Source organism: Lepisma saccharinum, chromosome 27, assembly GCF_977018435.1.
Source record: "Lepisma saccharinum chromosome 27, izLepSacc3.1, whole genome shotgun sequence".
NCBI lineage: Eukaryota > Metazoa > Arthropoda > Insecta > Zygentoma > Lepismatidae > Lepisma > Lepisma saccharinum.
In genome coordinates, this window is record NC_139255.1 from 55,507,417 (window position 1) to 55,651,595 (window position 144,179).

The 144,179-nt window shown below is 38.8% G+C and overlaps 1 protein-coding gene and 1 pseudogene across 4 annotated transcripts; one reads left to right on the forward strand and one right to left on the reverse strand.

Moving 5' to 3' along the window:
* Nucleotides 1–11,832: 11,832 nt before the first annotated feature.
* LOC145980377 (phosphoenolpyruvate carboxykinase [GTP], mitochondrial-like) lies at nt 11,833–70,618 on the forward strand. Of its 3 annotated transcripts, none has more exons than XM_083113443.1 (11): nt 11,833–12,022; nt 53,194–53,296; nt 54,052–54,197; nt 55,715–55,899; nt 58,170–58,561; nt 61,103–61,316; nt 62,336–62,537; nt 63,544–63,742; nt 64,714–64,866; nt 66,536–66,736; nt 69,814–70,618. In XM_083113443.1, the coding sequence occupies exons 1-11, from the start codon at nt 11,994–11,996 to the stop codon at nt 69,916–69,918; spliced, it is 1,929 nt and encodes a 642-aa protein (XP_082969569.1). In that variant the 5' UTR covers nt 11,833–11,993; the 3' UTR covers nt 69,919–70,618. The 3 variants fall into 3 exon arrangements, with proteins under 3 accessions (XP_082969569.1, XP_082969568.1, XP_082969567.1); XM_083113442.1 differs by lacking the exon at nt 11,833–12,022 and adding an exon at nt 50,468–50,594; XM_083113441.1 differs by lacking the exon at nt 11,833–12,022 and adding an exon at nt 52,871–52,893.
* A 30,461-nt stretch (nt 70,619–101,079) lies between these two features.
* LOC145980431 (dual specificity protein phosphatase CDC14C pseudogene) lies at nt 101,080–138,375 on the reverse strand (annotated as a pseudogene). Its single transcript, XR_014440851.1, has 2 exons — nt 138,355–138,375; nt 101,080–103,407 (listed from the first exon to the last, which is right to left on the reverse strand). The product of XR_014440851.1 is annotated as a dual specificity protein phosphatase CDC14C pseudogene (transcript).
* Nucleotides 138,376–144,179: the final 5,804 nt, after the last annotated feature.

Here is a 144,179-nt window from a genome sequence, read left to right on the forward strand (position 1 = left end):
AACGAACGAAGAGAGATATTACCCCATACCCTGAGAGGCATCACGTGTATGCTTTCGAGTCTTTCATGTGAACTTATTATTTGTTCTTTTAGTTAAATCATGTTCTTTTGACTAAAGAACGTTTCAATATTTTGGCGCAACAACGCGGGGCTCGAAATCTGTTGTTTCGTTAGTGGTGTTCATTTTTGTGTGTTCGTGAAGAGTAATTGATTTGTGATTGTGATGGAAATTCTGTGCTAGAAGAATATGGATAAGAAGATGTTGAGAAGTGCAAGTAAATCGTCGGCTGAGGAAAATGAATCTCCAGTGCAGTCAGTTCCAGTTACAGCAGACCTGCTTTCTTCAATACGGATTATGTTGGAGGAAAGTACAAGGGCTATGGAAACTAAAATTCAGGGAAACATTAGAGAAAGTTCCAGCAATCTGGAAGCAAAGATCCAAGAAAACGCCATTGCTTTGGAATCTCTGGAATCTAAAATTCAGGGAAACATTAGAGAAAGTTCCAGCAATCTGGAAGCAAAGATCCAAGAAAACGCCATTGCTTTGGATTCTCTGGAATCAAAAATTAAGGAAAAGATTAGAGAAAGTTCCAGCAATTTGGAAGCTAAGTTTCAGGAGAATGTAGCCATGTTGGAATGCAGTTTGAACTTAAAGTTAGAGGAAAGTGGTAGAAATCTGGTGGAATCAGAAAGGCGCTTAGAAGAGAAGTTTTCACAGGGTTATTCAAAACTCACAGAATCAGCTTTGGAAATGGGACAGAGACTGGACAATTTGACTGTAAAAATGGAAGAAAATCATCAGAAGATAAAAGAAAGCATTCAAATAGAGATCGTTAATTTACGTCAGACATGTGAAGCAAACTCTCTACAAGTGGAATCAAATGTGCAAAAAGAAATTGCCCTGTTGAGAGAAGAGGTTGAACAATCTCAGGGTAACTTTCGTAAGGAAATCGCTGAAGAACAGAGCAGTTTCAGAAAGGAAGTGTTTGAAAATGTGAATCACCAGGTAACTGTTATCACAGACAAGTTAGAAGATACCATTAATCACAAAGTGGCAGAGAAACTTGCTGAGAATATAAATGAAACCGAGGGATACCGAAAAGCTGACGAAGAATGGAGGAAAACAGTTGAAACTAAACAAGACAAATTTTCCTCAGATGTTGGTCATATCTGTAGTGAAATTGTTCATATTTCTGATCAGCTGAATAGGTTACAGATCCAGACGAACTCTGATCATCCTAAAATCCACCGTGTTGATGAAGGTTCTGGAAGATCGACATTTTATCCCATCTGTTCAGATGAAGCTTCAAACCTACAAGGAAAAACCTCACGGAAAAAGAGGTACAAGAAGATGAACGAATCCAGCTCCTCAGACAGTGAATCAACTTCTCGCAGCAGAAGAAACAGAAGAGAGCCTTCTTCACGCATGTTACACACTGGGGTAACTCCTAGAATGGCAGACATAAATTCTATGAGAAAGTTCGACGGCAATATTATCGCTACTTCAGCTGAAATATATTTAAAGGAATTGAATACAAACCTGGAAATTCTACAGATTCCTCAACATTATAGGCTTGAAATCATTCCACGTTTGTTAACTGGAAAGGCCTATCACTGGTTTTATTCGCATAAGAACGATTTCCGCACTTACTCTGATTTCTGCAGAGAGTTCAAGAAGCGTTTCGCTTCAACAGAAGCGAAAGAGAGAGAATTGGCGTCTGTGAGGACTAGGCGGTACAATAAGCAGAGTGATAACAATGTGGAGGAATATGTTTGGTCTGTGTACTCTGCCTATAGGAATCTGAGTAATCATTACACCGAGCAGGAAGTAGTTAACCTAATCATCGGACAGCTACCTTTTAGAGTAAAGCAATTGTGCTTAGCTCATGCTCCGAACACCGTGGATCTCTTAGCGGATTTTGTTAAGAGATATGAGCAAGCAGAGGAACAAGATGCTTGGCGGTCTACATGGAGACGAGAAACTGGCTCTCAACAAAACAGCAGAGATGTTCAAAGAACGTCTAGAATTCGCTTAGTTCAGCAACAAAATAGGAGTAACCCAGCTGAGAGTCCATACCCTAGAAAAGGAAATAATTACCGTCAACAGCGTCAGTTTAGATCACGACGAGAATATCCAGCTTCCAGAGGTAATCCTTACGATAGACCGTATCCTAACAGCGGGTTTTCTTCGCCAAGTCAACAACGTTTATCTCCACCGAGAGATAGCAATAATGCTCCAGGGACTCAAATGACGAGCAGTGGCGTTCAGACAGACATTGTTGAACCATACCCCAGCGTTGAGCAACAGCGCAGTGTGGCAGTAACGAGGAACTTCTGTTGGGATACCGGATCTAATCTTGACCAGGTGCGGGATTTTACTCCTCGCCTAGCATAGAAACGTCCCCTTATGTTAGGCAGTCTCGGGTGAAACTGGGGGCAGCAAAAGACTTTTCCCATTCTGGAGATGAAGATAAGAAACTAATACTTGTAATAAATCACGAGGAAAAGGAATTTAGATGTAAATTACGGCAAGCCGTTCAGTGTAAAAATTCAGTAAGAGCCCCAGAAATTAAGGCACGTGTAGCAAATGTAGACATAACCTGTGTAGTCGACACTGCAGCGGAGGTCTCAGTGATGAGTTTAAATGTTTGGGCAAAAATAAAGCAAAATTTTCCCGGGGCTACGTTGCAATCTGTACCTGAAGTTAGACTTGTTGACTTTGCTGGAAAAAGTCGCACTAGAGTTGTTGGCAAACGTAGTATTGTGCTGGAAATTGCTGAGAGCGCCATTCCAATGGAAATCTTCATTGTTAAGGGTTTGCCTTCCGATTTGCTTTTGGGTTACTCATTCCTGCAAAAGTATGAAGCAGAGATCAATCTTAAACTTAGAAAATTATATTTAAAGGTGGATGGAGAGTCGATTGAAAAGGAGCTAGAAGAGGATAATTCCGTAGATAAGCATATGAGCATCCGGAAATTTGAAGCTAGCTATGACAAGTGGACCACTTCTCCCGAAGATATAAAAAAGAAGATTGACTCTAGTCTGTTGCTGAGCATGGATAAAAAAGCCAAACTGTATGAAATTTTCATGGGTCATAAGAAGGTGTTTTCGGAAAGGCCTGGCACAGCCAAAGACTTAGAATGTGTAATCGAACTAATGAGTAATGTTCCAGTGAGCCAGAGACCATATCCAATACCTGTAGCAAAAAGAGAAAAATTGGAAACTGAACTGCAAAAATGGGTAGATTGGGGTGTCATTGTGCCATGTAACTCGCCCTATTTAAATCCTCTTATTGTGGTAGATAAGCCGGACGGTACAGTAAGACCGTGTGTCGATTTTAGATCGCTCAACAAGCTGATTATTGTTCCAAGGAGTTCAGTTGAACCAATAGATGAAGCTCTCCAGAAGTTCAAAGGTGCAAAGTACTTTACCTCTTTTGATTTAGTATCCGGGTATCTTCAGATCCCAGTTAAACCTGAGTGTCAGCGGTACACGGCGTTTTCCTACAAAGGGCGTCAATGGATGTTTGCGAAGATGCCGTTTGGTCTTGCAAATGCAGTTTCAGTGTTTGTGTCAGCGATGCACTCCATATTTGGACCTGAAACTGATTCTTTCTTAACTCAGTACATAGATGATTTGTTAGTTTACGACAGTAATCTGCAGATGCATTTTCAGCATGTTAATTATGTTTTGTCTAGATTGAAGGAAGTCGGAATGACTGTAAAACTAAAAAAATGTGATCTGGTCAAATCCGAGATTTTATATTTAGGTCACATTATCTCAGGGGATTCTATCCGAGTAGATCCGAAAAAGAATGATGCTATTTTAAAGTTTCCTAGACCTAGATGTCGAAAGGATGTTCGAAAATTTTTAGGATTTGCTGGTTGGAGAAGGAAATATATTAACAATTTCGCTGTGAAGGTCGAGCCCCTCTGTCAGCTTCTGTCGAAAGATAAGAAATTTCAGTGGACCCATTTAGAAGATGAGGCTTTTGAGTTGATGAAACAGGAACTGATTAGTGCTCCTGCCCTGTCGCAGCCTGATTTTTCAAAGGAATTTTGTTTACAATCGGATGCTTGTGCAAAAGGATTTGGCTGTGTACTTTTCCAAATTTTTGGACCAGATGTTCATGTTATCCAGTATGCCAGCCGGAAGTTACGAAACAACGAACTCCATTTCTCTACCCATGAATTAGAGTGTCTTGCGATTTTGTTTGGAATCGAACGTTTTGCAGTTTATCTTAAAGGACGAAAGTTCAAAATTTATACCGATCACAAAGGTCTGCAGTGGCTGCAGAACAGTAAGAATTGGAACAGTCGCTTAACCCGCTGGTCGCTTAAAATACAATCTTACCAATTCGAAATAGTATATATAAAAGGAAAAGATAATTTCGTTCCTGATACATTATCACGCTATCCTGTAAGATTGGAGAATGAAAGAAATTTGGAGACAGAGGTGCCACATTATCACATTAATCACCTCTGGGAGGAAGATGAAGATATGGAAGTGAGTGAATGGAAGCTCGCTCAAGCCAATGATGATTTCTGCTCTGAAACCATGTTCCGATTGAAACAACCCAGCGAAGACGATGATTTGTCTCTTACTAGATTACGAAAATCATTTAAAATTCATCATGAATTACTATTTAGATGTTACGGTGGTGAGTCACCACAATACAAGTTGTGTGTTCCTAGTTCGAAACGACAGCCATTGTTAAAATCTGTTCATGATGATTCTGGTCATTTTGGCATGGGAAAGTGTTACAGACAGTTGCAGTCGAGATACTATTGGAAAAAAATGAAAGCTGATATTTCAAATTACATACGGGATTGCCTCATATGTGCTAAGAGCAAGCCTGACAAATTAGGGATATTGAAAGAGAAGCTTCATATCAGTGGCAAGAGACCTCATGAAATGCTTTCGGTTGATATTATTGGAAAGTTACCGCCTTCTTCTGGTTACTGTTATATACTTAGCCTAATCGATGCTTTCTCCAAGTTTGTTACGATTTACCCTCTGCGAAGAGCCAGTACTTCTGAGATCATCCGGATAATGAAGGAGAGGTATTTTGTTCATTATCCAATTGTGAGAGTTATATTGTCCGATCAGGGATCCCAGTTCACTTCAAAATCTTGGAAAGATTTTAGTGAATCCTTAGGAATAAGACATGTATGTACAACGCCTTATCATCCGCAAGGAAATCCAGTTGAGAGAACTAACCAGGAAATAGTACGTATACTTCGTGTGTACTGCCAACATGACCATCAGACATGGTCCAAGCATCTATATGATGTAGCTTGGTTGCTAAATAATTCTGTGTCAGATATCACCGGCTGCTGTCCAACTGAGTTATTCTTCAGACATCCAGTTTCATCTCACGTGCTGAGAAATTTTCCATGGCCTGAGGTGAAGGAGAAGGATGAAGAATGGGAGGATAAAATTATACAGGCACAGTTAAGGGAGCGATACGCTCTTCTAAGGAGGAAATTAAAACAGAAGTTGCATGCTCTGAACTTAGAGGAAGGCGATCTTGTGTTACTAAGATGTCATCGGCTCAGTTCTGCAGTCAACAAAACTATTTCCAAGTTGTTCTATTTATGGACCGGCCCTTTCGTAGCTAGTCTATTAAAATATAACACTGCTCTTCTGTTGGACCCCAGAACAAGGAAAGAAGTGAAGAGGGTTAATTTTGACAACCTCAAGAAATTCAACTGTTCTCCTGAGATGAAGAGGAAAATCGTCGGTGACTGAATCCAAAATCTCCTAGACTGTTGAAAGTTTTCCAGTTCGTCGTCGATTTTGATTTTTCTTCGGAGGGGGCAATTGACACGTCCTTTCCCATTGCACAAATATTTATTGTTAATATCTATTGTTATTAATTATCTTTTCTTGTACAAATGTTTATTGTTTTTGTAATATCAATTACTGTAATTTACCTATCACTGATAATGTCAGGATAGTAACTAACCTGTATATAATTATCTTGTTAAGAGCTGTTGCCATGGGAATTACGAGTGTCTTTTGTCTTGACTTGGGAGTTCGGGCTTCGAGTTTTAAAGAGTGGTTAAGTTGAATTGTAAGAAGCTGTTATTTCTTTGACTGAAGTGGATTTTATGCACATAAGTATTTCTTTTGCTAAGACGTAAAATATAATTCTTTTCTCTTAGCGAAAACTTGACTTTGATTTGTTTTGACCAACGAACGAAGAGAGATATTACCCCATACCCTGAGAGGCATCACGTGTATGCTTTCGAGTCTTTCATGTGAACTTATTATTTGTTCTTTTAGTTAAATCATGTTCTTTTGACTAAAGAACGTTTCACCTGGAACCTTTTGATTATAAGACAACGATTATACCCACTAGGAGAGACCTAGTTTATTAATTTAATAAGGTGGGGAAAATTACGGGACACAAACTTTTATACTTTTCCAACATTTTATTTTCGATGTAGAACCAATCGCCCTCCCCGCCTCCTGTCTGCGGCCTCTAAGCCGAACAGGGACGCCGTTAGGGGCACTGGCCCCCCAAACACTTCCCAGTGCCCTTTCCCTCAATTTTCGCGCTTTAGAAGAAACTTTAGTTTAAAATTTAAAGGACCTGAAAATTATATTTTTAGACAACTTTGCATGTAGATCACAGTCGGTTTTATCTTTTCAGCGTGCTTGTTGGGAGAGTTAAATTTGAATATCATAATAATTTCATATTATGTATTATATGAGGCGTTGCGGATACGAAGGGCGAACTCAACAAACGTACATTGTGAGGGAAATGCGTTTCAAGTTGTCAGGCACAATGCGAACTCCACAGAAAATTGGTAACAGTAGATCGGAATGTTTCATGCGTGATTTCCATAGTTTTTTGTGGAGTTCGTATTGTGCTTGACAACTTGAAACGCATTTCCCTCACAATGTACGTTTGTTGAGTTCGCCCTTCGTATCGGCAACGCCTCATATGTTCCGAGACAGGGGCGCCGACTTGTCAAAATTATTGGGGGGTTGCTCTCATCACTGAAATAAATTAATGAATGACTCACTCCCTCCGTTTTTTAAATTTGGCCTCAGTGTTCGGAATCTCGTAAAAGCCCATGAATTCGTCAAAAATATCAAAATTTTCATTTACAGTTCGAATGCAGAATGTCAATTGTTCACGGATGGATATGTCACCAGTTTCGTCAGCCATAATAGCAAAATATTCCCAACTTTTAATATCTGCTACCACGGAGCGCAAGACAGATCTCCCAAATATATCAACGATCTCGTTCTGAATGTCATGTGAGAGCCATTTGTAGCCATTTGTAGCCCGAACGTCCCATCCACTCTCCTAGTTCAGGCACATCGTCTTTTGAAACTCTTTTTAGTAAAAATGTTAACAATACTCATAATTACATACTTAGTATATAGTAATAAGTCACGTGTTTTGCTGTCTCCGGTCATACCCCCCCCCCCAAAGTTGATGGTTTAGCGGTCTCAGCCCCCCAAAGTTGATGGTCTATAACATTTCAAATGTGTATTTAAAGATAAGTTCATGTGGCACAATTCAGAGTAAACTTTACAAGAGAAGCAAAATAATGCATTAGATCCTCTTAAGCAAAATTATTTGGGGGGATCTGCCCCACATCGTTAACATTGGGGGGGGTCTCAAGCCCCCAAGCCCCATGGAGTCGGCGCTTATGTTCCGAGAAGTATAATGTCTCATTTTGACACTCTAGGAGATCGTGTGTTAAAGTTCCGGATCACTCTTGGAAGGTGCAGCATTCATATTTCTCATTGAATATATACGTGCATATCGTTTCAGGCGCGGATGCACGGGGAGGGCGATAGGAGCGATTGCCCCTCCCAACTGCCAGGTCGTGGATATTATTATGGCTAATATTTTTGTGAAGACTCAAATTTGCTGTCTTTTATCACCAAGTTTAACAGGGTCGAGAATATTATTTTTAAAGTTTGGTATTAAATCCACTTTGTGTTCATGATAGACAAATCGAACGATACTGGACCTACAGTTTAAATTTGGATCCGAACCACTCTGTGCCTCAAAAGGGGATCGACCCGAGACCACCTTCAGGCATTTGTTTTTTGGTTTTTTGTTTATTTACTTGGTAACATTATAGTATAGGGGTGACGGATTTCTTCAAATTTACAGGAGAAAGTACTTACGGAAATCATTTTCTGTAGCGTTGTGGAAGTTCGTGAATGTAGTTTTGATGCATTTTAATGCCAATACATGTTGGTTTCTGCGAAAATCTCTGTCCGACACGCTGTTTCTGCTGCCGCCATTTGCTTTCTGCATGAGAGCACAATGTTCCCCGTAGTCAGTGATTCAAACTCGCCGTGTTTTCACTAGAACATGACGTGTCGAGTATTTTTATTTTTTTTAAAACTATGCTTGCCTAACCTAACTTAACCTAACCTAACCTTACGGAAAATGGTTTTTGGGGCTAACGTGAATGGTTTGTAGGGCTAACGTCAATGGTTTGTGAGGCTAACGTCAATGGTTTGTGAGGCTAACGTCAATGGTTTGTGAGGCTAACGTCAATGGTTTGCAAGGTATTAGCATAATTTCAAATCCGGGCACGAAAGTAGATATTTTCCGGTGAACGAGGTTGCAACACTGCATAAATCGACAAGAGACACAAACGCGCACTGAACCAGTACGCTATCGCCCGCCATAATGCGTTACAGAAACGAAATAACGAGTAACAGTAAGTACTCGTAAATGTAAGACATAGACATTATCTTAGTTAGAAATGCATTATTTCACCTTAGGAAATGTTCCGCATTCGAAAATAGTACGTTAGTAATGTAAAAAAGTGCGAAATATATGATTTATAGGTGTTATCCCCATACTATAATAGTACCATTTACTTTACTCCTGATGGTTCAGTTTACCTTGGCAACGGGAGGAAGTATGATAACGACGTAGAAAAATAACAATCTAACATTGATTTCCGGTGAGGTGAGAAACCCGATTGAAATTCGCCCCTTCCTATAACATCTGGATCCCCCTCTGTATCGTTTACGGGCACTTTACCCAACTGCAGATAAGGTGGTTTTGTCTTCGTGCGTAGCCTTGACCAAATATCGGATGTTTGTAGTGTTGCCACAATATGAGAGCACAATTTCCCTTTCCAAGGGGCAATATTTCCCTTTTTGGACCAATTTTTCCCTTCACCTAAGCAAATCATACAATAATAATAATAAGTATTAGTAGTGGTAGTAGCAGGAGTTGTAATTATTATTATTATTATTATTATTATTATTATTAGTGGTGGTGGTGGAAGCACTAGCAGTAGTATTTCCGTTGGTCCATTTCCGTGTGAATAAAGAATGTTAAATTTTTCACATACATGTCACTTTCATCGCTTCCTGACCAGATGTCCCAGGTTTGGATCCTGGTAAGAAATCAATTTAATTGTTAATCCTCATCGTTACTATTATCCGAAAGTGCAGAAAAGCGACGTACTTAACAGATATATAAATAGATACAGGCTATATTCAAGGGAGCAGAAAAATGAAAATGTGAATATGCAACTGGAACTTAACATATATTGTAATAATGTAGTCAGATGTCTTAAAATTTGCCTGAAATTGTGGTATTTTTCATCGAAATTCCCATTTCCCTTTTGACTAAAATTTCGGTCCGAATTTCCCTGCAGAAGGGAAATTTCCCTTCATGTGGCAACACTGGATGTTTGTTGCACTAAAACTCCATGTTAAAGCTCATTCATATCTCTCACACACAGACTGCCTTGACACCAGCACATAGAGCCAGACCTAAACTGAACGTAATAGACCAAACAACTGCTGAACCTCTGCACTGGCGCCAGTGTCGATAACGAATCAGCTTCGACCTTTGACTTCACTGCAAGGGAAACGAATGTTTCGTCCGCTCCCCCCAAATACCTATTAGAAGAGCTGGAAACAAGATGGAAAGTGTGAGCACGAAGTGGAGAACAGATTAACCGTGAAATATGGTTTCTCACTTGGAAAAAAAAATATATGCTAATTAATTTCCGAGCAGGGGAACAAATGTCATTTATACCCGTGGTGGCAGAGAACCCGAAGGGATTCTGTTGGTGGGAAACGGTTCATTTTGTGAAATTAGAAGGGGGGATATGTTTCCTAGATTAAGGGCTCGGCTGTAAAACATGGTAAGTGACATTTTGGTCATTTCTGAGTTACTTAAGAAGGAAGGTTATTAGAAGCTATAGTGTAGATAAATTGTTTTCGTGTTGTGTTTACAAATTTCAGAAGGATTCACTGAGTTCAATGCAAATTGTATGACATAGCAATTTCATTCGAATATTGTAACGTTGTAACTCAAAAATGACCAAATGTCATTTACCATGTTTTACACCAGAGCCCTTCAAATAATTTACATTCATTTCTCTAATCTGTGAACAAGGGGCATATGTTCATGAACGTCAAGGCATAGCTACCGACTTTTGAAAGGCAACGCACTTTCTGCCCCCCCCCCCCCTGCCCCAATTCACGCACGTAGAGGGTCATGTAGTATGTTTATGCCAATCTACTTCTTCAAAATTTATTTTAAGTTGGCAACTCTGGGATAGAGTAAGATTTGTACGTACATCTTCCCCTTCACTCATACAAACTTATGTTTTACGTTTTATTATTATTATTTTACGAATTATAAAATTGAAATTTAATTAAAACTAACTGACTTTGTTGATAAGTTCAGACTTGAATCCACTATTTAAATATAAACTGGATTCGCCTTACTTCTTTTCATAAACATCTGTAATTTTGTTGATGAATAGTTCTTTGTCTTTTAATACTTTTTTGTACTCTTTAACTGTTAATTCATGATATTTTCTACACTATAATTGTCTGAAATTCTTGAAAGTAACAGTTTATGTTCCAGAAGTTCAAAAACAATCACTTGAGGGAGAAATAGTGTGAAAAATTTCGAGATTTTCTTCCCCTTCAGGAATTTTGAAAATTTCCCGATTTAGTCTGTAAATGGCGAATCTTTTCAGTCCCGAAATTCGGGGTTATAAAATGTCTCTTCCCAATCTTGCCCCGACGAAAAGTTTTCCGTCCCGTATAGTTAGTCAACATGATTCTAATTTTTCCGCTTCTGCTCTTTGTTTTGTTGGACATGGCAGTCAATTTCAGTAACTTATTTTGATTTGATTTGATTTATTTTACTTCGCTTCTTGTGCCACTTTTGGCTAATTTGCGAAGATGAGGATGAGTGATGATATGATGAATAGACATCACAAACGTCCATGCCCAAGCCAAGATTCGAACCCGGGACCCCTGGCGTCGCAGCACGATGTGCTAACCACTCCGCCACGGGGGCCGGCTTCTGTAACTTAAAGTCTGTAAATAATATATAATATAAACAATATTACCTGAAATAAAATATAGCTACAATTTTCTCATTGGAATTACCTGATCTTTTTTTAGATATCTGAAGGGGCAAGTGCCCCTCGCCCCCCCCCCTTGCGGGCGCCCTTGGTATTAGATATTAGAATATGTAGGTGTGTATTGTATTTGTTATATTATCATTCGTTGTTAGGAATTCTCACGTGTTTTTGGCAAGCGACAATAGCAGAAGTTCACGTGGCAATTATCTTTACTTTTATATAATTTTCGCACGGCAAATCATACGAAATTCTTTACGCGATTGTGCGGAAAGTCTGGTTGAAAAACAAAAGTTACGTTCGCGCTATAAAATAAACTAACGCTTTTTACAGTAACGTTACATTGAATACCGAGCCAGGCACGTGAAACCAGCTATGCGCATGGCTTTCGCTCGCTGTCGCATTCATACGCGCGCGTGACGTCACGCAGGTTCAATCAATGGCCAGCAAGCTTGGCTGCCAGCTAATCGTCCACTGTCCTCTTTTTGGATGTAAAGTGCTCGTAATGTGAACAGCTGTTTCGCAAGTGCTACTGTTCGGACGCAACTGTCTTCAGCTTCAAGCCGTATCAGCTGATAGTGCAAGGGACGCCATACATCAAGTCAAGATGGCTCGTCTACTGCTACTCCTGCCCCGGTAAGTTACACGCTTCTAGCGCTACCTGACGGGGGGATTCAGTTGCCCGGGTCAGTGTCTTTTCCAGCGGAAATGTTTCGTTTTGTCAGTTCAAGGACGTGACAACTGTACCTAATGTTATTTTAATGTGTGTAAATGGCATAATAGCTCATACTCTCAATGATGTCCTCGCTTTTTTGTTTGTGTTGTGTGTGGAATTCGAGATATGCACTTGCACAAATGTTTACCGTTCATACTTGTTTCACACGTGCACTGAATAGAGGTCAAGGTCATATTATGTACGCACCAATCGTCAACCCTCTCGCTTCTTTTGTGGTATACAGGGATTTTTTTTTTTTGCTATCAGTAAATTATACTGTGCATGTGACACGTGTGAATTTTTCAACAAGCTTTAGAAGAAAGTTAAGTATTGTTAATTATTTTAGTTTCACGTTGCTCACCTCTCTGATGGCATATATTCAGGGGAGGTTGAAGCTTTATTTATCGATAATGGACTAAAATGCATCGATAAAATAATATTAATATGTAAGATCAATGGAAACATTGTAAAACAAAGATTGTAAACCTACTGCCCAAGACGATGCCATACCATCCTGTATGCTTTACCAAATTCCTGATTTTTTTACTTGTCGGAAGAAAGGACTTCACATCTTTGACAAAGTTCGAACCCAGGACACTTGGTTTCGCAGCGAGTTTAAAAACCAGTTTGCCACAGTGTTTGCTATTAACCATTTTAATTCACTGTGCCACTAATTTTAAAATAAATGCTTCAGTGTTTCATGTTACCTATATACCAAAGCAATTTATTGTGCTAGAACAGATATCGAAAGAGGACATAGATAATTTTAGACTCAAAGCGACTTGGATGTGTATATTCACGTACTAGTTATTCCAGTAATCATGTTTTGCTGAACCTGTCTGTTCTGGTTCAAGTTACAAGAAAATGCGAGAGTATCAGATAAACCAGACATTAAGTTGTTGAATTGCTCACGTATATACATACACGGTGTGGCTTTGTTTTTCAAACAGAATCGAGAATAGGCAGATTTCAACTGTTGTTTAACTACCGTTATTTAGCACCACTTTCTCCGGAGCTTTCTATGTATGTGTAAAACATTAGTACTGCAGGACTTTTAAACAGATGAAGTGGAACAGGATTGTGAAAAATACAAGCATAGCAACAAATTAATCGTTATTTACTTGTTTAAAAGGTTGATTGCTGGAGAGAAGAGATTTGAAAGTATCTATCTGATATACTTAATCACTTCTTAGAAATGTAAAGAATCTGTACGATTTATCTTTCGAGATTTCCACTGAAATATAAAAGCTAGGTTGTATGTTACGTGCCACGTAATATGTTGACTCTTATTATGATCTTGAGAGTGTTAATAAGCAGATATACGCCCACGAAAAGTCCTTGGGTCCAGATATAACTTGGTACTTCTGACTATCGTGAACGAATCTTTTCAAAGCTCGTAGTCCAACAGAGATTACAGCACAAGGTACAACTCTCGGTAGAATTTAATCCTACTTAATTATCGATTTAATGGAAAATAATGGTTGGAAGTTGCACAGTCACGTTGCATGCTTATCTACTCCATCAATTCTTTGAAATGTAACTTTTGTTTTCGCAGTGAGTTTCAGTTGTAAGAAGCTGCAAATGACTGTGCAAGGGAGCAGAGTCCGAAATCAATGTGGTTTTTTAGTAATTTTCATAGAAACGGTGTTCTTTTATTTAAGTGGGTGGGGTTATATCCGGGCGTACATTTTCTGTGACGATTTTTTTTCGTCAGGAAAGGGTGGGGGCGAATCCTTTGATTAACGAACTCATCTTCGGGAGTTCATTTCAATTTACAGAACTTGGAAATTCACGATTGACATATACAATATACATAAATAATATGCCTATGATTGTATTGTTTACATCGCGTCATTTTCACACCTTTGTAAGTTATTCGTGATAGTTAGAACAATTAATGAACTGACGAGAGTTCGAGCAGGAAGTAGCAGTCAATCTAATGACATCAGACGCACAGCATGCATAAGGCGATTAACTGCTAAATGAATTGTCAATACTGTCACTTTATCTCATTTGTCATTGTCAGCAACCAACATTCACTGATTTCAACATGCTTAGTATTGACATTTCAATCAACGGTGGAATAATAACCTCTCTTTAGGGGGCGGACGATGTTTATTGTGTATCTGTCAACACCTGGATGCATTTAATTTCTAGTGGAGATGGTGTCGAGAACGAGATTGACTTGTTTAAAATCGAGACGAGACGAGACTAGGCTTAGTGTCTGATAATCTTGGTCTTGTTCGAGATTGTAAAATAGGATGTAGCTATTTTATTTGAAAAAATATACACAAACCAAATTTAGTTGACTATTCGATTTATTTACGTATCAAGCAGTTATCTACTCTATTACTCAAGAGCTGAGCCGATACTCATGTATCGGTATCGGAAGAATCGGTTGGAATTTATTTGCCGATATCTTTCTGGCATTTTAGTTTCTCACGGGATCCGCAAAAATCCCCTAAGGCATAATTATCCTGGAAATTTTGAAAAATTCGAAGTTTCTTTTAATTTTGAACCACTTTTGTGTGAAAAAACTGAATTTTGTGATAACATATAATTTAGTATTCTGATGTAATCCTCAAATATTTTAGAGCAAAAATCTTTCTAAATTGGTTCATATAATACTTACACGCTAATATTAATGTTTATTTTTAACAGCTATTCCAAGTGGTATCGGCTCGGCCCTAATATTGTGTTTATAGCAATGGCAAATTTATTCAATTCGTGGAAACTGTGAACTTTTCAGTCAGGATAAAAGTATGTTTTTCGAGGGTTTGTGGCGTCAGAACGTGGCGTCAAGCAAAAAAAAAATCAATTAAACTACTGAACAAGGCAACATTTATAGTATAAAAAATATAAACACTAAAAACGTAACGTTTCCACCCTCTAACAGAGTCTTCTTCAAACGAAACTTCAAGAAGACCCCGTCAGAGGGTGGAAACGTTACTTTTTTAGTGTATATATTTTTTATACTATAAATTTTGTCTTGGTCAGTATTTTAATGTTCTATTAACATGGAGACAAGGCTTAACTGTGTTATCAATTAAAATTGTTTGCTTTAACAGTGTGTGTATACATGTAGAAAATTTGTGTAATGGCATGCTCGAAATATTTCGAGACGAGACGAGTTTTCTAAGTCACGTCTACCATCCGTGATATCTAGTTTTAGATACTTCTGTGGGTGACTCCTTAGTCTTAGACGCCAATGAAATCGACGTCTTTCAGGGAGAAATTGTCACCGGGAATCAATTTCCAGTAGACCCAACGCAACTACAGATGAAACCTTTGCGCGTAACCATTATTTGTCCACGTGAAATGCTGATACACTTTGATCTACACAAGGCTGTTTCAGCTGATAAGTTGAACTTGCAGACGTCTCACCATATGAACAAAAGTTCATGGTTGGTTGTATGTTAAGAGTTAAATGTTGTATGCGTACCCATTGCAGCATATTTATATGCAAATTGATCATGTTCAAATGTATGTACACCTCTCGCTTGATCTATTCCACAAAACTAATTCTCAGCCTTTTTTCAAAGTCGTTTTAGATCTGAACGTATGTGGTATGGCCGTGAATCATTTATTAAGTTTTTCATTTTATTAGAAAAGGACAGAAACAAATTCTACGTATGTATGTGTGTGTCCGAAAATACATGATACGATTAGAGAACTGTTAACATCATCAACGTTATACTTTGAGATAAAAACTTTATACGTGCATGAAGTAATATAAAACCAGAGGCCAACTTTTCAAAAAAACATTGCGTACGCTCAAACACGCCAGTTCACAAAAAAAATCTCATAAACTCCCCCTTCCATGTATTATGATATTAATGCACACCAACAATGCATCTTTATTTTAAAAAATCTGTTATTTACTGATTTCAATAAACAATCCACCACGAATCACGAAAACATATACATGATAACAACAACAAATTATTGGGTGGGTTCGGGCCCCACGGGCACACATATAAGTTGGCGCCACTGTATAAAACCATATTTTCCAAAATAATTTAACTCCCATGAAATTTTACTTACCACCACTTTTGTTGTAAGATGTTAAATAAGAGTAAGGTTCTCTCTACTGCATTACGTGTAATGAAGGCACATAGGAGGGTGTGGATGAAGGCCTCTGCATATTCTTGATATCGACCATACTGGAGGTGATGTGATCGGCACCACGCTCCAGCCACCTTTAGTTCTCAGGGTTGTCCCCAGATACTCATTGTTGAGATGCTGCTTCACCCGCTTTCGTGTGGTCGTCTATGTCACCCACTCGAAAAATCGAACCTGAGTTTCTCGTGTGGTAGCCAGTTCCTACCAACTGGTTTATAGATTAAACTTTATATTTCATGATTTTCAAGCTTATATGTATAGTTCAAGGTGCGTTTTTTACAGGTGGACCCGTCGTGGATAACCATCGAACTAGATTCTATGACGTTTCGTGAAAGACCTTAACTTTCTCACAAATCTTACGATTGGCTCACCTGTATCTACTCAACTTGACTGAATATAAATCGTTTTTCAGATAAAGTGGGTTCATGAAATGCGATAAGACAAACTAGAGGAGTCGTAATTCTATGGTTACAATTAGATTTCCCGATAACATCTGAACTATGTGCCACGATCTGAGCCCTCGTAACAACTGATAAATTTAGGGATGTTACTAAGGCGATATAAGGTTATAATCTGTGGTTATACTTTCAAACATATTGCATACTTACCATATGCATTGATTTCGTATATTGCGATAAAGAATTTCATAATACTTTGAGATAAAAACTATTACGCAAGCACACCTCATACTGACCCAGAATATACTTTATCGCCAGTTGAGCATGGAATTAGCTCTATCTGACTGACACTATAAAAGCAGCAAATGAAATGCCGCCGAATATACAGTATTATACGCTTTCGTTTTCTCATGTGCACTCCTGTTCAGATAAAATGGCACATACTTCAACTGTCCAACGTTATAAAGTGTGTCACTTTATGTGAACAGGAGTGTGAATGGAAAAAAAATCGAAGCGCTAGCTGTAATTTCAAATGTCCTGATTTTGAATTGTCATTTCTAACATATTTGTGCTTTTTTTTAAAAATACAAGAATAGGTATATTATAGCTTGTTTGCTGTTGTTGATGATTAAACCGCTTTACTATATGCTGCTAAATCATCCACATCGATTTTTTTCTTGTAACGGTTCGTAAGGAAATATTTTATTGGTCCGTCGGTATCCAGGCTACAATATTTGTTCCTGCGCCTGTTGGCCAGGAGCGCCAACTTTTGAGAAACTTTTGGTTTGGTTGAACTCGGAACGGAGATTTTTTCATGATCAGGACAGTTCTGAGCGGAATACATGCATTTTATAGTGATCGTTTTGGCCTATAATAGTCATAATTGCCAATAGATAGATGCCTTTTGAGTGCCTGCTCCGAGAAAATGAAAAATCTGTCCATGTTCATTCACTCTTAGTGCCTATTATGTTTCCGGTGCATCTTGCGTGCCTATTTTGAGAGTTGTTAGTGCCTCTCGATGCTCATCGTGGTCATAAGCCTTTCTCCTCCCTTCCTCTCCTAATAACGATGTAACCACGGAAAATGTAAATAATATGACATTGAAAAATGTCATATTGAAAATGTAACAAATTATTGTGAACTATTAGTCAGTAATTAATTTGTGAGATTTTTTTTTAAGTGTATAATGATGAAACTTTTTTCTTAAGTGCGGGGATTTTATTTCTAAAATAAAATATAATAACAGGCAAATTGTTGGGTGGGGCTCGAACCCCACGGGCCCATGTAAGTTGGTGCCACTGCTGGTGGCTCAAGTCTACTGGACTTGTTCTCGGGATATTCTCCTTCCTGGCTCCAGGGAATGGAATTTCCCAACGCAGGGGCAGGTGATCAAGGTCTGTGACCGTGAACGATATAATTGAAGGTGGAAAAGTTGCACAGGGAGCATTCCTTCCTTCCCTTTCGTACAGTGTTGCCAAATATGTTTCATGCACAGCGAATTCTCACTCTCTTGAGGGAAGGAAGCAGGTGGAGTGAATGAATTTCTGTGCCTGCAGTGTTGACACGTAAAGCAGACACGTATCTAGAAATATATTTCGGGGGGGTCGAACAAAGTGTCTCAGAAATAATAATAATGATAATAATATAAATGTTTAAATTAAAATGATTATATCATAATTGTACGTACGTATTAAATGAAATTAAAATAATTTTAATTAAATATGCAAATTAAATAATATTGTATTCTTATTATTACATGAATAGCTAAAAAATGCGGTATAAAATAATATATGTACAAAGACGTATTCAAACAACTGCCTTGGCAAGGAAATTAATGTTCAGTAGATAAAGAATTGAAAATTTATTGAGTAACAAAAAAGGATGCGAGATCCAGTTGACGAAAAGTAAAGTTCCTGATATTTTATGCACATTATTATGAGCAGTTGTGTTCAAAAATCTTCTTTGGACCGGTCATTCAAAGACGTATGAAAAACCTTTGCCTTCCAATAATCTGGGCATGCATGCAAAAAAAAGCTAAAGAAGTAATTTTTTTAAAATTTTTTTGTGCTTGGTAAGTCTTATGGCGAGGGCCGGGGGTTCGGATCCCCTCCCCCTTAAATACGTCCTTGATATGGAGGGAAGTTCAGGTAAAACTTTGAGTCAAAAGGACAAAAATCGAGATTCTGCGAAAAAATGTGAAAGCGTTAGGAAAACTTTTTGAGATGTCAGCTTCATATTAAGATCCTTAAGTGTGAAATGCATTTTCTCTTCTCTATAATCGTGTAAACTATTGCCGTCAGAAAAGCACAATAATTAACATTTCGCTTGGGAACAGTTAATTGATTGATTTTTATTATTTAGCGTCGCTTTTCTGCCCCTTTTGGCTAATCGCGACGATGGGCCATTGATAAAACTTGAATAGTAGAAATAATTATCGAGATAGTTATGACTATAACTATTAAAAACTAGTAAAATATGACCTATTTTAATTCAAATTTATTATTTTTTTATTTTTTTATTTGAACTTCTATGTGCGAGCCGTTGGCTGTATGCACTACATGTTGATTCACATTGGTGATTCTTTTGACACATGTTTGAAAATATGAAACAAAAACAAACATATATATATATATATATATATATATATATATATATATATATATATATATTGTACAATTCTGGTTCCACAGTCCACGTATTATAAGCTAAGGTTACTTTGTGCGGTTTCTTCGCTCTTATCGGTATCCGCTATCGCCTTTCCTCGTTCTCTCACTTCTCACAAATATCTCCCCACTCATTGCACTATCTCAGTTATGATTCCTCTTCTATCTTCTACCACTTCCATTATTTCCCTCCCTGTTACGTTCTTAACCCACTTGTCTCGCAAATCACGCGTAGAGGGGCAGGCAGATAGCAGATGCTCGTCCGTCTCTACCTCCCCGAACAAAGAGCATATCGTTTCCCACGCTTCATTCTTACTTGTTTCCAACCCCCCAGTCTGAACCATGCTAACCATCCCCCCTTTTTTTGCCCACTAAGTTTATGTATCTTGCTTTGCCCCATTCCCTTGATTTCAGTTGGTTCTTTAGTGAAGTCTTCGTCTGGCAGTCGGCTAGTATTTCTTGTCTGTCTATGTCCAGCAGTCTCTCCGATTTGGTTTTCTACTGATGTATCTACCCTACCTCTCGTTTCCCACACCCACTCCACCCCAATAGAGTACAACATGTTTTTTATATCCCTCGCCCAGTTCCGTGTATTTTCTTCTCTTACTTGCATTATCAGACAATGACCCTTCAGTGTCGTGTTACCCTCCCTTGCCAGCTGCAGCCAATACTCTAAAGCTCTCATCCGAGCTTGTACTGTCTCTCTGTTAAGAACCAGTTCTTTAAGTACTCCCCCATTGGCAGTGCTTCTACTTACACACATCACTTTTTTTATAGAATTCTGTTTGGATGCTTGTGACTATGTTCCCTCCTCTAGCCCCCCACAATTCAACCCCATAGTTCATGGTTCCTGTTACTATTGACTTGTACAAACTCTGAATCACCGAGAACAGCATTTGGGGTACTTTACTTATGGTACGTATTACTTGGTCTATTGCGAGCTTTGCTTTGCTTTTTCTTGTCTGTATATGTTGCGTCCAACTTCCCGTCATCCTTGGGGAGACTTTTCCACGAGATAAGTCAATATCCAGCTCAATGTATTTCATTATTTTTTATATTTCTTACACTGAGTGTACTGAATGCCTAGTTATTTATTTTCTTTCTAACTTTTACGCACCTCGGTGGAAGTACTTCAGGGGAAAGATTATCTTCAGTGAAACTCTTTTCTTCTTTTTTTTAACAGTGTCCCTGCCTTTTAGTCAAGGAGACCGGCGGAGACATATAGTGGTTCGGATCCCACTTTAAACAGTAGGTCTAGTCCCGATTAGCCTTACTGTGCAAAAAGTGGACTTATACAACAGTCAGTGGCGTGCCCAAGAGGGGTGGTGGTGGGGGGTTTATAACCCCCCTTTTTGTTCCAGTACTTTTTTTTAAAAAAGGACGTTAAAGGTAGGAAAATACAGCAAAATGGGGACTGACTACTTAACCTTTACACCGCCGAGCGCGTTTTCGAAAGTAACCCCTCTCTGGCCGCGGCCTTTGCGCGCGATTTTTAAATTTTTACACCTATTTCAGAAACAAACGTTATATCTCGGAGACTATTTGAGCAATCTACTTTGGGTAACTTTTGTTTTGCAGCTAGAACATCAGGGCATGCAACCGTGCAGGAATCAAAACACCAAAGTCAATAAGAGGGGTTAAGTGGGCCGCGGCTTCCAACTTTCAATAAAAAAATCATAAAATATGGGGAGTTTTTCACATATTCGATAATGTAATGCACCCAGGAACATGAAATGACTTTCATTCGCTTGAGAAAGGACCATTCTTTGAAAATAAGGCTAAAGTTTGCGACCCCTTCCAAAGTAGCGGGGGAAGAGGGGGCAAACTCCCCATTTTATGATTTTTTCATTGAAAGTTGGGGGCCGCGGCCCACCCAACCCCTCATATTGCCTTTGGCGTTTTGATTTTTGCATGGTTGCATGCCCTGATGTTTTAGCTGCAAAACAAAAGTTACCCGAAGTAGATTGGTCAAATAGTCTACGAGTTATAACATTTTTTGTGAAATTAGTGTACAAATTTAAAATTCGCGCCAGCTTCATTACGTACGCAACTTTGGAGTTCGGGGGGGGGGGGGGGGTCCTGGGTGGGTGGAGTTTCTTCCACAAGACATTTCAAAGTTTTATCTGAACATCTGTTAGCGCTCACAACTTCACATACAAGTATGAAGGTGCTAAAAGCACATGAACTTTGGCCGACTACGCCTATATTTTCAGTGGGTTACATGTGACCTCTTGGCCGAGTAAAGGTTTTAAAAAAGTACCTATAACCCTTCCCTTTCGCAAATCCTGGGCACCTGCTTAAAAACAGTTCTGGGGTTCACGCAGCTTTTAATCAATGAGCACGGGAGGAGGGTGCTGATCACATCACCTCCATTATGGCGAGATCTAGAATGTGTGGAGCCCCACTTCCACACCCTTAATGTGTTATCGTGGTATTATCGGTATGGTGCAGTGCACAGGGGGACTTACGCGTATATATAGGATCTTGCTGCTGCATATTATACAGTACAAGGGCACCTTAGCGTTTGCGAACTGCCTAATCACCATGGCAAGGGGAAACGAGAAACCAAAGTGAAGCGCACTGTTTACTTCTCTGAAGACAATATGTTTGTCCCTCGGGACTGTGACGTAAACACATAATCGCTCAACCAGAGATTGTAAATAGAGACACATGACTCAAAACTATTCTCACATATCAGGCACGTAGAGAAGCATATTGACAAGCTTTTGTTTTCGACTTTTATTTCGGTACGTCACTCGTCATGCAGATAGTGTTTCACGGATGTTGTTTGCCCGGATAATTTTGCGTCGCATATTTACGACAAGGTTATGCGGGATACGAAATGTTTCAAGGTTCTTCCAGAAAATATAAAAATTTGCTTCAGAACTTTCTTTCCAAAAGTTCATCGTCGTAGGAAACTCACGGTCTGGGTTGATTCGTCTGCTCCTGAAAGAGAATTACTTAAAACCAGTGTTGCCACAATCTGTAAGCACAATTTCCCTTTGTAAGGGGTAAAATTTCCCTTTTTCGCCCATTTTTTCCCTTCATCTAATGAATTAATAATAATAATATTAATAATTATCATCGTTGATCCATGTTCGTATGTATGTATAAAATGTTAAATAATTTAACTTTGAAATGGTACGACGCCAGAGGTCCCGGGTTCGAATCCCGGCCTGGAATGGCTGTGTGTGAGTGTCCATTCATAAATTTCATCATATCATCACTCATCCCCATCTTTGCAATTAGCCACCCACTCCCAAAGCCGGGACATAAGGTTAATGGTCAATAACCTTCAGCCAGATGTGGACCAACCCAAATTCCACCCTTCCTCTCAGAACAAAGTATACTACGACAATTATTTTTTTTAAAAAAATCTCATTTTCAAAACTGGAATCTCTTATAATGTTTAATATAATTAATATTGAGTCTGTCGTAAAATTTCCCTGAAAATTCGCTATTTTTCATAGAATTTCCCTTTTCCCTTAAAATTAGCTCAAAATTTCCCTTCATGTGGCAACACTGCTTGAAACTGTTTACAACAAAGAATGGCAGGAGTAGAAGATAGGGGGAACAGGAAGAGCTAGATATCGAGAAACAGGGCAGGGAAATATAATGCAAGAAATGAAGAGAAATGTAAAGAATTGAGAATGGAGAAGAAGAGAGATGAATGATTGAGAATGGAGGCATCTTCTCTGTCTTTTCCTGTATGCCTCTTTCTCTATTTCCCTTTCGTCTATGTGTCTACCAGTCTATATCTTTCTCCCTCTTTTCTCCTCTTTCTCTTGTTACTAGCTTGCCCCCCCCCCCCCCACACACACTTTACCTCCGCACTCGAGGCTCGGTGCACTTCGTACTCGGCTCAGATTTGTCTGTGGGTATCTTTCTTTGTACGACAATGCACGTGGGTTGCTACAAGTTAACATAATTATATATTGCCCCCCCCCCTCAGGAAGGGAAAGAAAGAACGGTGTGAGAGAGGGGGAGATACAATTTCTCCTCTCTCTCTTTCTCTCTCTCTCTCTCTCCCTCTGTTCTCTCTCTTTCTCCCCCCTCAGAGAGAGAGAGAGAGAGGGAGAAAAGATGAAAAGAAGTGTCGCCCCCTCCCGCGCGACCCCTCCCCTCCCCTCCCGAGACACGAAGATAGAACAAATTTATACAGGGATTATACGAACCTAAAAAAATACATAATAAATTAAGTTATACTAATCACACATACATATTTTTATACACGTAATTAACAAATTAACAAAATATTTAAATAAGGTAAAAAAAAACACTATTGCCCTGACACGGGGACAGGGTAAAACACTTTTACTCTATCTGTTCCTGCTTTTATGTTCACTTCCTCTCTCTCTCCCTCTCTGCCGTATCTTTTCTCTCTTCTGTTTTTGCAACGTCCATTTCTCTCTTTACCTTAACTTCATTTTATCTTTCTCTCTCCCGTGTTGCTTTTTCTTCTTTTTATCTTTCTCTCCATCTGACTGTCCTCTGCGTGTCTCTCCCTCCCTCCTCCTTCTTCCCTATCTCTCTCTCCCACCCAGAAGCTGCAACATTGAAACCGTATAACACAAAGCCTTTAACAGGCAAAGCCGTTCCAGCAACCAAACTCCTCTACGAGGGTCCTGCCTGGTGTTTTGGTCCTGTGCCAAATAGGTTGAACTTGGTTGCCGTAATCAATCCCGAAGGCTACCAAGAGGGAACTTGTTATCGATTTAAATGTGCTACATGGCTGTCTTTTTTTTTTATTCCTTTCAAAACGTTTCAAGGTTCACTCCCTATCCTTCTCAATCCTACACTTGCGATAGATATCGTAATCCAGTGGAAAATTTCTCAGTGTTGTCTTATCCTGCAGCGTTTGAACTGGTCTTTCTGCTGATTGGTTTCAATGAGGACAAAGGAACAAAAGATTACGAAGAATGGAATTGATCAAGCTGCTATACCACTTCCTCCAAACCATTCTACTTAATGATTAATATTTTGATAAAGAAAATCTTATCCATTTTGTATGTTTGGACGTGGGACGAAAATTACTTCCACTATCATATTTGTGATCTAGCTGAACTGTAAATCTAGATGGCGCAACAGTCCTTTGAGAGCGAAGTACTGATGAGCGGTTTGTCATAGGCAGCTTCCTAATTATTCTCATGATATGGGTTAACATAGAAAATTTGAAACCTCCACTTGAGATCGAATCAGGGACCACGATCTAACCAATCGATTACGCGGGAGTTCGATCTCTACAAAATGGATATTATTATTATTATTATTATTATTATTATTATTATTATTATTATTATTATTACCATAATCATTATTATTACTTTATTAAGTTTTTCATAAACGATTTGTTGCATACAGAAATCGCGAGTATCTTTGGGCGTTGTGTCTCGAACTCAAGCACTATGAAACCAACCACCGTAATCTAGCGGTCAACGGAGCTTTCAGACGGAAACGACACGCATGTCGCTTGGGAACGAGCCAATCAGCAGCAACGTTTCACACTGTAGCAGGCCGCACAAGCCTGCCTTCGATTCATGAAATCCTCAAGCGACACGTGTCGCCTGTCACTTGTCGCTTCGGTGTGAATTCTCCCCTGAGGAGCTTTCAGACCGATTTCAAAGAAATTTTAGACTGAAGTGACAAGCGACACGGAAGTTTCACACCGAAGCGACAAGCGACACGAGCCTTTTCAGTCAAAAGTAAAACATTCACCGCGCATGCACGAACAACAGACCGGTATTGAGAAAACGGACCAGTCTGAGCGACACGTGAAGCTTGTCATCTCTTCGGTTCGAAAGGTAGCATTTATTTCTGAAGTTTGGTTTCCAAGAGACACGTGTCGCTTCGATCTGAAATCTCTTTGTTGTTGGGTAGGGAGTGTTGGATTCAGATCCAGGTATTTCTTTCAGTATTTTACGACCACGCATAATAATAATAATAATAAAATTTTATTGTCATTAGGCCAAGTACAGCAATAGACAAAGTCAATAGTTAAGATATGCACATAATAGTGTGAAACCTATAGGCTATGCAAAGCTAATAAAATTATGTACCAAAATTAAATCATCTGCTAGACATTAAAAAAATTCATTAATATCATAAAATGGGTGTAAAACTAACCAGTTGTACAATTTGTTTTTAAAAACCTGTAACGATTCATTATGCAAGTAGAATGGGATTTTGTTGAAAAGTTTTTGGCCAATTAGTTCATAACTATTTAATGACTTAGACAATATCTATGATGAGATAAGTAAAGTTCTCTCGTACCTTGTATTGTAATTATGTACATTTTGTTTATATTTCAATTCAGGCAACCTATTTTTAGTATAAATCAAAACAGAGTAAATTTGTAAATTTATTACAGTCTTTATTTTGTAATGAATAAACAAAGATCTACAATGTTCTTTATAAGAAGAACCTGAAATCTCCCTGATGGCTTCTTTTTGCAATAGCAAAACGTCATTGACCTGACGGGAATTCCCCAGAGGATTATTCCATAAAGTATAATGCTTTGAAAAAATGAAAAATAAGAAGTTCTAATATAGTCAACCGGTACACAATTTTTTAGACGCTGTAGCAAATAAATAACTCTAGGCAACTTACTACTACTATATTTAATATGCGGTTCCCACGTTAATTTGTTATCAATTTGTATTCCTAAAAACTGAACACTTAACTTTAATATCCTATACTTAACTTAGAGAGGCAAGCAATGAAAACAAACAAAACACGTCACAATCTGGAATTATTTGACTGCTTAATTTAATCTGTGGCTTAATCACATGGTTTGTGACGATAGACAATAAAAACTAAACTGAATCCATACTCCGAGTGTTGGGTCAACACGAAATATTTTTAAATATTAACGCACAGATGTTCTGAGATAATTTGTAAATATTCTGATCCAATATTTAACTTAGATAAGACACAATTTGCAATATCAGAATAGGATCTCTTGTTCTATTTGTTCTCAGATTGTCGACGTTCAAGTGTTTTTCGTTGACGTGCAAGGGGAATTGAAATGGAAGATGGTGGAATATTTCACGAAGACTCCAATGTACAGTGCGAGTTTTAACGTGCAAATTGCCCATGACTATTTTCATTAATTTGTCTCGCACATCCTGTGTGTTTTTAAGCGATGAATTATTATGTATGCTGGTGCAGAAGTTATCAACAGCTTGTTTTGAGTTTTCTTTTAATTCTTGAAGCTCTTATTGGATCAAATGAAGTGCACGAACATGCTGATGGACAATTTGCACGGTAATACTCATGGATCCCACTGTACGTCAATGCAATAAACATGTCATGTCATAATCTAACGTTGGGATAATTCCCAAGAATTAACTCGTGTTGCCAGGTCTTGGGTGATAATTTGTCAATTGAAGGAGTCCTTCAACTTTGGTCATTATTAAGTTTATTAAGAAGAAAATATTATAGGAAGCCAGGGTGGGTAAAAATCATGATTTTTATTTAACAAATCATTTTTGTTTATTTTTTATTTAAATAGTTTTTTTTAAAATACACTTAAAATTGCTTGTATGGTTTTTGGCACCATACATAAAGATATATGTTTTTTATGGAAATACTTTTTCTAGTAAACCACCCTGTAAATATTTGAACAGTTTGTTGAAAGCAAATAAAAAATTATATGTAAATATACATTTTTCTGTTTCTGATACAGTACCTACTGTGGAAATGCTTCTTTAGTGTGTTAATGAAACTATAATGATGTATGCTAAAATTGTAACTTAAAATATCAAGTTTATAATTTTAATAGTTTTCGTAGCAAAATTTTGGAGATTTTTAATTCTAGTTTGAAAAATATCAGCTGCCATGTTTATTTATAGTTTAATGATAATGATACTATTTATGGTTTAACATGATTAGTATTCTTTATATTTTTTCTGCACAAAATGTTAGCTATTTTGCCTATAAAAATTATTGAATTGTAAATCAAGAGAAATGTCTGCTTACCTTTCGTATAAGCTTCACACCATCAGTAAATGTATTTTATTTGCTTTGTTAGATCCTAATAAACACCATTAAATGATTTTCTGGTATCTACAAAATCCTTATGTACATTATTATATAAATTATTTATTTTAAAAAATTAAAAAATCACCTGATTTAAATCAATCTGATGCATTTGTAGGAAGCTACACTGTAGATAAATCGTTTTCGTGTTGTGTTTACCAATTTCAGAAACGTTCAGTAAGTCCAATGCAAGTTGCACGAGAATGGCAATTATACGCAAAAATTGAAGGATGGATCTTTTTACTTTGTAACTCAATAATGACCAAAATGTCACTTACCATGTTCTATTCCCGACCCCTTCAGTTATCAGATCAATTATTGATCTGACGATGTGTCAACGATATTGCGTCAAACATTATGTAGGCCTATATGAAGAGCATGATTTTACAAAATGTGCAAATTACTGGCAATTGGATCAATTTACAAACAAACCACTAACATAATAAAAACATGCGGAATTTACATTTTGAACTCATTTCTAGCCACCTACCTCAGTTAGCACAGCGCGCTACGGGTTCGAATCATAGGCGAAGTTCTGGAGGGGCCAGAGGGGGCCTGCCCCCCTTAAAAAGACTAAAAAAATAACACATGATTAAGTTAAGTTGCTACATTTTTGTTATGAAGCCATACCGCAAATCTTGACGTTTGGCATGATGGCATGTGCGGTAATTGCGCCGCAATAGCGGGACTTAGACGATTTGATTTATATGTACAGTTTGAAGAAAGTAAAACGTAAAATGACTTTGTGTTGAGTCAACAGTTACTGCTGAGGCATCAAAAGAACTTTTCAATTTAATTTTTCTAAAATTTCTGAAGCTTACTATTGTACCGTAACTTTTTTAAAGTAATACGAGTATTGTATCAATAAAAAATTAATGAAATGCAAAATGCAATAATCGTACTGTTTTGCTTCTTTTAAAACTGACAACCAATATACTAATTAATATTTGTTTACTTAAGGGAGGAAATTTAACAATTTCAATTCTAAAAGGCCTAGAACTCAGTGTTTTTAAGTTGTTGCTTTTTAATTCCGGGGGAAGGTCTCCGGAGCTAGGGGATATTCTACAACCCTCAGGTACATCATATGCTTCTCCCAGAGTCTGCCCCCCCCCCAAAGCAAAAGCTCAAACTCCGCCCATGGTTCGAATCCCGGACATTGCATGAGTGTTCTTTCTGAGTGTCCCTTCATCAATTTAATCATATCACAACTCGTCGTTATCTTCGCGATTAGCCAAAAGTGACAGAAAAGCGAAGTGAAAAAAATGCAAATCAATCAACCAATCATTTCTTGCCACTACGTCTTCGCTTATTTCCTGCGGTTCTTTATTTTGCCATCTTGGTTCGTCACGAAATGATCTTGGTTTGGACGCTTCGTATAGGATATTGCGTAAGTTTTATAGACTTCTGGCGTGAGTTAAGTGAAGGAGCTCTGTTTCTGTTGCACAATTGTCTTCCACTAACTGCTCGTGAAAGTATTGTGGTTTCTAGGTTGACTATCTAGAATGTAATGCATACATGGAGTAGTAACAATTGCAAATTAGAATTCCGAACACGATTTACAGTTTGCGTTTCTCTTAATGATGTTTTTCAGGAGCCGCAGCTCATTAAAAATGTAATGGGAAAGGGCAGTGAGAACTTCCACTGAAGGTCATTTTCTTCACTGTATTACGTCAAGTACTTTTAAATTCACCTTATCCTCAGGTAGGTCAATCGGGACTGAACCTACAGTTTTAAGTGGGATCCGAACCGCTATGCGATATGTCTCTCACTGGGTATGGAACCCGCAACTCCTTGATTACAAGACGAAAGAGTTACCGAAAAGGCTCAAATCATAACTTCCTTGTCATGTGGCGGATAAATACCATGCTTTAACGGGGGTGCAGAGTTGTTCTATTTAATATTCATGTTCATTTGTTCCTTGAATATTTTTTGTTACAGTCGTGTCGGGTGGTTGTGGACGCAGCATGGGGATTAACCGTGGGGGAGGAAGAATCGAAAAGTTTTTCCATCCACAAAAATTACGTCCAGGACTATTTTGTTAAATAACCATTACATAGAGAAGTCATATAAATTAATCTTTATTTTTTTGTTCCTCATGTCTCAGAAGGTTGAGAACAATACCTTTACCTTCTACATTATAATAAACAAGATAATTTTGGGTGGCAAATGCCCTCTTGCTCCCATCAAGTTACGTCTATGGTTGTTGCAAAAAAAAGTCTAAGATGACATGATATGATGAGAAAAATAACCATTCTAAATTAAATACTAATTTTGTTGTTATTATAGACATTAAGCATACATTTTTTTTTTAAATTCAGGGTTGTGTATGGGCGGCATTTATTTAATACTATTTTACCAAAGCTACTAATCAAGGTTGCCAAAACATAGTAAATTTAGATTTCTAGACCAGTATTTTCTATTGGTTCGTACAAATACATATTGTCGCCTTATTCATCATTGCGAGATACTGAATATTTCTCTTTTGTGTGGTTGCTTAACATTATATTTCTCAGATTTCCTATTTCCAAATCTTGCGATAGGATGAAGCATAGGAATTCGCAGAATAATTTAACTGTAGATAATGCACAGACGTGATATCATTATTATAAATGGAAGAGCCTGTCGTGACGTATGTGAGCTATGTATGACATAGTTAATTTGCCAATTTCCCGGTTTTTGTTACAAAATGTTAACATTCGATGACTTTTGCGCCCTTCTTGTCCTTGTTCGATCCTCGAGTTGATCTTTGTTGAGAAATAGCGGATCGAGCGCTCGACCCTTTGCGAAGAAAAGATTTAACACATCTGGTCTTGTGCTGACATCTGGCGAGACGTGCCTGTACTGTGAGGTCACGCAATTACGTAACTGAGATTGTTGAAGATTTCGTACTTTGTATGATCAAAATTGAAGTGAACTTTTCAGATTTGAAAGATCAAGAATCAGTCATCTCATAATTACATCTTGAATTCTGTCGCCTAAAAATTTCTTTCTAGTATTTTTAAAAAAATTAAAGAATCCAATTGCAAGAGAAAAAGTAATGATATTAGCCATGGACAATTTGGCACGCTTACTTGTGCATCCTTCTGTACAGTCTTAGAAAAAAATACCTGGGCCACGGGACGTAGAATTTCGTAACGTCTTAAAGCCTGTTGTTTATGCAACCCAAATAATAAAATATTCGCTTAAGTTTGCCTGGTGATTCTGAGTTCTCGGGAAGGATTGAGCTTTGATAGCATGAGTCACATGACTCGTGCCCCAGCCACAACAAACCGCTGGGTGCTACGATGCCTCCAGAAGAAAATTTCAGGAACTGGTTTCTTGACAAGACCTACTCGTAAAGAAATACTATTCTTTCAAGTGATATTAGAGTCATTGTCAAGAGGTTCGCTGAAATTATGGTTCTCATCGCAGACCACATGCCACACGTTAATTGTTTAAGTCCAGTTCATGCACTGGACCTACAGATTAAAATGGGATCCGAACCAAATGCCTCTCTATTTGGTATTGAATTCGGAAGCCTTTCATTACATGGCGAAGACGTTACCACTACGACATCAGAGAGGCAATGGAACCCCTTGAGAAAGAGATAAGCGAAAATTGCTACGTGACAAACCATATTTGCCCGTAAATTTTAAAAATAAGACAATATTTTGTACTGACAGTTTCGAACCGTGGGAGAGGCATATATTTTTTTGTACCATCGTCCATTTCACGAGTTTATAATTCTTCCTCACCGACACGAGTAACGCGAGTGGTAGAAGAAAAGCGAAGTAAAATAACTGAAACAGAAATAAAAGGAAAAAGCGAAATAAATTTTATTCATAATATTCTGCAGTCACTTGAATTGTATTCACGGGATGCTATCTTTAAAGAAAGCCGTGGTCTCTTCCTTGTCTTTTTTGCTTTCTTTGTGCTCTTGCTTCCCCCGTCACGATTGGTCTAAAACTAATTAATGCGACGTTAATTAAACAATCCAAACAACGAAACAATGCACAATCAACTGCACAAAACAACATTCCAAATGTTTTCGAATCGGAAAACAATTGAGATGCTGTAAAATGACTTAAGATGCAGTAATAAAGTGGGAATTCGGTACCGTATAGAATTAAATCGGTAGAGATGTTCGATTTGATTGGATGTTTGTTATGTAGATTTGCTATTCTTTCACTTTTGGCAAATAGCGACGATGAAGATGAGTGATGCTATGATGAAATTGATGAAGGGACACTTACCAAGGACACCCACGCCCAAGTCGAGATTCTAACCAGGGACCCATGGCATCGTAGCGCGCTGTGCTAACCACTCCTCCATGGAGTGGACATTATAGCATATTTTGTGTGCTCAATTGGGATCAATCAATGGAATGAATAGGCATATTATATGATTAATAAATTCATATCATAATACCACGTCATATTATTCGGCACGAAGTAACATCAGAGACATTCAATCTTGCATTTTTGCCTTTCAACTAATTCTTTGAATTCAGGTTAATCACAACAATAAGATAAATTATGAAGCAAATGATAGTGAATGTGGGATATTATTACGAATTACCTGACAGAAACAACATTAAGCAGGCTCGGTGGTCAAGCTCATTAAGTGATTGACATTCGATATCGTCGCCAAAGTTCCCGGGTTTGAGTACCGTCCTTGTCGGGGGTGTTTGACTATTTCGTCATCAATTTCATGTAATGGTCACTCGTCCTTATCGTCGCGATCATCGAACAGGGAATAAAAATTATAAAAATAAATACGATGGAAGAGTACTTATTTCATCTCTCATGAAATCTCCTACAAAACCGGAATATATAAAATACATGTATATTCATTCACATACATTTTCGATTTCTATATTTAACTAATCGAGACCGAGAACGGGAGAGCAATTTTCAATTCGACAAACCGAGAGACGGAGAAACTGTCAAGTCTCGTTTCTTCTTGGCACCTCCGTAATCGAGTTGTTCTGTTTGTCATTGGCTTTGTATTGGCAGTTATTGCCAGTATTCTTCCCCTGCAGGTAAACCATAACGATGAATTATGATGAAATGAAGCAGATAAAAGGGCAAGAACAAGAAAGTCATGCCTGTTCGGGACTCCAACCCAGAACCTTATGTAACGAGATTTGAAATTCTGGAGAAGGCGTCCGTGTTTCGCTTGGTTTTCTCTTTCCTCTACTTCTCTTATATTATCATACATGTATAATAAAAATGGATCTGATACGATATGTTGCGATTCATAATTGTGCTGGTTAGATGCTACAGATGTGAACTCCAAACTGCAATATATTATTCCCTTGTGTTTCGTATGTGGTTGAAGATGAAATTTTCTTACACTGTGACAATTTCTTTCTTAGTTTTGGTTTGGTGCACAGATATGCTAATCTGGACTCGACCTTCAGTTTAAAGTGGGATACTAACCACTATGTGTATCAAACCCGGGATCCACTGATTACAAGGCGACGACGTTATCACTACGCCATCGAGGAGGCCCCATGACAAAATGTTATTCACTCGATCACTACCATAATTTATTTCAGCATTTACATTTTCGATTTCTTCTTCTTTTTTCCTTTTGTTAACTACTCTTATACAACTCTTTTTGCGTCTTCGAATTTCTTCTTGTTTCAGGAAAAAATAATGCATGCAGGCTGTATAAAAATCCCCCGTTCAAATAGATAAAACGTTCACTCTCGAGAACTAATTTACATGTTTATCACTAAAGTAACCATTAGGAAGGAAACTATTGAAATGGTAACTGATATAACTGCAGATGAAACAATACTTACAGCCACTAACGAAATATCTATTCTTGTGTAGCCTCACAGACAAGTATATGGTGAGTCATTCACTCTTGCTGACCACGGGCGAAGGTCACTGAACTAAAGGGTGGTGGCAAGCAAGCAGGCTTCTGCTCTACCAAAGACGAGGTCACGTGTTCCAGTTATCAATGGCGTACGAAATAAGGAGGAACACAGCTATCTGACGTATGTTTTGGTCCCGTCATTGCACTTTATCGTCGTGGCCTTGAAGTTCCCTCAGGGCACTCCTACGTAAAGGCTTCTCAGCTAGAAGGATATCTTCCCCATTGAGTGGAGGAAAAGTGGGTGCGTATAGAGGTCCTTCAACTTTCGTATTCTTTTTCATTTCAGAACCCGTGCTGTATCGTCGACTTAATCCAATCTATCCGATGTAGGTTTTAGGTTCTGTTTCTGTTCGGTTATTTCACGTTGTCTTCCTGCTTATGTTATTCGCGACGAAGGTTCTGGATTCGATAATCTGGACAATAACGGGATTGTGTTAGTTGCTTGATTTGGTGTCTTAAGTCCACTTTATGTCCTGTTAGGCTAATCGTGAATGGACCTATAATTTAAAGGGGGATCCGAACCACTATGTTCCTCCACCGAGTATCGAACCCGGGATCCCTTAATTACAAGGCGCCCACGATCCCACTGCGCCATCGGGGATTGTGTTCGAAACGAATGAATCAAATTTGAGTGATATGATATGCAACCATTGGAAGACTATTGAAAGAAAAGCTATGGGAACCTGCCAGTTTTTCTACTGCAGACAGGAAACCATAAACATGGAAGACAAGCTTATATTCTATGAAACCTGACGCTATGTGCTCGAATACTGGCTAAATATAATCCATAGAGGCATAGCAACGTTAAACAACCTCTTATATGATACATATAGGTTTAAAAAGGTCAAAATACAAAGATTGTGTGCGCCTCACTGATGGCGTAGTGGTAAGGCCTTGTAATCAAGGGGTCTGGGGTACGATACCAGGTGATCGCACATAGTGGTTCGGATCCCACTTTAAACTGTATGCACTTCAGATTAGTCTATCTGTGCCGGTGACTCAGTCGGTAACGCGTCTGACTACCATGCTATAGGTCCCGGGTTCGATTCCCGGCCGGTTCAAGCCCGGGAACTTTTCTAACGTTGGAAGCGGCCCCAGCGCCCACCCAGCGTCGAATGACATGGGTACCTGGGGGAAACCCTGGTGGTAAAGGCGGTCAGGGGCGTGATGCTGATCACATCACCCCCACTCACGAACGAATCAAGAAAGTGTGGGGCGGCGTGATGCTGATCACATCACCCCCACTCACGAACGAATCAAGAAAGTGTGGGGCGTTACCCCCACACCCCCTATACGCCTTCATGGCGTAGCGCCAAGCACAGGTGAGAACTTTACCTTTTTTTTTTTTTGCATACAGTGGACTTACAACAAAATTTCAACTTGCGATAAAGATTATGATAAGGTATTAAAGAATTGGGTCTAACACATTTTTTTATTGTTTACCAATGACATTATTAACTAATATTCTTAATTTCAGTTTCAAGATGAAATCGGCTACGAAATAAAAGGAGTGGGTTCATATTTCTGTTACGAAATTCCACTTTTGTAGTAGACCTGTGCCACACTAAGTTGTGACAATAAACAAATCTGAGACACTTTCAAAGTATTAAATTGCTATCTACGTATTTGGGAAAAATCTTTCAATATAATACTTTTTTTGAATGCGTCAAATCATAGTATTTAATTCCTGTTTTAGCAGCTTTAAGAAACCTGATTTTTTGGGGGAAGGGGGTTACAAATGCCCTTTCTGCTCCCGTCAAGTTACGCCTATGACAAACAGGAATTCAAAGTAAAAGACTGTCCCGACTAAATCGGGAGACACGTCTGATAGATTTACAATTGGGAAAATCATAATTAAGCGTGTAGTTGAAAACAACCTATTTTCATATATTGCATGCAGCTCTACTTTTTCTGCAATGTGGATCAAGAACTGGGGACGTGGAGAAGCACAACACTCCACGTAACCAATAGTCACGTGACCCTCTTTGCTTTCCTGTCATGTTGACCTTCGCGTGGAACACATTTCTCGGTGTTAAGACAGGCAAAATCACCCGATCATCGAAGGGTGCAATATGTGTTGCCTACCCTCCTGCATTACTTGCTCCTATTAAAGCCTTAAGGGGAAGAACTTTTTTCCATGACTGTACACTGGGATGCATAAGTATTTCGAAGCAAATTGTCCATCACCGTGTAGTCATGGACATATTGCCACGCCTACTTGTGCATCCTTCTGTACAATGCGATGCATAAGTATTACGAGTCGAATTGTCTGTCGCTACTTTTATTCGTACTCCTCCCACGTCTTAGGGTTTTTAAGGAATTTAATTGTATTGTGGATGCAGAGGATGTTAACCTCTTTATTGATAGTTTGTTTCAATTCTTGGATCACGCACTGAGTAAAACAATGTTTATAAACATAGTGATGGACAATTTGTCTTGTAATACTTATCATATGCATCAGACTTTGTAGGTACATCTCCTGTCTGTGCCTAATTTAATGGAATGCATCAGACTGTATTGAAAATGGCCTTCGCAATTTTAAATAATTTAGGCTAACGGAAAAGATATTATTTAGGTATAACTAGAGAATTGTTAACTATTGCGCATTCCCTACGGTGTAATTAGAATCAATTCTAGTGATGACGCTAAAAGGGGCGAACTTCCGGGTATGGTGCGGGCCACATCCAGCTGCTACCAAAACTAATTGCTATGGGCTCGAAACCTGGCCCTTCTAACCTACAATTCCGCGTATGTCTAATAATTAATATGTGGCTAGAGAAACAGATGCTCGTTTAATATTTCTGAATGTTGATAACAATGTTTCTTTATTAACATGCAATGTTACTTGGACATTATCCATTGTCTAGTCCCTGTATCTATACTAATTCTATCACTACGTTTCGAGAGAGCGCCTCTCAGTCAGGGTTGTTAAAAGCCCAGGAATTTTAAATAAATCAATTTCCGGTCCAGGAAATTTCGGATGAAATTAAATACAGACGAGGAACCTTTTTTCCGGATCAATACGCTACTTGGACCGAATTTAAATTGTGCGAGAGGATAGAATTTCGGTCATATTACGAAACTCAATAGAACCCATTAGAATTTATGGATTCCTGGACTTCAGTTACTCTGTTTTAGCCCCAATATATACATTTATATGATAAATTTTACAGTATTTAGATGCTACTAAATGAAGTACCCTCCCGGAAAACATCCCCCGCTTTGCCTCTAGCACAATTACTCATCAAATTAAAATGTATGGTAAATATTTTTACTACATTTTCCTTTTAAATAATGATGCGATCCAAACCTTGCATACGAACATGTAGGATGAACACAAAAACACTGACATTTTATTCATGTATACGCTATGAAACAGGGATTGCAGAAGTATAAACGAACAAACATGAAAGAAGCGGAAGGGCGGGAGAGAATGAAGATAATAGAAAGAGATCAGAGATATAACTAAAAAAGAAGAACGAAGGAAGATAACAGTTCGAAAGAGAAGAGCGAGAAGTTATGTCATCCTATTGCATGAGCCAAAATATTTTTTTATAAAAGCGTTGGGGCTTAGGGCCTGCCACTTTTCCGATGGGTGTGGTGCACCTTTAGTGCCGCCGCTGAGATGTGAAAATAGTCTTGAGGGGATGTGAGAGAAACAAGGTTTTACAACGTACTCGCACGGTTTGGATCATACTTAGACATTCTTTTGTAAGTTCAAGGAACAAAACATTGCATCATTCGCTTAGAGACAAAGAAAGACTGGAATGAGGAAACACAAAACAACAATATGGCTTCCACAAATCAGTTCCGACATCTGCCATCTCGTTTAGATTTCAAAAGTCACTTTCTCTGCCCTGCAGAGTAGCGCAAACCAGTTAATTCCAAGGTTTGATTGTAGGCAGTTTGTGGCTCGCAGCTATACGTCTTCTTTTTTTCCCCTAACATTTATCAAGGTCACGCTGTCACTCCCCTCGCTTTCGACCAATCGTGAGCCTGGGATCTGGAGGTGTGTTTGCAGCAGCTGGGAAAACAAGACAACTTGTGCTCTAGCGTTACAAAGACATCAACAGACAAGATCTTGGCATTGTCCGAAGTCACGTGGAGTGTGTAATAGTAGACCTGGTAACAGCTGCTTCTTGTGTGCAAGGGCTGACGTAACAACACTTGAAGATTGATGGTGGTCTTAAGTATTCACTATCCATTTAGCAACTATCATGGACAAAGAGCTTATATCTTCGTTGTGAAGCAAAGGCAGGGTTAAAGCTTCAGCCATTATCAATTTATTATTGTTTGATATGGATTAAATATAAACGAATAAAAATCCCCTTGCACAATATACAATGTATTCCTTACCTTGCATCCCTTCCTATTTTCTCTTTTTCCACTAGATTTAGGCTTACCATTCGTCCGGGATTAGACCGGACAGTCCTGGTTTTTTAGTGCTGTCCGGGATTGCAAAATGTCCTAGGTTTTGAGAATCTGACGTGAAAATAGCTACCGGTATTGCATATTCACGACCAGAATTTATGACCGGCAAGGATCGATCGATTATAAGGATCGATTATACCTTCTTTCTTCGAGATATCGACTTCCGAGCGGTTCCGTTTCCGTAATTTCGTGAGCGTTTTGGTGGTCTTGCAAGCGTGTGAAGTAACTCGTCTACACGTGTTTGATACAAGGAACATCTGCTCCAGTTGAGAGTATTTTCAATTATGAAGAATATTTGGTCTGCAGAAAGAGGTAGCTGCTGAATGTCAAGATTAATCAGAACTTTCATGTTGTGAATTTTATGATGTTATTAAAACAAACAAGCCATTTCTGAAAAAAGTCATGTCTAGTGGAAAGTGCAACTGAGTCAACTAACAGATAATGCTACCTAGAACAGAGAGGTTTAACTTAACATTTATTTTCCTAGTTGTTCTTTCTTCTTTACTCTACGGTGTCAGTAAGGTTGACCTGAGAGGGAGGCAAGCCGCAAGACTGGCCCTGTTCTTTTTCGACGTGGATTGAGAGTCATGAAACTGACAACACATGGTAACCTTACCATCGTACCACAAGAATTTTATACCAACTTCAAGATTCATACTATCCCGCTGAAGGTACATAGTGGTTCGGATCTCACTTTAAACTGTCCCAATTAGCCTATCTGTGCACAAAGTGGACTTTAAACAAAACTCAACTGCAGAATTCTTCGTAAATTCTGAATGAACTCTTTACTGTATTTTAAACTAGGAAAATTGTTAAATTCAATTATACTCAATTGAATATTCCTGAAGACAAAGCTGATGGATCACTGGATAATTTACGTTTAAGACAAGTGTGGTAAAAATTCAAAAGAATTTTCCGAATCCAACTTATCATCTATTTACAGCTGTATGTGTGCAAGGCTGGGGTAATTTATTCTTACTGAAGCGGGACATATTTTTTCTTTTTTTTCCCTTCTCATTGCTGCAGTGATTTAATCAAGATTTTGCCATGGTTCTTCTTGTGTGCCTGTTTGTAGAAATTGAATTTGAATTTATTACTCCATGTTAACCTTATACATTTGTATTTGGAGGGTTCAGCATAGTTCAGACAAAAAAATACAATTACAAGATTTCTATAATTTACAATTTAAGAAATCACTAACACTATAATATGCCTGCCTTTTCAATTTGTTTTTGAACCTTGTCATATTTTGTGCTTTTATATAATTTGGTAGGTTATTGAATATTTTAATTGCCATCTGTTGGGTCCTTCTTGAACTAATGTTAGCCTGGTGAAGTATGGCTTTAAAAGCTGTTTATCTCGGGTGTTACATGTATGATCTATTGAGCTTCGTGACATTTTTTTCTCGCATATAATGTCATTTCATATATGTACAGTGAAGGGAGGGTTGATATTTTATATTTGTGGTACCTCTCATCAGGCTGGTAATTTTGGCTACATAAACTTGTCTATGCAGTTCTTACTAGCTTGCTTGATATTATCTGTTATTGTTCTTCCTAGACTTGGTTTGTTGTCTTCAGTTGGAATCTGGACTCAACTTGTCTTACGCATACCGACAACCATTGCAGGTGTCACTATCTCTGCCCTTGTGCTAACTTTTGGACTTTTGGACATTTGCTTTCTTATTTGGTAATGCCTATATTACGAAATAGGCAATAATGGTGTAATCTGCAAACACAACCACTGGGCAAAAACAATGAGATTAAAGGTTGCACACAATTGAGAGTGGAGAGATCCTGTAACGTGAATGGAGTGTTAAATATAGACATACAAAACTATACTTCACCAAACTGACACCAGAACAAAGTGATAAATTTGTACAAATTAAACTAACTCTGTAAGCTTACTAATTGTTTGAAGAAAATCTATGAGACCTTGTAATATTACTCACTATAATGTCATTGTATCTACAAAAAACAACAAATTAGTTTTATTTTTATCTACCATTTAACTGATATTGCAATAAGTGTAAGAACGTGTTCGTAATTCTTGATACTTTTTCAATCTTTGTGAACTTATATCGTTTTATCTAAGGATAGTACCAAGACTGACTTGCAAAATTCGAGACAAAACATATCCATACTACCGTTTGAATTTCGAGACTGGAACAAGACAGGTGTCTATAAAATGTATATGAGACCAAACCTTTTGAAGAATGAATGAGTTAAAATATTTCGGTCCTCAGAAACAGTGTAAGAGGCCCGTTCTTCTCAAAAAGCTAAAACATTGTTGTCGGAACACGTATGATAAGCACTTGGGAAGATTAAAAGTTTGTCTGAGGTAAGTAAAATAGGTACATTCAATAAGAACATACCAGACGCTTAAAATACGAGACAGATGTCTAGAGAATCTAAATGAGAATAAAATTTACTCATAAAGAGTCATCTTGTTCGAGGCAGGGGCGCTTTGGTTTGTGCATATGTTATATGAAAACCCTTAACTTTTAATTTGTTTTTATATCGGATTTAAAATATCGAGACGAGACAGAGACGATAATTTCCAACTCTTATATTGTACAGTGGGATCCCTGAGTATTACCGTACAAATTGTCCATGACTATTTTCATTAATTTTTCTCTTACATCCTGTGTGTTTTTAAGCTATGGATTTTTATATATGCTGGTGCAGAAGTTGTCAACAGCTTGCTTTGAGTTTTCTTTTAATTCTTGAAGCTCTTATTGGGTGAAATAAAGTTCACGAACATGGTGATGGACAATTTGCACGGTAATACTCATGGATCCCACTGAACCATCTCAAATCGTGGCATGTTTGATTATACATCAGTAATAAAGTGTGTAGGTTCTCGTACGTACGTAAATAATTCTAAGATAAAATACGTACACTCGTAAAATTTGAGGCTTGCAGTTGTATGGAATTTGGTGAAAGTTGAGACTGTTTAAGGATCCTGGACAGGCGTAACGAAAATCATAGGCAAGAATAGAGAACAATCGCTAAAACCTGTGACTAATACTGCAGTTTCCAAGGGACACTGCTTAAAAGAGTTTGACATTCAAATGTTCATGAGAAATCTCCAACCCCACATATGGTGTTATAAGCCATAGTAAATCGCATCAGGTTTCAACTTAATTTCAACCCACCTGGTAACAGGCAGGTCTCTGGATAGGGCAATACAAGCAAAAAGGCTTCTTAGAAGCACAGTCAGCAACATGGAGATGATGTTCAAGGTAATCCGGAGAAGAGAAATGTTCTTGTTTTTTTAGAATTCATCTCCTGTTGCCAGGGTCGACAAATGCTGTCGCTAGGCAGTTTGGACTAGAAGACCACTACCGTGCTATCACAAAAAGTCACTTGGCTTGGTAGAACCTCCTGGGTAGCGTGGTAGCTATAGTGTTGTCTTGTAATCAAAGGTATACGAGTTCGATTCCAGGCGGGGAATTTTCAGTCACTTGAATTCCACCTTTAAAGTGTACGTTTTGTTCCAATTAACTTATGTTTAGGAAAGATGGACGTAAAACAAACTTCTTGTTGATAGTTTGGCTTGATTCGTTGATAGCCATTTGTGACAATCCAAACGTACCCCAAGACAGTGCGAGGAAACTCGCCCTTGTATCCCCAATGGAAGGAAATGTAAACCAGTCCTTACGGTATGAGAGGATAACTCAACCCTCTATTTTCAAAGGGAGGAAAACATACCCTACTCTAAGGTAAGAAAACTCACTCCACGATGGGGTGGCACTAGCGTACCCAAGGGGGAAATGAAAGGGCTACATCGCCCCTAAAGTTATTTAGAAAATATAAAAATTTAATGAAGGTAAGTAATGAAGTCGGAAATAAAATCTTAAGATTACCTCCCGAGAACAATTTTTGTTAAACGAAGGTTTAAAATGGAGTTCATATCTCATGAAAATAAAGCGCCAACATCGGGGTATCACCAAAATTGATTTACGCCCATGTACTCTATTATCCACCGCGAGAATCGAACCTGGGTCTCCCGCATGGCAGTCAGACGCCCTACCGACTTTTTTATTTTTTTTAAGGAATATCCTTATTCGGCAGTATCCCCCGTCATTCACACATTTCTCAATCTTTCACACATGTCAATTTTTACTGTAATCTCGTTTTTACTCATTTCGGACAATCACAAACATACAAGTCCTAGCCGGGATTCGAACCCAGGACCCCTGTGCTATACACTCCGCCGCGGAGGTTGACTTCCCGACTAGACCTCCGCGGCTAATATAAATTATATATATATTCATTCTATATAATGCTTTAAAGCCTGCAATTCTTGTAATTTTTTCCCAGCCCTTCCCAATTAACCCACCCTACTTTGACGTCAAATTAACATTTAAATGAGGAATCCTTGGGCAGCAACCGCATCAGTGTCACCGCGCACGTCACGAATGTCTTCGTCATGTTGGGTCATGAAAAGATACATCTGTGAAAAGAGACATCTGCCGTCACGGGTGCCACTTCTCGAGTCATCTCTCATCTGAAGACGTCGCTGTTTGAGATGTTGTTTTTTTAGTTTTTTGCGTAATAATTGGCGTTGGTTCAAGAAGGGTATGATTGCGGAGATTACAATGTCCACAGCCGTTTTTATGACGTCGCTTTTTTCGCTTGGACTCCTCGCGTAATCCTTAGGAACTGGCAACCTGCAAGTCACACATACATTGCAAGCTTCATAATTTGCCAGGCTATATCACAATGGTCGTGCAAAGAGGGCAAATGATATCGATATGAGAGCCATTTGGCAAGAAAACTTTAATTTTCTTATACTTCAATAAAAGGCAATTACATACAATTTCTTTATGGCAAATATAAATTAAATTTAGTTGTTTTCTTAGATGTGGTCATCTTCTCAATTTTAATGTAAAGCCTGAATTCTATAAAAAGAAGATCAAAATATTGACATATCTTCAGTACAGTAAAACATTCAGAAATAATAGAAAATTGATAATAAAATACTCATGAGTCCAGAGCCATCTATTGTTCACCACAGCAAACAATAGCATTACTAGTGATTTTTTTAAAATTCATTTTGCGTTCAAATTATTCAATAATAAGGTAGATTCAGGCAATATTGTAAAGAAACTATTCAATTTTATTATTACAAACTTTGTAAAAATTATGTCAGCCTGTGTTTGATTCTGAGAAAAAAAAATATCAATAAAGAAGGAGGTGAAAGAGATATCATCACCACCACTGAAAAGAAGATGGCGGATAGCAAAAAATCGGACAAATTGTGTTTAATCTTATTTTCCTTATCCCTGACTGCGCTTGTGTGAACCGAAGGCAGGACACGTGTTAATTTTAGTTTTTGTATAAAGTGTTTGAAAAATGTGTTATAAATGGACACTCGGAAGGAACACCCATGTCCCAGGCTGGGTCTTAATTATGACAGACATAGAGGTCGTAGATTTTTGCTCGTTCTTTTTGTTTTGACTATCAGACTATGTATAGAAGGTCTCAGGAGGGCATACAAAAGTCGAGAGGCAGCAGCCTATAGCCCCGTTCGGCGGGCCAGACCACTTCAAGTCGGCTTGAAGATCTTGCACGTTTAGCGTTCAGCGGGCGGAAGTTGACGTCACGTCTTACCAATGAAAGCGTCCGGCCATTCAGACGTCTTACGGCCATCTTGCAGACGGAGGAAGTCAAGGAAAAGTTAACTCGTTTCGTTTGAACAAGATCTTGCAAGATGGCAGCGTCCGTCGAGATATATGCGATTTGGGATAATGTTATTGCGGAAAAGGGTATAGTTATACTTGGCGATATCTGACAACATTCTTTGTACTCAAGATAAATAAATGATACTTTGCAAATGTTGAAATATTGGTTTGAAGTGAGAGTAGTTCATTGTTTTGTATGAAGACACGTTCACTGAATATCTCGGCTGCTTCAGCCTTGTGACTTCGACACAATGATTTGAACAATGCAATCTACTTTAATGAATGCTAACTATATATTCATAATGAGACCTAGCGTGGTAACATTTTTTTCTATTCAGAACAATTATTTTGATTGAACTCGGAATATTATGAAGCTGAATGTGAAAATGATTTTAATTACTTAAATAGAATTAATCGCATGACCAAAGATAATATACCATATTTACCCCCTTTCCGACAATAGTAGCTTAGCAGACCGCGTGCGACTTTCTTTGTCGTTCGGCGATTCAGCTAAGATGATCTTAAGCCGGAAGATGGTAGTCACGTGTTTCCTCTCAGATGCATCTTGCAGTTGTCTGGCTCGCCGAACAGGGCTTATATCTCTGTTAAGGAAGCGAAATGAAGCAATTGCGTGTATTTAGGTCCGTTATCGAGTTCATGGTTTAGTACAAAGTTCTGTCCGTCTGGGTTTCATTCTAGACAAAGTGCCAAACGTTAGACTGTGCCGATTGAGACATACAAGTCGGAACTTGCACATGAGTCCAAAGCTATAGGATGTTGCTGGTTTGTATACTCCAATGCATGAAAATACAATTTTGAGAAAAGTGAGAGACATTTTATAGAGCAAAGCAGATGTATCCAGTCTCAAGACAGACGAGTATGGGTCGTTTCGTCTTGTCAACGTGCCTCCTGCCAAGCAATATTCCATAATAATCACTACAGGCCTGAGCCTATACCGATGTCGGTATCGACCGATACTATCGGTATCTGAAAGTATCTGTTAGATTCTATTTTACCGTTACCGGACTACTTTTCCGGCGTATTGATCGTTCGAGTAGCATGCATAAATGTCACGCGACACAAGTCAAACTAAATCGAGGGCCTCCCCGATGACATAGTAACGTCGTCGCCTTGTAATCAAGGGGTCCCGGGTACGATACTCGGTGGAGGTACATAGTGATTCGGATCCCACTTTAAACTGTAGGTCCAGTCCCCATTAGCCAATCTGTGCATAAAGTGAACTTGAAACAAAAGCTCAAACTCGCACTGATTCGATTGAAGAAAATAATACAAGTTTTATTTTATATTGGACATGTGTAAAGATTCTTCTCAGTTATGGTCCAACATGTACATTATGACTGTAATGTTTCATATTAACAGAATTAACATAAATAACTGCTGCTGTAATTTTTTTTATTTAAGTTCTCTTTTCCCGAACTTATCCTGTAAGTTATGCAAAATTCGATTTTAGATTGATTTCCCACCAATAATATGTGAACATTTATAGGAATGAGCATAAAGTGAAAAGTTGAACGGGCAAAGTTCATGACTGGGTAATTTTTCTGCAAAAAAGTTCGGTTTAAATCATTCTATTCAAAAAATTTACATCCCTGTAGAAAACGAATCTTTACTACCAGTTTTGTTAAAGGTCCAGGAATATTAAATAAATTCAATTCCGGTCCAGGAGAGAATATCAGCAAGCGTAGAGAACCTTTTTATCTGTAAAGTATTTCAATTCGGTCCAGGGAACCTTTTTTAAGGATCAATTAATATAAGGTGGAGGAACCTTTTTCAATGACACAATATGCAACTTGGAAATTTATTGGTTCCTGGACCTTCAACAGCCCTGTTTACTAATATTTCTTATAAACTAATCTTACTAGTAATTAACTTGATCAGCCCATCTTTCTGTAAATACCGAGTAGGTTGGGCTTAAGTTGTCCTATTTTAACACACTCCCCTCCAACCTTACCCATACACATCAGTATCTAACGCATACTTCAACTCAGGTCATGATTCATTCTTATCGCATTATGAAGTTCAGAAACTATTATCCCATTGTTCCTGCAGCAGTGGGTGCAGAAGAGATATTTATAAACAGTGGTTTGTTTGCTGTTTGCTCTGCGCATGACCTGGCCACCTGGAGTTGTTTACGCGTGTTTACATTCTCAGAGAGCTCATGTTTATATCTTCCGAAGGTTGAAACTGTATTGCAGTCGTTTTACTGATTGGTATCAGAACATATCTCTTCGAGAGGGAAAGGAAATTGCACAGTCAACAGTAAACATGGGTGATGTCTGGTCAACAACCTAAGAAAATACAAAGAGCTGTTTTTTTTCACTCGGCATAATTTAATTTCACGGGGATCCTGTACGACAAATGTGCTTTGCATTGAATTCTAATTCCAGAACTCACCTCAAAAAATTCAACTCGTGTCGAAACTTTGAGCTTAAATTTAGGGTACGATACAGTATAGTGGGACGCATAAGTATTACCGGGCAAATTGTTCATCACTATATTTACACTTCTTTTTACGCAGTGCGAGCTTCCAGATCAGAAACAAAGCATATAACAAGCTCCTGACAACTTCTGTATCATAGCATACGTTAAAATGCATTGCTTAATAGCACGTAGAGTTCAAGAGAAATATTAATGAAAACATTAATGACCAATTTGCCCAAGAATACTTGTACATCCCACTGTACATGCCCCAAAAATATACACATTACTAGGAAAACAGTGTCAATTATATACGAATTTTACAAGTTAGTGTAGTTCCGCAATATATCTTAACTTTTAGGCTTTGAACTTCGACTTCAGTTGTATTTCTTAGATACTTTACTTCATTATTTTATCCTATTATGTCTCTTCCATACACAACCAGTACCTCCAATCTCCGTCACAGACTATACACAGAATGCTTGATTGGTTTACCTGTATATAACCACATTGTAATTTAACAAGAGCCAATTTCAATCAAGCAAGAACAGTAACGTGTGGGGCTAAATGTAATATACTGTGGGTTGCATAAGTATTACCAAGCAAATTTTCCATGGCCATGTTTATTCTTTTGTTGGGAAACCTGATGGTAAGAGACCTGTAAGAAGGCCAAGACGAAATGGATCGTCTTGGTAAGGATGGAAGAAATTGGCTTGATCTTGCTCAGGATAGGGACAGATGGAAGGCTTGTGTTGCTGCAGCCATAAACCTTCGGGTTTAAGAATGCTAGAAAGTAAGTTAGCAATGTTTATTGTCTTTGTTTCACGCAATGAGAGCCTCAAGAAATGAAAGAACTCCAAAGAGCTGCTGAAAATTTCTGCGCCAGCAAACGTAAAAATACAGTCCTTCAGAACACGTAAGGTGATAGATAAATATTATTGAACATAGTCATGGATAATTTGCAGAGCAATTCTTGCGCATCCCACTGAACAGTACAGTGGAATCCATGAGCATTACCGTCCAAATTGTCCATCATGTTCGTGCACTTTATTTGACCCATTAAGAGCTTAAGAATTAAAAGAAAACTCAAAGCAAGCCGTTGACAACTTCTGCACCAGCATACATAAAATTCCATTGCTTAAAAACACATAGGATGTAAGAAAAACATTAATGAAAATAGTCATGGACAATTTGCACGGTAATACTCGTAGATCCCACTGTCAACACACGTCACAGTAGGTTCAATAACTCGTAAAGCAAATTTATATATTTTTTCACACAATTAAGGAGCTAAATTTCCCATCACAGGCAGATCTGAAAACATTCGTGTCACAGTCGATGCTTAATCAGCGCCAATCCAAAGGTTAGCGGGCATTCACGAACCAAAATAATTCCCCCTTCCACTGAAGATGTTCGACAAGCGAGATAAGGATTCTGCCACGAGCCTTTGAGCTTTCGACGTGTACAAATGGTAAGGTCAAAGTCTACAGGAAAGCCGCCGTGCAATCCTTCAAGTAAAAAAGGTGCTCTAGTATAGCCTTCAAGTGCAATCTTATTAAATCACGATATCTCTTGCGCTTCTTAGCCAAATTTGCCCCACCCGTTGGAGGCACAAGTGGTTCGGATCCCAATTTAAACTGTAGGTCCAGTCCAGATTAGCCTTACTGTGCATAAAGTGGACTTAAAACACCAAATCAACCAATCAATCTCTAGTGGCGTTCCCCGATGGGGATCATGAGGTGTGTTGTTTCCTTTGCTACAAATTTTACTAAAATAAAAGTCACGAGCTTGAAAAGGTGCGTGAATATAATAACTGACTAGTTAAAAAAAAGCTGTCCACCGACACAGTTGTACAGTGGGATCCACTAGTATTACCCCGCAAATTGTCCATGACTATTTTCATATTTTTTTCTCTTACGTCCTATGTGGTTTTAAGCGATGGATTCTTATGTTAGCTGGTGCAGAAGTTGTCAACAGCTTGTTTTGAGTTTTCTCTTAATTCTTGAAGCTCTTATTGAGTCAAATAATGTGCATAAACATGGTAATGGACAATTTGGTAATAATGTCAACACACGTCACAATGGCACGTAATGGTAATACTCATGGATCCCACTGTACATCCTAAATAGCTAACCGAAATGCTTTCCGTACAACTTTCAGAATAAAGTATTATATTACGAAGTTCACATAAGGTTGTCAATACCGGTACTTCACGAATATTGGCATTTTAAGGATTGTAAATGGAACGTTTAGTTGATGTTCAACACTTTTTAAAAAAAAAATGAATTTAAATACGTTTCAGGAACCCTTTTTTCCCGATGAATTTAAATACGTTTCAACCTCTTTTTTTCGGATGAGTTTAAATACGGTTCAGGAACTTTTTTTCCGGATCAATTTAAAACTGGTTCAAGATCCGTATTGAAATGAAACAGTAGGCAACTTGGACCGAATTTAAATTGTGCAAGAAAAATGGTTCCGGTTCTGTTCCTCGACCTTTAACAACCCTGGTCTAAACCAACGAAACATCTTCAAAATTGGTTGAAAAGATTATGAAAGTTATATTAATATCACAACACACGCAAATGTAGGAGTTTTTAAATCACCGTAGTTAAATGTAAAAATAATATTGTTATGGTTACTGTAATTAGTATTTTAGAGAGAAATATTTCGAAAGTATTTATTAACAGGGTTGGCAAAATTTGTGTTTTTTTTAAAAATAACAAAACAAACTGTTTTTTTTTGATTAAAACATGATTTTTTTGTTTTAAACATAGTTTTAAACATGAGTTAAAAAAAACATGTTTTAAACAAAACAAATTCAACCTTTTCCCAGTAAATTATAGTTAAAGTCGTTAAAGAGAAAAAAATACTCATTTTTATGAGTACAGTGGCGACAAGGACAGTTTATTTACCTTTGGAGATAAGGTTTACCATACTGCAGGGTAGGGGTGTGAGGGACAGAATTTTTTGGGTCGGGACGGGAAATTCTTTAAATCCCGACATTCGGGACGAGAAAAATTCTCAATTTCCCGAAAAAGTTGGAAAATTTTCGGGACGGGATGTGTTCGAAATTTCCCAAAGCTCTTGAAATCTCGAATTCTACCCGTAATATCCATCTTAAGTGCTTGTTTTGCACTTCTGGTACAAAACCTAACAATTTCCGATACGTTCCAGACATTTACAATGCAGAGAACGTCTAGAATTGACGACGTTTTAAAATGACCATTCGGTATTTCCAGACTGCTTGGGATCCCAAAAAGTCGGGAAGTCATTTCCGGAAGTCGGGATCGGGACGGAAATTTTCTTTCCCGATCCCGGTCCCGACTTTTCGGGATCCCACACACCTCTACTGCAGGGACAAAAGTTGTGGGTAATAGCCCCACTTTTTCCGCCACTACTGAAGTAGGTTATGATTTATATTCATCTAAATTTCAAGAAACTAAATATTATACAATTACTATCCTCGTCCTGAAAAAAATCACGGTGAAATATTTCATGCTGCCTGAACAGTTTATATAGCAGAAAACAACCTGCTGTGTCATAATAGATTCTCCAGATCAATTTATGTTTCAAAGTACAAAATTATGTTACCAAAAGTAAGCATCTGCGCTTCATTCAGTTATACAGACCAATGAATCGTATCGCAAAAGAAAAAAAAATCACGTCATGATCAAAATCTCGCATTTTGTATTCAGATATTAGTTTCCATTTCCAGCTTCCACCAGTCTCAAACTTACAGGACGATACGAAACAAGAAACTGACTTTCGATTTCTACAGTAAAGCACGGGTCTTTCTTGTCGCATAACAATTTTGCCTAAAATTAAAAAGCTTTCTCCCGTGACGTCAGAACATTAGGTTGCTCAAGTGTTGTGCGATAAGTGAGACCTGTAAAGCGCGGATTAATTGACACAGATTCAATGAAAAACAGGGTTGCCTAACAAAAAAATTATCACAGACTACAAAATATATACAACCAAAATGTGTTTTAAAAACTTGTAAAAAAAACATGTTTAAAACACATTGTTTTAAACGTTTAAAACATTTGTAAAAAAACAAAGCCGTGTGTTTTAAACGTTTAAAACAAAGTGTTTTAAACACTTTTGTTTTAAACATGCCAACCCTGTTTATTAATAATAAATAAATAAATTATAACTATTAAAATCGTACCATCCTTGGGCTGCTAAATTGAACCTACCCATTAGTTATGTAAAGTGAAGTAACATCTCTTAAAATTCCCATTTAAAGAAAAGAAGAAAGAACAACCCTCGTCTGGTGTGCTGGATCCTTGTAAAGCTGGAAAACCGGTTCCGATGAGCTTTTAACCATAAATTTGAACTTTAATATCGAACCTTAACCGAACAGAGTTAACATCCTGTTACTTAGCAACACTGTTGCCAAGCCCTCTTCCTCTTTACAAAGGATATGCGATGGATTACAAAAGAGTGGGATCAAAGTTGCAGAAAAGAACAAATGAATTGGCATATCTCACATTCTTGGCAGAAATTCCGAACACGGGTGTGCAGCCGAGATGGCAACCGTACGTCATTCTTGTGACGTCCTCCACGCACTTTGCACAGTGTGTTTGGGGGCGGGGTTCGCTGATGCCAATCTCAACAATCACGTAGTATTACATCAGATGGAGCCTAGGGGATCATTAAGTCCGGGGCGGATGTTGTATATAACTTGAGCCGAGCCCACAATCAAAACACTGCATCCCAGGACAGGATCAGCATTGCATGGATACACGTGCTGCCTCCTAGAGCTCGTAGACGGAAACTTCACTTCAGTGAAAATGCCTGACGCAACAGACAGTGATTATATTGCTATACCCAGCAGTGATATTCACAGGTAAGGAACGGTTTGTTTAAGTTTTATGGTTGGCAGAAAGTTGTTCGTAACCTGTCTGATGTTTGCCTCGCTGATCGTGATTGAACGTAGGTTCCGTGTACGAGACTTCTCATTCGGTATGTTAGGAAACCGGGTTCGATGTGTGGAGTGGAGACCATCATGGTAAGATGCAATATATTAGGCCGAGCTATATATGCACGTTTTACAGTTGCATTCCAGCAATGTCACCAAATCATGTTAATGACATAACATGGTTTTGTACTCTTATAAATCTACGTCGTTAATAGTGGGCCGTGTCCCCCCACCCCCGAACCTCGCGGCTTTTCTAAAATTTTCCATGGTTTAGATTAACTTTTTGTTTAAAATTAAAAATGAGCTATAGACTACATACAAATACAATAATAATAAATAATAACAAATTACAAACCACTGCGATATATTTTCGAAAACTTAATATGATACAGAAATTGTTTGTACACTCACCTGACGTGTGTCAATATGGCTACAATTACATGTACAAGTGCATCAATATGTGCTGTATAAAACACACCTTATTACTACTATCGTTGGCCCTGTACGTGACCTAATACAAGCAAGCAATATGTAATTTGCCCTCTCCAAACACATCAGCCTATCTACGTTACTGTTTATATGATTGAAATCTTGTGGCCACCACGGAGAAAAATTAACTGACACTTTGTACAGCGTGCAAGAGCCTGGACTTGCGCAACGGTGTTCCGAAATTTAATAGTTGCCGCCGCGACATGAAATCCTGTAACATGGGAGTGGAGCCTTCGATACAACTTGTACTGCCGGGTCTTCACTGGGAATGGACGATATCGAAAATTTGATATCGCGATATATCGACAAATCTCGTGAAGATATATCGCCAAATATCGTGACGATATATCGTCTAGTTGATATCGCCTACAATATATCGCCCAACAGTAGTCTTCACCCCCGATTCCTCAACAACTGCTAGCATAGGGTGAAATAAGGGGGGGGGGGGAGTGAGCCCAGATAAATGTAAAAAAATCTGTTTGATGTATACAATGAAGCGATCAAACCTTGTCCGAGACGTTGGAACAAACAAAATTTGGCCATGTAAGCGTAACAATATCGTCCCTTTCTTGATGTCTATAAATCAACCCACACGCTAGTATTGTCACATGAAGGGAAATTCGTACCAAACTTTAAGCGAAAAGGGAAATTCTGTTGGAGGAACTCGATGACATTTGATGACTAATCTCACAGTACTATCATATTAGGTTTCAGGTTCGTATTCACTATTCTTTCCTGTTACTTCTTATTTCCACTCCTGTGATTATAATCCTATTTTGCCGCCCCCCCTCCCCCGTGGCCGAGTGGTTAGTACATCGCGCTACGAGGCAAGGGGTCCCGGGGCACTGTTGTTTGTGAGTGTCCCGTCAATTTCATCATATCACTCATTTCCATCTTCGCAAATCAGCCAAAAGTGGCCTCAAAAGCGAAGTAAAATAAAGCAAATCAATCAATCCACTTTGTCTGTAAATGTGAACATTTTGTCTATTTTATCGATTTTCTACTTCGCTTAATATCGACGATGAGAAGGATGAATGATGAACTTATAAAAAAAATGGGCGATGGAACAAATACAAATGCCTGACCAGGGCTCGATCCTGCGACATCTGGACGCGAAGAGGATGTCTTAGAGACATGTGATTATTCATGTATATACGAACATGGGTGAACAGAGAAAATAATAAAATAAATACTACTTTTGCTAATACTATTAATTATTATTATTGGAATAATTATAGTCATTTTTGTTATTATTATTGTCTTTAGATGAAGGGAAATTCTGGGCGAAAGGGAGATTTTTTTTCTTTTGGAAAGGGAAATTGTTCCCTAAGATTGTGGCAACACTGCCACGCCGAGACCGCCAGTTGATCTCTCTAAAGTCTTTGCCGCCAGTGAAGGTGTTAAAACTAACAACAAGGGAAGTGAGTGACAGCCAAAACATACATCCTCCCCTCCTCCCCCCATAAGATAGATTGGTAATTCATAAGGCACCGCTGTATTAGCGAATTTAATGCATTATAATAATTTCGCCAGTGTACAGTTTTCTTTCTGCGAAACTTCTACTTGTGAAATGGTAGTGTCAACTGTTCAATTTTAAAGCTTTTGGCGCCCCGTTGTTATATTAGGGTGGAAGGTTCGATGTTGTGCGTGTCTCTATGAGTGTATCCATTTATCAGTTTGATGTAATCCTCATTAATTTATCGTTGCGAGTATACAAATGTGGACGAAAAGCTACAAGGCAAGTCAAGGACTAGAATTTTTATTTTTGCTTTTGCCGACACGTGTGAAATCTAAAGCTAACTTATATTTGCATTAACTCCTAAGACTTGTCCAAGCTGTGAAAGTTGATATTAAAAGTGATGTAATAACTGGGTCAACTCTTTTCTGAAGATCCAGTTAACGTCTTCACTAGGAAACAGACTTGCTAATATTTGAAGGAAATTAGATAACTTCTAGGTTAACAGTAGTATAAAATTATATGCTTGAGTGTCAGCTGTAGTACTTTCATAACTGCTCTAATTTATGAATTTCTTTCCAGCTTAGGTAAACTCGGCTCGCCTTTGATTTCACACGAAATCATCGTCAACAACGTCAGGAATGCATCTGTTATTCATGGAGATCTGAAGAAATTGAAGCCAAAGGTCAGTTCTATGCTTAAATTAACCTTCTGTCAGTCATTATTCGTCTTAGGAACCATCATTAAATTTGTATATTGCATAACAAGATATACGGAAAAATAATTTACGTGATAAGATAAATCTTTAATTTTTGGTTATGTCACAAAATACAGTACTGTACAACAGATTAGTTCATAGAACTTAATATGTATTGATTTCTGTTGTAACTGTACGGTAGGGTATCTAATAGAGTACAATATATAAACGATAGTATAATAATGAAATGAACAATTGTAACAAGAAATCACTGTGAAAACATTACAGATAGTACGTCATTATAAATTCAAATTCACAAATGTTCCTCTCCGATGACACAGTAGTAGCATCAGCCCCTTGTAATATCGGTTCGGATCCCAGTTTAAACTGTAGGTCCAGTCCCAATTAGCCTTACTGTGCATAAAGTGTACTTAAAACATGAACTCAATCAATCAAATTCACAAAAACTTATAGCCACAAAACCTGCTCTAATAGATAGTCTGTAATTGTGTGGCATCAAAGACAATATGTTTTTAGAAATTTTTTATTAGGTATAGGAAGCATAGTGACACTGTCCATTTCCTTTTGTGTACTTTGTATTTGAACTGGTTTTATAGATCAGTTAATTTTCCTGGCCAATCATTAATTGTGCACCAGTTACATTAAGGCATACTTTGTTATTTTTTATTTCTGTAAATTGATTTAAAGAATAACCTAGATATGTATTTTATTTTCTTAATCAGGTGAGAGACTATGTCGAGAGGAATGTGAAATTGTGCCAACCTGAGAAAATTCATATATGTGATGGGTCCGAGAGGGAAAATTCCCATCTGCTTTCACTCATGGAGAAAGAGGGTGTCATCGAAAGACTTCCAAAATATGAGAACTGGTAAGAATGCCTTTAACATTTTATTTCTTGGAAAATTCAAACTCTAGTAACAAAACATTACAGATAAAACTAATGTGATAATTAATCATGGTAATTAAATGAATGGAGCAAATATTTATTCAGAATTACATGACTTGGTGAGGTCTTCATTATTCTGTACAGTAGTGTATTAGGGTAATACTACGTGATCGATTCTATTGTATTGCAGTTCTAAATTTGATCTTGTAATTTTCATTTTTTTTCACACAATGGAAAGTGTCTATAAATGTACAGATTAAGAAACTCTATTTTAAAAGGAAGAAAAATTTTAATATATCCCAGTTTATTAAGTGTAGTTACGTTATTGCCTTGTAAATAAGGGATCCCTGGGCCAGTACCGGATTTTTGCCTGTAGTGGTTTGAATTCCATGTTAAACAGTAGGTCCAGTCCTGATTAGCCTATCTATGTATAAAGTTGACTAAACTCTGGTCAGTTTGATTTAATTTTTGTTATTTAACGACCGGATCAAGAAAGTGTGGGGCGTTACCCCCACACCCCCTATACGCCTTCATGGCGTGGTGCTATGCACAGGGGAACACTTTACCTTTTTACCTTTTTATTTATCATTGCCTTTCTGTCAATTTTGGCTAATTACGATGATTAGTGATGATCATGGGCAGAGTTTGAGCTTTTGCTTTGGGGGGGGGGGGGGGCAGACTCTGGGAGAAGCATATGATGTACCTGAGGGTTGTTGAATATCCCCTAGCTTATAAGGGTCCGGAGACCTTCCCCTGGAAATTAAAAATCAACAACTTAAAGACACTGAGTTCTAGGCCTTTTAGATTTGAAAATGTTCAATTTCCTCGCTTAAGTAAACAAACATTAATTAGTATATTGGTTGCCAGTTTTAAAAGAAGCAAAACAGTACGATTATTTCATTTTGCATTTCATTAAATTTTTATTGATACAATACTCGTATTACTTTAAGAAAGTTACTGTACAATAGTAAGCCTCAGAAATTTTAGAAAAATTAAATTGAAAAGTTCTTTTTATGCCTCAGCAGTAACTGTTGACTGAACACAAAGTCATTTTACGTTTATCAATCAAATCGTCTAAGACCCGCTACTGCTGCGTAATTACCGCACATGCCATCATGCCAAATGTGAAGGGTTGTGGTATGGCTTCATAAGAAAAATGTAGTACCTGAACTTAATCATGTGTTATTTTTTGAGTCTTTTTTTAAGTGGGCGGGGGGGGGGTCAAAACCCCCTGGCCCCTCCAGAACTCCACCTATGGTGATGATATGATGAAACTGATGAAGGGACACTCGCAAAGCACACCCATGTACAGCCTTATATTCGAAGCAAACCTTGAAGCCGTTGCACTGTCGGGTGCTAATACCTATTCCCTCTTCTGAAATTTCTAGGCATGCTATTTTTATGTGAATGCAGTCTGTGTAAAAATGTTATATACTCTAGTGCAAGTCTAGTTATAGTGTGTAATTTTTTTACAACTTTTTTCCAATTTGTTTCCGTAGTTGGCTTGCTCGAACCGATCCTCAAGATGTTGCTCGCGTAGAAAGTAAAACATTTATATCAACCCCGAGCAGAAGGGAAACAATTCCTACCCCAAAGCAGGGAGTGAAAGGCACTTTAGGGAATTGGCTTTCTCCAGAAGATCTAGAAAAGGAACTGCAAGCACGATTCCCAGGATGTATGAAAGGTATTCTCCATAAAAATGTTTATTCTATTCTGTGATATCTACAAAGATATCATAAGCAGCTAAGGATATCAGTGATATTTGTATGAGATATCAAGATTTCAAATTGTCTGTTATCTGATTTGAATGCAAATGGACATGGGAGTTTCAGGATGTTGGGAATTTTGAATATCCACAGGGCATCCATCTAAAAGATATGGTTACACTGTTGAGCCTTGTTTCCATGTTAATAAAACATTCAAATGCTGATCAAGGCAAAATTTATTGTATAAAAAATATACACTAAAACGTAATGTTCCCACCCTCTAACAGGAGACTTTATTGTGAATCTTCATTGGCGTGCACATGTGGGGGGGCAGGTCAAGGGATACAATTGCCCCCCCCCAATCATCCGCAGATTTTTTCCAAGGGGGACAAGCAAGGTAATTTTCCTTGGGGGGGCATATTACCCCGATAATAGTGTGGCCCCCTCAAAAGACACTACTTGAATTTGAAGCTATCGCATTAATGCAGGTAAGTTACTGTGACTGAAATCAAATTATACGTGTGAAATATATACTTTTTATGTTGACATTTGGTTTCTAAGGGGGAGGTGTGGCTATCCTTACCCCCCCCTTCCAGACGTCCATGTTTCTACATTATTATACTTTCACGTAGAAATTTAGTGTAGAGTAATCTTATCGCCGTTATTAAACGATATTATACTCTTAAAGAAAATTAAGTATTTTCAAGCCGATTAAAGTTTAAAGCAACAAAGGAGGGAAGGGGTGCAGTGGCGCAACTTCAAGGGGGCAATGGGCATTGCCCTTCCCAACCTCGGATGGAAATTAATTCTAGAGGGGCAAGGGGGCAAACATTGAGGTAAAAGTAAGCAAGACTTGTAGAATCGTAAGAGTAGCAGAACAAGTGGATACTCAAGATGGAATTCGTTTTCATGTTTTTCTTGCATTATTTCTTCCAGACTATGCTTGTACTTGTACAGTCAATGGCAGATATAGTAGTAGGCAAATTGTCCATCATAATTTTCATTCTCTTTTATTCTGTGGAATTCTGTTGATGTGGAGCAGATATTGTCCTCTCTACCTATTGACGTTTTTATTTCAATTCATGGTTATCACACTGTGGAAAACAGACTGAATGAAAATTCTCTTTCTTTTTGTACTTGTAAGTAAGATTGGTAGGAGAATTCATAAGAAAGGTTTTGTTCGTTCTGTTTTCAAAATTTGTACAAAATGTTTTAGAATGTGAGTGCGGTTCTTCATGATGATACACCACAGTAGGAATGCATGTTTACAAAGAAACAGCTGTTCTATTGGTACCAGTTAGATATAGTGAAAACACATTTAACTAGTTTATTTCCGAATTATTTACATTTGTACTTACCTTATATGCATAGCGGAACATTTTTCAACTTGGGATTATGTTTTTTTTCACTGAAAAAAGCGTAATTTTTCACATTACAAGTATTTATTGGTTGTTGCTATATGGCGGGCAAATCTTGACTCACGTTGTCTATCGTCAGCTGATATGCAGTGTTTCCAAACTTATGAACAGAAAAATGCCACACAAACTATTCACAAAAGGTTTTTAAGCAAAAATTTATCCACAAACTATTCATGGAAGGTTAGGTTAGGTTCAGTTAGGTTAGGCAAACATAGAAAATTAAATTGAAAAAAAAAAAAAACGCCCACACGTCATGTGGTAAAACTACCGCATGGTTGCTACACTGACAGGCGGTTACATATTCAAACGCACGGAACATTTGATTCACGTAGTCGACAGTAATGGTGGCACGAATGGAAAAAACACACTTCCCAGCTTCCAAAAGTCCACAGGGACTCAATTCCGTAAGTACTTTCCCGTCATTTCTCCTGTAAATTTGAAGAAATGTGTTTTCACTATATCTAACTGTTACTGTTCTATTTGCACTCAGAAAAGTTACAAAGAAACAGCTGTTCTACTTGCACTCAGGAAAGTTATAAATAGAAGTAAGCAAAATAATGCATGCGGTTTGATTAAATTACAAAACCAGTGTACTGTATAACACATTTAATAACAGTCATCTTTAGTTGTATGATATAAATGCAAACCCAAAAGAATAGTACCAGCACTTATTATCTGACAGTACGTTCATGCGAGGGTTATAAAATTTCATAAGATGTTGTAGGAATATTATACCTGTTTCAAATTGACAACGTTTTGGTCAAAGGAGGGAGCTTTATTTGAAATCCTAATGTGTACCATCAATGTATTAATTGTAAAATATTTTCCAGGTCGGACGATGTATGTGATTCCATTCAGTATGGGACCAGTTGGTTCTCCGTTGTCGAAAATTGGTGTCGAGGTTACGGACTCTCCATACGTAGTTGCGTCTATGAGGATAATGACCCGAATGGGACAGAATGTATTAGAGAGCTTAGGGGACGATGACTTCGTCAAGTGCTTGCATTCTGTCGGACAGCCTTTACCCATGAAGACGCCAGCAATAAATAATTGGCCTTGCAATCCAGAGAAGACGATCATCACCCACAAACCTGCCACAAACGAAATCGTATCCTTCGGAAGTGGATACGGAGGAAACTCTCTCCTGGGAAAGAAATGCTTTGCTCTTCGCATCGGGTCCACGATAGCGAAAAGGGAAGGGTGGCTTGCAGAACACATGTTGGTGAGTATTTTGATGTGTGAGACAAAAGCATGTTGCCGACTTTTGTCTCCTCATTTTGACTAGTTTTACAGTCTTTCAAGGAAAAGGTTCCTTTCACAAACGAGGAACATAGTTTTAAGACCAGTACTATGTTTATCTGCTGATAAGAACTCCTAGAAGTCTATAGACCGGTACCTTCAAACACATAAGTAGTCAGCGAGCAAGTTTTTTCCATGTATTTAAAATTGTATCATTGTCATCATCATCCTTCACAGTGTCCACCCTCTGGCTGAGTTGACACAATCACTGGTAAACCAACTTTTTACACATTTATATTTAATATATGGGAACTTGCTCATTATACAGGGTGTATCATAAGTGATGGTCATAAATGAAACAAGAGATACATCGCGTCAAACCCAGACGAAAGTTCCTCTTCCACTTTTCCAAGAGATGCTCAGTGTCGGAGCTAGACACCACCAAAAGTGTGGAAAAGTACAGTTCACACCTCTGTAGGACGAGTACTATGGCAGTTAGAAAGTTGGGTCCAAAGAAATCATAAAGGAATCTTATGTGCTCTACCAGAAACGCACCATGGGAGATCTGTGGGACCTATGCGGAAGGGGCTCCCCATAAGAAATGGGGTTCCCTGTAGAAAGAATGCGTTAAAATGATATCTGAGGAAGCAGGTGAACGTCAGTTACATGATATCCAGATACCATTCACAATTATGGAAACACAATAGACGAAACCGGGATAATTTTAGCATGGTTGCGTTTCCGGAGGGGCAATGGCTAAACAACACTGACAGCAAATGCAATCAAAATGCTCGTTGGCTGACAAATGTCATGGGAAAACATTGTGGTTGATTGTGACCTCACATGGGAAACAGTTTCAAGGAAGGTATTAAAAAAATACCCTGAACACGTATGATACACTTTACTTCACAGGTAGAACACTGTACAAGAAGTCACAGCAAGTGCTCAAAATGACTTCCATTCATTTTCACACAACAGTGCAACCGTCGGTGTAGTGAATTCCGCACTCTTTCCAATATCCCCGGTGTATTTCGTATTTGTGCACATGCATCAATCACACGTTCCTCTAACTCTATCAACAGGAGAGTTCGTACCCCATGCTTTTCATGCGACCCCAATGGATTTAAATCAGGTGACTGTGGTGGCCACAATGCAGACCCCGCACGACCTATCCAGTGCCGACCATAGCATCGCGCAAGGTGCCGACGCACAGGTAAAGCAAGATGTGTTGGTGCCCCATCACAACTTCTGGTGAAGGGGAACATCTTCCAGGAGGTGTGGAAGATGATTACGTAGGAACTGAAGGTACCCACGACCATTCAGTTTTGGTAGGTCCCAATATGAAATCACCTACTACACCCATCCACACATTCAAGGCGAAACGTTGCTGATGTCGTGACTCAAACATTGCATGGGGATTTTCGCTGCACCACACCTGAATATTATGAAAGTTCACAATTCCGTCACGAGTGAATCCAGTTTCGTGTGTGAACAAAATGTCACCTAAAAAGATTGGGTGTAATGCAAGTTTTTGCAGCATCCACTCGCAAAACCTAACCATGGCCTCGCAATCTGTTATGACGATACTGTCATAGGTTTATGTACACCACTGACGGGTTTCCAATGAAGGCCGGTGATGACAGTTTCCTCTCTGGTTTTATATGGGGAGGTTGAGGGGCCATGTAAGAACATGCACCCTACATATTCAGTAACAAAACTGAAAACAAGGTTGGCAGTGTATAATAAATATGTACAACAAATAAGAATTATTGCCGTTGTTTTATTTTAAGAATTGTATCTTGACCGATTATTCCAAACTTCTAGCTCACCCCACCCACCCCTCTTATTGTGTAAACGTATGAAGTATGGGTTCTGTATTGCCTCCTTGCATTTCACAAATTTACTAACAGGATCCTGCAGCACACAACCAAGGGGTTCATATTATAATATATGTATTCAAAGTTAACCAACATCGTTAAAAAAAAAGTAGCAGTGGCATATTCTCCCATGTTATCTGGGAGAAATAAAATTTGCCAGAAAATTTTGAAGTTGTCTGACTTCCGTTTTTATTTTACTTAAATGCGTGCATTGGTGTTTTATTTTTATTATATCCAAATAATATATAATAAGTGTACACAATAAATATGAATTGTTGCAAACCAGATCAAATTTTCGTAATACGCAACTGAGCAGAAACAACTGTATCACAGAAGCTTTAGTTCAATACATGTGTGCAGGACCTCCGCAATGGTGCAGTGGTAGCATCATCGCCTTGTAGTGAAGGGGTCCTGGGTTCGATACCCGGTGGAGGCACATAGTGGTTCAGATTCTACTTTAAACTGTAGGTCCAGTCCCAATTAGCCTTACTGTGCATAAAGTGGACATAACGTACCACTCGATCAATACATGTGTGAAAAGTTGAGTTTAAAAGACCTGTGATTAACATCAATGCATCTTATATTTTCCTAATAAAAACGTAATATTTCTGTATTTAGTTAACAATGCCCTGTTTCGTCTCTTACAGATTTTAGGTATAACAAATCCTCAAGGGGTGAAGAGGTATATGGTTGCTGCATTTCCAAGTGCCTGCGGAAAGACGAATCTTGCTATGATGTGCCCGTCCATTCCAGGTTACAAGGTGGAGTGCGTTGGCGACGATATCGCGTGGATGAAGTTTGACTCGAAAGGCCAACTAAGAGCTATCAATCCTGAAAATGGCTTCTTTGGAGTGGCTCCAGGTCAGTTGCTAAACCAAAAAGAAAAAAAATCTACAAAAAAAGGTAGAACATCTTTAAAAACAGAAATATGATGTAGGCAACTAGGGCATATTGTATCTTAAGAAACATAAATCCCTTTAATGAAGGCATTTCTTCTTTATGAAAGTCTGTAATTGTGTACTGTATACCTAAGAAATACAGGCAATACTTGAAATGGCCATACATGTCTCATACTTCACGAGAAGTGAAGTACTTGTGCACAATTTGTGGTATTTAAATTTCACAATAACTTCAAAATCGAACCTGGGTCAGCAGCTGGTTGAGCTTCAAATTTTCACGAATTATTTACTGTATGCAGCTTCTTAAAGGATGATCTTAACTATTCATTACTGTTGGAATAAATGTTGATACTTTAAATCTAAATGTATCTGTTTCGACATGTATGTTCTTAATGTGGGCATCGCCAGAAATCTTTGTGGGAGAGGGCCAAGCAATTGATAAAACTAAACTTCAACAGCAGAATAATAACAATACTATTTTTATTATGCTTATGATTATTATTATAACTATCATAAACTAATGAAAACAAACAATTATTCTAAATTTATTATTATCATTATCATTTCCATCAGAAGACTTTTGTACTCAACCCAGCATGACTGTTTCTAGTTATTTTTATTTATACTTCTTTTTGTACATTTCGCACACTTCGTTCAACAAAATTTTTAAGTTAGGATAAATTTTAGTCTTAGTGTTTATGTTGTGTGACTTCTCGCATAAATCTCTAAATTTTTGAATTTTCAAAATTGTGAAACCATTTATACATTGGTGTAAATGGTGCAATGAGAATGAAAGATGAAAATATGATTTCTAGTGAAGGAGAAACACCAACATATTCAATGTAATGAATGTATATAATGTAAATGAAGGAAAAGATTGCAGCTACATTACTAGTTACTCCATGGTGTAGAACTAATGAAGAGGCTTGTTTGATGCTTATATAAAGTTCCAGTTTTACAACAATTTCCATTTCTTTGTAGGAACGTCTGGCTTCACGAACCCGAATGCAATGAAAACCATTCTCAAGAACACAGTTTTCACAAATGTTGCGAAGACCAGTGACGGCGGCATTTACTGGGAAGGACTTGAGAAAGAAACGCCCGAAGGATTGGAAATAACGGATTGGCATGGAAAGCCATGGGACAAGAAAAGTGGGAAGCCAGCTGCCCACCCGAATTCAAGGTAAGGTCCTTATTTTGATCTTAGGTGAGCATTTGTAGTTGATAATTGCAAATCCAAGAATGTCTTCTGTATAGATAGATATGTTGAAGATATTCACTTGCTTTGAACTGAAATTGTATCTGTGAATGAAGTGATAGCATTTAAGTTTGTAATAAGTGTACTGTGCTTAACTTTCACTATAAATAATGTACAGTTCTGGCACTGAGAAAATATAGACGCACGCCATAGAAGGATCATTATTTGATGTCTAAATTCACTGGTCAGAAAGATATAATGCAGAACGCAATCAAATGTAAAATATATTGTTATGTATCAAGTTTCAATTCAGATAGAAGAAATACCCAGCCTTTCATATTAAATTTCGAAATCAGTAGTCATACTTTGTATCCTACCTTGATATCCCCTTAATTCTACTGTTTTTTATAATTATTGTCTGTACTCTTGAAAATGTAACAGTGTTTTGCAATTATAGTGCAATTCCTTGCATGAAAATGTTTTTTCAGAGATTCTTTGAAAAAATGAGGGGAACAGTTATAGCATTTTTACCAGGTATACAGTGTAATTGACAAAATAATTTATGTTGTCATTATTATATTCCTCTTCTTTACTTTATTCACATATGGTACTGTTTAAAGAACATTTTTTTTAAAAAATTAAAATATATTTGAAATACAAGCACACTTAGCATGGCACAGTGGTGGGGTCGTCCTTGTAATCAAGGGGTGCCGGGTTCAATACCCAGTGGAGGCACATAGTGGTTTGGATCCCATGTTAAACTGTAGGTCCAGTCCCGATTAGCTTTACTGTGCATAAAGTGGACTTAAAGCACCAAATAATATTAAAAACTTAGCACTTCTGTGCTTTCTGCTAGTAATCAAAATTAAATATGTTATTATGGAAGGGTCCAAAATTTAAATATTTCACTTATAGTAGCTTCTGTATTGAAAAGCTCTTTTTCAATTATAAGATCAAGCAGAGCATTATGCATATATTTTTTTATTAACAGGTTTTGCGCACCAGCTGAACAGTGCCCCATAGTCGACCCAGCGTGGGAAGACCCAGAAGGCGTTCCTATTGATGCCATCTTGTTTGGTGGACGACGGCCAATGGGTGTGCCTCTAGTGTACGAGTCCTTTGATTGGAAGCATGGAGTATTGATTGGTGCAGCTATGAGGTCAGAGGCCACAGCAGCGGCAGAATACAAGGTGAGCGATGGATTCTCTCTCTCTGGGGGAGGGGGAGGGAGAGACAATCTCCTATTCTTTCAATTTACCCCCTTCATCCTCCTCGAGTCCTCGCCTGTTATCCATTCATCTCAAAATTGATCTTCCTTTCTTTCTTTCTTATTTCTATAGCTTTTGTCTTAATCTCAAGTTCTCATCCTCCCTGATGGTGTAGTGGTAACGTCATCGCCTTGTAATGAAGGGGTCCCAGGTTTGATACCCACTGGAGGCACAGTGGTTCGGATCTCACTTAAACCATATTTGATCTTATCACCATATTCCCATCTTTGCGATTAGTCAAAAGTGGCAATAAAGTGAAGTCATATAATACAAATCAGTCAATCAATTTAGCCGGCCCCCGTGGCGGAGTGATTAGCACATCGTGCTAGGATGCCAGGGTCCCGGGTTCGAATCCCAGCCTGGGCATGGATGTTTGTGAGTGCCCATTCACCAATTTCATCACTCATCTTCGCAAATTAGCCAAAACTGGCACAAAAAACGAAGTAAAATAAAGCAATTCAATGAAACCAGAGTTTTTGAGTTACTTCGATATCCACTGTGAAGTTTGAGATACACCAGTTTATGGAGAGAACTCTTTTATTACCTCAGTTTACTGTATGGCTCCTTTTTCTTCGTTGGAAAAATATGATGCAGCTTGCACAAACTACAAAAAACAACGTCAAAGTTAATAAGCTACATTTAATAAAATCAAATATTGCAATACTTAATTTTGAGTAATAACTGATGAGACGAAAACAAGCAATTTATATACTCTGTACTGTTGTAAGCATTGGCACAAGTAATATTAGCTGTTTAAAAAAAAAAAAAAAATCAATCGGAGACCAGAATAAAATTAAATATTTTGACTCATATAATGTAGATTAGTGGGTTGATGTAAAGTTATCTTTATTATTTTAGTCACAGAATTTTAAGTAATGTTTTACTTTTAACAGGGAAAAGTTATTATGCACGATCCGTTTGCAATGAGGCCATTCTTTGGATACAACTTTGGCAACTACGTGTCTCATTGGTTGAGCATGGAGAGGAAACCAGGTGTCAAATTGCCCAAGATCTTCCATGTTAATTGGTTCAGAAAGGATTCAGAGGTAAGACAGTTTTTTCGTTGCATATAAATAGTACCTTTAGTTGTAAAAAGTGGTACTTTTTGACAGAATGCTTTATCATGTTACTTTTAAAAGAATGTCGTGTAAGACTTTGAAATATTGATCATGTACTGAATTATGAAACTCAGGTGAATTCAGTTTATAAAAGAAATGTAACTTAAGAGTACTTTTGTTAACCTCGTTGTACCTGAGGAGCAAAGAAACTAAGAAGAATTTTGTGATTTTGCAAACGTAACAGTTATTTAGCAAATACTCCTGGATACTATTTGTATTGGATGGGTAACTTTTGGATTCTGTCCTCTCAAAGTGAAGCCCTTGTTACCCTGCCCCCGTGTCAGGGCAACAGTGTTTCTTTTCCTTATTGAAATATTTATTAATATGTTAATTAATTGGGTAATCAAGTGTATAAACATATATATGTGTGATTAGTGTAAATCAATTTATTATGCATTTTTAGGTTCGCATTATTCCATGTATAAATACCATGTAGCTCTCTGTTCTTGCTTCGTGTTTCGAACGTTCAAAAGAAAGGCGGGCAGTTTAGCTCTTAAAGATTAAAAATTTTGAAAGAAGGGCGGTTGGCAGCAGACGCCGACCAAACGTATATAAACTCCCAGATGAGAGTAGGGGAGGTCGGCTGTTGGAACTGAGACTTGGAAGGGAGAGGCTGTTTTGGCTTCGGTTAGCTAGGACCGGAGGACAGATCTCCCGAAACGGATGCTGTAAGAGATTGGATTGCCGGGCAAGCTAGTGCCTTGGTGTCCAGTTTACAGGTAAAAAGGTAGTTGTACTGGATGTTATTTTGAAGTAATTACGGTGCGCAGGGCAGCCTAGTGCCTTGTCACCGTGGAGGTTGAGAAATGTACACGTCGGGCAGCCTAGCGCCTGTTAAGACGTTTCTTGGAGTAACGCGAGTCTACCTTGTGACAAGCGTACTTCAGATGTAATTCATGAAATGTAAAGCATCCAGGTACAAACAATAGAGATTCCAACATCAAAAATTAGAGTTTTGGCCCGATAAATAATTAGAGAAATGAACGTTCGGAAACGACATGTATATACTTTAAATTTTTACGTTAATTAAACTATAGAAATTATCCAAAATTTCCGTTTTTTTTAATTTCACACAAGCTGGACAAGGTAATTTATCCCCCTGATCATAAAGGTTTCGCAAAAGGTTTTCCGTTGTCTCTTGTAGTTAATTATATAATTATGTTGACTTGTAGCAACCCACGTGCATTGTCGTACAAAGTAAGATACCCCTAGACAAATCTGAGCCGAGTACGAAGTGCACCGAACCTCGAGTGCGGAGGTAAAGTGTGGGGAGCAGAACTTAGTAACACCCTGAAGTTCACACCCATCTAAACAAAGGGTGAAAATTTCATTGCCATCCTAGTATATTTGTTGCATTTAACAAGACAAAACCTCTGAATAATTTTTTTTTATTAATTTTGTTATGTTGCCAATAATAGCAATTTTATAAACAATAAGTGTAATGATGGAGTTATGTTCCTCATACGTAATGTTGATTTGCATTTTTTCTGCTATGGTGTACATACAGTACATCAACTTTAACTGCATGTAACACCATTAATCGTTTCTTGTATTTAGAGGATTACAAAATATGTTAAATGTTTCTATCTTTTCTCAGGGGCACTTCTTGTGGCCAGGTTTTGGCGAGAATATCCGTGTTCTTGAGTGGGTAATGAAGAGAGTTGAAGGGGAGGACATTGCAGCCAAGACTCCGATTGGTTACATTCCCAGAGATGGAGCGTTGAATCTTGAAGGACTGAAGGAAGCAGTGAACACGAAGGAACTCTTCAGTATTCCAAAGGACTTCTGGTCACAGGAGGTCAGTAGGATTTATTGCAACTCTCCAGCAATTGGTATATATTGAAATGAAATTTACCAGTAGTTAGCCTCATTAATGTATGTCTTCCTATAGTTCGAGTTTTTCCGCAAAAAAAACAACAAAAAAAACAACTAGTTATTTAGTAATAAATTTAGAAGACAATGTACATGTATAAAGCAATTTCACAAAAATATCACCTCGGTAAAATTATAACAGATATATTGTTATCGTTCAATAATTATGTGTGAATTATCATTCCAGACGTACCCAGAAAATCCACAATGGATGATAAGTGGTTCTTCTCAAATACAAAATAGTGTTCCATTCTTCCATGCACCCAGCATGGTTTTTAGTCATTAAGGGAATATAACTCATCTTTTTTTCTTTCAAAATACTCCAGCTGTCGTAGTGTCATGGCACTAAATACACAGAGCATGAAGAACCACAAATTTGCTTAGAACCACAGTTAGTTATAACGAAGGCCTGGATTTTTATGTAATTTCATGTAGCCAAGCCAAATATCACACATATCGGCAAACTATAATGTCAAGAATGATGGACATGAATTTCATATTACATGTTTCTCACTTAGAGTACGTCATTGTACATAAAAAACAGTATTTAAACAATTTCTGTGCTTTTCATTGAGTAATGCAGATATACACTATGTTACCATTCGTCACCGGACACCCCTCAAAAAGTACTCGGGATCGTCTGTACACGTCATACAACATATAAAAGGCGTTGCCGGTTGATAATGCACTCATGCCAGCTACAGCAGTCAATATGGACAGACGACGCGAACTGTTGAGGCGGAAAGAGGGATGATCATTGGAGCCCACAGGTTTGGGCATTCGACACGTGAGGTTTCCAACAAATTTCAGATACCCCGGTCGACAGTGAGTGAAGTGGAAGTGAGAGGGGGTCATGACGTGCCGACCCAAACCCAGTAAACCGAAAATATTAAGAGATCGTGACAGTCGATGCTTGAAACGTGTGGTGAAGTCAAACCGGAAGGCGTCGTTACAGATGGTGGCACAGGAGTTTCGATCGGCTTCCAGTAGTGCTGCAAGTGATCATACTGTCCGCCGGGAGATCGTCGCACTTGGTTTTCATGGTCGCGCAGCAGTTTACAAGCCGCATATCACAGCCCGCAATGCGACCCGTCAGTTACAGTGGTGCAAGGAACGCCACCATTGGACTCTCGAACAATAAAATCCATCCTATAGAGTGATGAATCGCGCTACCAAATGTGGCGGTCCGATGGACGTGTGTGGGTGTGGCGTGTGCCCGGCAAACTCTGTTTACAGGACTGTATCATACCCACAGTGAAATTCGGCGCAGGTGGCATCATGGTGTGGTAATGCTTTTCATGGTATGGTCTTGGTCCTCTTGTTTTAGTTCGGGGAAACATGAATGCCGATGCGTACCAAAAAGTTCTGGACAATTCTGCACTACCGACATTGTGGGAACAATTCGGTATTGGCCCACACGTGTTTCAGCACGACAGTGCTCCATGTCATACAGCAGGCATTATCAACATGTGGTTCGAGGACCTGGGTGTGCAAAAACTTGATTGGCCAGCCCAAAGTCCAGATATCAACCCCATTCAACACCTTTGGGACGAGTTGGAGCGCAGCTTGAGAGCCAGGCCATGCCACACAAAAAACACCACTGAGCTGTTTCCCACTTTGCAGGAGAAATTGTCCAAGATTCTCATCAACATGTATGGCAAATTGGTGGCAAGTCTTCCTCGAAGGGTTGGGGGCGGCATTGCGGCGAAAGGTGGCCCTACACGATACTGATGTGGTGCGGCGACCGGATTAACATACAGGTATGGGGTGTCCGATGACGAATCAGAACATAATGTATTTGTGTGACACATATTCAATTGTGGCAGGTGTGTCATTTAATCTTGTTGTAAGCAGTTACAAACCATTGCAAACACAGCAGAAACCAAGGCATGTTCTGCCATATTTAGCAAATAATCCTTGCTGTTTCTTTCAATAGTCACTGCCGTAGCCTTCCATCTGTCCCTGTCCCATTGCAGATCACCAGTGCAGGTAGCGGCCCTAATGGAATTTCCGAGAAACACGCTCAAACCTCGAAAAACAAGAACGGAATGTTATTAGTATCAGTGACTTACAAAATAACCCTTGACACAACAGCCCTTGAGTATCCGGGCCTACCTACCAACTCCTGGCAGTGCTCCCACATGTCTCAGCAGAGGTGGACGATCGTCCAACGAGTTACATAGTAGCATGGTCAGCACAACGAACCCCAGTCGTTGTATGACTGGGTTATGCTAGTAATTCATAGCCAAATGTATTTACAATGGAGGGAACCAATCTGTCCCTTAACACGGGCTGAAATCTCAGGAGAAAAGTTTTTACGTTTCCCCCTAGGAGACTCGAACCAGCATTCATTCTGTAGCCCAAGCCCAAAACCTGATGTCTTGCACCTGCAGTGCGGAACATTTCAGTGATTTATCATAATCATACATACGAGTATATATATTTGACATGTTTTTTGCTACATAAAAATTTAGGCTTCAATTATAACATTGAAGCAATACAGTCCCATTTTGAAACTCTGGTTGAGACAATTTTCTACCAACTTTATAAGTTGATGTATAAAATAATACATGCATTATGTCAGTTCATTCTGATTGAAACCTTATCGTGTGCTAAATAAATATTTAAAAGTTGCTCAAAAACATGGACGTCCGCAGGATTTTTTCCAGGGAGGGGCAAGGAAGGTATTTTTTTCCGGGGGGGCAAACAAGGCACGTGTTGTTCCCTAAAAAAAATTGCTTAAATTTGAATTTATGGTGTTCATGCAATAATTAACACATATTATTGTGGCTAAAATGAAACAATATGTGTGAAATACATACTTTTTGATTGCCCCCCCCCCCCTTTCCGGATGCCCATGCTTTAAAACATGTTACCATATGTGATTTTTTAAAGTTTTTCCCTCCAAATTTTCCTCTGCTATTTCAAGCAGTGCATAGCTACTTTGTATTACAAGAAGATGTAATGTTATAAATACTAGTGAAAAATTTTTGCTTTTTTCAGGTCCAGGAGATTGAGAAATACTTTGACGAACAAGTTGGAGACGACATGCCAAACATTGTGGTTGAGGAGCTTTCTGCTTTGAAGAAACGTATTTCCGAGCTCTAAAGGCTGACAACAGTAGTGGCCATCTCCGTTGTTTGGCATTCAGTGCTGTGATACCACGGTCTTAAATCTTGCTCACTGTCTAGGATAAGAAGAAAGTTACTTGTTGAACTGCAAATATAATTTGTATTTTGCTTCTGTTTGAAAGGAACATTCTGTGTATTCCTACCGTAAACCATTATTATTCATTTATCTTGTTCCTAGTCGCAAGAAGATGAAAAAAAAAATGCTGATATTTTATATGGAGCAGTTGCATAGTTCCTTGTACAGTTTTAAATGGATTTTGAGAAATTTGTGACGTTTGTTCTGGAGTATGTATGTGCGAATGTTTTAATACTTGTGATATTTATTCTGTTTCAAGTCTTAACAATATACCCTTGTATTTGTTTAAGGAGATGAAATTTTTTCCCCTTTTGTGTAAATGGATCTATTTTCTTTATACCAAGTTTTTATCTAATCCGATCAGATCCAGAGTTTTCCATGTGTTATTTATATCATTATATGATATAGAGAGGAAAGATGGAACTGCATATTTTTATACGTATGTTAGAAATAAGTATTTTCTGGAAGAAAAGTTGAATATAAATGCACTTTCGATTGTGTATTTTATAAATGAAAAATGTATCATGAATGTAATATATAAATGCTGTACCTCTATTTTTTAACTTCTGTGAGAAAAATATAGCTCAATTTTTATATTCTACATCCTGGTACCTTATTTATTTCTACCTATCCATATGAATTAACATTTGCACACTTTGTGTTATTATTTATTTGTAATGTAGCAGTTCAAAATGAAACTTACATTTTATTTGATTTGACATTGGCTAATTGCGATGATCAGGATGAACAATGATGGATGAAATTACTTCGTGTGTCTTCATCAAATGCTCATGGCCAGGCAACATGTTGATCTTGTAGTGAAATCGTGAGCGTAAAAGTCCATCACGGAATGCACTTCACCACGAGTGACAGGAATTTGCAATTTCTTTCCTCCAGATTACGTAACTTGCGTATCTATTAGATAATTGGGTTTGTACACAGGTAAATAGTACACTTAGAGTGTAGTCTTTTTCTTCTGATAAATTACAACTAATTTACACAGTTCTGACATGCATATAAGTTTACCGAGATTTCACACTGAAACGAGACACACACTTGTTGCCTATGGACCTCTCATGCCACTTCGAAGCCCCTTAAAATGACCCGTTGTCATTTTTGAGAGTAGAAAGTTATTGTGCATACCGTCTCCCTAGAAAGCAGCTATGTATTATGTATACTACCTTTAAAATTGCAGCCCCTCCCAAAAAATCCTATGCACGCCATTGTCTTTAGATAGTGTAATGTCGCTATTGAGTATTAAATTTTTTGATTGGATCACATAAGCAGGGTAACTAGGTTCAAAGTTGATTGATACTGAAGATCAAAGAGAATTTCTTGTGAGATTGGTTATAAGTCGCAACTCAGCGGAGTTGTAATCTTCATCTTTTGTGCTTCTGTGCTAGTTACACCTATGCATACAAGCAAAGGTTTGTGGGTGTACTATATCAACTTTTGAGGGGCAGAATTTAAAAAAAAAAACAAAGCAATAATGTGCTTACTTTTTAAAATATGAATCATTACATGAAACAACTTTAAAAAATCATATTATTTTGAGAAATTAGAATGAAAATTTATTTTCAGGAGGAATTTATTGCAAATCTTGTACAGAATGTACACTCTTGGTATCAGTTAAATTTCTATGAGTGGTAGCGTTCAAAGCTAGAATATCCATGTATTAAGAAATTATTCAGCTGATATAACAATATTCATATTTTGGTGTGGGAAAATTGTCAAAACCCCTTAACTCTCCTTAAAAACCTTTTCGAGCAGGCCTCGTCTCCAGGAAGGTATCAACTCTGAGCAAGCCCTGCCACCTGCCGACCTATTGTGTGAGAATGAGTCAAGGTAAAGACTTTAGAAACATTTTCCTGCTTCCCCCCAAAATAGGCAATAGTTAGGCTGGAGAGTTCAATGAACTAACCGATCTCTACGTGCTGGTAATGTTCCTTTAACCGCTCTTATACACACCACTGTTTGAATACCAGTAACAATACGTTTTGGAAACTAGTAGCTAGTGAAAAATGTGATATTGATAATAATTTGAATAAAAAATGTTTTTAAAGTATTATACCCTTACGTTGATATTTAGAAATAACGCAAGACATTTAATTCCACTTTTTGTTGAATAAAAGAGAAGTCCTTTGGATTATGAAAGGAAATGTGTTGGCAACATTGTCGAAGTTGTCCAGACATTCCGAGCATCGGTTCCTATGTTTTGCAGTTCAGTGACTGGAACTCTTCATTTTCTGATTATTTTAAGGCCGAGTCTGCTGCCACGCACATGTCAGCAGCAATAATAAGCGTCAAATTTGCTCCTGCCACGTAATTCGTCTGCTAAAAGGATGTTACAAATCTTAAGAACAGATGAAGACGAGAAAAATGCAAGTTTATGGTTAGTGGGAATGAATGTACAGGTAATTTAGAACCTTTTTTCTTTAGAAAGCATTTAGCGATATTATTTTAATGCTAACGGAACCTAACTACGAGAGCATTTAGGGATTTAGGTTTAATATTAGAAGAATGCTAAGGGGCCTAATCTTAAAATATTTATTTGAAAGTAATCGCTATAACTTCGCAGTATGTGTTACAGACGTAATTGCATACATAGCATGATGAAATCACGATAAAACAAAGACCGAGTTTGCTGCCACGCGCATCTCTTTTGAGGTTCCAGCAGAAAAAGAAAGTGGCAGCAGACAATACCTTATTTTTAAATACAATTTGGAAAAATATATGTATTATAGTAGTGTTGGAATACTAGTGTTGGTGATATATTTTGATAGTGTAGATATCGAGTCGTAACTCGAGAGATGGCAGCATGCGGCAGACTGGTGTGTGTGTGCACCTGTCTTCTCATTCATGGGAGACGACTCCTGATTATAGGTAAGTTAAATGATTTCACGTAATTTATCTACTATTGAAAATGCTTAGCACTGCACGGTCACCAGGCTTTTCAATATCCAAGTGTTCGTCAATACCAATTTCTTGCCTGGGATATACGTACGTATATTCGTGTAATGTGAATCAGTATCGGATGTAGAAACCGTAGCGCAGGGAATAAATCATAACGCTGTTGTTCTCTCGTGGGCTAGGTTCAAAAACTCCCTTGTCGAAGAGTTACATAATACAATGTTACATACTGTGTTAGTGTGACGTCGCATTAAGTTCAAACAAACCCGTCACGCGTGGCTCCGGCATCCGATCCACAGCCAATTGGAGCCGTCGATGAGGTAACGTGGAGCTGCAGTTATGTATCAGAACGGGGACGGGCAGTGCTGCTACAACCAAGAGAAGGAACGCGCACAAGAGAATGGGGCTACATGGAGAGGGGTAACGTGACTGCAGCGTTTCGCCCATTTCTACCTTTTTCCATAGATTCTCGAGATAGCCACCACTTGGATTAGTCTTTCATGCTCACAAGTGGATAATTGTTTATCATCAGGTCCGTATTCGATCCAAGTTGCGTATTGTTTCATTTCAATGCGGAACTTGGACCCTACTTAAACTGATTCGGAAAAAAAAAGGTTCTGGACCGTATTTAAAATGATACTGGAAAAAAATGTTCCTGAACCGTATTTAAATCGATCCGGAAAGAAAAGTTCCTGGACCGAATTGAAATACATTACAGATAAAAAGGTTCTTTACGGCCCAGAACCCATTTACGCTTGCTGATTTTCTCTCCTAGACCGGAATTGAATTTATTTAAAATTCCTGTACCTTTAACAACTCTAGTTGAAGCAGACATCCATTTGGGGTTTTCGATACGCGCCACCACACAGGTCCTCGCGTTTTCGAAATGACGTGTTTTCAATCCTTTATTCATTCATTTCTTGTGCATAAGGGCAAAAAATAAAATGAAAAAGAAACAGGTATTAGCAACACGGCTCTATTTGCAATCACCATACTTACTACAGAAAAATGAAACCGATTTCAAACTGGTACAGCAAGACATAGAAACACCCAACGACGACTATGAAAATATGTTGTGAAAAAAATTTCTTCGTAACACAGTTGGATATATTGTTACGGCTACGTTTTCATTTTTGGCAAGTATGTGCCATGTCACCAGTCAAAAATCGAAGACAACAAACCGCGTCACATCTGTTTTAGACAGATTTATTTTCTTTTTGTGCGAGCCATAGGCTGTACGCACTACGTAGTTTTGATTTTTTTCTCTACAATATTTTGTTACATTTAGGTTTCTTTAAAGTTGTCTCTTACTTTGTTCCCTATATACACATTCTTCCCCTCCCTCGACAGTTCTTCTTCCAGTCTTTCTTCCTCGCCCCACTTCTCTTTTCCTGCACTCTCACCAAAAAACGCATACATTTTACTTTACACACTTACACTATAAAGATGGCTCGTCTGGAGCATGATCACTCATTTCGCTGCCTTCTCTAATAGCTTTCCCCAGCCGTTCTCTTGCTTGCCCCAGGTATTTCCCCACTTGCTGCCCCGCTTCCTTTATCTTTATTCTGTCGTCTACCACTTCTTATCACCTCCCTCTCTGTTAAGTTTTTCATCCATTTGTCCCTTAGGTCACGTGTAGAAGGGCGGTTCAGAAGGATATGCTCGTCCGTCTCCTCCCCATCGCACAAAGGACATATCGTTTCCCCTGCTTCGTTTATCTTTCTTAGTTGTTTCCATCCCCCTAATCTGAACCATGCCAGCGCGCCTCTTTCATTTTTCCCACAACCTTGATATATTTCGCTTTCCCCCATTCTCTTACTCTTAGCTGTTCCCTGATTGAGGTCTTTGTTTGGCAGTCTGCTATTATTTCTTGCCTGTCTATGTCGAGTAACCTGTCCCTGATTTGATTTTCTGTTGAGATGCCCCCCCTTCCTCCCTCTTCCCATACCCAACCCATTCCGCTATTATATAAGAGATTTTTCACTTCCAGGCCCCAGCTGTAAACGTTATGCTCTCTTGTCTGTATTTCCAAACATTGTCCCCTCAGCGTAGTTTGGCCCTCTTGTGCTAATCGCATCCAATATTTAACAACCCTCATCCGTGCTTGTACCGCGTCTCTGTTCAGGCCCAATTCCTTAAGAATCCCACAGTTGGCCGTGCCTCTGCTTACGCCCATTACTCTCTTATAAAATTCTGTTTGTATGCCAATTATTGTGTTGTCCCCCTTAACCCCCACAGTTCTATTCCATAGTTTAATGTACCTAATACTATTGATGAATAGAGGTTTTGAATGACCGGGAAAGGCATTTGAGGTGCCTTATTTATTGTCCTTATGACTTGTTCTATTGCAAATTTTGTTTTAGTTTTTCTTGCCCTTATGTGGTGTGTCCAGCTCCCTGTCATGGAGTGTGTTGCCCCCAGGTATGTGAAGTTTTTAACCCGCTCGATTAACTCTCCCCCGTATGTCCATGTCTCTTGTCTGCTAAACATGTAGCCATTTTTGAAAGCAATAATTTTTGTTTTTTTAATGTTTACCTTCATTTTATATTTGATGCACCCCTCATGTATGCTATCTATGCCCCTTTGAAGACCCTCTATTGTCTCGGACAAGATGACTATGTCGTCTGGATACATAAGGACTGGTATACTTTGCACTCCTATACATGGGATAGAATCCTGGTCCATTTTAGTTTCATGCGCTACCCAATCTATGAACAGTGAAAATAGCACTGGCGATAGGATGCATCCTTGTTTCAGTCCCCTGAGCGAAGGCTGCAGTGCCGAGACTTGGTTTCCTTCGCATCTTACTCCGAATTCTACCCTCGCATATATTGCTTGCAGTGCTCTGATCATGCGCGCGGACATTCCCTTCTCATACAATTTTCCCCATAAAATTTCCCTATGAACTTTATCAAATGCTTTTTCAAAATCAATGAAACATGCGTATAATTTCCCCCGCTTCTGTTTTATTTTCCTTTGTTCGAGTGTTTGTAATATGAATATGTTATCTAACGTGCTGTAACCTGAAACCCGCTTGTAGTGGTGAGATTTTGTCGAATATTTCTGCCCATTTCTGACTCCTACGGTTTAAGGTGTGTGTGTGTGTAAATTTTACTCATATAGGTAATAAAGAAATACCCCTGAAATTGTTTGTGTCATTTCTGTCCCCTTTCCCTTTATAAATAGGACAGATTATGGAACTTGCCCAGTCCTTCGGAAAGTACCCCTCTTTAAAAATCGTGTCCATTAATTTGCTTTGTGGTTCCACCATATGATTGTCAGTTTCGTTGGCTTTGAAAAATTCCACCCCAATGGAGTCAAGTCCTGCCGCTTTCCCTTTTTTCAGTTTCCTTATCGCCATTTTTATCTCATCGACCCCTATATCTTCGTCGAGAATCGGAAGGAAATCCCCTAAAAAGTATATTTCCCGCGTAACTTCTAGGCGTGGTGGCTCCCCTTCCCCCCCGACAGTGTGCTTCCCAAATGTAAGGTTCAATATGTTCCCAGTTGCTCTTTTGGCCCCGTAATTTCCGTAAAATGCCCCACAAAGCGGTGTTATTCTTTCCTGCTACGGCCTTTTTTATATCTTCAAAATTTCCCTCTTCCCATTTCTCCATTTCTTCCGTTAAAATGTTATTATAAGCCTTCCTACTCGATATATAGTTGTTTCTGGTTTCCATCCTATTTACGTATCTATACCCTTTTAACGCGTGATCTAGTTTCTTTTTCATCGCTTTACACTTCCCGTTGTACCACCCTGTCTTTACAGGCCTGTCCCCCTTCCCCCCTCCCTTTGCCATATTTCTTCCTGCACGTTCAAAGATATGATATCCCAGCTGGACCGCTTCGTCTACATTGGATTCGTCTAAGGCTGCGCACATGCGTTCACGCATCATTCTTGTTATGTCATTCCCCATAAAACCCACGTATCGTTCCTCCCCCTCCTTTGTCCATACGTATTTACGTATATTTTTTTCCGGCTCTGTCTTGAGTTTTGTATTACTGTTATTGAAAACTGCCTTCCGTTTATTTTGTACTGGAGGGAGAATTCGAGAGGCATATGATGGGATCTGATCTTTTTCGGCATATCGAGTGAGCATATCGTATAGTCAATTGTGCTGCTTCCTCTCCTCGCCCACGTACGTAAAATGTCCTGGGTGATCATCGAAAAATTTGCAGTTTAATATGTAAACGCCCTCCCTTGCCCGGGAAAACAAAAGCTACCACTACGTAGATAGAGGCGGCAAAATCTCCCTCGGACAAGTGAAAGTGCTTAACGGTCCAGGTTGAGTTCGTGTATAGGGACGGTGACCAACAGTGCATAGCGATTAGCCATATCAAAAAGAAAAACACCTATACTTTCAATTACCACACCTTTACCTGTAGCCGGGAAGCGGCTAGCTGCATACCTGAAAATCACGGGTAACGACATGCGTATCAAATGATATTGCCCAAATTAACATAAAAAATAAAAAGTATATTAAATCCATAACAAAAAAATCAATTTAGTACAGGTCCCCCTCTTGCATTCACACACATTCTCTCACAGATTCTCTCTACGGGGTCATCAACAAAAAATAATACATGAAATGCACAGGTTTTTGACGACGAGCCCTAATTATTGCATTTTCATTTACTTTTACCTTGACTTTTGGTTTAATCAGGTCATTTGTGAATTTGATCCAGTGCTACTCAAATCACTAGCCAGCCCTTACTTAAGCTCACCTTTAAAAAGAAATAGGTCGGTGCGGTGACAATACATTATTTGTCCAGAATAAACAAAGGCGTCTCAACAGCAATTACGCTCACGTTGGCGCACGTTTCCCTGTTACTTGACCTCACGTGGTCCTAAACATATCAATAACCTCCGTTGAGCGACGCAAAAATATGCTCTCTAGCAGGCGGGACTTCAACACTTCGCCGCGACGAGCAATTAATATTACCAGGCAAATACTTTAACCATAATCACATACGCGACCTGACGTTGCTAGCAGCGACACAGCGCTGACACATATTGAACTGAACAAACCTCAAATAGATAAAACAATTAAGCGGGCGGCGCTTTACCCTGGCAGTACGCACTTCAATCAAATTAAAAAAAAGAGCACAAACAACAGTGAACTTAAGAACATAAAAAAAATCACAAGAAATGAGTAAAATTGACCTGAGACAATTAAATACAAAATTAAGCGCAACGGGAGTCAGATACGAAGTGTCGAGTTGCGTGGGCGTTTTCAAAACATCGACGAATTTCTAGGGCATTCTCTAAATATCAATCGAGCCGATACGTGTTGACATTCATACAGATGAATACGTTGCCATCTCTCTGGTTCCACGTTGCATCCTGGTGTCCTCGCAGGCGATTGAAATCACTTAGAATGCACACGAAAGGTTTTCAACGAAAGGTTTTCCTATTCTTCCTCGGTCGCGACGACAAGGATGCACACGAGAGGTTTTCAACGAAAGGTTTTCCTATTCTTCCTCGGTCGCGACGACGAGGAGGTGAAGAGCGTTCATGCATCTGGTTCTTCGGCGGATCAGTGACGGTGGGTCGTCGGCGTCGCTCGGGGAACGTCAAGGGATCGGCGTCTCTTCCTCTCGGGGTCGGTGAGCATCTCCGTGGTCAGGCGTGATTCCGACGTCGCATCTGGGCGGCGGGCGGTAGTTCATGGGTCATCTGCGTCTTCTCCATCACCGTCGGACGATCTCAAGCGCCGGGACGTCGATATGGCAGCGTTCGACATCTCTCTCCCTCTCTGTGGCGGCTGGTAGGCATCAGGCGGCGTAGCTCGGGTTTTCAGCATGATGTAGGCATTAGTCGTGGTGTCTCGTCTGGCATCGGGCGAACCGAGGGTGACCCCTCTCCTCTCTTTCCTTTTAACAGCCCATGATTTTTGATGTTCCTTGTTTCACAAAAACTATAAACTGCGTAAGATTATAACCGGAACACAGTCTCGCTTCGACTTCCTCCAGCGATTGAGGTAAGCACACTCGTATCGACTTACTGCCTATCACACACTGATGTTCGCGAAACAAAACTAAGTGCACAGTATACGGAGATGTAGCACGGAGGTGCTCTCGCTACACGAATCGCGGTAAACTGTGTGTCGAAAATGGCAGGTCCTTCGGTTTATCCGGATTTCGAAAAAGGACGCTCGGCGGTCGTTGAAGGGACGCTTCCGGAGAGGTCATTCCACTTCGCTCCATTGTCTCCCAGCCTGGACAGGGCCGTGCTTCTGGTAGGTACGATCGGATTAGGCCTCCGTCTGCCCGGCGCCCACCGCTCAACTGCAATCTGTGCCCATAAACTGATCGATTATAACCAATTCGATCTGGCATCCTTAATTCTTGCTTGATTGCGACGAATCTCCACACATCCGTCCTTGCGTACATGTTGCTGCGCTGGTAAAAGTTTCACTTCAGTCCGGCCGCTCGAACCCGAGATATTTGAGTGGTTGTCGTTAAGGTCGAATTTCCTAAGTTTCAGACGAAAAACGTGACCTTTCTGGTGCTCGCCCGTCAGACTCGCGCCTCCCTTTCTTTCTCCCGTTGGCTTGGCAGATCAAATGTATATACATACAAATAAAAACCCTCAATACCTTGATTAAACATATTTTTCACCGCTATGGATTAGAATAATAATAATAATGAGGCAGGTCGACGATAAATCTGACTGTCACAAATATCTGCATCTTATGTATAGCACAGAGATCCAACAGCGCTCTCACCCCGCGTTTAAAGTTGTGTCCCTGCTTCCTCTCCTGTGTCCCAAATACATTCTGTCATCCGTCATTTGGTCCCCATCAATCTCTCGGTAAGTGTGCCATGGAACTTCCACCCCCCCCCCCCATGCGAGCATTCAGGTCGCCCGTGACTGCGATGCTGATTCCTGGGTGATCCTCCCCCCATTGCTTGAGAGTGTACAGACACCGTAATACGAGTATTTGTGTTGAAGTTGAGAGACAGCAAATTTGAGGGCGTACCTTCTCCCCCGCGACCTTGGAAACTCAATTATTTTGTGTTAGACGTCCTCATATTTTTATTTCCTCAAAATCCCTCCCAGAGATTTTGCCAAGATGCCAAAAAGTTTTACTTTTAGTTCATTACCATTCTAGGAATCTCTACGATAGCGTAGAGATAACGTCCTTGTAATCAAGGTTCGATATAGTGGTTCGGATGCAACTTTAAACTGTAGGCCCAGTCTCAATTAGCCTTTCTGTGCATAAAGCGAGGGCGGACTTACAATCACAACCGCCTTCCATCCAATTTTGTAACTGTAATACTTGTATTACAGTTCCCAAACGTAGCTATTGGCTACAGCAGTGGCTCCCAAAGTGTGCGCCACGGCGTCCTGCTGAGCGGTGCTTGGCTTACAATTTCTGTGTGTCCTACTGGATGAACACCTCAGCTATACAGAGCACATAAACACGCTACAGTCAAAATTAAGTAGTCTGTGCTCAGGCACGTATCTAGAAATATGTTTCGGGGGTGTCCGAACCAAGTGTCTCAGGAATAATAATAATTATAATAATAATAACAATGTTTAAATTAAAATAATTATATTAAATAAAATTAATACTAATTACAATACATAAATTATTTTTATATTATTATTATTACACGATTAGGTAAAAAGACTGTAGCTATAAAAATAGAGATATAACAGGGTATATTCAGTACGTAGCTTACCTTTACTTAAGATCGGAATAATTTACATAAAAAGAAGTGCTCTGGCAAATAAATGAATAGAATATTTATCGAATAACAAAAATGATGAATTACGATTAATATGCCACGTATATACGCACAAACACTATAGTAAAAATAGGTCACTGAGGCAATCAAATTGATGGAATGATGGGTATCATGTTAATAAATAACGGAATCTATTTTCTAACATACAAGTGCTAAGGGCTTCTTTTGAATACCCATTTTTTTTAAATGAAAAAGGAGCGACTAACGAACAGGAGTAGCGTAGCGAGCTACTTATTTGTAAACGCAGCTGTAGCGAAGCTACTTCTAAAAATGTAACGTTTTGATCACTGGCTGTAGTGTTCTATATCTTCTCATGTTATCCTTTTTTGTGATTTTGATACAATACCTGACTAAGGCCCAATTTTTACATCTTTTGGCTATGCATTTTGTATTTGTATGTGAAAGATCTATTAATGTTACATCGTACTGCTATTTGTACACACACGGTAATCCTTTGACGCAAATTAACTTAACTAAACCTCCACCCACATGCATTCAGGGGTACGCGATTATTGTCATTTTTTTTTTTGGTACTTTAGTATTATACGGACTACCTCTTAGCAGGATTATACGGACTATCCTCATTTGAGACTCAGATTAGGTTAGGTTACATTAGGCTATATACCGGCGAATCGTAACCTAACCTAACTTAACCTGAGTCTAAAATGAGGTAGTCCGTATAATGCTAAGAGGTAGTCCGTATACATGAGCGTCCGGAAGGGGGCAAGGGGGGCCACGCCCCCCTTGGAAAATGAATGTGTACCTAAAATTATATATTTCACACATAATTTCATTTCAATCACAGTAATTTATGTTAATTACTCGTATTATAAATTCGTTGAAGAAACATGATAATTTCAGACTGAAATAATGTTTTTTTGAGAGTGCATCGCTATTGTGCAGGAAAATATTTGTCCTTTGCCCCCCCTGGAAAAAAAATACCTTGCTTGCCCCTCCCTCGAAAAAATCCTGCGGACGTCCATGTCCGTATAATACTAAAGTATAGTTTTCTTTTTTAAAAAAAGGACATTCAATACTCCTTTGTTTTTCGTGTGGTAGTCAAACCTAATTGCCCTGGTCGTTTTTGGTGGGGAGATTTGTTAGAAAAAGATTGTTTGTGATTTTCGCACCCTGAATAAAACGCGGTAGAGAAGCCGGAATATTTTCAGTTCTAATGAAATGAGTGAGTTTCTTTAGTTTGTGTAAAATTACTGTTCAAGAATTCATAACTATTACGCAATGTAAACAAATATGCCTGATTACAAAGAATTGTAGATATTATTTTCTTTTTTTAAAACTTTTTCAGTGTATATTTTCTATTTCACGAAATTAGTTCATTTTGGAAAAAGAGAAGTATAATACACTACACTGTACTGGTCTGGCAATGTACACACAATGCTACGAAACATTTATTTTAAATGATTACAGGGAGGATTTATTTTCATATACAAAAGCGAATTAGTACTCTGAAAATAGAGCGAATCTTGTATTCTGTTTAGTTTAGTTTATCGTCAGAATGAAGGTGAAAGCTGCTGTTAGTTTAGAAGAATGCCGCAAGATGGCAGTAGAATGCTACTCACTACCGCCGCGAACGGCCTAAATCTGAATTTCGAGATATAGAAATGAGGATAATCTTGCAAGGGGCATATTGGCGATAATTTTTAAAAAGCATGGCTTCCTACACATTTACAAGGCGTTCGAAAGGTCCTCGATTCGACTCCAGGGAATGCAAAAGGACTATCGACTTCATAATTAAATGTTGTCAAGATTTTTTGACACTGAAAAAAATAAAGTAATGTAATTTTATGAGCCCAGTTTATCGTATTTATTTAATCTTGAGCATGATGAAATTTGGATGACACCACGAATTATCATTTATGGATAAAGAGAAAGCGACATAGAGGCGATAGCCCCCCCCCCAAGACGTTTTGGATTTTAATATATTAAAAATTATATATACAAATATAAAATATATCTGAATTCCGCTTGAATGCTATTGTTTACGTTTACCCAAGGTGGCAAAGTCGTTTTTCGAAAGCCTCCCCGATGGCGCAGAGGTAGCGCCGTCGCCTTGTTATCAAGGGGTTCCGGGTTCGATACCAGGTGGAGGCACATAGTGGTTCGGATCCCACTTTATGTGCAGTCCCAATTAGCCTTACTGTGCATAAAGTGGACTTAAAACACCAACTGAATCGTTTCGCAAAAATTACTATGATTTTCAAATTCTGAAAAATTACGTCTAGTTAGAATTTTTTTCTGGAGCATTCAACTGAATATTCCTGTGGTTTGTGCTCGATGTTGTCTAGATAATCGTAATACTTCCGTGGCTATGTAAGCCTATTTTCAACCACAAATATCTAGACAACAGCAAGCCACACGAATATTCACTTGAATGCTCTAAAACAGTGGTTTCCAAATTCAAATGGGCCGAGGGCCAAAATTATATTCAGCAGTTGATTGGCGGGCCGCATTTTTTTTTGGGGGGGGGGGGATTAAAAATTACAAAAATTGTAAGTACTGAACTGAAAAAGTAGTACTTTCGCATGACCTAAATTTCTAAAATGAGGCAATAAAAAACAATGGAATCACAAATCAAAATTGTATAATTAGAATTTATTTCACAAAAACCCAATACTTATGGGTCATTCCATGTCAAATCATCCAGAATTTTGTGAAAATGTCACCCACCATCTCCGATTTTGATTAAATTCGGTATACTTATAGAACTTTTCATGCTAATTACATAAATGACAACGTTTTTGAGATTGGTCAAGGGGTTCAGAAATTACGCGTTTTTAAAAATCTCCGTGTACGCCACATTTGAATCACACGCATTAGGTTATAAATTATAGTATCTTCTCTCAGGTTTGCCGTAGAAACTTCAAGTTTGATTTTTTTGCTCAGGATAGTTTAAGCTTTCATTTAAATAAGATTTCAGATCAGTGTATCAATAATCATGTATTTTATGTATAGTTTCATGTATTTTTTTAGAAAAATAAATGACTAACTTCAAGAGCGAATTTCGTGCAATGCCCCCCCTTCAATTTCCCCCAAATTTTATATACAGGTAGCTCAGGGTGGGTACTGATGCTTGATGGAAAAATTGGGATGGGCTGTTCAGAGACAGGGTGATAAAAGAATCATTTGCATTAAAAGTTAATATTATTAAAAATGCTTATGTATTTAGCACAAAGTCTGAAGTCGCCTTGTTATCAAGGGGTTCCGGGTTCGTTACCTGGTGGAGGCACAAGTGGTTCGGATCCCACTTTAAACTGTAGGTCCAGTCCCGATTAGCCTTACTGTGCATAAAGTGGACTTAAAACACCAAATCAATCCAATCCAATACAATATGTTTTGAGGTATAATATTCAAAATTTCTGTTCACTATGAGTGAAGGTAAGCATAGGCGTAACCTTGCGGGGGCAAAGGGAATCATTTCTCTTTCCAAAATTTGTAGATTAATTAAAACCTACAAGTTAAATATATTTTGTGAAGCTCCTGGCACTTGAGGAACAAACAAAAAAAAGAGTAATTATTGTGATTTTTCAAATGTATTTAGCAAATAATCTTTGACACTATTTTTATGGAACGGGTGGCCGCGGTGGCTCAGTCGGTAACGCGTCTGACTACCATGCTAAAGGTCCCGGGTTCGATCCCCAGCCGGTTCAAATCCGGGAACTTTTCTAACGGTGGAAGCAGCCCCGGCGCCCACCCAGCGTCGAATAACATGGGTACCTGGGGGAAACCCTGAGGAGTAAAGGCGGTCAGGGGCGTGATGCTGATCACATCACCCCCACTCACGACCGGATTAAGAAAGTGTGGGACGTTACCCCCACACCCCCTATACGCCTTCATGGCGTGTTGCTATGCACAGGGGAGCACTTTACTTTTACTTTACTTTTTTTTTTTTATGGAACGGAAAACTTTATGATTCTCTAAACCCAAAGATAGTTCCCAAGTTACGCCCATGAAGATAGTACCGAAAAATACTTACTCTATTGTATTCTATGCATTGCCAAGATTTCGTGCACTATAAATTGTGCCGTTCACATTTTCTGTTCCCAACTGTAAAAAAAAATATATATCTGTACCTTCTCTGGATGCTACGTAAAAGGATTTTCTTGGAATTGCTGGCCTGGCAAGGAAGCTATGCTTTGTTGTATGCTAATTTCATCCACGCTTTACTTGAATTCATATCTACTTGTATGTCAAAACTTCAGTGTTTTAGGTGAACTGTCGAGCTAGGAAAAAGTCATTATCGAAGGAGTGGATCTTTGGATCTTGTTGAACTTGGAATGGAGGAGAAAGAAATAGGTGGAAATGGAATCAATGACACCATATTCAAAATACCGTGGTCAGCATACAAATGATTTCTCAATTAAAATCGTTCAAGCAAAGCTGACTCTGTGTTTCATCATTTATTTGCAGTAGTAATGTAAGTATATGAAGACATATTATGTACTAGAAATGCAATTTGTAATTTTTACACAAATCAATGATCATTAACTGTAAGTCTCTTTCACAGTAATTGTAAATTAAATCACAGTAACTTTCAAAGTACCAGTAACTGTAACAGAGTTACTTTTTAAATGAGTAACTGAAACTCGGTTACTTGTAAAAAGTAACTTACCGAACACTGTAAATAGCCTATATTATGTGCATACATAATCTTCCAGGTGCTGTTGTATAGTACTTTGCAATCGCTGACACATTGTACTGCGGGTTGTTGTCATTTCACCTTACGTGATTAATAAAGGGTATATGCCTCTAATACTATTTCTATGGAATTGGTACTTCATTGCTGAACTTGTTACTTGATACTGTTGATGTCTATACAAGTCCTCTAAGTGATACAACCACCCCATCACAAGGGGATTTTCTGTGGTATGTGGCAAGAAAAGCTCCATTTGGAAAAAACTTCAATCATCACAAATGTGTATTATTAATTCTTACTTCATACTACGTATCTCCGTGAAGAGTTGATGATTATATTTGTTAAAAAAAATTGAAGACAGTCGTAACTAACTTAGATACAGTGGAACCTCGGTTTTACGTTGTTCAGGAGACCAAGCTGAAAAAATCTTAATGCGAGGAAATGTAAAACCGAGGAAAATTTCTTAGCAATTTGCTATGTTCGGGCCACCAAGATTGAATGAAAAATGCAAAAAAATGTAATATCAAGGAACTTGAAATCGGGGTTCCACTGCAATTATTATTTGTAGGTTTTAATTAATCTATAAATTTTGGAGGGGGCAAATGATTCCCTTTGCCCCCGCAAGGTTACGCCTATGCTTACCTTCACTCATAGTGAACAGAAATTTTAAATATTATACCTCAAAACATATTGTACTTCAGACTTTGTGCTAAATACATAAGCATTTTTAATAATATTAACTTTTAATGCAAATGATTTTTTTATCACCCTGTCTCTGAACCGCCCATCCCAATTTTTCCATCAAGCATCAGTACCCACTCTGAGCTACCTGTATATAAAATTTGGGGGAAATTAAGGGGGGGCATTGCACGAAATTCGCTCTTGAAGTTAGTAATTTATTTTTCTAAAAAAATACATGAAACTATACATAAAATACATGATTATTGATACACTGATCTGAAATCTTATTTAAATAAAAGCTTACACTATCCTGAGCAAAAGAAAACAAACTTGAAGTTTTTACGGCAAACCTCAGAGAAGATATTATAATTTATAACCTAATGCGTGTGATTCAAAGTGGAGCCGCACGTGGCGTACACGGAGATTTTTTAAAAATGCGTAATTTCTGAACCCCTTATTCAAACTCAAAAAAGTTGTCATTTTTGTAATTAGCATGAAAAGTTCTATAAGTCTACCGAATTTAATCAAAATCGGAGATGGTGGGTGACATGGCCTTATAACGGTCAAATATTGAGTGACAAGTAATTAATCTAATTGCCCGTTAGTAGGAATTAATTGCAATTGGTATTATTAATATCCGTCGCGAATACAGGTGTCTAGCGAACTGCCTTAGCCAACACTAGCTTGCTCAACCACCGTTTTTCGCCCGAATTCGGATTTACATGCATTCTTATGGGAATAACAAGAAAAATGCAACTTCTAAACCAATGGACCGAATTTGATGAGATTTCAACCAGCGGAAGACCACATCATGAAAGTACTGATTCCAAGATTTGAGCCTAATCAGAACAGAACTACGGGAGTTATGAATTATTAAAGATTCATCGCTGAATTGAAAGGGAGAAGCTACCCTACTGAGATGTCCTTGCTTTTCGTGACTGACTACAATGGAGAAAGAGTTAGCCTAATCTCTGCGCGAGGGGCTGCTACCAAAGGTTAAGGACCGGAGTGAGCATTGACCAGGATAGGAGGACAACGGTCAAAGCACCAGAAACAATAAACAAGCACCTGATCATAGAGGGTAGCGCGTCACTACGTTCAAATCTGGAATAAAAGGGATGATTTGAAACAGTTTTACACAGTTTTGCCTACAATCGCCACCGGAGTGTGAGCTACGCGCGACCGAGCTGCGAGTTGCAAGCAGACTCGAGGTCTGGATTTGTTTTTCCTCGAGTGAGTGTTTCAGAGCCATGGAGTAGAGCAGAATAGAACCAGGGGGTCGTTACTCCCCTTTGCCGTCAACGCATCCGTGCACATACGTGTGGTTATGTGAGAATAACGCCAGACACGTCCACCCGTGTCAATCGTCCGAAACAACGTCCTAAGTAGTGAAAGTTAATAACATTTGATATCCATGTGAAACCGCGAATGGCTCATCGCGTATGTTCGTCTCATCGCCCAAGTCACGTATCTGTACTTACGAGTGACCGCGAAGAACTGACCTATTATTGCGCAAGTTGTCGTATGGAGTCGACAGTGAACGAGTGAAGCCAGGATCCGATGAGGCCAGATGGAGCTGCCGACTGATCCACTTTCGCCAACCAGGATAACCGCGAGGTGCAACGATGGAGTGTGGGGAGGCCTTCCAAAACTGTAGGACCACTTTCACCCAACCCAGGTCAGAGGGAATGCAGCGAAGGTAAGATCCAACCATGTGCGTGTGTGAGAGAGATGACGACAATCTACCGCGAATCTGCGTAAATCAAATCATTGCTTAACTTAAATCAGCGCTATGGCATCCCTAGGCATCTGTTTTCCGGCGGAGTAATCAAATGTTAAAGATGAGAGTTTATGTTAACAGCAAACAATAGTTTATTGAATATATTTATACCTTCAGAAAAGATAGAAGGGGTTCGCACAAGGAACAATTATTCACTTTATGCTTAAAATCCTAAACGATAAATTGTAAAAGGCAATGTAGCCAGACATAACAAGAGTATGATCAAAGTAGTAATTAATCTAACCTTTGTAATTGTCATATTGTCGCCATATGCCATGGAATGAGAGTATGAATGTGAGATCGAGTGAAAGAGGGCAAGATGTACTGTGTTTTTATCTGTGCTTTAATATATGTGTATATTCAGAAACACCGTAGTATTATGTAACGTCATTTCAGGTATTTAAAATCATATCCTCCTAGGTTTATTCTCGGTAACTCCGACTGTTAGGCACTTATCCTGACCGTATTATATTTCATGTAATGTTTAATTCGCCCAGCAGGTGAGGCGAGAGATTCTTCGTTGTTGCGTTGCTAAGCTCAGCTCAGTTGAGTCAGTTGAGTTAATTAGTTATTTATTAAATTAGCAGCCCGTGACAAAATATGGCGCCCGAACATTCGACGAGTAGGCAAAAAAGTAGGCAAGTAAAAATGTTGCCCGAACAAGCGACGAGTAGGCAAATAAATATGTAGGCATATAAAAGGTTGCCCGAACATTCGACGAGTAGGCATATAAAATAAGTAGGCAAGTAAAAAAGTACGCCGAATAATCGACGAGTATGTGAATAGACATTTAGGGGTGTAAAGAGTAGGCCCGAATAATCGACGAATAGGCAAATAGAAGAGTAGGCAAATAGGAAGCAAATAGGAATTAGGCTCGTAGAACGATGTTACAGGCAGGCTAGTAAGGGACCTGGAGGTCACGAGTATTCTAATTAGTTGCTTATCTACTCAATGTGAATTTTTATGAAGTTTGATTGTAATGGTTAACAATCAGTTATGTCTATTACCCAAGGGGATTTAATACTTGTTGTTAAAGAGAGTTTTCAGCCTACGAATGTCTACGACAGGGTACCAGAATTTAACGCTAAGGGGGAACTAAGATTTTTTTGTTGAAAATTAAATAATTGCAACCTGTAACTGAAAATCCTGATAAGAATCTATAAAGACGTTTTCATTTAAAGTATTAATGTGTAATTTGTACTGTGATTTTAATTAACTGAATATGCAATCGATGTGTAGCTAGAACCATTTTGTGTGTTTTTTATGGTGTAATAGTGAAATACTTTGTCGCGGCTATAGCATTTTTCCATAGCAGAATTATTAGAGGATTTTATTATTTTATTAACAATGGGCGTTATTAACTTCGGACGATAAAGGACAAAAGGACACGCGTTATGGCACGGAAGCAGGTGAGGGGTGCGATCCCCGGGATCTGAAACCAGAAACCAGGAAAAGAATTTTGATATATTTTTCCTTCGGCGATAGCCAGCCACGAGAAGAAGAAGAAGAAGAAGATTGGCATGCGAAGAACTACTCGGCTCCGCAAGAGATTAGCCAACAACAATACGATGGACCGCCCAGGGTTTGAGCATTCTACAGATGCAGGCGTTTCGTCAGCCGGCAACGTTGATAAGGATCTAGGGAAAGAGCAGTCGGTAACAGGGTTGCCAGTTCCAGAAAATATGGACGTACAGGCCATGTTCTCTCAGCTAATCAGCTATATTGAAGCCAGAGATGAAGAAAGAGAACAGAAGAGGAAGAGAGAAGAAGAAGAAAGGCGGAAGATAGAGGCTGCCGAAAGGAGAGAGAGAGAGGAAAGATGGGACCGCCGTTTCCAATTACTGTTCTCCAAAATTGACCCAATGGAGGAGAAAGTACTTCAGTCGGAGAAGGATTGCGAAAAGGGGCATCAAGAGACTAGCAACAAGGTAGTCACAATGGAGGCAACGTCCAGGGATGCGAACCCAACTCCTTTGCTCGTCGCAGCAGACGTGACCAACCAGCTGACCTGTCAATCAGCACCAACTTCCTTAGATCGCCAAGCAGCGCGTGACGTCATCGGCCGGAGCGGGAGCTCGCCGAGCTTGAACGCTTTCGCCCAGCAGGAGACACGCAGTGTTTCCAACCCGGAGTCCAATACTCGCGGAATATTCTCAAAAGTCAGCCTAGATCATTTTCAAACGTACGACCCCGATCACGACGAGACTTTACCGTCAATGTTCATAAGGGACTTCAAGGAAGATTGTTTATTGTACGGTGTCGATAGCCCAGACTGCTTGAGGCTAATGCGAAAATTACTCAAAGGGAGTGCAAGGATCTGGCTCGAGCAGCGGAATCCACTATTTAATAGCTTTGAAGAGTTTGAACAAGCATTTCTGCAACAATTTCAAGGTCGCCAGCTAGTAGAACGCAAAATCATTTTGCTTAGAAATCGCAGGTTTGATGAGAGCCAGAAAATCACCTATAAACAATTCTTTTGGCAGCGAGTGAGTGATTTCCACGCCCTGAAGCCCGGAATTGAGCCAGTTGAAATGTTAGCCGCAATACGTGCGATGTTTCCGCATTATGTGCAACGTCAGCTAACCGGAGATGCACTTTCCAACCTGGACACGATGTCGATGATTCTTTGTGATTTGGACGCGCTGGAGCAAGAAAAACGAGCATCCTGGGAAAACAAGAATCACAGAAGAAAGTATGAAGGAAGGCAAGGGGGATTACCGAAAGTAAACTTGGCAACAAACTATAGTCGGAGACAGAACTCTGGGAGGAACCATAGAGAAGCTTATCCCCAGCGAGGCCAGTACAGCAATCACCGCACACAACAACAACACTTCAGAGAGGATAGAGATGGAGAAAACGCGAGATGGCAACACTGCCGGGATCAAAACAACACAAGACAAGATGAGAGGAATCGTGCTATGAATGCAGTTAGAACAATGGTGGCCCCGCAGACTGGTGCTAATTTACTCGATTGGAATAGACCGTCTACTAGCCGTAACTTGGACTCACTCTCCCCGGATTACCAACCCGGACGAAGTAGACTGAGGCAAGAACAGCGATGTCTGGAGCAGACAACCGATACTCAAGGCCCGACGGGAAACTAGCGGACTCCTTTGTCAGTCCGGCTCATGTCAAAGGAGACACTGAAGAAAATACCGCACTAGAGCCACCCCGATTATTAAGTAAACAAAAACAAAAAATGACCGATATAGAAATTAGAGACTGTTGGTTCATAAATGACCTGTCAGAAGATGAGGAACAAATCGAAAATGACACAGTCAAAAGTAAAAAACTTTGGCCAACCCGGACTCCACAAGTCGAAATTCAAGTAGGAGAGCAGATTGTTAAAGCCATACTGGATACCGGCTGCGAGCTGAACCTGTGCAGTACCGAGGTGTGGAAGCGCATTTCGCAAGAGATATCAAGCCCGCAATTGAAGCGCTGCCAAGATATACGTTTAGTAGATTTCTCAGGAAAAGTGAAAGAAAACCCAGTTGGATATGTTACTATTGGAAGTAAAGTGGGGCAGATGGATACCCTGATCGAGGTATATGTAGTTAAAAGTCTCAGCATAGACATGATATTGGGGATGGATTTTTTGGCCCAGTATGAGGCACATATTAACATAAAAAATGGCAAATTGCGATTGCAGCACGATGGTGTTAGTGAGACTGCCGAGTTTTCACATGAAAATAATGCCACAGAAATTAGAGACTGTTTTTATGTGTTTGAAGAAACCCCGGATTGCCTTGGCGAAGATGTGAAAAAACGAATAGAAAAACTGGTTTGCGAGTTGGATACGTGCAGCTTGGAAGACAAAGTTGGCTTTAGAAGAGTTTTGCTCGATCTGGCAGAAGTTTTCGCAAAGAAACCCGGTACGTGTAAAGTTTACACCCACGAGATAAAAGTGAAAGGAGAAGATCCCGTAGTGTCGCATGTCTATCCCATAGCCTATGCCTATCGGCCCGAGATTCGCAGGCAGATAAGAGAAATGCTGGAATGGGACATCATCCGTCCGTCAAGTTCATGTCATCTCAACCCTTTACTGGCAGTGAAAAAGCCAGGGGGAAAAGGGCTACGCATCTGCATCGACTTCCGGGCGCTCAACCAGCGTTGCCAACTCCAAACAGTGAAAACATTAAATCTGAATGAAATTTTACAGCTTTTCCACGGGAAGAAAGTCTTCTCAAAACTGGATATGAACAGTGGATTTTGGCAGCTAAACTTGTCCGAGGACAGTAAGTCATTCACGGCTTTCCTATTTGAGGGTAATTTATATGAATTTCAAGTCATGCCGTTTGGACTTTCAAACGGAGTACAAGGCTTCACCAACGCCATGAACGCAGTACTGGGGCCAGAAGTGAACAGTTTCTGTCTAGCTTACGTTGACGATCTAATAATTTTTTCGGATGATGTACAATCACACTTGCAACACATCCAGATTGTACTAAAGAAGATAAAAGACGCCGGCATGACGATTCAGCTGGAAAAATCAGCATTCTTTCAGAGAGAGATCGAGTATCTGGGACATGTAATCAACACCGAAGGAATAAAACAGCACCCTAAGAGATTTGAAACGATTAGGCAATTGAAACGACCAACCTCCATTAAGGGAATACAACGCTTATTAGGGATCTTTCAGTGGCATGCAAAATTTATTAGGAACTTTGCCCAGCTAGCAGCGCCACTGTACGAGCTCCTGAAACAGAAAAAAAAGTGGAAGTGGACAGACGAGCAACAAAAAAGTCTTGACGATTTAAAGGACGCCGTTTGTGAAGAACTACAGTTATACCACCCTGACTTTGAGGACAAGTTCTATGTTCAGAGTGATGCGAGCCTACGCGGATTAGGAAGCTGCCTGTACCAAATAAAAGATGGTGAGAAGCGCATTATCCAATATGCGAGCAGATCACTCAAAGGCGCCGAGACGTCATACAGCATCAACGAGCTCGAATGTCTAGCCATTATATGGTCAATCAAGAAGTTCCATGTGTACCTGGCGGGCAGAGAGTTTCTCGTTGTCACAGACCACAAAAACCTACAGTGGTTACAAACAGCCAGAGACTGGAACAGCAGACTGACCCGCTGGAGTTTGCAGCTTCAGAATTACAACTATAAAATTGTACACTGCAAGGGGAAGGAAAATGTAGTCCCAGATAGCCTTTCACGGTATAATGAAGGAGCAGGCGTGACAACAAGCCATGTGTATTACATCTTTCTAGGAGAACGGATGCTGACAGGTTACACCGCGGAGCAGTTTGCAGAAGAGCAACGGAAAGATGAAAACTTGCTGAAAATTGTACAACAACTAGATGGCAACCCTGATCGAGACGAAAGGAAGGACAGGAGAGTGAAAGAATATTTCCACCTACAAAACGGAATCCTGGTCAGGGAAGATTTCCACGATAACAGCCAGATAAAGATCTGTATACCGAAACACCTCACCGAGAAGGTGTTGAATGAAAGTCACGAGAAAACGGGGCATTTCGGTTTTGAGAAAACCTGGAGGTTGTTGACAAACAACTACTATTGGAAGGCAATGCGCAAAGACCTAAGAAACTGGCTGAGAGATTGTGAAACGTGCGCGGAAACAAAGCCTGGAAAACAAAAGAAGAACCGCATCCTTTCGTCGCTGAGCGCTCCGCACGCTCGTGCCATCGTCGCGGTTGACCTGGTAGGTCCCTTGCCCCGGTCAAAAACCGGGGAGAAGTACCTTTTCACCGTGATGGATCTGGCTACCCGTTTCCTGGTGGCATACCCAGTTAGATCATCTAACACGAGATTATTGCTGAAATATTTGACGAGATTCTATTTTGTCCACTTAGGGACGCCAGAGTGTATTCTTAGTGACCGGGGACCACAGTTTTTGAGCAACGAGTGGAAAAGCACGTTGCAGGACTACGGAGTGAAAGTAATGCTAACCGCCCCTTATCACCCAGCATCCAACCCGGTTGAGAGGCTACATGCTGAGATAAATAGACTAATGCGCGTGTTCTGCAAGGATAACCACCCAGCATGGAGCGAACACGTGACATCCATAGTGTTATTGCTAAATTACACTGTATCTGCCTCCGCGGGATACACCCCGGCAGAGCTCTTTATAGGACACACAGGAAACAAAACACTTCTAGAACACTTCGGCATAAAAGCTCAGGAAGAGGAAGTTCGCTGGGAAGAGAAGCTAATAATGGCAGAGGCGAAAGTCACAAGAAAGAAGAAAGAAAATAATGAAAAGCAGAGCAAATCTGGAGAAGAGATCAAAGAAGGAGACCTTGTATTCAGGAAGAGCCATTATTTAAGCTCACAGATTGATAAAAGGATAAGCAAATTTTTTAACTTGTACGAAGGTCCATTCCTGTGTGAAGAGAAACTGGGGAACAGGATATTCCAGTTAATCGATTGTAGAAATGGGAAGTCGGCGACGCCACAACACGTGGACAATTTGAAAAAATGGAGATGTTCAGAAAAGAAGAGGGAAATATGGCTGGCACATCTGGAGCAAAACGGGAATCTGCCAGAAAGGGAAAACAACCACTAAAAGACCCAGAAAGTAAACAATAGGGAGATTAGAGGTTACAATTTTTTATATTAAAAGGCAAAAAATGTAAACATTTCTTATAATTAATGCAAGAAGTATGCAAACATATGTGTGAGAGGGAACAAATTGCAAATCAAATATTTACTTATATCTTATTTAGCTTATTATTCAGTATTCACATTAATATGTATAAAACTACAGGGTGTATCCAAAGTTAGTATATATGTGGTAATATGCGTTGAGATTTTGATGTTAAAATGTACTTTATATTGTATTCTTGTATACTTTATCATATTTGTTTATATTCTCATAATTATAGTACAATTACAGAAAGTATAACCTCATTCTAATGTGGAGTTAAAAGTTATACAGTCCAGGGTTCGAGTCCCTATTCAGACGCCTAAGTGTGCGGTCACTAACAAATATCATTAATATGTGGTATGAATTTTTTCCTGTCACTCGCAAGTTCGCTCTGAAAAAAATTCATAATTAAAAGGAGGGGAATGTTATAACGGTCAAATATTGAGTGACAAGTAATTAATCTAATTGCCCGTTAGTAGGAATTAATTGCAATTGGTATTATTAATATCCGTCGCGAATACAGGTGTCTAGCGAACTGCCTTAGCCAACACTAGCTTGCTCAACCACCGTTTTTCGCCCGAATTCGGATTTACATGCATTCTTATGGGAATAACAAGAAAAATGCAACTTCTAAACCAATGGACCGAATTTGATGAGATTTCAACCAGCGGAAGACCACATCATGAAAGTACTGATTCCAAGATTTGAGCCTAATCAGAACAGAACTACGGGAGTTATGAATTATTAAAGATTCATCGCTGAATTGAAAGGGAGAAGCTACCCTACTGAGATGTCCTTGCTTTTCGTGACTGACTACAATGGAGAAAGAGTTAGCCTAATCTCTGCGCGAGGGGCTGCTACCAAAGGTTAAGGACCGGAGTGAGCATTGACCAGGATAGGAGGACAACGGTCAAAGCACCAGAAACAATAAACAAGCACCTGATCATAGAGGGTAGCGCGTCACTACGTTCAAATCTGGAATAAAAGGGATGATTTGAAACAGTTTTACACAGTTTTGCCTACAATCGCCACCGGAGTGTGAGCTACGCGCGACCGAGCTGCGAGTTGCAAGCAGACTCGAGGTCTGGATTTGTTTTTCCTCGAGTGAGTGTTTCAGAGCCATGGAGTAGAGCAGAATAGAACCAGGGGATCGTTACTCCCCTCGCCGTCAACGCATCCGTGCACATACGTGTGGTTATGTGAGAATAACGCCAGACACGTCCACCCGTGTCAATCGTCCGAAACAACGTCCTAAGTAGTGAAAGTTAATAACATTTGATATCCATGTGAAACCGCGAATGGCTCATCGCGTATGTTCGTCTCATCGCCCAAGTCACGTATCTGTACTTACGAGTGACCGCGAAGAACTGACCTATTATTGCGCAAGTTGTCGTATGGAGTCGACAGTGAACGAGTGAAGCCAGGATCCGATGAGGCCAGATGGAGCTGCCGACTGATCCACTTTCGCCAACCAGGATAACCGCGAGGTGCAACGATGGAGTGTGGGGAGGCCTTCCAAAACTGTAGGACCACTTTCACCCAACCCAGGTCAGAGGGAATGCAGCGAAGGTAAGATCCAACCATGTGCGTGTGTGAGAGAGATGACGACAATCTACCGCGAATCTGCGTAAATCAAATCATTGCTTAACTTAAATCAGCGCTATGGCATCCCTAGGCATCTGTTTTCCGGCGGAGTAATCAAATGTTAAAGATGAGAGTTTATGTTAACAGCAAACAATAGTTTATTGAATATATTTATACCTTCAGAAAATATAGAAGGGGTTCGCACAAGGAACAATTATTCACTTTATGCTTAAAATCCTAAACGATAAATTGTAAAAGGCAATGTAGCCAGACATAACAAGAGTATGATCAAAGTAGTAATTAATCTAACCTTTGTAATTGTCATATTGTCGCCATATGCCATGGAATGAGAGTATGAATGTGAGATCGAGTGAAAGAGGGCAAGATGTACTGTGTTTTTATCTGTGCTTTAATATATGTGTATATTCAGAAACACCGTAGTATTATGTAACGTCATTTCAGGTATTTAAAATCATATCCTCCTAGGTTTATTCTCGGTAACTCCGACTGTTAGGCACTTATCCTGACCGTATTATATTTCATGTAATGTTTAATTCGCCCAGCAGGTGAGGCGAGAGATTCTTCGTTGTTGCGTTGCTAAGCTCAGCTCAGTTGAGTCAGTTGAGTTAATTAGTTATTTATTAAATTAGCAGCCCGTGACAGCCTGGATGATTTGACGTGGAATTATGGATGAATTGAAAGAAATGAAAAACACACCATGCAAATAAGAATCCTTCATAGTAAGTGTTCAATGTGAAAATTGAGGCCTATCCGCTTCTTTTATTAAAGTTGGAAGGTCCACTTCAATTTCTGTATTTGAAAGTCTCAGAAGGTGAAGCAGTGAAGAATGTGCCAGTCGGCTTCTGTAGCGGTTCTTGATGAACTTCATTGAAGAAAAAACCCTTTCACACGTGCATGTGCTGCCGAACATCGATGTCATTCTTTGCCCAAAACTACAAAGGTTTGGAAAGTGTTTCTTTGAAAGGTATTTGAAAAACTCTCGCCCCTTTTCTTGCCTAGTTTGAAGGAACACATCGCCTTGCAAATCACGCAATTCAAATTGGAGAGAAGCTTCTTGTTCTCGATGTTAACGCCAAGAGGATTGCTAAATAGCTGGATGCTGCTTTTAAGTTCTTCAAAATCTTTAACTCTGGAGTCAAACTCATCCACTATTTCTTTAACATTTGCACTGAATTCAGAAAAGTCCAGTGTCCACATTTTTCTCCTGTCATCGATTTTGCTCCATCTGTTACAATGCATGAACACTTAAAAAAACCTCCGATCTAATCTACCGAAAGTTACGTAACTTTAGATTCTTCTGATGATCATTATTAACTGCAAAATCAATTTGCTACGACCCTGGGGGTACGTACAAAAATGTTATTTACCACGGCTACAGATATCTTAATCTCAGGGGATAGGTTCTTTATTCGAGAATTCCAAATAAGAAAGCGTTTTTATAGCCAAGAGGATATAGTTAAATGCGGATCTATATTCTGAAAACTATACATAATACAGAGAAAATATATAACGAAGCTTGTATATACATTGAAATATATATATATATATGCTAATTCCAAATTTACGTCGGTTATATTCTTCTTATACATATATGAATAATTGAAAGGAAATCTTCTTCTTTTTTCTCGTAATTTCTGGGGAAAGGCTTCTTCTTCCTTCTATTTTTGGAAAAGGCTTCTAATTTATTGTCTTTCCTTTTAAAGCATAATCTTCTTTATTATATACTATATGCGTTCGCTTTCCCCGTTTCTTTGGCAAACGATACAAGCTATACCTATAGAAAGAGTAGGGTCGACTAAACTGACAATAGCGCCACCTCGCATGTAACGACCAAAAGGGGAATAGCCCAGGATCGCTAACAGCAAGCGCTGCCTATGGCCCAGTGCGTCTAATAAGAGGTGCTTCGGGGCGTCTAATTTGGACAGCGCCACCGAGGGACGGACAAATACAAAAGCTGACGATGTTCTCCACGTCAGAGGTATTAAATCAAATTCTGATCACTAGGATCAAAAAGGTGAGAGAGATACATTTATGAATTCATTTGCTCACTTATTAACTTTCATAATTGTTTCATATACGAGCACATTCTTATTTATCTTAATTAGCTATATACAACATTTTATCCACTCCTTCTATAATTTTTATACTCTTCCTTTATGTATTTTGCATTTACTATAATATATATAATCGCTCTTCTCCGCTCCTAGTTTCTACAATGAACTCTGCTCTTCTTTATATAGCGTGCTGCCATCTATCGTCGCTCTCGGGAAACATTTCTTCCTTGTGCTTTTCATTGTCTCTTCGGAACTGGCACGTGACAAATTCTACCTGTGATATTGTCGTTCTTCACAGAGCTTCCGTTCCTTCAGTAAAAATAGAACGTATTTTAATAAAAATACATAAAATTAATGTATTTTGCAAACTGGCTCCGCGGGCCGCAAAAAATGGCATCGCGGGCCGCATGCGGCCAGCGGGTCGCCGGTTGGAAACCCCTGCTCTAAAAGGACTTCTAAGCAGATGTAGGCGGCCATTTTTCTGGAATATCGCACCGGTTTTTCGTAAGGAGAGGAATTTTTGAAAACTGCTTGACTGTCTCAGGCCAAAGATCCTGTTGACCCTGAAAATTTAATGAAAATAGTCACGGATAATTTGCCGAGCAAATGCACTTATGCAGCCTACTTTATAGTACCTGTTGGTGCGAGAAACCAAAGCTTACGGATATTTATTTATGATTGTGTAAAATATACAGTATAGCCGCTAGCGACTGGTATAGCATCTCACCAAACATGATCTGCCTAACCTACTCAGGTATGCATCTTGTAGCAGAAATAAACATCCGTGGTGGAGTTGTTATCACAACGTGCTACAACGCCAGAGGTCCCGGGTTCGTATCCCGGCATGGGTGTTCTTTACGAGTGTCCCTTCATCAATTTCATCATATCATCCCTCATCCCCATCTTCGCCATTAGCCTAAAGTGACAGGAAAGCTAAGTTAAATGAACTTAACCAATCAATAAACGAAAGCTAACCTGTCTATGCTTATTTCTGCTGTTAGTTGCTTACGTGAGTAGGCAGATCTCCAAGTTGCGATAGCCATCCATAGACGCTCGTAAACGGTATAGTTGAGATCCGTGTTATATTTGATGGAATGTATCTCCATGCGCGGTGGATTAAAGACTTTCGTGTGATGAGAAGGCAGCCCCCTTTTCTTAGCTGTAGGCCGCTAGGATCATAGAAAGTTTATCATTAGTTGTAGAATAGAATAGAATAGATTATAGGTTTATTTCAGTATGAGTCTTTCTTCTTTTTTCCACCCATAACCCCTCTCCTTATGCCCTCTGTTACTCGCTTGGCCCTCCCACACTTTACCTCCGCACTCGAGGTTCGGTGCACTTCGTACTCGGCTCTGATTTGTCTAGGGGTATCTTTTTTTTGTACGACAATGCACGTGGGTTGCTACAAGTCAACATAATTATATAATTAACTATAAGAGACAACGGATAACCTTTGCGAAACCTTATTGCTATAGGGGGATAAATTACCTTGTCCAGCTTGTGTGAAATTAAAAACGGAAATTTTTGGTATTTTCTATAAGTTTAATTAACGTAAAATTTCAAGTATATACAAGTCGTATCCGAACGTTCATTTCTCTAATTATTTATCGGGCCAAAACTCTAATTTTGATGTTGGAATCTCTATTGTTTGTACCTGGATGCTTTACATTTCATGAATTACATCTGAAGTACGCTTGTCACAAGGTAGACTCGCGTTACTCCAAGAAACGTCTTAACAGGCGCTAGGCCGCCCGACGTGTACATTTCTCAACCTCCACGGTGACAAGGCACTAGGCTGCCCGGCGCACCGTAATCACTTCAAAATAACATTCAGTACAACTACCTTTTTACCTGTAAACTGGACACCAAGGCACTAGCTTGCCCGGCAATCCAATCTCTTACAGCATCCGTTTCGGGAGACCTGTCCTCCGGTCCTAGCTAACCGAAGCAAAAACAGCCTCTCCCTTCCAAGTCTCAGTTCCAACAGCCGACCTCCCCCTCGAGATCTGGGAGTTTATATATGTTTGGTTGGCGTCTGTTGCCAACCGTCCTTCTTTCAAAATTTTTAATCTTTAAGAGCTAAACTGCCCGCTTTTCTTCTGAACGTTCGAAACACGAAGAAAGAACAGATAGCTACATGGTATTTATACATGGAATAATACGAATCTAAAAATGCATAATAAATTGATTTACACTAATCACACATATATATGTTTATACACTTGATTACCCAATTAATTAACATATTAATAAATATTACAATAAGAAAAAAAACACTGTTGCCCTGACACGGGGGCAGGGTAACACCTCACATGTTCAACTTTACCTTTCCTAGTAATTGTGGGTTCTTCTCTCACTACAATCTATGAACCTCTTTCATATTTCTTATAATTTTACACTTAAAGCACTAGTTATTATATTGTCAAGAAGAAGCTTTCTGCACACCGCTCTCAAGCACTTCCACTCCCGTCCCTCAACCTATTCGCTCTCTTTGTCCAGACGCAATGTAGGAAAGTTCCCACGTCCCTTATTTGAGTTTCGTCCCTTCCAGCCATTTCCAAGAGGATATTGATGACTTATATCGAATGACTTCGTGTTAGTTTTGCATGTTTAGAGGTGGCGACCCTCCACCTCAATTTGCCCACGGCCTCCCCGATGGCGTAGTGGTAACATCATCGCCTTGCAATCAAGGGGTCCCGGGTTCGATACCCAGTGGAGGCACATAGTGGTTCGGATCCCACTTTAAACTGTAGGTCCAGTCCCGATTAGCCTTCTTGTACATAAAATGGACTTAAAAGACAAAAACTCAAATCAATTCGCCCACGGTCTCGTGTGGCGTAACTTTAGATGGATATTGCCTGAACTTATCCTATCCTGATCCTTCACTATATGGTAGTTGTTTACCCAGCAAAAAAGGGGCAATTGAAGAATAACAATTTTTGTCTATAGAGCCATCTTCTCCTCAAAAATAAATAACATTATAAGAAAAATACACTCATTACAATAAATGCATTGCCTTTTAATAAAGAAAACAGGAAGAATGCACAACCTTACATGTAACACGGATTTAAAAAGTGAAAAAAGCTTGCAATATATAAAAAAATCTGATCATGAACATCCGATGATACGATACGAACATTTAAGATAAAAGTGCATTTGAGTGTCTTTATTTAAGGTCTCTTCGAGTTCCGTCTGCCCGATGATTTCCCTCCTTGGTGCCTGGACATGTTGGGCTTTTCCCTGCTCTTTGATCTCGTCCGCATCGTTCTGGAGTACAGGGTGAAGGGTGCAGTCTGGGGCTTCTCGGTGTAAATGGTAGCTGGACTTCCGCTGCGTTTGCCTGGAGTATTGCTGCGACTGGGGCATTTCCCCATCTTCTTACCTCGAGGAACGAGTACCTCTTCTTCGTGGTGCTGGCAGTGAGTACCCTCTCGATGCTTGCGCCCTCTTCTGGTTCTGATTTTCTCCAGAAGCTCGTCGGCCGCTATGATGCTGTTTTCCGGCTTCTGCGGCTTCAGAGGTGCTCTTGGTGCGTGACGGTTCTCCTGAGTTTCCAACGTGTCCTTCTTAGTCTTGGACATCTTTCCTAGTAAGAGCCTCTCCTTCATTGCATTCAGGTAGTCCCCTTGTGTTCTGATGTAGCTACTCGTCAAGGCTTTCTCGAAGATAGGCGTTGTCCTCCTGTAGAGGTGCTTAATGTCTTCCTCTGACGTTTCCTTCTCCACATCCAGTATCTTCTGATCAACCTCTTGGGCTTGTCTCAGATTCCACGACACGCTCTTCTGCTTGAGACTGTAGACGCCGAACTCATGTTCAGGGAACACGCCCGTGTTGTTCTTGGTCCTCATTCTATAGTTGTCCCCCTGGCGCCATAGAACCTTTCGCTTTTCCTCCAGCCACAACTGCTGATTCCCGATTATGGATCCCGGGCGACATATTCGCATCCACGCAATAACTTCATTTGGTGCGAATCGATAATGTTTTATAATATAGCTCCCTATCAGGCACCCGGTTCTCCCAAGGCCTGCTTTGCAATGAACAGCTATGGCTCCCTTCGCCTTTTCGCAGATATTGAGAAACTGTTCCACGATCAGATCCGAAGGACTGCTACCGTCCACAAAGAAGAGGTCTCTGTGATCGAACCCGGCATGTATGAATCTCTTTGCGTCGTATGATTTTTTGTTCAGCCTTATCACCGTGCTCACGTTGTTCTTGCGAAAGTAATCGAAGTAGAATTCTGGTTCGTGCTGCATGATGAAAGGCACTGATTTGTCAGGTTTCTTGCCGCAAGGACCGCTGAAAGCTATGAACTTTCGCGGTACTATCCAGCTCAGATCGCCGTTTTCAATTCTCAAATAATTATTGTACTCGTTGACATCAAAGTCGTCGAAATCGAAGAAGCCCATTTTCAGAGCCTTGTGTACCGCATCAAGGCAATCCAGCAACGACAAGTGATACACTGGCAGTCCAACTGAAGCATCTCTGTATGCCATGAAAGGTGGACCCTTTGCAGCCATAAGAACATTGAAAGCTTCCTCAGGCGTTCTGTTCAGGTGTATAATAGAAAATGCAGCAATCAGGAACGCTGCATTGGCCCTTTTATGAGGATCCATTGTTGTAGCATGAACAATTTTCTTATTTACAAGGCTAGATGATTCCAAGAGTCTCTGTAGCTTCTTACAATACATGTACAAGCAGCCTAGATTGAGTGGTCCGAAGTCGTAATAAAATCCTTCGTACACTAGTTCCTTGTCTATTGAGAATTCGTAAACATCATGTGTGGAGAAAGTCCTAGTTGGAACCCACAGCGTGACAAAGTACAAGCGGTCTTTGATGTATTCTGCAATCGAGACCACATTGTTTCTGTACTTCTGCAGCAAGAAATCGTCCTTTGGCCTTGTACGGTTCTGATGTGGAATCATTGTATATCTCGGCGAAGTGCGAGGCATGTTAATATCGAAGCAACATTCTGTTTTATCAATACCTATCAGCCTATGGAGAACATTCTGACACACTTATTTGGCCAGAGTCTCTAGCTAAATACGTGAACGTTCAAACACACAAGCATCCATTACAAACTCTACACGTTTTCAATCAAAAATCAGGATGAAGACACACATGTATATTTTACCTTAATTCAAGTCCAATTCAGTTAGTATGTTTTCTGGGTCAGCGATGAAGCACCTCACTTATTATAAGCCCTCTCGACTCGATTTTCGTGACTATGGATCTTCAAGCAACACTCCAACTCGACAATTTACCATGATTTCTACTGACTGCAGTCGTGGCTTGAAGTCCAATTTAATTTTGCCCCCTCTGCTATGCATCATCCCTGGAAATCAACAAAATCAAGAACAATACAAAAGATAAGACAAAACACTGCTTCACCACAGTTCAAAGATAAGAAAGACTGTTCACTTTTTCTCAATATATTACCTATACCAGGGTAGAAAATCCGGAAAGAAAGATCTGTCCGTTTATTTCTTTACTGATCAAATTCGTGTCTTCACTATTTTGCCAGTAATGGGGCCATTTATTTACTTCGAATATCAATTTGGCCACGTTATCACAAATAAATGAACTGCAGGAATGAGAAATGCCGTTCAGTTCCTCTCCTCTAATGTTTGCGATCATGCACAATTTCCTTATTACGAGCATAGTACAGTGGGATCCATTAGTATTACCGTGAAAATTGTACATGACTATTTTCATTAATTTTTGTCTTACATCCTGTGTGTTTTTAAGCGATGGATTTTTTTGTATGCTGGTGCAAAAGTTGTCAACAGCTTGTTTTGAGTTTTCTTTGAATTTTTGGAGCTCTTGTTGAGTCAAATGAAGTGCGCGAACATGGTGATGGACAATTTGCACGGTAATACTCATGGATCGCACTGTACAAACACAACAAAACATTTTCGTACCGAAAAAAATTAGTATAGTGGGATGCATGAGTAATAATACCACGCAAATTGTCCATTTCTTCTCTATATTTTACCTAGTGAGAGCTTTAAGAATTGAAACAACCTCTACGTAAAAACTAATTCCTTATAAGCACGTTGGATGCAAAAGGAAAAAAATAATTAAAATAGTCATGGGCAATTTGCATCTCACTGTACATAGGGTGCTATATGTTTTTAAATATAACATTAGCAGTCTGATAAATAATATGACATGAATTGTGTAATTTACGTATATATAGAAGGATCCGTCCCTAAGCTTTTTAATTTTAATTTGGAATATTGCGCATAACTTTAGTTTACTAGCAGTTTCTATTTGTAAATCAAACAAATTGTTACTTTTATTATGTGCATTCCTTCAAGGTTTTCTGGTTCGTCACTAAATAAGGAATGAATATCATAATATTTTTTTCAAAACCTACAAGCTTTAGCTGACTAACAATTAAAACTTTATGCAGGTAAGAAAAGAAGTAGGAACATTCCAGCGTTACGTATTTGACATTTTACACACAGAATGTAAGGCTCTAGACATGAGATTGGATTAAAATATTCATAATGAACTGATTTCATAGAATTACGAAGTACTTTATGGTATCTGCTAACAAATGAAGAAAAAAACTTTAGTATGATGGCATGGCCTGAATGCATGAACAACATTAACAAGAGTGTGTAACGTGTGTGACGCTTTAAAAATGTAGCAAATGTTGACTGCAATTGTCTGTGAAGCACATAGGCTGCAGATGCTAGTGATTTTTATTGGTGAAATGCGCAAATTATATACATTCACAAACATCTAAACTTTAATGCAATTAAAAACAATGGTAATTTCTGTATTAATTGATTTTGTTATTTACATGGAGTAGGGGGCTTCCCCAGGCGCACAGTGGTTCGGATCTCACTTTAAACTGTAGGCCCAGTCCCTATTAGCCTTACTGTGCATAAAGTGGACTTAAAACACCAAATCAATCAATCAAACATGGAGTAGGACCACTTTTCGTGGAATGCTACTTAGCAATATCTCCATGCTGATGAAGGTGACACTCTTTCCCTCCCAAACACACAAAATCGTAACACAACTACATGGTATCTACTAACCGGCAATTACTTGAATTCCGGAAATTATTGGCATCGGGAATTGTGTATGAATTCTGTGACTTTACCTTATAAACGTGGAAAATTTGGAGCACCTATTATCCAAACCCCATAACTTCTAGAAATTCATAAAGAATCCGATGTATTTGTTTCCGGGTGACTTTCTTTTATTTTTACCGAGGATATTGTTAGAAGATTCATAGGTATGGTTAGAAATAAAAAGGAACAGAATAAATCCTAATTTTATCAACGTGCTTGCTGAGCAACGAGTTTTGTCGTATCTAGTAGATACAGTAAACCATGTGAAGGAGAAAGGTCAAAGGTTTTACGAAATTATTCTGGCCTTGGTGTCACACTCCTTCACATTTTCGTTTCTCATTTGCTTTGGAAGCAGATCCTTCTGTCTGAAGATTATCGAAGGCGTTTTAATTTCATTTTTATAAGTAAAAACATTTCTTAATCTCTATTTCGTTATTTTGATTAAATAAATACAAATAATGATTTATTTAAGTTCCAGAAGGTCCTACACGGTAACGTCGTCGCGTTGTAATCAAGGAATCCCGGGTTCGATACCTGATGCAAACACATAGTGGTTCGGATGGCACTCTAAAATGTAGGTGTAGTCCCGATTAGCCTATCTCTGCATAAAATTGTCTTAAAACAAAAATTCCAACAAATAATTCCCCGGGAAATTTACTAGTGCAAATTTCATGTCTTTATGGATGTCCCAAAAAATCCGCTCGTAAATATTTAGTGTAAAATATTAATGCCAAATAGTTATATTACAAAATTTTGGTCTTGTCTTGGATTTTTGGAAATGTTGCATGAAAGAACATTGAATTAACTTGAGTTGCCATCTCTGAACCATCTCACTGATTGGGAATAAGTAGTAATGATGTAACTTGTTCCCTCTGGTACTAAATGTCTGTGATACATTAAAGAAACCAATTTGAAAAGCTGAAACTTCCATGTGGCACAGATATTATGCTTTGCAATTTTGCAACAGCGATGCAAGGGAAGTAGTGTAAGCAGGTTTGAAAGTGGAAGAGGAATAAACCGAGCGTCTATCGCATTCTGAGATAAGATCCGCTCATATTTTCCCCCTTTTTATATGCATAGAGTGAATATAATCTTTATTCTTATTAATTAAAGGATGTTAAGAAGCGACAGGGTGTAAAACGCACTAACAAATGACGACATGAAGATTCTAATCTCGTCCGGAGTTGGCTCCTCTCTCTGCATATGGTCTCCACTTCACGTTTAAGTAACTCGCTCCATTGTTTGTGGCGCCGTGAACAAAGCAAGGGATCCCTTCCCACGAGACCTCCACGTCTTCCTTGTGAGGAAGATGGGGGTTACAGAAAGAGTAACAACCATCTCGATATCATACGGTGTGATTGTCCTGCACGATGTCTTCCAACAACGGCGTCGGGAGAGAGTTTGGTTGGAGTCTACTCCTCTATATCTCTCTCTCATTCTCTCTCTCTGATACCTGTGATATATGCCGACCTTCGTGGCGGAGTGATTAGCACACACGCTATACCAGGGGGAAAAGGGGGGATTCCCCCCACCGACAATCTTGACCTAAAAAATCCTCCCCCCAAAAAATTTTCCGGGCGGAGAGTTTTTCTTGTAACAACAAAATATAAGCAATTAGTATTTACTAGGGATGTGCCGAAGCCGATTACAGATGTATGAAAATCGGCAGAAATTGACACATCGGTATAGGAATCGGCAAAAATCCGATATTTAAACCGGTAGATAATACTAGAGTTTTACCTTCTAATAAATTTTATATTTTAGTTTTGTAAGATTTATTGAAAATTTGGTTACGATTCGTCATTATTGCAGAGTTTTTGTAATAGAATTATTGCAAACTCTCATTCAGAGTATAAACCTAACTATAAATCGGAAATAAAACAGTACATTGCTAAACCAGGATCTGCTGTTGTATTGGAAATTCAAAAATGAGTATTCAAACCTGAAGCAAGTGCTGAGAAAATACTTGGGCATACCTGCTGCATCAGTATTCAGTGATTGAGTGTTCAGTGTTGCCGAACAGATTTGCGATAAGAGAAGAAGTAGGTTACTTCCTGAAGCGCTTCCAAATCTCGTGTTTCTGAAGTTGAATCTGGCAGAAAAGGAATTAATTTTGCATTTCAAAGAACTGCTTGTGTACTAATGTTAAATCTCTAGGTTCACATAACCTTTTGTAGATGCAAATGTACATTCGCATCTCTTGAGAATATCGTATGTATATACATATGATACGCAATAGAAATGTACATAGCAAATTTATTTTTGTCATGCAGAAAATAACATCCCATTTCTGTTTAATAATGTTATGTATCGGAATCGGTTAAATATCGGCATCAGTTCCAAAAATTATCGGCGAGTACATCGGCATCGGTAAATTTTCAGCTTCGTCACATCCCTAGATTTACTTCTTATGCACTTTGCTAAGGATAATATCGAAAACACACACACAAAAGTGAGTGCGGAATGCTTTCTCTCTTTATCAAGAGATTATTACTGTCTACACGAATAACAATATGCCGGCAATAAAAGAAGAATGCAAGTCAAACAATAATTATAATAGTTTTGTATTCATACAAAAATTAAACAAAAGATTGTACATAACAAAACTATTTCGTAATTTATTGACATCTTTAACCTGATAGTAAAGGAATTAATTTGCTACTTTACACATATCTGATATACATATATAAAAGTAACTAATTAATTACTTTGTGTATTTAATAACAATGTTTTAAAAAATATTTAGTAATTAATTAACTTTTATATTTAATAACATTATAAATATCCATATCATAATAATTTATGTATATATATATATATATATATATATATATACACACACACACACACACACACACACACACACGTATATGGGTGTAGATTAAGATCTTTTCCCCCCACCAGTCTTCAATGATTCCGCACCCTGAGCTATACTCTATACCGGGAATCTAGGGGACAAGGTCACGCATAGCAGCAGAAAAGAGGAGAAGGAGAGTGGACGGAGCGAATCACGTCCCCTCTCACGTCTGACGTCACTACTTGCGCAGAGGCATTTTTTCGTTCCCTTGCTCCAGAGATTCCCGGGACAGAGTATAGGTCGCCTTCATCAATTGCATCATCACACATCCTCATCCCCTAGAAGAGCAATGTAAAATATCCTAATTCGACCAATCGATCAAGTATAGCTATACGTACTTGCCACTTTTGGACTTAGGGCTAATCGCGACGATGAGGATGAGTGATGATATGATGAAATTGATGAAGGAACCAACACATCCTCAGGCCAGGAATCGAACCGCGGACTCGTGCCGCTCTCAGCTAATCACTCTGCACTGCAGATCGGCTCACCAAATTCCGGTTTAGTGAATTTGAAATGGATTGTTGGTGGTGTAGACTATAGAGATCATTCAATGAGCCTCTTTATTTGCATTATACCTCATGGCGTAAGCGAAGATAAATCTAAAACATTTTGTATACCCCTTTCCCCCCTCTTTGTCTATATACGAGGGTAAGTCACAGAGGCGTCTCGTGAACGCATGCGGTGCATGCTGCGCATGCGTCAATTGTAGGAAAAAGGACAGCTTGCTCTGCGACGACATTCATGAGCATTTCTACATTCTAATTTCTTCATATAGGAGAAGTATTTGTTTTACACGAGAGCGCTGAACTAAGCTTATAGCTATTACATTTCTTGGATCTGAAGTGAAAGAAAGTAATAATTATTTTCCCACAATTGATGTGGGTGCCACTTACAGTTGGCACTCGAATGACTCACTGCCGCACAAGAACGTGACTACTAGCGCCGTATACGATACACGGTGGTGCTGCCACCTACACCGACACTTGCGGAAAGGATCAATGCAACGACTGATATTCATAAAACAATTTCACATTGCAGCAATTCGAATATATTTCATTTTGCGACTTATATATTGACTTCCCCTCGTATATAAATCTTATATAGGTAATACACGTATTCATCGAATCGTGTTCGTTGATTATCTCATTGGGCCAACCTATAAAAATTCATCTTGGGATAACGAGATAATGAATAAAAGGTTTTCTTTTTTTGCAAAGCGTTAACAAAAATTAATGCGCCTTTTCCGATAATTTGGTTTGTTAGACACACAAGATATTCGCATTGGATACATTATACTTGCATTTCTAAGACAAACTAATATAAAATTGTAAAAAAGTGAATTAGAGTGAAATAATTTAAAAAATTGGAAGCATTTATATGAATGGGTTTATATGTAAACATGATATTTATCAATACATTTGAATTTTATAACTAAAATGTTGTATATTCAAAGTGATGTTGGGTATAGCCAAATGTATAGCTGTATGTCTAATAAATATATACTGTATTAGAATGTATGAAAATGGTAAGGACTTATCACTTACTTCAGTTAACAAACAACTGAGAAATATATCCTCGTTTTTACATTCCAAAAGTGTATTATACAACTAATTACACGTGATATTCGAAGGAATGTCAAAAAAATATTGAAACTGCGGGTTTCCTTTACATATCGCAGACGTTAATTGGGATTCAAGGAGATCTGATACGATGAACACACGGCATACTTTTAGTTTGCGTTTCTTCCGCCCAGCGTCTTTAATTGCGAACCTTAAGAACCCAGGCTAATTTGGTATAATAAAATCCAATTAACGCTTGTTGGTTCTTCTGCGACTTGGGAGATCACAGACACGCGCGTCTCAATCCAGCACTTAGAGAAATTTCTCACTGTCACGCTGGATGCTACAGATATGAGATCAAGGCACGTATTCGTTCCCAAATTCAGTTTATGTACACCGTAATTTGCTACACGAGGTTGTTTCTACTTGACAAATTTAATTATTTTTCCTTCCACGCTTGGTTTCATTTTATTGTTTTTTTTTTTCGGAAAAGAAAAAGAAAAGAATTCTAACAACAGTTGGGTTCCTGAAGTTGTTTATCGAAGACTTCTCATTCAAGGACGTAAAGACTTACTAATTACAAATATTAAATAATGAAAATAATGAAATAACTAAAATTAAATAATGGAGATATACTTGCTCTTTAATCGAGGATATTTATTTCCGCCAAACTTATTGGAAGGCAAGGACTATATTGTAATCATACTACTTTGAATGACAGTGGGAAAGTAGATTTATGCAAGATTTATTACTATTTTCAAGGTAATAAAATATCATCAGGAACTTTACTTCTCCTCAACTGGATCTAACAACCTTTTTCTCATATTTAATAAATATTCAATCCTTTATCTATTTGACATTAATTTCCTTGCCAGGGCAAGGTACAAATTTTCCTGACCTTAACTACACGTAAGCTAGATAATGAATACGTGCTGTTATATCACTATTCTTATACTGCCCTTTACCTATTCATGTACTGAAAATAGAATATTAATTAATTTAATATAAACATTATTATTGTTATTATTATTTTGAGACACTTGGTTCGGACCCCCCCCCCCCCCGAAACATATGTGTCTGTTCCCATTGTATTTGGGAAATGATTTTAAGTCTGCGCTGAGATAGGCAAGTAAATGCATCAGTTAAAACAAAAAATGCATATAGCCTGTAGCCCAGACCAAATGTTTCGGTGCATCATCGAGAAAGATGCAGGAAGGTGCTTCAAAAACTCATCAATTAATGCATTGAAGAACCTCTCGACACAGAAAGAAATATTCTCTTGCATCATATGATGAGCGTTGGTGTTATACCTTTACAAACGATATACAAAGATGCTTCAATGGTAAATGCGCCAAGGTAAAAAACCTCACTTTAGTGCACCAATCTATGCGTTCCTGGCGCATGAAATGCATTTGCTGCATTTAGTTTTCTGTTTGTCTGTCTAAAGTCTGTAACGCCATGAGCATTTCACTTACAGTTTAAAGCTTCATATTCTTGAAATTTTAAGTTAATTCGTCTATTATTTTGTTAAATATTAATCCCCTCACAGACAACCAGTTTAACAATACAATCAGTTTTAGAAGGAAGATCGAATGTCTAATCGATTTCACGTTTAATTTACAAATTGCGTCATATTATTCCACTAGTGTACAGTGGGATCCATGAGTATTACCGTGCAAATTGTCCATGACTATTTTCATTAATTTCTTCTTACATCCTATGTGTTTTTAAGTGATGGATTTTTGTCAAATAAAGTGCACGAACATGGTGATGGACAATTTGCACGATAATACTCATGGATCCCACTGTACCTATGAAACTACAGTGTCGCAATGTACAGATATTTAACGACTAATCAACCAAAAATAATGTTCCAATATTTTCACTGAAATGACACTTACTTGTTAGTCAATGTTATGATTGTTCCAAATATGTGCTGAGTTAGTACTTTTTACACATAAACTGTTTCTGAATTTGAAATATGCGTATATTTTTCAACTTAAGGCAAGTAACCTAAACACACCAACTGAGCATTGCAAGTGTTAGAAAGGCCTACATTCTGACTTGGGCGCCGCGGAAATATCTTGAAACACTAAGGCACCGAGAAACGAAAACGGTTGAGAATCCCTGGTCTATGGAAAAACGGGAAGTGACTACTAGCGCCATCAAACGATTGGACTGGAACTTTAAGTCACAAAACCATGGCCAAGTTAAGCCCGCATCACACGGAACTGGATTTCCAGTAGGTATGCCCTAGTTGGTGCTGGACTGACTACCAATTTGTTAGTTTTCGCTTCACACGATACTTATCAGCGTACTTGGCGATAGACTTTTGTTCCCATACGAGGGAAGTTGTAATGGCGGCCGCGTGAGATGTAAACAATGTATCACTTCACATTTTTAAAAGCCGATAACTATTCAACCGAGAGGAATAACGTTTCGTATAAAACGTTATTAGGTACAAAACAATGGCGCTGCTTAAATACATACTTTACAACGTTTACTGTACACGTATGGAAGAATATTTGAGTTGTTTCAAATGTAAACACCGTGCACTCAGCATAGATGGTGTAACTCAACGCGCCTTTCATGCTGTATACGTTATACATTGCTGGAGTAACATTCGGAAACCACAGACAAAAGCGCTCCTTTGGACACTCACAGATTATCTTCACATGGCGAAACTTTGCTCTGATTGGCTGTTCCACATAATCCAGTCGAGGAAAGCAAGTAGCAATTAGAACATGTCATATTCCTCCAAACCAGTCAAGCAGTCAGCCAGGCGGCCATGATTGCTACCTAGAAAGTTAGTTCAGCGCCAACTAGGGCATTCCTACTCGAAATCCAGTTCCGTGTGATAGGGGCTTTAGAGTCTTTTGCGATTATCCCGCGGCCGACATGAAAAAAATGATTTACTAAATTTCATCAAATTACGTATGTATGTGTGTGCCCAAAATTACACTAATGGGAATTTTCGGTGGGTCGGGACACTCTGTACACGTCCCCGTTTCGTACTCGCCAATGCAATAAAACCGGAGATGAAATGAGGTTATTCTTTCCATGACTAAACTTTCATGAAGGCTTTTGTCCCCCTAATCAGAGGGTCTACGCGGACAAAAGAACATCAATATTCAGTAAAGTTTATAAGAGAATTTGATTCGTTCTTTTCTGATTGTAGAAAAGAGAAAATATCAAGGGTAGAGAGTCCTATTATTGCCACCCATCCAGTTATTGGCACTCTTTTATTCGTGAAGTGATATTAAGAATTTGTATGAAGTTGTGAACAACGTTGAAAGCTATATGTGGAACCTCTAGTGATCACTAAGACATATGCCGAGTGGTAACAGTCAGCATTTGTTTAGCGGTTAGCTCCCAGACTATGCATGTTGCTGAATTCCGGCGCTTTGTCTTTAAAGTAACTAAAGAGCAATGTTTAATTTTATAATTATTTCTGAAATGTATATACTACGAAAAGCCTTGATCTACGATTTAGATGATGTATGACGAATGTTTTGCGGTTGATGACGACATTCACGATTTGATTGTTGCAGTCAGTTTTTGGACACTCAAATACTGTTCCAACTTAATCAATTTTGTGTTTCACATTAGAGAGCTTGTAAGTAATAAGGATTATTATAATTACTGCTATGATTCTTATTATTTGTAACTAACAATATTTCATTATATGTTTACTTTGAGTTAAATAGTCATATCTATACGTACATTACATACCTAATTTTATACTATGCCAATAACAGGGATTTAGTTTAGTAATTTATGTTTCTTCTATGGATTTAACTGTATTTCCGATCATTAAAAATATGTTGCCCCATTGTTCAACAAGGTGTGATAGTTTTTTTCATGTGAGATTCAACTAAATTAAAGGAACAAAATTCGTTGATTGAATTGATTCTTTTACTTCGCTGTTCTGCCACTTTTAGCTAATCGCGATGATGAGGTTGAGTGATGGTATGATTAAATTGATGAAGGGACACTCACAAAGATCACCCATGCTCAGGCCGGGGTTCGAACCCGGAACAAAATTGGATTTTTCCTAAACAAGTGCCAGAAGCTGTGCCGTTTACCCAATGGCTTTCAATTTAAAGGCCTGTTACACTTCTTCTCTTCCTTGCACGCATTCAGTTGCATTTCCTCGTTCAGTGGCATTCATTCCCTTAGAACGATCGGTGAACGACTCCTGAAAAAGTCTTCCACGATGCACACAGTAATTGACTGCGTCGGTCCCTTCCAGCAAGCGACCGCCGCGCACCAAAGAACAAAAGAGAAGCGATCCTAGCACTGTTCCAAAAAAGCGTAGCAATTAAAAGATAATGATCGGCTAAAAGTCCGGAAAACGGGTTTACTTACGGCTAATTATGCAAATGTAATTGCATCTCGGCGTCGTAATATTCGACAACCTAATTCTTGTGCCTTGGTCTTTTACATTGACGCATGAGCACTTAGGCTCCTCCTCCTCCCTTGTGAAAGGAAGACAATTGTAAGATAATTGTACTGTCCGTTTACTCGTTGTGCTGTAGCTTTCAGATTAGGCAAAATGCTGATGAGGGCTCAAGTCACGAACGTGGCATACGAAAAAAAAACAGCAATTTCTTTCGTCGTTTTTTTCTCTGTATTCTGCTCTGTCTCTCGAGAACCATCTTTTGTTTTTGTGATGGAAATCTCCAACACCCCTCTCTCTCTCTTTCAAACCGCATTTTCCCGCATAATAAACAAACCTAACCTCTTTGTGATATTAGCCGTGGATGTCTTTGTGCGTGAGTGATGCCAACTATGGCATTTTTTCACCATGAACAGTTCAGCGAGAAGGGTGTGATGACATTTTCAAGTACCGTATGTGGAAAATATATGGTTAATAACCCCAATGGCCAATTTTCGAGCTGTTTCACAGAACCAATGATGTCACTTTGAGTTTAAATAACCTAAAGTTACTGTCTTAGACTCTCGTATCATGTTGTATATTTCTTATTTCACGTCGCTAATCTTCCTTTTTTCGCTAATTGCGACCATGGGGATGAATGATGATTAGGTGAAATTGAGGGACGCACAAACCTATCCCAAGTCGGAACATTCGGTGTCAAGAATCGTTCTCTTGTTAGGAAGAATCAGGTTGATGTTCAAAATTCTAAAAAAAAATAAAACTATTTGAGAATCCTCGTGGAGCATTTTGTGCGTACAGCAATATCTCGCGGGCCATATTTAATTTGGCTTGCCCCCAAGATAATATCTCAAATTAAATTATATGTTCTGTGAGTACTGTGGCGGGCAACTTAAAAATAGACTAAGTATAAAAACCTGGCGGCCCAGATGAGGCCCGTGGGCTATAATTTGGGCGGCCCTGCCCTAGAGAATTCGAGAAAAATTCTGTGGATTGCATTATCACTGCAGTTGCCTATTGTTTCACAGCAAAATTACAATTTTGAATATCAACATGATTTTGGAAATTGTCGGTAAAACATATTCAGTGTCCAGTTGAACCTTAACATTAATAATTAATGTTAAAGAGGTGATGTTCGATAGCGAGTCCCTTCGTAGGTAAACGCGGCCACAGAGGGTCACTGCGCGGTCCCCGCGCCGTCTGTAACAGTGTCCTCACTGTAGGCTATCTCTGAATAAAGTGAACTTAAACGTTGACTTTTAAGTATCTTTTTGTAGGGAGATTATTCATGGCATGGCTGGCAAAACTGTTGCGCATGTGAGTGAATTATTTCGAGTACTTAAACCGCGTCTTGGGAAATTTTCCATTCTCAGCATCACCTTCGTGTTATTATTTCGATATTTTATTTACTCTGTTTTCCCCTGACGTAACGGTATGTGGTATACCTCCGCACGAGATGCTATCTGGCGTATATCTTGATGCATACAGATTGGAGTCCCACACTCTTTTGGCCCCAGTTTCAGCGTCTGCCTGCTATCTCTTTGTTATTTCTGCGACTGCTCTTCGGAGCTGGTAAACAATAACGCCCCTTCGCACTCACACACTGCAGTGTTGCCAGCAACAATGATAAAAATGTAGTTTCTAGTTATTCTCGCGCATGTACTGTCGAATAGGATTTGTGGCATTATCAAGGAACTGATTTATATGCAAATACTTATCTTTATGTTATTACAAAATTAATGTTATTTTGTATTGTTTGCAAATCGTGCTCGAAAAATGTTATTTCACCCAGGCTCTCGCTCGTTCAACGTCCCTTATTCCACAGGCTACTGAATCAGTTCCACAACATCTCAAACCAAGTGCATATCTTCAGCTCATATTCGTCTTTTATCATCAACTTACAAAAAATTGTACATAAGTAATGCTATTATGAAACATTTCTTTACTATAGTTTCTTTCCGGTTTTACATGGCTTCTGCTGTACTGGAAATGCCAATAAATAAAAATAATGAAAAACATATTAGATTTTAGCACAAATTTGACATATTTTAGTAATTTTTCAAACATTTTCCTGTGAATATTCCATATTCATGCTACACACAAAACCCAAAACGTGTCAATTGACACACACATATATATATATATTTTGATTTCAATAACACGTTAACGTGCATAAACTGAGAATGATGCACCTTTTAGTGTGTCAACATACACATTGGAATGTATTAAAGGGTATTTTTATGAGATGAAGTTCCGTGTGATGCACTAAAATGCATCAATTTGGAAGATCAGACAAGTTCATTTCGAAGATAAAGAACTTCCACTTTTAGTGCATCAATTGACACAGCTAAATATGTAATTTTGTTATCTTCGAAATGATCTTGTCTGATCTTCCAAATTGATGCATTTTAGTGCATCACACGGAACTTCATCTCATAAAAATACCCTTTAATACATTCCAATGTGTATGTTGACACACTAAAAGGTGCATCATTCTCAGTTTATGCACGTTAACGTGTTATTGAAATCAATATATATATATATGTGTGTGTCAATTGACACGTTTTGGGTTCTGTGATATTACTGTATTTTCCTTCTCGTCTTAAATTTAAATACGAAAGGTTTTCCTTTAAATAGATAAACTTTACAGCACTCAAAATAATGTTTGGTAATCCACTGTTTTGGTATAGAAAAATAAGGCACATTTTGCATTTGAATTTTTCATAAAAATTTGTGTCATTTTATTTAACTATATTTTATTTATTTCAAATTGTTAGACCCTTTACTTACGTGATTGATTGATTTGGTTTATTTTACTTCGCATTTCTGCCACTTTTGGCTAATCGCGTAGATGAGATGAGTAATGATAATTATGATGAAATTGATGAAGGGTCACTCACAAAGAACACTTATGTCCTGACCGGGACTCGAACACGGGAACGTCGGTGGTGAGATCTAAACTCGAACATATAATGCGTTCGGCGACAGAGAAATTTTCAAATTCATTTATAGTAGAGCTATACAATCACGCACACATTTGTCGACGGATCAAGGGATATACAGGGTGTATCAAAAAGAATCATCCAATTTCAAAAGGCTATATTTAGGAAACCAATGAACATAGAACCTTGCTGTAAATTGTAAAATACATGTTGGAATATAAAGTTTTATTTACGTAATGTTTACAATTGCTCTATATGTCTACCTCTGGATGCACAGCATACAACCACACAATAGTGAAATTCATCCCATACTTGAGGGGGCATGTCTGGTGTTATTGCAGTCACTGCTGCTGTTATGTGGTTTCACAGCTCATCCACAGTTCTTAAAGGGAGGGGGGAGACATATGTGGGATCTTTCATGAATCCCCCACAAGAAAAAATCACCGATAGTGAGATCTGGCAATCTCGGAGGCCAATGGTGTGAAGCCAAATCGGTAGGCTCCCTACGGCCTATCCATTGTTGAGAGAGCTCATTCTTAAGAAATGAATGAACATCCAGGTGGCAGTGGTGGTGCTCCTTCCTGTTGGAATATGAAAGGCATCAGAGTCTGCTTGTAATTGCGGGAGAAGCCAGTTCTGCATTTCCAGATATGACTGGATAAAGGTGCAAAAGACATTCAGTTTGTCGCCATTTCCAGAAAAAAGGTTTACGGTCTGTAATTTCTATTGTAAGTAAAACTTTATATTCCAAAATGTATTTTACAATTTACAGCAAGGTTCTATGTTCATTGGTTTCCTAAATATAGCCTTTTGAAATCGGATGATTCTTTTTGATACACCCTGTATAATAATCTTATATATATATATATAAAAATTGATGTATGTGTGTGTTTGTTCAGGCATAACTCTCGATCGCCTGGAGCGATTTCAACCAAACTTGGTACACGTATTACTTGCAATCTCGAAAGAAATACTGTGGGGGTAAGGCACCCCTGGCACCCCTAGGGTGGGGGTGGGAAGGGGGTGACATGTAAAAATAATCGAAATCGACCGATATTAGTGTGGGCCGCTGAGATGAATAGTGACACTTCCAATGCCGTTCAACTCCAAGTTCATTTTACACTATAGTTAGAATTTATTATTTTCCTGTCTAATAGAAGATTGGGATAAATAAATTCCCGGGCAACGCCGGGCAACCAGCTAGTAATATATAAAGGGTGTACCAAAAGTTCCATTACTCCCTCTTTGAATTGTACACAAACCTGCAAAATGTTATTTTAACTGCATGTGTAAGATGAGATAATGACATACCATTAAATCAGACCAATGGCCACCATTTACTCTGTGTGCACACCGCCATTTTCATGGCACAGTATTATTCGCCTCCAGGTGCGATGCGATGTGAAATCCTCCGTAACTTGGCTGACGTGAAGGAAGCAAACGCACTGCGAACAGCTTCTTGAAGTTCCTCAGTTGTCGGATAACGATTATGGGCGACTTTCTGTTTGATGTGTCCTCATAGCGCATTATCACAAGATGTCAGATTTGGACTTCGGGGTAGCCATTTTAAAGATGCTGGTAAATTTGGCGATCCTCGTCCAATTCGTTTGTCTCTAAACACATCATTGAGGAATTCTCTTAAAATGGCCACCCCGAAATCCAGATCTGACATCTTATGTTACGGAGGATTTCACATCGCACCTGGAGGCAAATAATACTGTGCCATGAAAATGGCGGTGTGGACCCAGATCCTCTGGAGAAAATAGTGGTCATTGGTCTGATTAAATGGTATACCATCCTCTCATCATACGCATGCTGTTAAAATAACATTTTGCAGGTTTGTCTACAATTCAAAGGGGGGGGGGGGTAATGGGACCTTTGGTACACCCTGTGTGTGTGTGTGTGTGTGTTTATATATATATATATATATATATATATATATATATATATATATATATATATAAATAAAAGTAAAGTAAAAAAAAAGTAAAGTGCTCCCCTGTGCTTAGCACAACGCCATGAAGGCGTACAGGGGGTGTGGGGGTAACGCCCCACACTTTCTTGATCCGGTCGTGAGTGGGGGTGATGTGATCAGCATCACGCCCCTGACCGCCTTTACCCCCAGGGTTTCCCCCAGGTACTGTCTGGCTGCCTTAGCCGAGACCATGGACGGAAGTGCGCATGCGCCAACCGGACGCGTTCAGTGGCTAAATAGGGGTGACGGAGCTTTGGACAGGAAGCGGGTTCCTTGAAAATCGTCTGCTGTCAATGAAGTTTCAACGTAGTAACATCGTCGCCAAAATACATACAGAGATGTTTACGAATTGTGTAAGGGTTAGGTAAGCCAGTCATACTATATTATATCAGCAAACAGAACATAACAGGAAAGTATTCATATCGTCACATTAGTAGATAAACTTGTTTGTAAACCAGTAGCTTTATTTCAGATCATTCAATTAAATTGATCTTCTTAGTACATATTATAATTAGCACAAATGTACACATCATTGATCAGGATAGTATTTAATAATAATGATAATGTTGTATATAATATTATAAGTATAAATGTAGTAACTGAATGGCTTGTGACATTTTCTAGCAAAACGAGGGTTTTTTGTAGAATGTGCAACAGGGGCCAAAACGTCCCAATTTTCCTCATTCCACTTCGAAACGGTTTGTTGCCAATTGTAAGAGCAATCACAAACACAACACAGAAAGCGGTAATACACACAACAAGCAAACCCACGCAAGCGAAATACCACAGGGTAGTTTGGAGAGTGCTTCTCCCTGCTTCCCCCCTCGCGTTTGGAATCGTCCTTTCCAGGTAGTTTCGTCTTCCTTGGCCGGACTGTACCCATGTTATTCGACGCTGGGTGGGCGCCGGGGCCGCTTCCATCGTTAGAAAAGTTCCCGGATTTGAACCGGCCGGGGACCGAAACCGGGACCTTTAGCATGGTAGTGAGACGCGTTACCGACTGAGCCACCGCGGCCACTCTCTCTCTCTCTCTCTCTCTCTCTCTCTCTCTCTATATATATATATATATATATATATATATATATATATATATATATATATATATATATATATACAGTATAGAGAGAGAGAGAGAGAGAGAGTTTGAGTTCTTGTCTGAAGTCTAGTTCATGCACAGATTGTCTAATTGAGAATGAACGGACACAGTGGAAAGTTGGACCCGAACCACTGTATCGAATCCGGGAGCCCTTGAGTACAGTCAACGGCAAAGATAATGGTAAGCAAATTAACCACTATTTTCATTACTTTTTTATTCTACATTCTGTGTTGTTTAATTGTTTTAAGGAATGAAACTATGTTAGTTCGAAGCAGGCATTGTTCTCTGCTTATTGATGTCATTATTTCAATTCATTGTCATCACATTGTGTAATACAGACCGAATGAAAACGGTGGTGGACAATTCGTCTACTGTTTCTTTCGCCGTTGGGTGTACAAGCCCACGACTCTACCACTTTATCGAGGAGGCTTATGAGATGAGAGGTACAGATAGAAATACAATGAAAGAGGAACGTAATGAAGCAAAAAAAATAGAGAAAGGGGTATGGAGAGCAGACGAAGAAAGGAATATCAAAAGGTAGAATAAAGAAAGACAGATTAAGAGAGAAAAGGGGGTAGAAAGAAGAAAGAAAATGCAGAAAACAGGTGGAAAGAGAGAGAGAGAAACAACAAAAAGAGAAAGGAAAGCAGAAATGAAATAGAGATAAAAATGGAAATCAGAAGGAAAGAAATAGAATAACGGGACGGAGAGGGAGAAAAACAGAAAGAACAAGTAAGACACATGAATATAGGAACTAAGAGAAAAAGATAAAAATATTAGCATCCCTGACACGAGGCAGAGCTCACCTGCGGATATTGCGCCTATTGATCTAACCGGACCAGGATTCTCTGGTGACGTCACTAGTTTGTTTCAACAATGGCAGCACTATCTGCAGTGTCCGAATGAACAGCTGCTGTCCACCTAAACTGCAGTTGACCCTCGCAATCTCCGTTCCGTTATTGTCCGACAACTGCACGCTTCAACTCGCTGTAGCGCCGCACCTTGAATATTGCAAATTTCACTTTATCGAGGCAACGTTTATTAAATATACAGTCTAAGCCTGTTCCATTTTATCAATAACACTACTTTTAGAAAAATTGTAAAACAAAAATCACGTCACATTTTCAATTTATGTAGTAAATCGATGGAAAATATTATGTTGGACGATTGTCGCCTGCTTTCTGATTGCGCCTTTCGATTCGGACAACTTCGACGTCTGCTCTTGCAGATTCGGGCACGGGTCACAAGTGGTTCCGTCGAGGATATTCGAACATGATGATATGACGTCACTTGGAGCTCCTTGTAATTAACTGAAAAAATACTATTATAATTTTAACAGATCGGGTGCAATTGCTTTCCAACATAGTTGCTAACGTAAGTTCATTTCTCTTTGGAAGGCACTGATTTAAAAAAAAAAAAAATCCTCGATATTTGTGATGACGTCATAGTCATACAAAAATTCGCATTAATATTCGTGTGATGGGTCTGCTCTGTACGTATGATACCTTTCTTTGGTGTATCTCCATGAGATCTTTTAATTAGCGTATTCTTTCAGGTTCCGAGATAAAAGAAAAACCTGCGCGAATTCGTTTTGCATGTGAAGTGTAAACTGTTTACGACACGGATGTGAGATCCGAGCGATGGTCCCGCCCCTAGCGGAGGAGTCGTCCAGTCAGATCCTCTCAGCAGATGGCGTGGGAGTAGCGGCTTTGCGGCAAATTGCCAGCGCGTGCAGAACAATTTAAGACGTTACAGTGTTCATTATCGACGCTGGAACACCCCTCTTCTCTTCTTTTCTCTTTCCGAAAAGAAAAATTGTTTACCTCATTGTCGATCTCAATTCAAATGAGCTGTGAGAATAAAATCTGAGTTTTTTTCTTACCAGAGAAGGAGGAAAAAAGTGTACAAACTTGAAAGAGCAGTGTTCCTGAATGTTCCAAAGCCTCATGGGACCTGGAGTGAGGGAAGATTCTCATTGGTGACGAGAAAAATCTTGGGATCTTTGCTACTCGGGACAACAACCGGTTGCAAACAGGAACAGCAGGGTTGCCAGTGGATGGAAAGTTTTCTGCAATAGTGTGGCAAAATTTAAGTTCACTGTACCTTCATCAGGGATTAAACTCGGATCAAGGGAAGTTTTCATCTGAAAAGGCAACACCTTGACATCTAAACAATCATGCCAGAATCGTCTAAATTTTAACAGTAAATAGTTCCAGCAAGACAGTAAATTATGATTATTATTCCCTTGACATTACAACTGAAGGTCGCCCTAACGAAGTGTTAGAAATAAAATTGTAACTTAATTTGTTTGAATTGTTCTTTTAAGTCCATTTATGCACATATAGGCTATTTTTTTAAAGTGGAATGCGAACTTCTATATGCCTCAACTATGTATCAAAATCGGGACCCCTTGATTACTTATCCTTTATGTGAAGAAAATGAGCCCAGTAATACTTTCTTGGAGCTTTTCATGTACGCAATGAACTTCGGTTATATTACAGTATAAGTTCTCACTGTTTAGTGGACATATGTTTCTGATTTTAGTCTCACCACACGCATGTCGAAAGTGACGTCCTTTCATAAACCAGTGATCATTCACATATTTTTAATTACTTTCCTGTGTGTACCCACCTTGCACCTGGAAGATAGTAAATATCACCATATATATGCTGGGCATAAACAGCCATCTGTATAGCTGTAAGTCCAATAAATCTTTGTTGAGTTGAAATATCACCATGAATGTAGTCAAGTACTCATAGAAGAAGTTAAATTCAGTTCTAATTGCAACCGATTCAGCCTCTGTGCTAAATTCTTTACAGTTTGCATCATGGTCATGTCATACGGAATGGTACATTGTTAATACTCACACTGAAATTAACGAGATTGGGATATGATATCAACTTTATTTGGACACCTGGACATTCTTTAATAGAAGGGAACAATATAGCAGAAACTTTGGAATAGTTTTGGAATCACACATTAGAAAAAAACTATTTACTGACTGGCAAAGCTTGTGGACAAATACTGGCACTCAATGCGGTAAGGCCTACTATTCTATAGAAGAAAGAATTCCAAAGGAATGTTGGTTTTAACAGATTCAACTCTCCCGGAGTTCCCTCACAACTATAATGCGCTGCAGGTTAAATCACACTATCGCCGCAGCTCACCTGTACAAGAAGAATTTAGTGACTTCACCAGGTTGTTTGTGCAATGAATATACTGCAACTCCAAACCACATGATATAGGAGTGGACATCAAGCGACACTGACACTGCCTTGTTTACTGACTTCACCTTCATCCTCGGTAATCTATATTCTTACAAAATATCTTAATAAGTCTAATATAATTCTGTAAAAGTGTAATGAAATTTGGAAACTATTTATTATGAAAGGAATAATTGTGAGTAAATATTATGTGCATACATGCATATAATACCAATTGATAAATTGTTAACTGGTGCATGGATTTTGTCCACAACCAATAAATATTTTATATATAAAAGAAAGTACTCATAGCAAGAACATTGCCAGTGTACTCGTTAGAATTTCCCACACAACCAATTCAAAATATATATTTCCCGAAATATAATAATTTAGCTGAGTTTAGAGAATCTTGGGAAGACTTTATCACATATATACAGATGGGTCTAAAACTGAAAGTGGAGTAGGAGCAGCTCTTTATGATACTCAAATAAATATATCAAAAATGTTTAGGTTAGCAGTGAAGGCATCCATATTTACAGCAGAAATATATGCGGTATATCAAGCTTTGATTTATATTGGTACAGTTCCTGAACAGAAATTTCTAATACTAGTTGATTCGCAAAGTGTTTTAGTACAAGCAATACAATCTAATTATAAAAATTTATTTAAAATATCACCATATGTCATCAATTGTATTCGTGCAACTAATAGCTTAATAAGCAATGGAAAAGTAGTTCATTATGTGTGGGTTAGTGTTGCCCACGAGACGAGACTTTGGCCTGTCTCGTCTCGTGGAGTCTCGTGGAAATGCTGTCTCGTCTCGAAAATATTCGTTTGTCTTATGACACATGGTCAATCTCGTCTCGTCTCGAATTTTTTAAAAGCCTGTCCCGTCTCGTCCCGTGGGCAACACTAGTGTGGGTAAAATCACACATTAATATTTACGGAAATGAACAAGCAGACAGATATGCAAAACAAGCTGCTCAGATGAATGAAACAATCCAGTTACCATTGCATTACAAAGATCTTTTGCCGAGGGTTAAGAAGAAAATTTTTGAAGAATGGAACTTATGGTGTAATAATTCATGAGAAAGTGTTGGTGAAAGTTATTGTCCTTATGTTGATTACACTAGGAAAAAACCTTGGTTTTTATAATTGTAAAGGTTCAAGAAATGCAATTGTTTTAATAAATAGACTAAGAAGTGGTCACGCGAGAACATATCATCATTTATTTAAAATACACATTTTAAGATCTCCAAATTGTGACTGTGGTGATTTAAGGGGCGATGCTCATCATATTATTTTGGAATGTCCAATTCACTCAGAGAAAAGAAAGACCTTATACAAAAACATTGTCAAAAATTAATGTTCCTTTTCCCATTAGTATGACTTCAATGTTGTATGCTCCAGATGTTAGAATTAGATATGTTATACTTGCTTTTTTGAGAAAAGCTGATACAAAATTATAATATATTTCTGTTATTGACTGAGTTAATGTAGTTATATAAAATTGTATTTAAGAGCGTTTATGAACTTTGTGTGTAAAATTTATATTAAAATGTATCTTATGTACTTATATTGTATGCTGGACATAAACAGCCACATGTAAAGCTGTAAGTCCAATAAATCTTTGTTGAGTTGAGTTCAATGACGATCATTATTTGTGCCAATGCTCCTCTCTTTTTCTACAAGGATTAGTGCCATTATCTGTACACATTGTCCAATCTCCTGTTGTTCTTTTCCATAACAAATCGCTTCCCGTTTCTTGTTTCTTTTGCTCAGCAGGTAACATGCGTCATGCTAACAAGAGACCTTACCCTCGGGGCATAGAGGTTATTACATTGTCTACATGTGTTTGATGTACATGTTAGCACAGAGCACTGACAGTTCTTCATCTGACGAAGTGAGAAAACAGCGCCGTAACTGCCTGCAATTAAGTATTAATTGCCGTATCATAAAGTCCCCTCCCAATTCTGTAAGCGAAACGCTCACGAAAAATAAAAAGGAGAACTGAAGAAAAGGGGAAAGAGTATGTAGACCTCCAGAAGAATGAGACATTGAACCTGTAATAGACTGTAAACACTGAAAAAAGATGAACGGAGGAGTCGGAACACAATCGGACATTTTCGGAAGCTTTCGGAGGTATTCGTGCGTGACGTACATTGTTTGTATTTTGCCAACTTCAGTGCTTTTTTTTAAGTATCCCAGAATTTTATCGACCTTAGGTTAAGACAAGTTTGAGTAGGTTATTTTGCATAAAAAGTGTTAACAAGTGAATCCCTAAAGCACATCAACGGCAGCTCACAATTTACGTTGCGAATAATGTTTATTTATATCTGTAACGGTTATTAATCATTTTATTTGCCATTGAACTTGATATTTTTTTTTAAATTAAATTTCAGATCTATCGTTTTTTTGGTGTATAATGTTCGTTCATTGGAGTTCCTCTTTATAGACTTGAAGATTTCGACGCACGTAATTTCTTGACTTTCCACATGCGTCCGAAATTTGATTGATTGATTTGGTTTATATTACTTCACATTTCTGCCACTTTTGAATAATCGCGATGATGAAGATGAAATTATGAAATTAGTGAAGGGACATTTACTAACACCCATGCCCAGACCGGTATTCGAACCCGGGACCCCTTTCGTCGTAGCGCGCTGTGCTAACCACTCCGCCACGGAGGCTGACCCGAAATTTGCAAATATACACATATGGCATGCTTGAATGAAAGTCCGGGTGCAGGGAAGGTCGCCCCCGATTAGTAAAGTAGGAAGTAAAACTAGGGTGACCAGATATTTGTTGACCAAAAAGAGTATAGTCTATAGGTTGAAGGTGCGCATGCACAAAACATAAAAAGAAAACGAAAATAAGGGTGGCTATTTGTTATTGCTTCTATTATAGCCCCTATAAAATAGGCCTACACTACAGATTCAAATTACTTATGGGTCTAATGTAATTAGCTAATTACAAATACTAACTCGCCAATGTGCACCATTACTCATACTTCTGGGATGATTTTGCTTTCTTGAGTATATTTAAGTCGTCCTTTATTGCCAGTCTAAACTCTTCACAGGTCATGTGCACATTGAATTTCACTTTCATTACTTGTTCGAGTGTTGACACCAGGAGTGTACTTTTTACCTCTCGCCAATAAGTTTTAATAACACTGAAGAGTCTTTCACAACCAATTGACCCAGCCTGCACTAAATCTTTTCACACTGACCTCCACTTACCCATCATTGATTCTTTTCTTTCCCCCCAATCTTCAAGATGTTTTTCATCGGCTTTTGAAATTGCACAGTAAGTTTCAAAAATGTCATTATTAGGGCTGAGCCTTTAACAATGCCGATGTATCGGTATCGGAAAGTATCGGTTGGAATTCAGCTACCGATACCAGCCGATACTTTCCGGTATTTTGGTCTTTCACGGGGTCCGCAAAAATCCCGCGCGACTTCTTGACAGTCTAATTATCCTGGAAATTATGCAAAATTAAAACTTCCTTTTTATTTTACACTAATTTTGCACGAAAAACTATATTATGTGACCACATAATATCTATTTTAATATTCTGATGCAATTCTTGAATATTCTAAAGCAAATTTCTTGGTATGTTGATGCATATAATTGGAGGAGAATATTTACACACCAATATTGATCAATATCTTGAACAACTTTCAATTATTGCAATTCTCAAAGTATCGGTATCGGTGTGGGAATCGGTATGAGTATCGGTTCAAAGTGGTATTGGCTCAGCCCTAATCATTATCATTAAATTCCAATGAATTTGAAGTATGTTTTGCTTGTTGATGGAATATGAAAATGACACTTGAAATTGTTCATAGAAATTCTTGAGTCAAGGAGTCAGTTTGTTGACATCTTGACGTTTTCCGTTCTGTGGATTTTAAGGCATTTTTACGCGTAAAATAATGAATGAAATTAAATAGCAAGGAAAAGATTATATTTGGGGATTCTTGCAAATTGAAAAGAGTATAGAGTATATGAACCTCTAAAAGAGTATAATACTCTTAAAAAGAGTATGTCTGGTCATCCTAGTAAAACAAACTAAATCGAATCAAATCATCATCATTTGTGGCCACTGATAAGAAAGAACCCAACTGACTAGCCAGCCCTCACTCTACTAAATCCCTTCCAACACCACAAGCTCTGAAACGTTCACGCACCTAATCTTTTCCTCGGTTAACTGGTTCCGAAGTGAGGTAGTAATGCGATTTGCATCCAAGGGAGGGTTACCAATAGCGACTGTTTGGGAATCTCTATTACTGCTATAAAGACTCTTGCTAGCATAATGGGCCTATCATTTTGTTCCTGATCCTCGCTTCAATTAACTGCTTCGAGGAGTCTGTGCATGTTAACAATACCATCGCCTCTCTTGTCACAACAATTGACAAGCTAATTTTCCCCTACTGCGTCTGCACAAAAGGTTCCAGGCATCATTCCAAGCTCGGGCAGTAACAACAGAGGCCCTTTTCACCAACTGATCTTCCCCCAACTCGACCAGTTGGGTGCACCACCGTTTGCAGTTCGCGAGGTAATCGTACGTGTTGCCAACCCCGGACACAGCGAATTCTCCACGTTGTGTTTTCACAGTGGTATGGCCATGAATGTTTACGTACTATCTGCGTCTTCATATTTTTTGGTTCTTTTATAATATATTTTAAATTTTGATGTATTATATTCTCTCTTTCATTGCATTACTTTCCATTAAATATATTTTCATTGTACCTTATACTTGTGTGTAGGTCACGCACAAAATGTTTTTTTTTAAATATATATACTTCTAGTTTTTTATTTTTAAATATTGTTTATTTCATTCGATTTGTTGTCATTGAATTGTATGATTATAACTATTAGCTTTCATTTTAATTGTTTATATGTATTCACGACAAGGTTTATTCTACTTAGCTTTTCTGTCACGTTTGGCTAATCGCAAATATGAATACGAGTGATGATGTGATGAAATTGATGAATGGACACTCACCAACAACACCTTTGCCCAGGGCGGAATTCGAACACGGGATCTCTGGCGTCGCAGTGCGGTGTTATAACCACTCCGTCACGGAGGTCGGTTTTTCAAAGATTTGTTTTAAAGACGTCCGTGAGGCCGAAACATTCCTTGATAAATACCTTTGTGTGCTATTCCAGTAATTGTAATAATAATATCAATAATATAATTATTATTATCAACTAATATCAATGGGCTTTCTTATTTTATATCTTTGACGAGATATCATGGAATGTCCAACACGGCTGTTTCTCTTAATTTCAAACCATTATTACATTTAAATGCATATTCGTTCTAATATTTGGTACAACTTCTACGTTCTCATAGTCTCGATTAACCCAAAATTTGACAGAAAAGCGACGCAATAAAAAATAAATAAAATAGTTACAGAACTTATTAGTTAGAAACACTGTCAATAGCTAACAAAAGCACAGCGTGCGGAACAAGTTATGGCAGAGATCCCAACACTTGTATCTGTCATTCGTTATTCATTTGTTGGTTTTATAAGCATCTACGGTCTAATCCTGCCTTCTTGTAAAACTTGTTGGTGCGCTATGAAGAAGAGCTCATTCTTCCTTCAAATGGACTAGCAAGGTTAGAGGAGATCTGAACACACAAGGTAATATATGTTACAGATTTTCAATACAAATATAAACAAAATCAAACATTAAGTTTTCGATTTTAGAACTCTATGCGAGGTCATACAATAGATGCAAATAGTGGTACCTCAACGGCGAAAGAAACAGTAGGCGAATTGTCCACCACCGTTTACATTCGGTCTGAATTACACAGTGTGATGACAATGAATTGACATAAAGACGTCAATAAGCAGAGAACAAAGCCAGCTTCGAACCAACATAGTTTCATTCCTTCAAACAACACAGGATATAGAATAAAAAAGTATGAAAATAGCGGTGGACAATTTGCTTACCATTATCTTTGCCGTTCACTGTACAAACCTCAACTCTTAACATTAGCTAAGAACTGATTTCAGACTTTAGAAAATTGTGTCAATTTACATATTTTATCTGCAAGATGGTAACATATAGATAAATTTTATAATTTGGGAATAGCAAACAGGTAAATGTGCATTAATGGATATAGTTGCACATTATCGTTAAACTTATAACAAAACAATGTGAACATTGTCAAACAAAGACCTATAAAAATACATAAAAATATAAAAAAAGACCTAATAACGGAAAAAAACGACGTATAAATGTGATCCAAATTAATTAATTAACTTCATTTTAATTAGATATTTAATGAATAAAAAATACAAAATTCTGGTGGTATGGAACACAGTGCGAAAAAACTGAAAGGTTCAAAACAAGAGAAAGTTGCCACTTACAGCGCTTTTTTCCAGACAAGTTACGGTTAAAGGACATTGTACCGTACCTGCTTTAGTCGTCAAAAAATGTTTTTCTCTCGTTTCAGGGATGGTTTCTGTTTATTTCTTTACTACAGAAAGGATGTTCAAGAGGTGATGAACTGATGATGATTCGAATTGAGAATGGGCAGTAAAAACGTAGTCGAAAGAAGGTGAAGTTGCAAAAAAAAAAAAAAAAGCCGTTAAGACCTTTAAGAAGGCTAAAAAAGGACCAATAAGCCAAAAAGGACAAATAAAACCACCTTCTTCTGGCCTACAATGACCTAAAATCAACATATATATTATGTTGGGTCTCGTCTTCGGACACTAGGAAAAAAAAGGATTTTTCCTCAACTTTCGACCCCTAATAATTAATTTCCGTCGAACTTACTGGAAGGTAAGGATAAGGTTGGAAGCATACCGTTTTGAATTGACATCGCCTAATATGATCTATACACGCTATGCATAAAATATTAATCAGGAATTTAACTTTTCATCAACCGGACATAATATCCTTTTTTGTTATTCAATAAATATTTTGTATTTGATTTTTATCATTAATTTCTTTGCTAGGAGAGTTGTTTTTATACAAATTTTGTTGATCTTAACTACACGTACGCTAGATAATGAATATGTGCTGCTGTTATATCTCTATTCTTCTACCGTTTTCTTACTTATCCATATAATAATAACAATAACAATCTTAATTGATTTACTTATTTTAATAATTATTAATTATAAACATTAATGTTATTATTATTTTTTATTAATAATTTTTGTTGCGAGGATTTTTAGGAGAAGATTATTGTGGCGGGGGGAATCCTCCTGTTCCCCCAGGTTTACGCACCCTGCGTATAACCTTGTGAATAGACTTTAAAAAAATGTACGGGATAAATAGAAAAGTGAATGACGATGATGACAAGGCAGTAACTTGTAAGCCAACGAGGTACGTTACACTGAGGTATAAAAAAAAGGGGGGAGAGTGAAGCAGGAGCTCAAATTGATGGCTCCGCTCGGCATGTCCTCTCCTCAATACCGAATTACCTGCCAGACAGCATTCCGATACAAAATTACCCGTACAAGAAGCGTGACGTCAGTTATTACGGCACACAGGGGAGTTCGTTCATTCATGGTTTTCCACTCTCTCCGTCGTTGGCAAGATATGAATGGCCGAAGTGACAAGTCACGCTTTCGCAGCGAGTTGTTGGTTGTTCTTTTGAAGGAGGTATATTTCTTTGCACTTTGTGTGTTTGGAAATAGCCCAGATTTTCGAAATGTCTTTCAAGATCGCACAATATCTAGGCCGCCCTATAGTTAGATGTGATTTCATCTTTCAAAATCTTCAATTTATTGTCAGTAGATGCAATAAGGTGTAAACTTTTACATCTGCTGATTGAAAACATGGAATTACTGGGTTTGGTGTCACCATAACTGTAATTTCAGTTAAGAGTGAGTAACGAAATTATTAGAAATAAATTTTCACATTTGTAGATAAGTAGATACACATTACAGAACTATCCAATTTTATTGTTTTTTTTTTATGCTGAGCGTTGGAGAGTTACTAGGCAGTGGGATGGGTGGAATGGTGAGATGGGAAACTTCCCTATTAATACTATTACAATTCTATTAACACTGGCGTACGTAGGGGAGCTGATGGGATTAGAGGCTCTCCGAAACTTTGAGAATGAAAATTTTCAAATGAAAGCAATGAAGAACTCTTGAGAAAGTGGTCAAATGCAACCTCCTCTTAAATGACCTCCTATTATCATTTTTGTCTCTGAACAACATTAAAAACGAAATCAAAACTGGTAATTACGAAATATGTTATTGTGTATGCTTCCCCCCCTCAGAACGAAATTATTTAAAATCCACATTTACAATTCCAGCGTGCAGTAATCCCTCATAAGTTAATGTGTGTGTAAAGGGGGGGGGGGTACGGTGCGTGGGGGGTCGACAATGAACATTTGGAATTGCCACCAGGTATTGAACCATGACCGGCTTCATGGAAGCCGCATGTTAGTTTCGTTCCGATGCGATAACAGCTTGACACCTTTTCAGGGCCAGAGCATAATCACCTCGCTATCAGGACACCATATATTTTATATTAATATTTCATTTCAGCAATTTGTATTAATTATTAAAGAGGACTGGTGGCTGGTAAGGTTGGTGCAAATTGTCGCAGAAAAAACGATAACTTAAGCATAGTGCCATTCCTTGAACCTCCTGGAAAAATTCCTGCGGACTCCCTTCACTTTGACATGTAAGTCTTGTAGGTCGTATCTATCCCGATAGAACAAATAGCAGGTTTGTAAGTGTATAATAGCATCCAATCACAACACCATCTGTTCACGTAACGTTTTATTTTCTACGAGCTTTACAAGACCTACAAGAGAACAGGAAAAGGAGGCGTGCTCAGAAAGATTTTGTCATCGACATCACAGGAAGACTTCTTTCTTCTTCTTCCTTTTTTTAAAAGTTGAGTTTGTGGATGAACCCCCTTGAGCAAATACATCGACTCATTAACGGAAGAGCGAAAATCTTCCTGCTGTTACAAGTTGTTGGCCGCGGAATCACCCTATTTCACTCTTTTTTTTTCTTTCTTTTTTCTTGCGAGAGTTGCTTCGCTCCACCTCTTACAGAAGTCGTTGCGTGCTGCTCTCTAGCGGGTGATTAATGTAACTATGTGAGAACGTCGGACTGCGAATTGCAGCACATACGCCAAGACCTTCTGTTCACGAAACTGCTTGCAATTGGTTTATGACATAACAACACACAGTGACTATATAATTTAATATTGCATACAAACTTAGAGTTAAATATCTTGCGAGCAAATTTTTACTTAAGAAAATTGCCAACACGACATCTCCGATCATACCAAAACTGCAATTGTTAGACTCTTTGATGCTCAACAGACGTACAGCAAAATATAAATCCAGATTAACTATACTATATTATGCTTATAAGGACATTAGTAAATTTCAAGCTAATATTATTCGTTTACCTAATGCACCATGCTTCATGACAGACTACTTTAATATGATATCTCCCTGAGGATTCATTTTCCTGCCTACCCAAGTAGAGTTTTCAAGAAGACAATCCCTACAATTTCAAATAATATATATCAAGACTACATACATTCAAAATTACAATGTGAATATCACATATATACAGATGCTTCAAAATCAACGTCTGGAAAAACAGGAGCAGCATTTATTTTACTGTGATTATTCTACAGAATTCTAAATTTTTCCTTTGCCATCGTATCTGTCCATTTACACTGCAGAAGCTTTTGCAATACGACAGGCATTGCTTTATGTACAAAAGAAGAAGTTAAATTCAGTTCTAATTGCAACCGATTCAGCCTCTGTGCTAAATTCTTTACAGTTTGCATCATGGTCATGTCATACGGAATGGTACATTGTTAACATAAGAATACTCACACTGAAATTAACGAGATTGGGATATGATATCAACTTTATTTGGACACCTGGACATTCTTTAATAGAAGGGAACAATATAGCAGATACTTTGGCAAAATATGCAGCGAATCAAACAATCCAACGGCCGCTTTCAATAAAGATTCCGTCCGTAGTTTTGGAATCACACACTAGAAAAATACTATTTACTGACTGGCAAAGCTTGTGGACAAATACTGGCACTCAATGCGGTAAGGCCTACTATTCTATACAAGAAAGAATTCCAAAGGAATGTTGGTTTTAACAGATTCAACTCTCCCGGAGTTCCCTCACAACTATAATGCGCTGCAGGTTAAATCACACTATCGCCGCAGCTCACCTGTACAAGAAGAATTTAGTGACTTCTCCAGTTTGTTTGTGCAATGAATATACTGCAACTCCAAACCACATTATATTTCAATGCAAATTTTATGAAACTTACAGAGAACCATTTTTACAGGAATTGTACAGGAGTGGACATCAAGCGCCACTGACACTGCCTTGTTTACTGACTTCACCTTCATCCTCGGTAATCTATATTCTTACAAAATATCTTAATAAGTGTAATATAATTCTGTAAAAGTGTAATGAAATTTGGAAACTATTTATTATGAAAGGAATAATTGTGAGTAAATATTATGTGCATACATGTATATAATACCAATTGATAAATTGTTAACTGGTGCATGGATTTTGTCCACAACCAATAAATATTTTATATCCACCTTGAATCATGGTGGAAAATGTTAGCTCCCTCTCACATATGCATTACTAATTTACGTATGTAACTTATTTACTACATAGCTATGGGTATAGTAGAGGGATAATGATTAGATTGACTCTATTTTTAATTATGCAATTCAATTCATTACAGAAGTATGGAAAGGTTTAACGAGTGTTTTTATGTCACTCTGTACTCTGAGCAATTTTTAGTAACCACGATGGCATCCAAACATAAGAACAATATAGTAACAAGATTATCTGTGTACCATACGGGCACAGTTAACAAGGTGGTGGAAATGGACGATATTCAACGAACAGCTTCTTCCCCCACAATTCATTGCGCGAAATCACTCTTCGCTTCGCCGCCATATTTCGGGCAAACAGATCAGATCCTGCGTTGAAAACATGTCGGGTAAACATTGTGTGTATGATCTTTGCCGAAGTGATTCAAAGTATAATTATCGTGATCATTTGAGGAATGTGTACGTATAAAATATCACAAATTTCTCGCTGTAAGGTGGCTTCTCATGCGGTTTTCTTAATATGTGCAAATCCGTTTGCTCGGTTTCATGTTTTTTTTTCTCTCCCAAAGTGCACTGCGTGATGACGTTAAGTTGAATATAATCCATTACGATACTCCGATGCAGTGACAAGTATTGGTGTAAAATTAACAGAAAATTCAACTCTAGCAGGTGTGTTAATATCGCCGTTGTGTTGTCTGTTTATGAAAAGATTGTTGTTTTGTCTAATATTGTAATTAGCTGTTATATGTGGCTAAACCAATTGCATAGACAATCTGGGTCATAGCTTGATGCCACACAGAACTAGGGGGTAATCTATTCTTTGAATAATAATTCTCAATGTCCTCATAGACATTGTAATTATAAGATGTACCAAAGAAACAGTGAAATGTAGTTGGTTCATTTCTGAAAAATGAATGTTCTTTGGAACTATTATTTGGCAGATTCTTCTACCCAATTTTTTTTTTTTGCAACTCTGGCGATTTGTTATATATTGATAGGTAACATGATAACGACTAGATAAAGGCACTTCTTTCTAAGCTTTTACTTATCAGCATCCTAAAATTGTCACGTTAATATATAAAAAGACAGTTAAGAGACATCAAAACTTTAGATATATTCATATCAATATGGACTTTACTTTTGTCCTAGTTGACATATGATGGCGTGAAATCGACTTTCAATAAACCTCGATAATCAAGTAAAGCACACTTAAAGATAAATTAAAATATGGGATTCGTGAATGTCAATCCGAAACGATTTGGGACTCCGTACAGTCAACTATGAGTTGGTATCATTAGGAATTCTGAAGGGGTTCAGAAGGATCTCTAAACTTATCGAAAGCCCATTTAAAAAAATATGTTTTGTACGCTTGTGAAAGTGAAATGAAACGTTTTCAACAATCTAAAATAAGTTATAAAAAATGATGTATTCTGTGTCTAATTGTAAAAAAAAGGTAAAGTGCTCCCCAGTGCATAGCATAGCACTACGCCATGAAGGCGTATAGGTGGTGTGGGGGTAACGCCCCACACTTTCTTGATCCGGTCGTGAGTGGGGGTGATGTGATCAGCATCACGCCCCTGACCGCCTTTACCCCCAAGGGTTTCCCCCAGGTACCCATGTTATTCAACGCTGGGTGGGCGCCGGGGCCGCTTCCATCGTTAGAAATGTTCCCGGATTTGAACCGGTCGGGGATCGAACCCGGGGCCTATAGCATGGTAGTCAGACGCGTTACCGACTGAGCCACCGCGGCCTAATTGTAATATGACAAACTATCATATTTTTTTGATTTTGCACAGGTACTATCTTCATAGTACATGTGTGGTGGGCAACGTTCTGTCCTTGTTTATTTCCCGGATATGGGCTGATATGAGGGACGTCAAGGGGCGAGAAAGGTAAGTTGAACATGTTTAGTTTTTCACTTTTTTGCTGTTCATTGACTATTGAAATAGTAACTAACTCTCTAGTCTTCTTAAACCCGAAGGTTTATGGCTGCAGCAACACAAGCCTTCCATCTGTCCCTATCCTGGGCAAGATCAATCCAATCTTTTCTATCCTTACCAATTTCCTTTAGGATCATCTCTACCATCAGGTTTCCCAGCAAGAATCCTGTAAACTCTTCTTTCCTTTCCAATTCGTGCCACATAGCCTGCCCACCTAAGTCTTCTTGATTTAATCGTTCTAATATGGACAGGAATACAAATTATGTAGTTCTAAATTAGTCGCTATACTTCAAGAGTAACTTAAACGTTAGTAGTTACTTCCTTGTGTTTTATATAACTGTGGAATTTAATTTAGTCTTCTAGCCAGTAGCTTAATCGCAACGGTATAGTCTCGCACCTCGAGATCAATGGATGATATTCAGCGAACAACTTCCCCCACAATTCATCGCGCGAAAGCACGCTCCGCCGCCATATTTCAGGCAAACAGCCTGCGTTGAAAACATTTCACAACGGTGCTTCACCCATTACGTCACGTTGTTAATATGTATCAAAGAAGATCAACGTCTCTGTTTTCGAAGTCACTCTCTTTTTTAAAACTTGTCTGAGCTTGTTCCGTGTATCTTTCGTGATTCATCTGTTATGAGTCATTAGATCTCTCTCTAGCTGCGAGATGCTGCAACATGACACACGGTGCCCACTGACTCACCAGCCCAGCCGCCCCCAACAATGCAAGGCCACGTGCTCGGAACATTGACACGCCTTGCACCTCCTTCCTCTTTACTCATGCAACAATTAGAATGCAATATTTAACATGCGCCGTCGGTGTGAACGCTGGAAGAACCGCAAATGTTGTATGCAGCTGCTTGATATAACGTGTTTTACACAATGTTGTCAACTGTTTACATGCAGTTATATTTGTCCAAGGCACAGTGGCGAAGCTAAAGGGGGGGCTCAGAAATCCGGCTGCTTTCAGTGGCCGAACTCTTTTTGTTTCATTAACATTTGGCGCATACATAATTTTCAACTGCACAATTTGTATTCCTGTCCAGATATTATTAGATAATTAAATCAAGAAGACTTAGGTGGGCAGGCCATGTGGCACGAATGGGAGAGGAGAGAAGAGTTTACAGGATTCTTGTTGGGAAACCTGATGGTAAGAGACCTGTAGGAAGGCCAAGACGAATCACTTTAAGATGGACTTAAAGGGAATCTGTAAGATTGGATTGATCTTGCCCAGGATAGGGACAGATGGAAGACTTGTGTTGCTGCAGCCATAAACCTTCGGGTTTAAGAAGACTAGAGAGTTAGGTTAACATTTGGCACACGCAGGAGTGTAGTAGAAGTTTCAGCGAAAATGCAGGCTCGACCAGGACTCGAACCCGGGTCTCTGCCATTGCTCAACCACTGAGCTACCGAGCCGGTCAGGCCTCGCCTAATTTTTCTTACACCTATGTGGATTCGTCTCTGCAAGTGCTATCGCAACGGGATCTGTTGCCTTTGAAACATTGCAGCCGCCGATGTTCACGTTACCTTGTTCCTCCCAGAGTAGAAAAGCAAATTACATGAAGATTTGTTAAGAATAGAATTGACTTAGAATATCTCAAAGCATGGGCGTCGCCAGAAACTTTCCTAGGGGGGTCGAATCGAAGATGTCGAGGCCACCCCTTTCCCTCAAAAATATTGTGGCACAGACCAGTGGCACATGCAGAAGTTTGTCAAGGGGGGTTCACATTTAAAATTATTACATTATCGGTATTTTAAATAATGTTATTATTATTATTATTATTATATTATAACTAGTAGCAGCAGCACCAGTAGTAGCAGTAACAGTTTCAGTTTAGTTTATTTTAGCACCCAATAAATTTATTACATGAATAATATAGTACTTATTACAACAAAGATTACATAATAGTTACTTCTAACAATAGTAGGAGTAGCCAGCAAACGCAGTAGGATAAGAAACTTCAAAACGTGAAAGTTACAAATTAGCAGTTTCAGTGTTGCAAATTATGAAAGTTTCGTACCAAATTCGATATCTCAAGACCGTTTTTAAACAATGATGCAAAATGAAGTGAAATAAAGTGCTTCGTTTATAAATTGCCATAAATTGAAAAAAGTAGATGGAAATTTCCAGGGGGATAGACCGACCTGGTTCGACCCCCCCCGCCGATGCCCATGTCTCAAAGTGATTGTAAAAACTCTCAAACTTCTGTACTGAAACCTATCTAATCTGTTCACTAGAAAAAAAATAGGAATCGAATGGATTGAGATGATATGAAGGTTAAATTACCTAGAGCTTTAAATTCATCGTAGCCTTTGACAGTAAACTCCTCATCATCCTTCTTATCTTACATTAGGCTACTCCTGAAAAAAAAAAGGAGCATTTCATATGGGAAAGAGGAAAAAAAAGTAGCATCATTTTCAGCGCTCGATCGGTCGTCTGTTGCCTAGCAACAACGAAAATACAACAGTGTGACGTTTTCTGATCGCGTGACGCTGCTACCTATTTGCCAGGGGACAGTTGGGCCTATCTATCTGTTTGCTCTTTCTCTCTCTCTCTCTCTCTCTCTCTTTCTCTCTGGAGTGAGTAGCCTCATCTCCAGTGAACGATTTCAATCACGAACCTTAATTTATCTTCCTCGCCGGAACGGGATCTGTCATTTAACTGTCACACGAAACAAAACTTCTTTCGGCTCCCGTCGCCTGGCAACCAAGATTCAAACCGGATAACTGGATGGAAACAAAACAGAAACGGTATTGAATGGTGGCTGTCGCTGCTATTCGATAAACGACCGCCGTGGCTGCGAGCGCAGAATGTTTTGCGGTCTTCGGTTGATGCGAGGGAAACAGCTTTCGGAAGAGCCAATGGGAGGGCGCCTCGTTAAGCGACCGAAGAGGATTGGCCGCTTCAAACTTTCTTGGCGGGAAAATCGAACGCAGTACTTCTAATTCGTTATTGATTCTTGTTGGGAAACCTGATGGTAAGAGACCTGTAGGAAGGCCAAGACGAAGATGGAGGGACAACGTTGAGATGGACCTAAAGGAAATCGGTAGGGATGGAAAAGAGTATATAGATCTTGCTGAAGATAGGGACAGATGGAAGACCTGTATTGCTGCAGCCATGAACCTTCGGGTTTAAGAAGGCTAGAGAGTTAGTTAGTTAGTTATTGATTGAGTTGGTGTCTTAAGTCCACTTTATGCACAGTAAGCTTAATCGGGACTGGACCAACAGTTTAAATTGGGACCCGAACCACTATGTGCCTCCACCGGTATCGAGCCCGGGACCCCTTGATTACAAGGCGACGACGCTACCACTGCGTCATCGTGAGCCTTCTTATTTGTTATTCTTCTCTGTTTCATCATATCAGTTTTACCCTGTATTCTAAATTTTTCACCTAGGTCGACCTTTTTTGCAGCTGCCACCGGGAATCGAACCCGGGACCGTTCGCACCAAAGGCGAGAGCGCTAACCATTCAGCCACGCGGGAGTCGACTGAACCACCGCGACTCTAGATTAGCGATCGATTGATTGAAATAAAAGTACGTCAGCACTTAGGTTATTTGCTCACAATTTGAACTTCGTTGACACTTAGCACCCTGTGTTAGGCATGATGGTAAAATATCTGTGAACGCGCGTCCTTGGGAGACAGATAAATTGAATTCAAATGAATAAATTATGAGAAAATATATTTAAAATAAAATACGCAGTTCTGTTTTGTGCGGACATGTTTCAAACAAAAGGTAGCAAGTTCCAGCCACATCCTTACTTAGGTCTCGAGGAACATCTTACTGAAGGAAATCCGTAGAAAGTTGGGGTCAAAAATACAACAAGCCGCCTGTCCTAGTCGTCGAATTTTCTCAAACTTTTTCAAGCGCTATTTTGATCTTATTTCGTTGGTTAAACCACTGTAATTAATTTAATGGGGGGAAATTCCCAAGGTTGTTTAAACTATGGTAAGTAAACAAAAATGCACTTTCACAGCTTCTCCGAAAATAGATGCATAAATTGAACATAGACCCTAAGTCATCTGAAAAATAATAATCCCATAAACATTACAACATTACAAGACTCATCAGGTTATCGTTGAACGTAGTGATGTGCAATTACGCGTAAACAACGATAGTCTACATTCTACGCGTAGACTATTTTATACACATATAACGTAATCTATGTAAACAACATGGCGAAAGGTGATGACTTAGCAAAGGGCGCCGTGGAAGTAAATCAAAATTAGACTACGTATCAGTTGCTGATGTATAAGGAGAACTTTTCATACGCTCTCCTCCAAATTCGAACAACTTCTCACCTAGGAAAGAAACCTAACATAGGAAATTTTCTAGTGTTTTATAGGGAAAAGACTACTTTTGCCTCACGACTGCCATCTGTTGTTTTTTTCATACTATTTATCTTTTTCTTGGAAGAGAAGAGAAATTTTGTTGTAAATAGGATTGTTTTCAGATCGTTAGGAACCAATATAGTTGAAAATGTCACTTTCCTTTCATGAAAGCCTTGAAAATTAATTTTAATGCACTTTAGATTGTCTACGTAGTCTATGTAAACTACAGCCCAATGTAATCTACGCGTAGATTACGTGTAGACAACGCATGTAGACGTAAACTTATAGTGTACGGCACATCACTGGTTGAACGTAAACACAACATGGCCGCTACGCCACGCATGCGCGATGACTGCATTTAACGAGGGAACGTTTCAAAATCCTCGCAAAAACATTTCTTCGAAATATTCCAAATGAAAGAAAGATGATACGTTGCGCAAACTATTCAATGGAACGATGACATTGTAATGTTTCTGAAACAAAACTGACTTCGTGTGGAGCTCTCCGTAACGTCAACGCGTAACCATTATGTTAGAAACGTAAATGAGAGATTGCAATATTTCTGAAATATGTCTGAAACTTGATGTGCTGTATAGTATACTAATAGAGGAGAAGTTCTAAATATGGGCGAAGGTTTAAATATGGGTTTTGGAGTTATCAGCGCTCCCGAGTGCTGCAGCCTGGCAGAGGCTATTGGAACTGGTTATCTGTCAAGGACAAAGGTTGAGGCGCCAATTCGCAAGAGAAAGTGGTGGTTAGTTTCGGCTTTGGACGCTGTTATACAATTGCGACCTCCGAAAACTTTTTGCAGGTTTGTTTTAACTCTGCGTTTTCTGAATTCTCATCTGCTTTGTATAGGTTATGATGTTAGCGGTACATAAAACAAATGTGGACTTTTATAACGCCATGATTTGTTTGCGAAATATGTACTACAGAGAGCGAAAATAAATTGAAGAAGAAAAATAGCGGGATGGTCTAAATATGGGCTATGACATGAGGTCTAATGTTGAGATCACATTTTCAACAAATATTTGGATGTTTTTCTTAATTTAGATTTTTCCCATTCCGCGTGATTTTCAAAACATCAGATTATTCATAAATATGAATTTTATAATGTTTTAAATGACTGTTTTTTAAAATTGTAATTGCTTTTTGTGATATTGTCACTAGTAGCCCATATAAAAAAGGTAAAGTGCTCCCCTGTGCATAGCACCACGCCATGAAGGAGTATAGGGGGTGTGGGGGTAACGCCCTACACTTTCTTCATCCGGTCGTGAGTGAGGGTGATGTGATCAGCATCACGCCTCTGACCGCCTTTACCCCCCAGGGTTTCCCCCAGGTACCCATGTTATTCGACGCTGGGTGGGCGCCGGGGCCGCTTCCTTCGTTAGAAAAGTTCCCGGATTTGAACCGGCCAGGGATCGAACCCGGGACCTTTAGCATGGTAGTAAGACGCGTTACCGACTGAGCTACCGCGGCCACAGTAGCCCATATTTAGACCACAATTTTGAAATACATCGTTGGCAGTGCTTCGAGAGTCTTGTTGGCCCAAGACTGCGTAGAAGTGAGGTTGACTTTTGCCCTCTCTAAACGTTACACCTTACACCCACAAATTAGAGAAAGCGTCTGAGAATATCCAAACGATTTCCTTCGTTCAGCTCTTGAGGGAGAGAGCTGATCTGGTCGCCAGAATGCGAAAGAGATTAAGCGCGATTAATCCGTTTCGCTCTTATCCTTTCGACCTTAATACGTTTTGCGGTTGTTCCTTTCGCGCTAATTCCAGTTTTCAATTTTGGTTTCGCGATTAATCCGTTTCGCGGTTGTTCCTTTCGCGCTTATTAAAGTTTTCAATTTTGGTTTCGCGACTAATGCGTTTCGCGGTTGTTCCTTTCGGGCTTATTCCTTCGTGTTTATTCCGTTCGCGCTAGTTCCGTTTCGCGGTTATTCCACCGCGTCAGCTGATCATTGACCCGTAAACGCAGCTCCAACTATTTAAGATTCTGAGCCGCCTTTGGCCGGATGCGGTGAATGGAAGGCCATTTCTCGGTGGCGAATTTCACGTTGTGCCGAGAGGATTCTAAAAAAACCCAACCCGTTTCGGTTTGGAAGTTCACCTGTCCTTCTGGAGACACCCAGTGGCTACCGTGGAGCTCCGATGCTCTCTCAGATAGGCCAGTTTTTCTCCATCGCTTCTCCCGACGTCCGGTCCTCGCGTGCAGCGGCTTTCGGCACGGCTCCGGGCAGGTGTCTGCGCCGCTTCATCCTTCCTCCTGCATCACGACATCCATTGTCTCTGCTGCTCGTGTCCAGGAGCTCCCCCTCGAGTATCCTCTTTCGATGTTTGGACTCGGTCAGTGTTGCCACAATCTGAGGGCAAAATTTCCCCTTCATCTCATATAATAATAGTTTAATATAATAGATTAAATGGAATTTTGAAAAGAAAGTTTGGAAAACAAGTGCACAAGTTACTTACTCTCTAGCATTCTTAAACCCGAAGGTTTATGGTGCAGCAATACAAGCATCCATCTGTTCCTATCCTAGGCAAGATCAATCCAATATTTTCCATCCTTACCGATTTCCATTAGGTTCATTTCAACGTTATTCGTCTTGGCCTTCCTACAGGTCTCTTACCATCAGGTTTCCCAACAAGAATCCTGTAAACTCTTCTTTCCTCTCCCATTCGTGCCATCCATCTAAGTGTTCTTCATTTAATTATTCTAAAAATATCTGGAGATGAATACAAATTATGTAGTTCTAAATTAGGAAACCTTCTCCACTCGTCTCCTCATCCCTGTTAGGCCCAAATATGGAGAACAGATGAGAAAATAATTTGAAATATACTGTCTTTGCCCCCCACCCCAGTTTTAGCACGTTGCCCTCCCGGTTTTGGAACCCAATCGCCGTCACTGCATATACCGGGTGGTCCAAAAGTCCCGGAACGGTCACATATCGTGAGAAATACACATCGAATCGGGAAACGAAAAAATAAGTGTTGAATAAGTGAAAGAAAGTTATTAAATGATATCACACTTGATTTCCCACCCCGCCCCTTGGGGGTGGGGCTGGGGGCAACTGTGAAATTTTAAATGGAAACCCCCATTTTGTATTGTAGAATCGGAAAGAGGACTTCATTCCGCGTCCAACGAACTATCAACCATCCTCCTAGCTCAATTAGGAACGGAGATAGGGCGATTTTAAAAAAAATCAAGGATACGTATCTCTGCCCCTAATTTAGCTAGAGTGAAATCTATTGCAGATTCGGAATCTGCACGTCAAGACCTTTCGATAGAGTATATGGAAGGGGAGTCTACGATCACATGCAGATTCCGAATCTGTACTCGCTTTCACTCTAGCTCAATTAGGGACGGGGCTGGGGAATCAAGTGTGATATCATTGAATAGCTTTCTTTCACTTATTCAACACTTATTTTTTCGTTTTTCGATTCGATGTGTATTTCTCATGATATGTGACCGTTCCGGGACTTTTGAACCACCCGGTATATTTACATCCGCAATGATATCAATTTTTTTTAAACACACTGTACTGAAATAAAGGAATGTAGTATAGTGCTATATTTGGGAAATTTATAAGCTATAGCTCTCATGAAATGGTCACTATCGATCTTTCATGATAACATAATAATAATAATACAACTGGTAATAATAAAATAATCCTGTATAGCCAAGTGGTTAGCGCTCTCGTCTTTGGTGCGAGAGGTTCCGGGTTCGATTCCCGGTGCGTGCCCCGAAAATTTCGGCTTCAAGAAGAAGCGGGCTCCGTTCACGAAAACCAGAAAGACAGTAGCGATGGGATTCGATGCGCTGACCACGTGTCACCAAATGAAAAACCGCTCTGGTAGGCACTGGCCCTCAGTGATGTGCCGTAGACTGTAAGTTTACGTCTACATGCGTTGTCTACACGTAATCTACACGTAGATTACATTGGGCTGTAGTTTACATAGACTACGTAGACAATCTAAAGTGCACTAAAATTAATTTTCAAGGCTTTCAAGAAAGGAAAGTGACATTTTCAACTATATTGGTTCTTAACGAAATGAAACGAATCCTATTTACAACAAAATTTCTCTTCTCTTCTATCAACTATGGAAGAAGA

Coding starts and splice junctions, on each gene's coding strand:
- LOC145980377 (XM_083113442.1), top strand. CDS start 50,539: ATGCCTGACGCAACAGACAGTGATTATATTGCTATACCCAGCAGTGAT. Junction 54,198..55,714: donor CTTCCAAAATATGAGAACTG/GTAAGAATGCCT, acceptor TTGTTTCCGTAG/TTGGCTTGCTCGAACCGATC. Junction 62,538..63,543: donor GCTGCCCACCCGAATTCAAG/GTAAGGTCCTTA, acceptor TTTTATTAACAG/GTTTTGCGCACCAGCTGAAC.